Source organism: Danio rerio, chromosome 1 (assembly GCF_052040795.2).
Source record: "Danio rerio strain M-AB ecotype USA chromosome 1, GRCz13ab, whole genome shotgun sequence".
Taxonomy (NCBI): Eukaryota; Metazoa; Chordata; class Actinopteri; order Cypriniformes; family Danionidae; genus Danio; species Danio rerio.
Window position 1 is genome coordinate 2265001 of NC_141021.1, and position 125000 is coordinate 2390000.

Consider the following 125000-nt stretch of genomic DNA (forward strand, 5'->3'; position numbering starts at 1 on the left):
CGAACCAGCAACCTTCTTGCTGTGAGGCAACAGTGCCAACCACTGAGCCACTGTATCTAATAAAGCACAAAAAGTGTAGTGTTACTAGTATTTATCATTTAAAAATAAATGAATAATTAACTAAAAGCAAACTCTGGGCATTCAAATGCTTAAATAAATGAAATTAAAATATCTAAAAATAACACTATAATAAATTTAATAAAAATATCAAGACCAAATAAATACATGAATCAATAACTAGATCTATTTAAAGACATTTTAACAAAGAGACTGCATGAAAACCCAAAGGCTGATCGTCATGACAAAGGCTGAGCACGTGCACTGTCAGATCCGTCTCATCGGGTTTCACAGCTTCCACTAGAGGGCATCGCTCGGGTCTAAAATTAGGGGGTGACATGATAGTTTCCATGACAACACATTTATAGGCTAGAGCCCACAGCTTGTAAATAAAATGCAAGATATTTTTAGCTCTCCTCCTTTGAAGATGCGGTCTCCAGCAGGCGCTGGTTCAACAGCACCGGTCAATTTCCATCAGCAACACACGCCATCCATGAGATTAATCCCTCTAATGAGGATAATCCCGAACAACAGAAAGAGAAGACAATATTCGTCATGAAATAAGATCTCACAAAAACAGGAACCCTCAAATGAGTGTATGCTGGGAATCCTTATTCACTGATGAATTAATGTAAACCATATAATCTGATTCAGTGAGTTATTATTTAATGCTGCGCTAATCATGAATAATGAGAAACATTACAAAGCAGGTCAGGATTTTTTTGTACTGATTAACAAGCTTGCGATCACAAGTACAATCACAAGACCTTGATAATACATTAATTTCATCTAGACACATTTTATCCAGGTTACTCTGACCTCATGCAGCAGTATTATTGCATCATTTTGATCTCTGTATGATCTTCTCAGTATTTCCAGTAGGGCTTAGTGATGGGAAGTTCGGGTCATTTTACTGACTCGGATCTTTGAGTCTCGTTCATCAAGATGAACGAATCTTTTTTCGAGTCATTTCGTTCATTTGGTTCAATTAGCCAAAATATTATTAAAATGTTACGAATTGCTTCCAAACACATCTACAACTAGCCCAAAAGGTTGATTGCACGACAAATAAGTCATAAATAGAATATAAGAAGGAGAAAATAATAATTCAATGTTTACCTGCTCTTTTGTCTATGAAGGTATTGTTGTCTCTTTGCGCAGCTCATCTCTGTCTTCATATGTCAGGGGTTCATTCACGTTACACTGACAGTCACATATAATCTTAATCAATGCACAGTCTAAGCCGATAGAAGCCATGATCGTTCGTTGTTTACGTGACAGAATGACTCAAACCCGAGGAGTCGAGAAATGAACGAATCAAAACTTTTTCCGGCTCTAAACGCGTATGATTGGCTTGTGATGAACGAGTGACTCAGACCCGATAGAGGACTCGAGAGGTGAGCGGATCAATTCTTTTCCGGCTCTAAACGCATATGATTGGCTTCTGCCAATGTGATGATGACTTGAAATTAACCATAGATATATACACTAGATGTCGCCTGGCCTATTGTTGTCTATTGGACGGAATGCGTCAATAGCGCCGCCATCTTGCTACAGGGTAGCACTCCTTTGAAATGAATGCGGGACCAAGTTACAGTGGAGGACTGTGGCCATCCAAAGCCAGAGATATACACATATACACATATATCTGTGATCGGGAGTTTTCCTGGATGTTAGTATGTAATTTTTTTTTCTAATTACGAAAATTATAATTTTACATCACTTTTCTACATTGATGGATAAGTGACCGCACGGGCATTCCTGACAAAAAGCTTGTGTTTGTGTGTACAGAAATGTACTATTCACCCTCCCTGTTAAATTTGATCCAATCATGTCCTGAAACACAGCTCCTCTCCTGCTTTCACTGCTCATACTGACGGAGGGAGCGATTCGTTTGTGAATGAATCCCCCGAACGACTCTTTCACTAACGTTAGCCGACAATAATACAAGTTTCTGGCAGTGCAGCATCTCGTTGTCATATTTCTTTTGCATTGTTTGCTGATTTTATTCAACAAAACTAGCATAAGCCGAGTGTTTAGTGCGAGTTTAGCTGCTTTGTCTTATGGTGAATGCAGTAAGTGACTGTTATCATCAATAACGTGACCTCATTAGAACAAAAGTTCAGAACATGCAAAAACAGAAAAAAAATTAATATTACCTATGAAATGTTCTGCCTTTGTGCTTTGATTTCGTTGTTTGCTCGTTTCTACACCCGTAGGCAGCGCTAAAGTCCCGCATCTTCACGTAATAACACTGTCTTGACTAGTGCGGTTGAATGACATTTGTCCTGGGAGCACTGTACCAATGTGGCGGCGCTATTGACGCATGCTCAGGGTCCCTGTGTATCTAGTGTATATATCTATGGAAATTAACGATACCACCTGCACAAGTGTGAGCATGCGTGGATGAACGAATCACTCCCTGAGAGGACTCGTAGTTCCCGAGTCATATTGAAGACTCGTTCAAAAAGAACGAATCGTTCATGAACGACCCATCACTAGTAGGGCTGCATGACATTGGAAAATATTTTTATTCGTCCATTCATTCATTTTCTTTTCAGCTTAGTCCCTTTATTAATCAGGGGTCGCCACAGCGGAATGAACCGCCAACTTATCCAGCACATGTTTCACGCAGCAGATGCCCCTCCAGCTGCAACCCATCACTGGGAAACACCCATACACTCTCATTCACACCCATACACTACGGTTAATTTAGTTTATTCAATTCCCCTATAGCACATGTGTTTGGACTGAGGGGGGAACCGGAGCACCCGGAGGAAACCCACGCCAGCACAGGGAGAACTTGCAAAATGCACACAGAAACACCAACTGTCCCAGACGGGACTCGAACCAGCAACCTTCTTGACCTTCTTCTTCTTGCTAAGTATAAATTGTAACTATAAACAGGGACACCGCTAGGGGTGGGAAAGTTTTGGGGCCCCCACAGTTTTGGGACGCCCAGAGATATTATTAGGAGCTCACAGCACTCACTTTTGTCCGCGACCCATCCACCAGCAGAGTGAATGTTTTGGAGTGGCCATCACAAAGCCCTGAACTCAATCCTATAGGAAATTTGTGGGCAGAGTTGAAAAAGCTTGTGCGAGCAAGACAGCCAACAAATCTGACTCAGTTACACTAACCCTGTCAGGAGGAATGGGCCAAAATTCCTGCAAACTATTGTGAGAAGCTTGTGGAAGGAGACCCAAAACATTTGACCAAAGTTGTACAGTTTAAAAGCAAAGCTACAAAAATACCAAGGAAATGTGTGTCAACTTTTGACCATCTAGAAATTAATATTTAAAAAAAAACTCTCAAAAAATGTCTCTCATTATTCTGGCATTTAGCAAATGCAAATAATTTAGGTAATTCTAACGGATCTAAAATAGTAAACGTTTAGTATGATTTACCATTAGACATTTTTTAAAAGGTTATGTGTTTTTTTTTAGAGTGTATGTAAACTTCTGGTTTCTACGGTATAAATAACATTGTTTTCTATCGGATTTTGTATGGTGAGAGTCAAACAAATAGTTTTAATGTAATTAATTACATATTTAATTACATAAAATTACATAAAATGTAATACTATTATAATAATGTAATGTCACATAATAATGAATTAAAATAACATATTATTCAAAATAAAATGACATTATTATATTATATATTACAAAATAAAATTTTACTACATCTGCACAAATTTGTCCACCACACCTATCATCAAGCAGTCCAGCAGTCAAATTTTAATAAATAAATTAGTTGTTAATTAATTGGAATAAAAACTAAAGATTTAAAATGTAGAGATTGCATTAAGATAAAATGTAGAAAAGACTCTGAGTGATATATAAAAAACAGCTAAATAAACACAAATGAAATAAAAGTAGAAATAAAATAGATGCCCCTAACATAAGACAGTGATCTCTAAAAGCTTGATCAAACCTGTAGACCATCTTAGATCTGTAGTAAACCAGTGACCGGCTGGACATGAGCTGACTAATGACCGGCTAGAAAACAGCTGCCACAGCTCCAGGCTTAACCTGGATATTCCAACAGGGTCTTAATGTTGAATGTACAGTCTAAAGGTCTCATTTCATAGATTAAAATCAAAGACGCCGGCTTCTGCTCTCTGATAGAGGAAAGCCACTGGTGGGCACTTTTTTTTCTCCAGCGTGATCAAAGTTCAGAGGTGAAAGTCTGTACTGTTCTGTTCTCCCGCGGCTCTTCTTCCCCGTAGACCCCGCCTCTTTTCCTCCGCGTTACCATGACGATCCGTGCAGACGTCATACTGAAAAACCGCACTATATATAAGCTTTGAATGAACTGACTGTAACGCGGCTCGGATGCGTGTCTGGGTGGTACGACGCGTCCAGCGGTGACCAAGGAGAGAATATATTTTTAAAAAGCCCCAAAAAAGAGGAAACGGGATCGGGGACTTTTAATTTGTTGTTTTGAAAGAAAGCTTGGATTTGTTTTTTTTGGGGGGAATTCCCAGGTGGTCGATTTTAATCAAAAGCAGCAAAATGGGACGAGGAGTAAGTGTAAACCCAATTGTTGATTCACTTTTTATATCGGTTTGTCCAGTTCTGTGTTTGAACGCAGTGTTTTTAAAGTGACTACAAGATGATCAACTGGTAAACGGCTTCTCGCCGTTCTAGACTTCCGCAGTTTTCATATTCAAATGAGTTTTAAATGAATGAAATGTGCGCAGATGTTCATCTAAACTACTTGTGAAGTCTGTTTTCGATAGTGGAGCAACAGGTTTTTCAGTCTGTGGCTTTAAAAGGGAGTCAAACTCCATTTTAAGACGTTCCTCGATCACTAGAAAGATTTGAGGAATGTAGCAGACACTAAACTTCCTCTATGGCCGCGGTGTTACACGGCCTGTTTGTCTAAGCAGATATAGTTGAAATCTCGTGACTTTTACACTGTAAAACTGAAGTAATCATGTGTGTCGCAATTGAGCTGCTAAGCAGTTCTTATGAGGGGGGAAACAAACTTAAAGCTCTTTATCTATTGCTACAGAACATAACTAGGCTGCCCGACAACGTGTTTCAGTGCTAATACATTGCTACACTTCAACCGCGTAAACCTGAATAAACACGCGTAAGTTAGCTGAAAAATACGCGATACAAACGCGTTTACTTGATGTTTTTAAAATATTGAAACGCTTATAACTAGTTTTAAGTATATATAAACACACAACTTGTTGTTTTAAACCTGTTGTTTTAGAATATTTTAACTATTTAATGGCGTGCTCGTGCAGCGTTGCGTATGTGGTTCATGTTTAGTCTCTGACCGAGTAATACGTAGAAAACCGTGTCAAACGTAGGGTGTAGTCTGATACTATAAAGTTGACTCGAGGTAGAGGAGTAGTTATCATCTTGTCTATTTGACATGGTTATCTTGTAGTGGAGGTTCAAAATAAACATGGGAGTCGTCTTGCTTTCTCCCTCAAAAAAAAAAAAAAAACGCACGTCTTGTGTTTTGCGTCCATATATTGATTATCGTGATTATGATTATATTCTGGAACTGATCTCGTTTAGATCCAAATATCGGGTTTTTTTGTTTCCCAATGTCTCCTTTTGACGTTCAGTCAGTCATAATCTTATGATTTGCTTCCTGTAGGGTTCATTAACTCCTAATAGGACTCCAGTATGCGGTGGCATTGCGTAAGAGCCGAACACCACTCCCTAATGTGTGGCTCTGAGCGCCAGTGTAAATGTAAATTATGCATTCAGTTCCAGGATATTTCATGTGATGGAGAGCAAACAGCCATCCGCATGTTTCATCTGGGTTTGGTGCATTGAGCTACGCCCCCAGCCCCATCAAATCCCACCGCAGTGGGGCATATGTCTCGCCTCTGCAGATGCACTCATGTTTGTGTGCATGGGGCTGATAAGAAAAAAACAAGATTATTTAACCTATTTTGCAATGCTGTCAATTTCTTGGTGTAAATTAGTGTTTTTGCTATTTTAGAACTGGATTAAATTTTGTTTTAAGTAGTATGGCATCGCTATTCCATATTTAAATACAATTCATGCATTGAATTGAGGATATTCATAAAACAGTAGCTCCACTGTGCGCCTTTTGGGCTTTAATGCACAAAAGTTGGTGTTTTTGGACCGGCATCAGGTGTTGACCACAGCCGTGTACTCGCTCTCTTGAGTGTGTACATAAGCTAAGACTGTCACTCCGTCTCTGAAGGGGTTTAACATTCTTTCCATTCATCAGTCAGTATGTGTTAGTGAAACCTTTTGTCATTGACAATGCCATCTGACAGAGGCTGACCACCCCTCCTCACCGAGCCAGACGGGCTGTCTCAGAGCCCCCTTACCTTTTTTGGTGCAGTGAACTATGAGATAGTTGCATGCCGCTACTTCCTTACAGTTGCTTTTCTACAACCAGTGGAGAAATCAATAGAGAATGCATGTATGCCTGATATATTAGAAATGCACTTGTGTTTGAAAGCATCACAACGCTTTTAAAATAGGTCAATTTTGGGAATCGTAATATCTTGAGATGACTTCTTAAATGTAAATGTTGGTTAGTTGTTGCTTTGAAACATCTGACAAATGGGTAATACCAATATATTTGGAAGTTTTCCCCAAAAACGAAAATTTCCACACTATTTACTCTTCCCCCATGTTGTTTTAAACTTGGTTTATTACTTCTTTTTCTGTTGAACGCAGATATTTGTTTAAATGCTAGTTGATTTATAGTTGCATTGACTAAAAAAAGTATACATAAAATCACTATGGAAGTCAATGTCAACCAGCATTCTTCAAAATAACTTATTCAAAATCATATCAAATTAAATTTGTTGGGTGAACTATCCCTTTAAGCTCTGATTCAGATGTAAACTAGATGTGCTTTACTTTTTGGACCCCACTGTATGCTTTCTGTCCAAGCTCTATAAACTGCACTAAGCTTATAAAAAAGCTAATTGCCCTGTGACTGGTGTGGAGGAGTTTGTACAGCATGTTTTCTTTTCACCTTCCCCTGTTCACTCACCCCTTCTGAAACAAAGAGAGTTGGGTCTGACACGTGACTCAACCCATTCACGGGTCTAGAGGTGTGGCTCTGTTTCCAATGGCAACAGGGCAAAGTCCCAGTATGAGAGGGCTGATATGCCTGAGTGAACCGGTTTTGGCTCACGTGCAACCGATGTAATTTGGTAGCATGCAGATGGAATATTCTCTCAAAATTGTGAATATTTATGAGGGTGCTCTGCCATGGTTGATTTATTTCCCGCTTTCTTTCAGCCTTGTGACATTTTCCACATGCATGTGCAAGATGTTGAAGGTGCTCATGTGCGTATTAGACCCGATGAGTAAGCGTTTGCGTGTTTGCAGGAGAGAAAGTGTGCTTAAAGTAGCTGTCAAGTTCAGTCAGGCACTACAGGTGTCAAGTTCTCTGTTTATGTCCACTTTTAGCATCTGTTGCTTTCAGATTTATATCAGGACATGGGAAACAAAAATTACGATTTTAGATCGAGATAAATGCCTTGTATCTTTTTAAAATGACTTGAAGTCATCAACTCCTTTTCTAAAACTTTTGTTTTTACTATCAACAACTGATAGTTCAAAATGAAACAATCGGTCAAATTTGTTAATGCACTTTGTTGTAGGTTAGATATTTGCCCAAACTATACAGACCTTTCATGGTCAAACATGCCATTCTATGGCACTGTTTTACTTTTCAGTTAGTTAAAAACATTATTGGGACGTTTAAAGCATCAGTTTTCTAAAAAAGAGCCTATTGATTGCTTTTGTCCTAACAAAGTGACGCACTTGATTCAAATGCAAACCATCAATCAAACGTTTCACACTACAGTGATTGAGGGCATACTCACATTAGGGACAGTTGCCTTGAAGCACGCCAAAGCGCAATGGTCAACCAACCCCCCCTTTCCGCCTGCACTCCCATTGCATTTTTACCTACCGGACCTGAGTGCGCTTACATCATCGATGCGACTTATTTTCAGGAAGAGAAGCGCTCTCGCTGAGCACAGTAGATATTGCTTTAGTTTTATAGTTTTGTATTATTTTTAGCCGTTTGGGATGCAGTGATGCGCTGTCAGATATTTTGCCGAACAGATCCAACACTTTTGACGCTCATAAATGATCATAAAAGTATTCGTGCTGCAGGTATTTGGAGGTTTACTGAAGGTGTAGCTGACGTGCAGCGAGAGGTTTACGTCTTTAATAAAATTAAGGTATATGCAGGAATCCTAAAGGGAATTTCAATACCTTTGTAGGACTTTTTAAAGACCTCAGAATATTTTAAGACCTCATCGCCACTTCGTTCTAATCAGCATCTAACCTTTAACTTAATAAACAGTTGCTAATAAACAGTTGTAGTTAAATGAATCAATGGAGTACAACCGTGCAACAGAACTCAGATAGGCTTGGAAGAAACAAAGCTTGCTTTTTTTCAGCTACAGGTTTCAGCTACTATTTAAACTAGTCTTTCGCCAACCAGGAATACGCAAACTTACATGTTCCCATTTTGCCGTCTGTCTAGCTCTTTGGTTTCGATACGTGTGGAGAACAGCACATCATCTTCCTACGTTTTTCGCAAATTATGTGACATCACCCAAATGGATGAGCTTGGCTGGACTTGCCCCGACCCGAACCAATCAAGGGGATCGAGTATGCGGTTGTTAATATTAGGAGGAAGATAAATGTATTTATGATGTTAGGGAGTCAAACTTTGGCCAACGCTTCAACAAAATTTAAGACCTCGCAAAACGTTATTAAGACTTCCTAATACATTTTAAAGGCCTTTATTTTCTCATAATTGATCTATCAACTTTTAATACTTTTTAAGACACCGCAGACTCCCTGAAACTACGACAGTTTGCGTTTATTAAAAATTAAGAATGATTAATAAATCCATATCAAACAGTCCCTTGAAACTGATGTTGCAACTTCAATTTCGGGCTCAGGCATGCTTTGCACTCACACTTGAAGTGTACCGTGCCAAAACCCAAGTGCACCAAGTTTGGGCACACCTCCTTTAACCGGGCCAGGGCCGGCCAACTAAACTGAGCCCAATTCAGAGCACTCCCACTTCTCAAACGAATCGGGAAACGTGCCTTGGCACAGTTCGTATAGCATAGTGTATAGCATCTCATCTTACAGCTCACGTGCATTCAAGACGAGTCATCTAAGGTATTCAAAGAAAGCCGTCATGATGATAAGAAGTGTTATGTAAGAGTAGTAGAGGTCACTTGGTTAATTGCCCTTCTAGTTAAATGTTAATTACTACACATTGTCCATTGGGTCATGCAATATGCACTCAGTTAACTGTTGTAAATATTTGATATATTTATATGCAAGTTCTCAGAACAAGTTGAGCAATGCCAGATTTTGTTACCTATTATTGTGCAAATTAATGTTGTAAACATGCTTTTTGGGACATATTATAGTGTTATACCTTGCACAACAGATTTAATGGTAGTTTTTGCTTGCTTCTCCATAGGAAGGCCGAGAACAATATGAGCTGGCAGCCACCTCAGAGCAGGGGGGCAAGAAGTCAAAGTCCAAGGGCAAGAAAGAGAAGGATAAAGACATGGATGAACTCAAAAAAGAAGTGGACTTGGTGAGTTACTTTATGAGCATAAATCCTTTAATGGCTATCGTAACTTTTGATAGGATGGTAAAATGCTGTTTTTATTACATCTTTGTAGGATGATCACAAACTGTCCCTGGATGAGCTCACCAGGAAATATAACACCGATTTGACAAGGGTAAGTCTGTATTGGATGAACAAATTCTGCTTTGGAAATGTAAGTCTCAGTTTGGATCTTCATTATCTAACCCATCACTTTATCTAGGGATTGTCAGGCACTCGTGCTAAGGAGATCTTGGCACGTGATGGACCCAACGCTTTGACTCCACCTCCCACAACCCCAGAATGGGTCAAGTTCTGCAAGCAGCTCTTTGGAGGATTCTCAACTCTCCTGTGGATTGGAGCCATCCTTTGTTTTCTTGCCTACGGCATCCTGGCGGCCTCTGAGGAGGAACCTGCCAATGACAATGTAAGGAGAAAACCCTGTTTGTGTGTCTTAAGGATTTGCCTTCTTAAGATCATGTTGTTTTAGCACCAATCCTAACATCTCCTCCATTGTCTTGCACAGTTGTATCTGGGTATTGTGCTTTCTGCTGTCGTGATGATCACTGGATGCTTCTCGTACTATCAAGAAGCCAAGAGCTCCAAGATCATGGACTCTTTCAAGAATTTGGTTCCCCAGGTACTTATTGATATTATATTGCATAGATTGTTTTATAAATGTTATATTTTCCTTACTCAGACATATGTGAATTCCCACTTTCTTATAGCAAGCCTTGGTTATCCGTGATGGTGAGAAGAAGAACATCAACGCTGAAGAAGTTGCTGTCGGAGATCTTGTGGAAGTCAAAGGTGGTGACAGAATTCCTGCTGATTTGCGTATCATTTCTGCTCATGGATGCAAGGTAAAGTGTTATTAACAAGTCATGCTGGAATGGCTTGTTCATTGTGCACAAGCATTTACAAATAATTGTTTTCTTCCTAGGTGGACAACTCCTCCCTCACTGGAGAATCTGAACCCCAGACTCGTACTCCTGACTTTTCCAATGATAACCCACTGGAGACCAGGAACATTGCGTTCTTCTCTACCAACTGTGTTGAAGGTACAAAAAGAGGTCTTTTGGGGATTAAGCATGGTGTTAATCAACAGTAGATGTTTTCATTGCCTTATGCTTTACATCTAGGTACTGCCAGAGGAATTGTCATCAACACTGGTGACCGCACAGTCATGGGTCGCATCGCCACTCTCGCTTCTGGCCTTGAAGTTGGTCGCACCCCCATCTCTATTGAGATCGAGCACTTCATCCACATCATCACTGGTGTAGCTGTCTTCCTGGGTGTGTCCTTCTTCATCCTCTCCCTCATCCTTGGGTACAGTTGGTTGGAGGCCGTCATCTTCCTGATTGGTATCATTGTTGCGAATGTACCAGAGGGTCTCTTGGCTACCGTAACTGTAAGTGTCAGAGGAATTGCTACAGATTTAGTTCAATTTAGTTCTACACGTAGACAAACCTCATTCTTGTTGTGTTCAGGTGTGTCTGACTCTCACCGCCAAACGAATGGCAAAGAAGAACTGCCTGGTGAAGAATCTTGAAGCTGTGGAGACTCTTGGCTCGACCTCCACCATCTGCTCTGACAAGACTGGAACTTTGACCCAGAACCGGATGACCGTCGCTCACATGTGGTTCGACAACCAGATTCATGAAGCAGACACCACAGAGAACCAGAGTGGAACGTCTTTTGACAGGAGCTCTGCTACTTGGGCCGCCCTCGCTCGTGTTGCTGGCCTCTGCAACCGCGCTGTCTTCCTTGCTGAGCAAGAAAACATCCCAATTCTTAAGGTCTGTGTTTATGCCTTGTATGTCAAAAGATTTACCGGTCCTTGCAGTGTATGGAGAAGTAGTTTTCCATCTTACTCCCTGTTCACACATATGCGTGTATTTTCAAAACCAAATTTTTTTCTATATTGTTTGTCCACGAAAATGAAGTGTCAGATGACTAAAACCAAAACCATCTGACAACTCTGGCCAGGGTGAAGATTTTCCAAAACTCAGGTTGTAGTGTCCACACGACCACTCAACACCCAAAGTCCTCAATGATGTCAGAATGTGCACTGTGTTTTCCTTTCTGATTGGCCAATATGGTTTGGTTCACATCAAACACTGAAGATGCAATTGAGGCAAATTCCATACATTTACAGCAACTGATCGAAATTTATGCTTAATTTCGATTATCGAATCAAAAAATAGAATCGTCGATGCTGCCACGCCCCCAAGTCACGTCAGCTTGGCTTGCCAAGTGGGAAAAAACATGCTTGTTGAAGTGCTTGTTAAACGGCAGACGCAGGAGACCCGTCGACAGAGCTTAAACCCTCTCCTCTTTCAATGAAGTCGGCGGTGTGGAAGCATTTTGGATTTCCAGTGAGTTATGTTGACAACGTTCATGTTGTGGACCAAAAAAAAAAAAAACACAGTTTTGCAAGCTCTGCTATGTACGTATTAGTTTTCGTCCGATAGACAACACCGGCATCGCGATCCTCCGCCCGCCCCCGTTGCAAATCCGCTTGCGAAAAGTACACACTCAGGCCCTGTTTACACTGTCTTTGTTTTTAAATGGCATTTTAGAACGACAACGATTTGACATCCACAGTGGCGTGTAGCATTTCTGAGCAGCCCTCCTTCCTCTCTACCTCTGAAAATGCACATCACGTGACCACACAGACACAGACGCACACACAGCCATGCGCTCGAGACAGCAGGTCCAGGCAGTCAGAGGACTGCTTCAATCTTTCACTCACTTGTACTTAGTCATTTTAGCGAACACTTCAGATACTGTTGGCTGGTTCCTGTTGGTTGTGCGTCTTTTTTACCGACGCCATTATAACGACACAGATCACTGCCTATTCACGAGTCCCGCAGAAAAAGTGATTGACAGGTGGCAATTATGTGTGTATCTTGCCTTTATTCATTTACTGTATGATTTGTTTATGGGTAAAACAAAGACCATGCAGGTCAGGTAGTTTAAACGGTAGGCTACAAATAATTAATTCGTTATTAATTAATTACTCATAATCGAAAATCGAATCAAACCATGACTTTAGAATGGAAAATGTAATCGAATCGAGGATTTGGAGGATCGTGACACCCTTACTCACAACTTTAGCACCACAAGAGCATAATCCGCCTCTGTTCTCTTGTCTGCATTAAATTATATGCAATGTACTCGCACAAATGCTTAGTTTTGCATTTTGTGTTAACCCTAAATAGAAGGCTTTTATTGCCACCCGTTGGTTTGATGTGCCCTTCACATGCATTACTGTGCATTTTTGCAGACGGAGAATCTTTTTAAAACTAAAATGAAGATGGGGAAAACTCTGTTTACAAAAATACCTGTGTATGTGTGGCTTTATTGACACGATCAGAGTTGTTTACTACATGCTAGCCATGTCTGTTTGTGCTTAGTTCAGCTGTTTGCCTCCAAGGACTCTCTGAGCCCCTTAAGCTCCCTGGAGCCTCTGACTGAAACAGTGTTTTTTTTGTAAACACCTTCCAATTTTGGCCCATTCTGACTTGTTTTGTAACTGGACTAATTTGTTGGACCATTTCCTCAAGTTAAATGGCACACATTACCACGCCTTGCGTTTCCTGGAACATCTTAGCAGTATTAAAAAAGGCCACAGATCAAGTGTTTGTTGGACATTCGTTTTAAGGCCATTCTTTGTTTTTACACTTTCCTGTTTCCTCTCACAGAGAGACGTGGCTGGTGACGCTTCTGAATCCGCCCTGCTGAAGTGTATCGAGCTCTGCTGTGGATCGGTGAAAGAAATGAGAGAAAAATATAACAAGATTTCAGAGATCCCATTCAACTCCACCAACAAATACCAGGTATAACTGTCTTTGGCTTGGGATGTCACTTTAAAATGTACCAGTGTACACAGAATAAAACGTCATTGCATTGGCTAGGCAGTTTAAAAAATAACAATAGCGACCTTGACTTTGGATGAATATCAGATTTCTAATAGCTTCTTTTTGTGAATCTCCTTTTTTAGCTCTCCATCCACCAGAACCCCAACAGCAATAACACTGAAAGCAAACACCTGCTAGTAATGAAAGGCGCTCCTGAGAGGATCCTGGACCGCTGCTCCTCTATTTTAATCCAAGGAAAAGAGCAGCCTTTGGATGATGAGATGAAGGATGCTTTCCAGAATGCCTACTTGGAACTTGGTGGTCTTGGAGAGAGAGTACTGGGTGAGTACTGGCATTGCTATACTATGCATTTCCAGTCGACTCGTTCCTTCAACATGTTGTTTCTCCACAGGATTCTGCCACTTCAATCTTCCCGATGAACAGTTTCCTGAGGACTTCCAGTTCGATACTGAAGAAGTGAACTTCCCCACTGAGAACCTGTGCTTTATTGGCCTCATGTCCATGATTGATCCTCCTCGTGCCGCTGTACCAGATGCTGTCGGCAAATGCAGGAGTGCTGGAATCAAGGTGTGATTTAGAAACTGCTCATCTTAAAGAAACAGAAATGCATTGGCTAATTACCAATTAAAATTAAAAATCTCTTTTCTAGGTTATCATGGTTACCGGTGACCATCCAATCACAGCCAAGGCCATTGCCAAGGGGGTGGGTATCATCTCAGAGGGCAATGAAACTGTTGAAGACATCGCTGCTCGCTTGAACATCCCTATTAATGAGGTCAACCCAAGGTAATTGGTTCCTCTTCTTCAATTCGGATGTTTTCTTGCTGGATATTTATAGTGTCTAGCTTTTAATTCCATTTAATGTGCAACATGTAATCACTGTCAAGCCTCTCTCATCTTAAAAATGTGACATTTTAAAGATTACTAGACAACATTTTTATACTCTTTGTTGGGTGTTTTTCTTCAGGAAGAATTTTAAGTTATCAAATTGAGCTGAAAAAACATGTCTAATAGTATTAAATGTATATGTTTGTCATTTTTATTTATTTATTCAGTATAATTTCTAATTGAAATATGAAGTTTTTTTTTTAACGTTATTGATCTTGCCATGCCATATGTTGCTGATGTGGCAATAAATAAACAAGCTTAAACCCAATTAATTGGCTTTTTAAAGGGATGCCAAAGCTTGTGTGATCCACGGTGGAGACCTGAAGGATCTGAGCCCTGAGCAATTAGACGATGTCTTGAAACACCACACTGAAATAGTGTTTGCCAGAACATCTCCTCAACAGAAGCTGATTATCGTTGAAGGCTGCCAGAGACAGGTTAGTTGCCTTTACACTTTCAGATCAATCAGGTCTTCACCAGGCTGTCTTGATAAGATAAATGGTAAGTACTTTACCTGGCTGGTGCAATACCCGATGATTCCAGCATCAAGTTACTTCTGCCCAATCTGAAATGGAAAGTTTTACATAATTAGGATTAACTGTAGATTAGTAACTCAGCATGACACAACAGCTGCAAGACTAAAAGAGCATGTTAATTTATTTATAACGCACGTTTACAAACACAAAGTGGTGTACAATACCTATGATAAGATTAGAGAGAAGAAACTTCACAACATAACTAATAGACGAGACTGTAAACATACCAATTAATGCTCTGAAATACAACTAAGTCTTTAACCATTACAAGTTTGGTTTGGACTAGACTTTAGACGTTCCTAACACTGGCTAACATTCATTTGTGTTTGTCTACAGGGTGCCATTGTAGCCGTAACCGGTGATGGTGTCAATGATTCTCCAGCTCTGAAGAAGGCTGACATTGGTGTGGCTATGGGTATTGCTGGATCTGACGTATCCAAACAGGCTGCTGACATGATCCTTCTGGACGACAACTTTGCCTCAATTGTCACCGGAGTAGAAGAAGGTATGTCATATTTTGGGAACTTGCTTTGACTGAATAATTCTGAAGAGTCAAATCTCAAACATATCTTCCATATGTTTAGGTCGTCTGATCTTCGACAACTTAAAGAAGTCCATTGCCTACACACTGACCAGTAACATCCCCGAGATCACCCCTTTCCTTCTGTTCATCATTGCTAATATTCCTCTACCTTTGGGCACCGTCACCATTCTCTGTATTGATCTGGGTACCGACATGGTAAGCACTGCATTTGATTGGTTCTATTTAATAGTTGGTTGGTGAGGTTAATAAACGGTATTGTCCTGTTATCGTCAAGGTACCTGCCATCTCATTGGCCTATGAAGCTGCCGAGAGTGACATCATGAAGCGTCAACCCAGAAACCCCAAAACAGACAAACTTGTGAATGAGAGGCTCATTAGCATAGCCTACGGTCAGATCGGTAAGCATCTCAGATGCTCTATTAAAGGCATGGTTCACCCAAAAACTCGTCATTTACTCAACCTTCTCTGGTCACTATTTGACTTTCTTTCTGCTGTTGAACACCGAAGAAGATATTGTAAAGAAACCTGGAACCATTTAACCATTGACTTCCATAGTAGGAATAACAAATACTATTGAAGTCAATGGTTGGTTTCTCTTCTTTCTTCAAAATACCATATTTAAAAGGTTCCCAATTGAAGTTGGGTAAATCTTTCATTTTTGGGTGGACTTGATCTGTTGGTGTTCACCAGGTGTGTACTGTAGACTTTGAGGATTGAATCCCAATGCTTCTGCTTTCCTCACAGGGATGATTCAAGCTCTGGCTGGGTTCTTCACATATTTTGTCATCTTGGCTGAAAATGGCTTCCTACCATCATCACTGCTGGGCATTCGAGTGTTTTGGGATGACAAATACGTCAACGATCTGGAGGACAGTTATGGCCAGCAATGGGTGAGTGTTGTCAATCATCCAATAAGCAGATGACATCTCTGCTTGTCCAGCATCTAATCTAAATATTGTGTTCTTGGCCATCCCAGACGTACGAGCAGAGGAAGATTGTGGAGTTCACATGCCACACTGCCTTCTTCACCAGTATAGTGATTGTACAGTGGGCAGATTTGATCATCTGCAAGACCAGAAGAAACTCTGTTTTCCAGCAGGGAATGAAGTAAGTGGATGGGTAATAATTCAGTATGTTTCTGAGCGTCTTGTATCAGAGGTCTTACGTGTTTGCTGTTGTCTTGCAGAAATAAGATTCTAATCTTTGGATTGTTCGAAGAAACCGCTCTTGCAGCTTTCCTGTCCTACTGCCCGGGCATGGACGTAGCCCTCAGAATGTACCCACTTAAGTAAGTCAAGCCCCTTTACCAGTATTTGTTAATCATCTAGACATGTTTTGTGATGACGTTTGGGAATGTTTTTTAACATAAACTGCAAAAAATCCTTTTCTATCTTTGAGTTTAGTCTGGTTTCTTGTCCAAATATCAAAAAAAAAATCCTAATTCTCTTTCGGATAAGATGTTAAACTGAGGTCGTCACTTTCTGGGGTGATTAAAAATCCCATGGCTCTTCTTGTAAAGAGTAGGGGTGTAACCCTGGTGTCCTGGCCAAATTCCCTTCATTGAGCCTTACTGATCATGGCCTCCCAATCATCCCCATCCACCAAATTGGCTATATCACTCCACTTATAGCTTGTGCGTGGTGAGCAGACTGGCGCCGTCGTATCATCCAAGTGGATGCTGCACACTGGTGGTGGTTTGTAGAGACCCCCCTCATGATTGTGAAGTGCTTTGGGTGTATGGCCATACACGATAAATGCGCAATATAAATACACATTACATATTTCAAGAAGCATGTTCTAGACCAGGGATTCCCAAACTTTTTTTATTCCAGGACCCACCTAGGCAAGTAATTCAATCTTAAGACCCACTATAATATTTTAATATGGAAAAATGGGTAACAAAAAAAATTTCCATTCAAAGCAGTCAAAAATATATGGCTTTTTGGATTTTGTGATTTGATATGCTCAAAATGAGGCTCAAAGTGCTTTTTGTGGGATGCTGGCTGTAACTGTGATCATTTTTTTGTTGAAAAAGATGCTCTTCTTTTTTTAAGAAGAGAATATGATCAACCTTTGATCAAGCCCCGTCACATCGCAGTAAATTCCACTGCTGGTGTAGTCATAAGAAACTAAATAGCTTTTTGATCGACAACTAAAAGCTGGGAAAACGTCAGATAAATATGCCAACGCAATTAACGTTATTGCTAAACAGATCTAATATTTACACATTTGCTTGAGGAAGGAATGATGGGGGGAGTTACATTACTATTACTATTTTCCATGACATCTATGCCCTTCCATAACATTAGCTGACGTTAAAACCAACACATAGCACTATAGCTATTTATTGATTAGCAATCTGTCAACGTTGGGATGTAAAAAATATGGGACAACAAATAGCTTCAAATGATAGAATACATAGCAAACATTAGAAAACATTGACAATAAAATAAAAGGTTTAGCCTATTAAAATCAATGGCCTATCCAGAAATTAAATAAAGCTATAAAATCTACTTCACTTTTAATTCTATTTGCATATTGATTAAAGTTACTATAGGTATAGTGAAGAGCAGCAAATTAATCTCTCATTGTGTTTTGTTTTATTGTGTTTTGTTAATGTAAGAATGCACAGATCTATAATGAAGCATTCGACTACTTTAGTAACTGTTTGTGCTCATTTAAGAGAAAATTAGTTGTGTTTAAAATTAAGCACCCAGGAAGAAGCAAAATAACAAAAAAAATTAGCTCTTTTCCGACGGTCCCTTACTGAGAGCTCCTCTCTGCACGAGCTCTACCGGCTAAACGCATATTGCGAGGGCTCAAACAGAGCAGTGCTCGTAATGTCGAGCGAAAAAAAAAAAAAAAAAAAAAAAAAAAAAGAAAAAGACAGCTGTGAAACATAACCAGCTTAGTCTTTTTGTAGGAAACACACTTTAGATCTTTTTAGGGTAAGAGGTTTTTGAGTTATTGCCGTCAATCGTACTGGTTTTGATTCACCGCAATGTCAATATAGCTGCAGCTATTTGACGTTGCGCGACTCACCTTTGTTCACTGTGCGACCCGCAGTTTGAAAACCCCTGTTCTAGACGAGCAAAACTTATTGTTTTATGTCAATAAGCGAGTTTTCCCTTGAAACCATAGTAATCTGCCAATGTGATTTGCAAAATAATGTTCTTTTAAAGTGGAAACAAGATTATCCTCATCATAAGCCATCATGTCTTTTCAGAAGACTTTTGCTGTGTCCCAATTCGCATACTTGTACTACGTCCTAAAAGTATGTACACTTTTATGAAGGAAAAATATACACTTTTGAGTGTGTAAGCGAAGAGTATGCAAACTTTGGGACATACCACTTCCTTGTTAACAGATCGTTGTGTTACTTGGTTATGAGCCCTGTCAATCATCCACATTTCTGTCATATTTAATTTCCTATCTTATTGGCGAAGCAGCAGCAGGATAATCTCCCATTCACGAGTCTTTCAAGCTAAGAAATCTCCTCAAGTCTTTGGATAATTTTGCATTCAGACGTTAATGTCCAAACACGTCTTTATATAAGTTCAGTATTGTTGTTGCAGATGAAATATAACACAGAAAACGTGATTTTAAATGTTCCAGTTGGCTAGACGGGGTTCAACGTTAAGGATTTTTCCACTGGCCCGACTGGACCAGTGGTTCAGATTTTTACTTGCCCTGCCAAAGTTTTCACTGGCCCCACCAAAAGAAAAAAGTGAATTGCTATTTCTTAGCCACATATTTTAAATAATGTGTCAAAAATAATGTCTGTGAATCTAGAATTTAAATATTTTAGAAATGTTAAAATATTTAGCAGTAAAATATAGCAGTATGGAAAATGTACATTTATTTTATCGCAAAACAAAAAGTGACTGACTTAAAAATAACGGCAAACCAAGCAAAACATCACTCAATTTTTGTAACCCACATCGTCTTGTACCCATGTGAACAGTCGTTTTCTGTTAGCCTCATATTTTGATGTGACGTCAGGTTGCCGTCTCTTTGCTGTACTGGTTTTTACCAGGTTATGGAAAAAAAATAACGTGCTCACAACATCCAATCAGATATAAGAAAACAAAAAGCAATATGGTGTTTACGACATCACTGAGAAGGCAGCATTCAAAGACTTAAAAGAGCAAATAGTTTCTCGATTCTATGTATTATGGGCAATATCAGTGGTTCGAGTATGGACTGTTCTACTTTTCAAATTTGGACCGGAAAGTGTAAGCCATCCGGAAACCTTTGGCATACTCTTTTCAACATAATACGATTTGGGACATTCTAATTCTATTTTTAAATAGTATTTAGGACGGATGGTATGCGTATTGAGACGCAGCCTTAGGCTTGGATTGTTTGGATCTTTTAAGCTTTATTGGACTTTAAATAGACGGACTGTATAGTCTCAGGTTTCATTAAATGCCTCATGTAATCTAATAAAGTATAATCAACAAATCTTACAGGTTGCAAACGACTTCTAAATCCACCGAATTAATAAATACATGAAGATCTTATAAATACAAGCCAGGGGTGTCCAAAGTCAGTCCTGGGGGCCGGTGTCCTGCAGATTTTGTCTCCAACTTGCCTCAACACACCTGCAGGGAAGTTTCTAGAAAGCCTAGTACAGCTGCGGGAGTTTGAGCGTGCAAATTCTGCCGTACGGCGCTGCGAAAAGGGGCGATTAGATGTTTAAAAAGCAAGCGATTACTCCATATTTTAAATTTCTGTCCATGACCTCTGTCTATGACCTCATGTTTGATCTTCAATTGGTCTCGCGCAGTCCCATGATGCGATTTCGCAGGTCAGGGTTTACCAAGCTTAAACTATGCAATGCGGCAAACTGCGAAACTTGTCGCATGAGCTTGCGTTTCCGGTCTGATGCATTGACATGCATATCAATGGAAGTCTAAAGTGCAGTGTGACCATGGCTTAACACGGCATTCACTTCAGCATCAACGCTTGACAGAGGATGTGTCTGAAGTTAGGGCTTCAGACAGCAATCGGAGCTGATGCAGCTGCTAAAGATGCTTTGAAGCAAGTAGTGAACAAATGCCAAATTCCTCCGTCAGAGATGAAACCTTTTATCAACGCTTACATTTTAAACAAGTGGCAAAAGGAATGGGATGCATTAGAAACCAATAAATTACATGAAATCCAACCTGAAGTTTCACACAGAATTTTAAGACATTTTAAGAATCGATTTGATCAAGGTTTTTTGTTCCAAGGTGAAAACCCTACTCAGTGTTTGTGCTGCAAAACTCCTCTCACTATAAAACATATTTTACTGGACTGTCCTGCTTTTACTGATTCCAGAAGGACTTTTTATGAAATGAACTCTTTTAAGGACATTTTTGACAAAGTGAAACCAGAAAAGATTTTAGAATTTTTATCATGTATTAACACAAAAAATCTTATTTAATTTGTTTTATTTTGTTTGTTGATTTTTAAATTGTATATTGATTGTTGAAAGATTCCTGCCATGAAGATAGCCTTGGTTGCTGACATGGCATTAAATAAAAGATACATTACATTTCAGACAGCAATCGGCTTCTGTCTGAGCTGGTGTATTTGCATACAGCGATCTGATTGGCTGATGCTTCTGTCGGCGCTTAAAGTTGGACAAGTCCTAACTTGTTAAGCGCTGCCGACGGATGCACAATGCAGTTTGGCAATGCCTGACGTCACCCATTCAAAGTGAATGGGAAGCATTGATGCTGATGCCCTGTGTGAATGGGGCGTAGGAGCTTGATTAGCCCGCCCAGTTGCGTCTGATTGGGTTGGAACTAAACGTTACAGGACACAAGCCCTCCAGGACTGAGTTTGGGCACCCCTGCACTAAGCTGACTCTTGAAATAGTTTAATTCAGCTAAACATATCACAATAATCAAATCTTGAGAATCTCTCTATATAGCGATGATTACGCCCCTAGAGTTTATGCAACATGCGTTATGTAAAAGCATTGAAAGTGGCTTTTGGCTTGTGGTTTTCTAATGTAATCAAATTAAGCATCTGTCCAGAACTGGTGAAACCAATTTTGGTTAAATATATGTATTTTTTCCAGACCAAATTGGTGGTTCTGCGCCTTCCCCTACTCACTGCTCATCTTTATCTATGATGAAATCAGAAAACTTATCATCCGACGCAGCCCAGGAGGTAAGAGAACATTCACTTGCACCAATGCTTATAATAATAATGATGAGTATTCGTGGAGACAACATGATATAAAGCCATAAATATACACTTAAAAAGTAAAAATATTTCTAAGTTTAAGATTTTGGCTGAATCTTTGTATTGTTTCACATTGGGATGCATTCTGGGATTGCTCGCTCAGTCATATAACTGTGATAGAACCAACGTTTGACTTAAAATGCTGGCTTTTCTTTCCTCCACTTGAATTAATTGAGTTTTTGTGAACAGAATATGCGCATGCAACCGTCCTGCTCAGCTAATTTGAATCTTGTATTTCTGTCGTAGGTTGGGTGGAGAGAGAGACCTACTATTAAAGCATCCAGTCTGCATCACACAAGTTTATTTGCATGGTTGTCTCGCTGCTCGGAATTTTAACCTCAGTAATTTGGATGTTTTTATATAGGGAATGCTTGATACAAACACTGAGATCGTGAACCAAGACATTGCGTGCCTTGTTTCTGAAGCCGGACCAATTTTATACATGTTTTTAAAAGTGTAATATAAAAATAAACTTGCAGTCAGGTCCCACATTTGTGTCATTTCCTTGTTTAGTTTTTTGATTTACTCATAAGTTGGTTTGTTTTCATCTGGAAAGTGCTCGGAGCTTGAGTGCATGCCCACAATGCCCCTGTTTGTCTGGTGTTTTACCTTTGTAACCCTTATAAAAGTAGACCATTGTAACAATAGTTTGCACCACAATATCAGGGTTGCTATATTTATTGTTACTGCTGAACTAAAAAAATAAATGGAACGACTATAACTCAATGCTAAAAAACATAATAAACGTTAATCTAAATTGAATTTGGTGAAAAAACGCTGGTTACAATGGTAAATTAGTATTTATTATTCTGAATGGAGCCTGTGCATAAGTGTCAGAGCTGAGAATGAAAAAGAAACTCTTGCATCCTCTCTGCCAACCTCCTGTCCATTTCAACAGCCTTACTGACAAATAATATAAAATTGAATCATTTTGCAGTGCGATGTCCTTTCTCAATGAGAGTGGGCGCATTTTTAAGTGGGTTTGGAAAGTGTAGTCCAGGTCTCATGCCTGGAGGAGACCGGAGATCCACTTCTCTCCACCCACACCACCCAAATCTGGCACGAAAACACAGCCAACTCGCTTTCAGTCAAAGTTTCATGAGTCAAACACAGCAGAGAGAGGGCAGGGAAGGGGATCGGGTCTCTAAAGATCCACCAAATGAGCTTTTTCATCAAAGTTTTTGGCTTTGGCTCAAAACAGATCCAGTTATGCACCGCAATGAAACAGTGTATGCATCGTGAATAGTTATTGTGAAGGGGACGGTTCACCCAAAAATAAATTCTGTCATCTACTCAGCCTTGCTTCAAACATTTCTGAGTTTCTTGCTTCTATTGGACAAGACATTTTAAAGCAAGATGGAAATCTGTAACCATTGACTTTCATAGCATTTGGAAGTTTTCATCTTAATTCAAAATCTCCTTATGGTGTTCAGCAGAATAAAGAAACATTTAAGCAGAGGAACGACGTGAGGGAGAGTAAATGTATTTTTCTTTAGCTCAGGGGTGTCAAACTCAATCCCTGGAGGGCCGAAGCCCTGCACAGTTTAGTTCCAACCCTGCTCCAACACACTTACCTGTAGGTTTCAAACCAGCCTGAAGGACTCAATTAGTTTGATCAGGTGTGTTTAATTAGGGTTGGAACTAAACTGTGCAGAGCTGCGGCCCTTTTGGAACTGAGTTTGACACCTGTGCTTTTGGTGATCTATCCCTTTAACAGTCTAAATAGTCATGCATTTAATGTCCTGCAGGTTTATGAATGGCTAATGCATACATTTAGTATATTAAAGTAATGCATTTAATTGTATACATGCACTATTGTCATTCAATAATGTTCTTAAATTGTTCAGACGTCTGTATTGACTTAATGTTAAAGAACCGATTGAGTAGATGAATAGCCATTTTGACTATTGCTCTAGGTCTCTTTACATAAGCAATCTTAAATGCTTGAACAATTTAGCACACACTGCAAAAAAAAAAATGCTTTTAAGTTTTTTTCAATATCTAACACGTGTTTTCTAGACTATTCTCTTGTTTTCAGAATTAATATGCCAAAATTAAGTTTGTTTTTGATTTAAACATGCTAAATAAGCTGGTAAGCAAACAATCGTAAGACAAAACGAGGAACAACATCACGTCACTTACCCCGTTGGCAGATTATTTTGCTTGATTTAAAGCAGAAATTCACTTAAACTTGACCCATTATTTCTTAAAACAGCATTTATTTCTTTGCTCGTCTATAAAATGCTTCTTGATTTCAGAATTTGTAGGTGTTTGGATTAGAAACAAGCCAAAAACTCAATTCAAGTCTTCCACATGTAGCATTGCCTCCCATATTCTCTCTCTCTCTCTGCTTTTGACTCTGAGCGTTATCTCTGGATGATGACCCCGGGTTAACAGCTCCGTCTCCCTGAGGTGCATATCTGTTTCCCAGGGAGGTTTGGCTGGGGGCCATGCTTGGAGAATGCGCCGGAGAGAGATTGTGCAGTTCAAGCCTGGATGAGCTTGAATCCACTTGTCTTTTTTTTTACTGAGAGTGATCACGCACTGCTATTTTCAAATGAGGCTGTTGAAAGTGCATTTCCCTTTCATCTGTTTTATTTGGGTTGGTAGGATTGCCAGTTGATAGTTTAATTGCGTGCAATTTACTCACTGTTCGTTCCACTGCCGTTTCGGGGAATTATGCAAGCGGTGTGGTTGAACTGCTCTGTGTTTTGAAGTATGCGTTGAGAATAGATCAGGTTGTACTTTGTTTTCCCCTCCTGAGACGCAAGCTTAGAAGCAAGCTGGTTGACATGTTTCATTCAACTTTTCCACTGATTGCGTAACGTACAAAGTCGAGGACCGCTTTTAAACTCTAAACACTGCCGTTCACATGAGACATGCTCATCAACCAGCAAAGGCTGAATCACATTAAAGATGGAAATATTTCAGCCTTACTATAGTAAATTGAAGTAAATAGTGTAGTGTTTTTCAACTGTATTATGGTTGAAGTACTGGAATTAATCGGTTGTGTTAGTTTGGTCACTTTATTTTGATGGTCCGTTTGTTTAATTTAGGTTACATTGCATCCACATGCCAACTAATTCTCAGTGTGAAGTTTATTTATAAAGTAATTTCGAGAGGATCACGTGCTTGTGATTGCTTGCAGCTGTTTCCACATTATTCAATGTATGATTCACCAATAAGACGACTCCTTAGCCACTATTAGTTCAATATGACAGCCATCTTCGTTTTGAAGAATGCCCCCTTCCACCCCTACTCCTCCTCCTTTCCTAGATGGGTGGCACGGTGGCCCAGTGGTTAGCACTGTTGCCTCACAGCAAGAACATCACTGATTGTAGTCCTTACCAAGCCAGCCGACATTTCTGTGTGGATTTTACACGTTCTCCCCGTGCTCAAATGGGGTTCCCCGGTTTCCTCCCACCATCCAAAAACATGCAACTTAAGTTAAATGTCTAATCCAAATCGCCACCATAGACATGCTCCTAGTAGGCAGTTATCTCTTAAAAGTGATCACTATCTGTTCATGAGCTACTACAGCAGGGGAGTTCTTAAGATCTACCTGAGCTCAAACTCCCATCTCGGCTTGCAAACAGGAGGGAGCCCCAGGCTCGAGGATCCCATGAGCTCAGGGCTCTGTCTCGGGACAACATGCCAAACAAGCTTTATAATCAATCATCAGCTAAGTGTCAACTCTTGAAAGATTATAAGTAGACTGTTAGGTTGGGTTTAGTGTCAGTTGGATGTCAGATATTAAGCAGGCAGTCTACTAATACTCAAATGGACCATCAAAATAAAGTGTTACCATTAATTCTATAGTTGCTATTCTAATACAAGCACTATAGTAATATTAAAAAATACTGTCGTTTTCTACAGCTATAGTACTCTGGAGATTGCTATAGTAAAAACTAAGGTTTATTACAGTTCATCAATGCATCATTTATGCTACTGCATAACTTAAGATTCATGAATATGCAGTAAAATATGCAGTAATATGCTACATTTCACTATAGTATGGTTCAAAAATACTACAATACTCACTTTAAATTACTATAGTATTTTTTATGCGTAGTTAAACTATACAGATTTGCTATTTTAACTTTAGGACCAATGAGATTTGTATGGTGCAGTATTTTCATGACGATTAAAGCGTTTTAAACCAGGTTCCTTTCTGGAAACGTTTAATGCTGATTTAACTAAATTAATTTTAATTGAATAAAAATGATATCTGCTTTACATTACGATTCTGAGGAAGGGAAATGTGCTTAATTGTCAATCTGAGTAGTTTAAATATTTGCAGGGTTCATATGCATTTTTACTACTTAGATTGCACGACTTTTCCAAGACTTTCAAGTAAATTTTCATGACTTAATGTGGCATGCAATGTCTACATATGTGGGGTAAAAGAAAAACAAGGCATGTGCAAATTTATCACAGCATATCGTAAAACACGCAGCAATCTATTTAGTTTAAATGTATATTTATATCTATGTAAAATTGATTTAGAAAATGCTTACACAGCACTAATCATGTCAGAGTGTGTGATTGGCCAAGGACAGAATAGAAGTAAATACCCTATATTCAAGAATACAGATATCTGAGTTTTCCGAAACTTTTCCAGGCCTGGAAAATGCCATGTCAAAATAACATTTCCTTTTCCAGGTTTTTCATGACCGTATGAACCCTGTATTTGCCAAACTAATACATATTAATGGGCCAGCTCTTATTACGAAATGTAATCTGGTTAATTTGCTTTCCTATATCACTGATTTCCCTTTCTATTCCAATCTGTGCTTTGTGTCTGAATCATTCCTATTTTCCCAGTCAACCGATGGCGGTATTAGTGAAGTATTTATTTCGTTTTTTTATTTAACTTGAGGGTCAGGACGAGTTCAGCGGTAAATGACGAGGCACAAAAGAAACAAGTGTGAATGCAGTTCTCTGTAGTGTGAGAATTGCACAATATAGGAGCGTAGGGAAGTTTCCGTTGAGTTTGTTCATGTTGTGTTGCTGCATGATTTTTTGCATGACTTCCACATGACTATGCATTTGAAACCTAGATTGTTCTCCGATTTGTGTTAGGGAGTGTGGAATAAGTATTTGGGAGAGACTGCAAATAAACTCTTCGAAGCAACAGAGACACCAGCTTTAGTGTTCAGTGCACCCTTAACAGTAGACAGACATGCATGTGAAAATGAGTTCAAGTCTGAACCACACAAACCAAACCCGTTAAAGTTAGGCTTGTTGATTATTATGTTGTATATGCAGAACCTAAATGTGATTGTATGGGAATGAAGACTGTTATGATGAAACCAATAAAGCAGACTTTTTACCATGTGTCTCGGAAGCATTGCATTTTTTATTGTGAGGGTATGTGTGTGTGTGTGTGTGTCAGCAAAGGCCCTGAAGTGCATAGTCAATTTGCTAATGCACATTCTCCACTAAGTTCTGCTCAGAGTTTTAATGGAGCGTGTCTGGGATTGGGTTTAGTTTACTGCACATTCAAAAACAACAAACCCCTGGCCATCTTTAAAAATGCAGTCATTAGCAGCTGATCATTTTAACCTCGGTGTGCAAAATGCATCATCTGCAGTGATAATCACGTTAATGATATGTGAGCGGACACTCGCTTTGCAGAGGAAGAGAAATATCTAGATGCATTGACTATATGAAATATATTACAGTGTGCTTATATAGAACAACCTAGTTCAAGATGTGATTATATTTAAGATAAGATTAAAATATATAATCCACTTGTGACGCATTATTCAGCATGTGAAAATGACACTGATGGAGAGCTCAATCCAAGTTAATGCTGAATAAATTGCACTCACCGGCCACTTTATTAGGTACAGCCATCCAACTGCTCATTAATGCAAATTTCAGTCAGCCATGGCACAACTCAATGCATTCAGGCATGTAGACATGGTCAAGACGATCTGCTGCAGTTCAAAGCGAGCATCACAATGGGGAAGAAAGGGGATTTTGAATGTGGCATGGCTGCTGGTGTCAGACAGGCTGCTCTGAGTATTTCAGAAACTGCTGGTCTACTGGGATTTTCACGCACAACCATCTCTAGGGTTTACAGAGAATGGTCTGATGAAGAGAAAATATCCAGTGAGCGGCAGTTCTACAATGCCTTGTTGATGCCAGAGGTCAGAGGAGAATGGCCAGACTGGTTCCAGCTGATAGAAAGACAACAGTAACTCAAATAAGCACTCGCTACAACCGAGCTCTGCAGAAGAGCATCTCTGAACACACAACACGTCCAACCTTGAGACGGATGGGCTACAGCAGCAGAAGAGCACACCGGGTGCCGCTCCTGTCAGCTAAGAACAGGAAACTGAGGCTACAATTCACACAGGCTCACCAAAACTGGACAATAGAAGATTGGAGAAACGTTGCCTGCTCTGATGAGTCTCCATTTCTGCTGACACATTCAGATGCTCGGCTCACAATTTGGTGTCAACAACATGAAAGCATGGATCCATCCTGCCTTGTATCAGCGGTTCAGGCTGGTGGTGGTGGTGTAATGGTGTGGGGGAGATTTTCTTTAGGTCCATTAGTACCAATTGAGCATCATGTCAACACCACAGCCTACCTGAGTATTGCTGCTGACCATGTCCATCCCTTTATGAGCACAGTGTCTCCATCTTCTGATGGCTACTTCCAGCAGGATAACGCAGCATGTCATAAAGCTCAATCATCTCAGACTAGTATCTTGAACATGACGATGAGTTCACTGTACTCAAATGGCCTCCACAGTCTCCAGATCTTAATTCAATAGAGCACCTTTGGGATGTGGTGGAACGGGAAATTCGCATCATAGATGTGCAGCCGTCAAATCTCTTGAATCTACGCCACGAAGGATTAAAGCAGTTCTGAAGGCAAAAGGGGTCCAACCCGGAACTAGTAAAGTGTACATAATAAAGTGGCCGGTGAGTGTGTGTTTTTTTTCTGTTTTACCACACTTTAACAATGCTAAATAGCAACAAACAACCGCCCACTAGTGACCATCTCTCCCTCATTAGCATAAACAGCCCTGAGTGAGAAGCAGCCGTCCAAAATTAGAGTTTTGAATCTGCCACTATGCTGACACAGGCATTTTCAGCTCCACCCTCTTCTGAAAAGAGCACCTCATCTCATTTGAATTTAAAGCGACAGTCACCAAAACACCATATTTAGGATCAAAGCCTAAAAGCATCAGTTTCAAAGAGCTATAAATACAACATTTGTGTTTATTTTGATAAAACTCACACACACACACACTAGGGATATCACAGACTTATTTTACATCTCGTAAAATTGTACATAATAGGTCTCCTTTACAAGTCTGTATTTTTTTCAGCCTGATCTCACGAGGAAACGTATTTTACGTTTTGTCAGTTTAGTGGCTAATTCGTACGAATTCATGTGAGTTCAGTCGTACGAAAATGTCTATTTTAAAAAGGAGGCGTGGCACACAACCCCAACCGTCATTGGGTGATCAGCAAATCGTACTAAATTAGATCGTACGAATTCATACGAATTAGCCACTAAATCAAAACGTTACGAATTGCCTTGAGATCAACAAGTGCATGTTGGTGAACCATAAATAATAAACAACAGCAATTAGATTCTGACTCCATGGATCCCAATGATGATTACAGGACCGTGTTGTTTTCAAGCATATTCGCTATTGATCAGACTCGTGAACACGCATCCTCCAGGAAATGAGTTTCTGACGCAACGAGGTTTAAACAAGATCTATGAAGCGCTTTGATAAACTGATGCAAAGGCAAAACCCTCCTCTGGAGAATCGCAGCGTTCAGCTGCAGCACTTCATCATACTTCTGAGCATCCTGTTTTGAGCCTGCACTATAAGCCTAGCGTCTATTGAAGCGATCAGTCATCTGTCCAGAAAGAGAGGGGTGTGTGTGTGTGTGTGTGTGTGTGTGTGTGTGTGTGTGTGTGTGTGTGTGTGTGTGTGTGTGTGTGTGTGTGTGTGTGTGTGTGTGTGTGTGTGTGTGTGTGTGTGTGTGTGTGTGTGTGTGTGTGTGTGTGTGTGTGTGTGTAATCAATAATCTTCCACAGAGCATCTCTTGTGCTCAGGAACATCAGTGATGTGACTCAGACAGCGAAAAACACCTTTAATATCATATAGGCGTGTTTATGAGTCCGAATATTGAAGGAAAGACTAACATCAGCATTCAGAAGCAAAGCAGAGATGAGCTGCAGTCCATATAGAAATCGCATTTTTCATTCATTCATTTTCTTGTCGGCTTAGTCCCGTTATTAATCTGGGGTCGCCACAGCGGAATGAACCACCAACTTATCCAGCATGTTTATACGCAGTGAATGCCCTTCCAGCCGCAACCCATCTCTGGGAAACATCCACACACACATTCACACACACACACTCATACACTATGGACAAATTACCCTACTCAATTCACCTGTACCGCATGTCTTTGAACTGTGGGGGAAACCGGAGCACCCAGAGGAAACCCACGCGAGCGCAGGGAGAACATGCAAACTCCACACAGAAACACGGTAAAGTCTAGATCGGATATGCGGTGATATGCACATTAACATAGCAGCATTTTTTTTTTGACGCTGTATAACAATAATTCATATTTTTACAGTACTGTGACATGTTGGGTTTAGGGTAGGCATTAAAAAAATACAATTTATTGAGTAATTTAATAGATAACATAAATATTACTCTGTTCATCTACTGTTTTTATGTTACCGGGACGGTTGGATTTAGGGTTGAGGTGGGGGTAGACGTTAATAAAATACAATAAATGGGAAATTTAATAAATGATATAAATAACTTGTTAACTTCCGGCCGCAAACTTATACGATCTAGCAACAACCCAGAAACACCAACTGAGCCGAGGTTCGAACCAGCAACCTAACGACCTTCTTGCTGTGAGGCGACAGCACTACCTACTGCGCCACTACGTCGCCAAATCTCATTTATAGAAATACAATTAAACTACATATCTGACATACAAGTTTATATTTAGATTTCGCATAAAATGTTGCAAAATTGTCCGCGCATATAAATATATTTTTCAACATATGGAATCACCTTCGAAAAATTAATAATTAATATTCATTTCTCAGTCAACATAACCAATGGAATTCATTCACTTTCTTTTCGGCTTAGTCCCTTTATTAATCTGTGGACGCCACAGGGGAATGAACTGATAACTAATCCAACATATGTTTTACGCAGCGGATGCCCTTCGCTGAAAAAAAATATACATATTTAAAGATGATTCCTTGAATTTACTAAAATATTTTAAGTGGTTGTAAACAATTAGTTTGGGCTGGATTTAAACAAACAAATTAAGTTGAACATTACTAAATTTAATTTAAGACCTTTTCACTGTTGCTTTTAACTTAGATTGATTATTTTTGTCATTTTATCATGCAATTGTATTGAATCATTTAAATTTTAATGCGCTCTTTTTATTCTATTTTATTTTCTGACTGTTTTTATTGTTCTGCTTTGTTTGCCTTGTATGTCTTTTAGCACTTTGGGACTGAGAAAAGCGCATTATAAACAAAATGTTTTATTATAATTTTTTTATGATTATGATAATGATTATTATTATTATTATTATTATTATTATTATTATTATTATTATTATCATTATTATTATCATTATTATTATTATTATTATTATTATTATTATTATTATCATTATTATTATTATTATTATTATTATTTGCTTAAATTCAACACAAATAAATTGTTTGCAACAATTTTGCAGAAAACATTTTTTTCAGTGTTCCAGCTGCAACCCATCACCGGGAAACATCCATACACACTCATTCACACTCATACACTACAGACAATTTAGCTTACCCAATTCACCTATATCACATGTGTTTGTGTTACCCGCCTCAGGCTGAAGAGACCCAAACGGGTAAGTGAAATGTTTAAACTGTTTGGACTTGTGGGAGAAACCGGAGCATCCGGAGGAAACCCACGCCAACACAGGGAGAACATGCAAACTCCACACAGAAATGCCAACTGACCCAGCCGAGACTTGAACCAGTCACTTTCCTGCTGTGAGGTGACATTGCTAACCACTGAGCCACTGTGCTGCCCTGAACTATCATGCAACTATTTTTTATTTATTCATGTTCATTTTGCAGTAAATTATGACCAATTTAGCAATTCCAATGCACTCTACTCCCAGTCATTTTCAAAGCTTTGTAGCAGAGCATTCACTGTCTCACTTTGTGCCGTATCAAGCCGATAGGCAACAGAAATATCTCTCTTAAGTGCCCCTGTGTGTTTGTTTGGAATCACAACATGAAAGCGCTCATTGGAAATTCAAATGGGAAGTGTGGGTTTGGTAATTAGCACTGGAGCAAGACCGCAGTAATTAAATCAAGCCTCTTTCCTCCTCAATGGCAGGAAGAACTCAACACGAAGATATTGAGAAAAGAAAACTCTGGTTATTTATAGTGAGACAGGAATCATCTGATTGGATGATCGGTCATGAGCTGATGCTGGAACAGCTGAGAACAATCATAAGCACGTGACCCTCTCGAAATGTGTTTATAAATAAACTTCACACAGTGTATGAGTGCGTGTGGGTGTTTCCCGATACTGACTTGCAGCTGGAAGGGTATCAGCTGTGTAAAACATATGCTGGAATAGTTGGCGGTTCATTCCGCTGTGGTGACTTCTAAAAAAAGAGGGACTAAGCCAAAAAAATGAATGAATGATAGTGCAGCCACTTTCCTAGCTGAATATCTTTGGAAATGTAGTTTTCAGGGTGAAATACAGACTAACTGCAGGCCCTGGGATAGACCTGCAAAGACATTTTTTATGGAGATTTTTGAATAATTAATTCACAAGCTGATATACTTTGCTAATTTCTCCTGCTGAAGGACCCGCTGAAGCAAATCAAAAGCATGATGGCTCAGTCTTTGTGATTTGGCCAAGTGCAATTTCTGAGAACCCTCTTAAGGCTCTCGGAATCAGTTTTCATTCAGCAATTGAAAATGAAATGTGATTTCAGGACTGTTTCCAGAGGCTGCTGGGGGCAGTGAAGCAGAGAGGTGGAATCTGAAGGGCCTGGAAGTTCATGATGAGCATCGCACGTTTATTTCTTGTCTCATGCGATTCGTTTCAAACACTTGACAGCACAAAGTCAATTTGATATTTTCAAACATTAAATTAGGCATAAAATATCAAAGAAGATATTTTCATAAGTATAGTAATTAATTCTATGGTGCGCAACAATGCGTAGCGCAAGCTCTGTGATTGGTCGGATTGGTAGCTGTGATGAGTGTAGGCGGTGCTGAAATCTGCGCAAACCCCTTGGCGTGAGTTTAACCGCGAGAGTTTACAAGTGTCGAGTCCCGTGAAGTAGCTCTAGATGGAAACTGTGGCTTTTTGTTTAGATTACCCTACTGAAAAAAACAGCTTAAACCAGCCTAGGCTGGTTGGCTGGTTGGCTGGTTTTAGCTGGTCGACCAGGCTGGTTTTAGAGGGGTTTTGGCCATTTCCAGGCGGGTTTCTAGCCATTTCCAGTCTGGTCTAAGCTGGTCAGGCTAGGACAGGGGTCACCAATCTCGGTCCTGGAGGGCCGGTGTCCCTGCAGGGTTTAGCTCCAACTTGCCTCAACACACCTGCCTGGATACCTAGCAAGACCTTGATTAGCTTGTTCAGGTGTGTTTGATTAGGGTTGGAACTAAAATGTGCAGGACACCGGCCCTCCAGGAACAAGTTTGGTGACCACTGGGCTGGGAGATGACCAGCTAAAACCTGCTTGACCAGCCTAGCCAGGCTGGGAGCCCAGCCAAAACCAGCTATGTCCAGCTTAAGCCAGGCTGGTCAAGGTGGTTTTAGCTGGATTTAGCTGGTCATTTTCCAGCCTTTTCAGATTTGTCATGTCAGGAACATGCTTATGACTTTTAGCCAGCATCAATACAGGAACATCATCTTAACCCTTTCAGGCTCAAATTAAATTTTAGAAACAGGCAAAGTCTATGGTTTTAACTGTTGCAAATCAGCAACGCCTGCCTGGAAAGGGTTAAACATGTTTAACTCAATTATTTCTAATGGTTAATAGAATAAAATTGGAGGCTCTAGAGTTGCTTTTCTTGGTCTGATGGTCTGCACTCTTGGCTGTAAGCTAGTTTAAACCCATGGCAGTTTGAGATGAATATTCTCCTGGTAGGCAATAAACACCGGAAACCAGTGGATGAATCAGTGCTGCACTGTATCTGGACTATTGGTGAAAATTAATAAATGAAAGAAAATAAAAACAGATTATTTGTGTCTAAAAACATCTGCGGCATAATTTAATTAAGAGAGTTATGAAAGATCAGAATCAAGTCAAGAACGTTTTTCCTCTAGGCACTTTTGGTGTTAAAACAACCCAAAAAAGTGAACTCAACAGTTTCATCTCTGGGGTAAAATGTAAAACACAAGCTCTGATGATTGTCTGTCTGTTTAATTAATCTCCTTTCTCAAACACCTGGGGCCTCATGTACGAAGACTTGCGTGGAAATCTTACTAAAACATTGCGTACGCACAAAGCTGTAAATGTGCGTACGCAGAAAAAAATTCAGATGTATGAAACACTGCGTACGCCGAATCTCACGCAGATTCTTTTGTACATCCGAATGAACGTGAAACTGAGCGCATGATGCACGAGCACAAAACCCCTCCCTGCCTCCTCCCCCGTATGAATATGCTAATGACTATGCTAATGGCAAAACCCAACGAAAAAGCAACGGCAAAAGCAAGCAAGAAGAGAAACTTTGGTCTGATGAACTCATTCTTCTTTTTTCCCCGCTACATATCAGATTTTGCCAACTATTTATCACGAGAAAGACAAGTAGGAATCATCAATAAGTTTGTGCATCACATTTTATTTGCACATTTATTGAATGGAAATGTTTCTGATTCACGCATGCAAATTCATCTTCAGATAGTGTCTTTATAGCAATGTGTGTGCGGTAGATCGCTCAGATTACATTGGGAAAACAGGCGCCCGCTGCAAATTGCGCTTTAATGTTTAGCTGGTCAACTGTATGGAATGGAAACCTTACATACCTACTAGATCAGGGGTCTCAAACTCAATTTACCTGGGGGCCGCAGGAGGCAAAGTCTGGGTGAGGCTGGGCCGCATAAGGGATTTCACAAAAAAAGTCCTCAAATGTCATTAATAACAGTTTTAATTATTTCTTCTGAACATGAAGTGTCCTGAACATTAATAGAACATTGAGTGAAGATTATGAACAGTTCTTCTAAACATGGCATCTTTTGCCTACTTCTTGCTGCCAGAGACTTGACAGCGCTTCTTCTCACAAATCTGAACCACATTTGGCTTTAGAGCGGAAGCAGTTGAGACCCTCAGTATGGCTTGAAGATGATCATCATTAAGTCTAGACCTGTACTTTGACTTATTGAAGTCCTAGGGAAAAAAAGTGGGGGAACTCACTCAAAACTTCCATTCCCTCACCTAAAAAAAAGGCGTATATATGTATAAATAAAACACCCCCACCCCACTCCAGTCACATCAGTCTGTACCAGTCTGTATCTAGCTATAATATCAACACAATCTCAGGCACGTGCACACATAGGGCTCAACCTGTGCAGAGCACATGCCCTTTTTAGTCTTGCATAGAAAGTGCCCTTCCAAAATGATCAAAAGTGCCCCCGCGACACGACACACCCTCGGTCCCGCCCTTTAGTAGGCGCGCGATAACACCGCTCTTGAGTACGCGCGCGACAACACAGCTGATCAGAACGCACGCGACAACGCGCATTGAGTGACAAGCGCGCTGTGTACGGATAGTATCAGCGCTGATTCTGTCAGTGTACAGCAGTCGGCGCGGGCCACAAAATATTGCACTGAGGGCCGCAAATGGCCCGCGGGCCCGAGTTTGAGACCCCTGTACTAGGTGAACCCGTCTCATACAGCTGCCACTGCAAGGCTCAGACACTTTGTAGAGAGGAATTTAACACAACTGCCTCTAGGAGTCGCCAATGGAAATAAAACAGACACGCACAAAAAATGTGCGTACGCCAGCCAAGAAGCTGGCGTGAAGCTGCGCACGTTCCCACGTTCAGTTCATCGTTAGTAAATCCAAATGTGAGCGATTCTGAGCGTGAAACCTGGCGTACGCAAAGTTTTTGTGCGTACGCAGCGTTGATACATGAGGCCCCTGGTAACCAGTTTTAACACCGTCCCCGATTCATGAATCTAAGCCAGCTACACGTGGTATTAATTGATCAGGAGCTGACATGAGAAAGATCTACCATGCAAATGCACTCTGCGCAGTTCCCGTTTTGCCTTCAGCATTGTTGTCAAAGCATAAGGGACAATTCTGCAGTGTAGAGTATCATTGCGTATGAATAATACATGAAGCAATGTGTGGCGCTAATATTTTATTAAAATATCCCCAGCTTTACTGATCCATGAGACACAAACAGCCCACACGCTACACACACAAGCGCTTGAAAGACACACAATTAAAGGGAGACAGTGAAGGATGGTCGCTGGTGAATATTGGCTGATAATGGCAGACGAGTGATGCAGTAGGCAGGTATATGTGTCCCCTGCGGCTTTATGCTGTGATGCTCATTCCTCACACACTAACACAAGGCAGATGCTAAGAGCCTGAGATACACAACAGATGCCAAGATTCAGCTTTGACAAACGGGTTTGTTTAGATATTTAACAATATTAGACTAAAATACAATCATGCTAGCCCAGTAAAGGGTGCCTGATTTTACAAGATGTAAAAATAAGTCTCTAATATCCCTTGAGTGTAGTATACTGTAGGTCTGCGTGGGATTTTTTTTTTAGTCCTGCTCCTGTGAGGGTTTATTCCCCACCAAACCGCTTCCGCTGTATATTCAGCCTTTGTTAACCCGCTGCCCGCTTAAAGCCTGATTTATACTTCTGCGTCAGGTGACCGACGTAACCCACGGCGCAGGCAACGCGCGTGGCTGTGCATTTATACTTCTGCTGCTGTCTCTGTTGGTCTGCATTAACACTTCCGAAACGCTAGTTGGCAGTGAGGTGTAAATGTTCCTCTGTGTCGAGTTTCTTCACTGCTTTTTTGCTTTTCCTGAACACTTCCGGGATGTACAAGTGGCTCAAACTCGCTCATTTTTAGACAGGAACTGGCGGACGTGCAACAACTTTAGCTATGAGGTAAACACAAAACAAAACTTCCCATCCGGAGCTCCTTCACGGGACTCCACACTTGTAAACAATCGCTACATTGGGTTCTCGCCATTCGCGCAGCTCTCGGTCCTGCCCAGACTCGTCAGCGCTACCAAGCCGACCAATCACAGAGCTTGCGCTAAGCGTTGTTGCGACGTGTAGTTACATTTTTTGTGAGGTGCACGTCAGTGACGGCGACGGCCACGGTGAAGGGCTATGCGTCAGCGCCGTAGCATACCCCGGCGTTTGACGCAGAAGTATAAATCAGCCTTAAGCTTCCTTTCCACTGCACACAACAAACGACAAGCGACAGACAGGAAGTCATTCATTTCCAATGGAGATCAGTCCTGGAGCTGCGTTGAGTTACGATCATCTCCGTATGCGGAAAATTCGGATCCGAATTGAACTGCGGATCCGTTGAAATATTTGAACTCCTGCGACTAGACCGTAAGCGACCTGCCGACCGGATATGATGTATTCCAGTGTTGTCCAAGCAGATCCGTGCACGCGAGATGAGAAATAGGAGTTTATTTTGTTATTTTTTGAATTATAAAAAGTCTATATTTGAAAAAAAAACTTTTCTGTTCACAAATGTAAGTAAGAAAGTAATAAAAATATATGTTTTTAATGTCGTCTCCACATTCCTCCAATATTTTAGCGGTCTTTGAGTTTCTAGTATTCATTCATCCATTAAACTATGTAAACGCACAGAGAATGAAGGCTCTTGCTTTTGCCCTCCTTTATTTCGGACACCGTGAGAATCAGCTTCTCCCCCGTGGCACACGACAACACTGAAAATACTGTGCGGCTGCCACAAGGGGGCGTATTGCGACAGTCATGTCCAAATGTCGTGTGCATTGGAAAGTCGGCTTAAGAATAATTTTCTGACCGTTCCTGCTAAATGTAAATCTGGTTGTCAAAATCTCACATTTAAATTGGGTACTACTAAAAGAGAGAGATAACAGATAAAACTGTAGGTTGTGCAAGGATTGTAGGCTGTGTCAATTTTGTTTGTCCCTTTGTGATAAGACCTGAGCGCTGCCTTAAGCCTGGTTTATACTTCTGCATCAAGTGACCGGCGTAACCCACGGTGCATGCCATGTGCGTTGCCGTGCATTCATACTTCTGCGTGTTGTTTCTGTTGCTCTGCATTAACACTTCCGAAACCTATTGGCAGTTGTGTTCATAGTTGGCAGTGATGTGTTCATGTTCCTCTGTGTCGAGTTTCTTCGCTAGTGTTTTGTTTTTTCTGAACGCTTCCTTAATGTACAAGTGGCTCAAACTCGCTCATTTTGAGGCAGGAACCGACGGACTAGCAACAAGGTGAACACAAAACAAAACTTTCCATCCCGGAGCTCCTTCACGGGACTCCACACTTGTAAACAGTTGCTTTATCGGGCTCGCAGGGCTCATGGTCCCGCCCACACTCGTCAGCGCTACCAAGCCGACCAATCACAGAGCTTGTGCTAAAGACTTATTTATACTTCTGCGTCAAGTGCACGCGTATGCTATGCAGCAGCCTACGCATGGACGCATAGCCCTCACCGTGGCCGTCAGCGTTGCTGATGCGCACCTCTCAAAAAATTTAACTACACGTCGTAACGACGCATAGCGCAAGCTCTGTGATTGGTCGATTTGGTATAGCTGACGAGTTTGGATGGGGCCGAGAGCCGCACGAGTCCATTCGACTCCCTCTGTGTCGAGTTTCTTCGCTGGTGTTTTGTTTTTTCTGAACGCTTCCTTAATGTACAAGTAGCTCAAACTCGCCCATTTTGAGGCAGGAGCCGACGGACGTGCAACAACTTTAACCATGAGGTGAACACAAAACAAAACTTTCCATCCCGGAGCTCCTTCACGGGACTCCACACTTGTAAACAATTGCTTTATTGGGCTTGCAGGGCTCTTTGTCCCGCCCACACTTGTCAGCGCTACCAAGCCGACCAATCACAGAGCTTGCACTAAAGACTGATTTAAACTCCTGCGTCAGCGCAAGCGTGTGCTATGCCGCAGCCTACGCGTGGATGCATAGCTCTCGCCGTGGCCATCGGCGTCGCTGACGCGCAACTCTCAAAAAATAGATGTTGCAACGACGCATAGCGCAAACTCCTCGACTGGTCGATTTGGTATAGCTGACGAGTTTGGATGGGACCGAGAGCCACAAGAGTCCATTCGACTCCCTCTGTGTCGAGTTTCTTCACTGGTGTTTTGTTTTTTCTGAATGCTTCCTTAATGTACAAGTGGCTCAAACTCGCCCATTTTGAGGCAGGAGCCGGCGGACTAGCAACAAGGTGAACACAAAACAAAACTTTCCATCCGGCGCTCCTTCACAGGACTCCACACTTGTAAACAGTCGCTCCAATGGACTTGCGTGGCTCGCTGTCCCACCTAAACTCATCAGTGCTACCAAGCCGACCAATCACAGAGCTTCAAAGATGCTTTAAATAGCCTTTGATTGAACACGGATTTTTAAATTTTGTTTTACTATATGAAATTTCAAACCGTTTCAAACAGTACCTGTCATGAGTACAACTTACATAGGACAATTTTACTGGCCAAGTCCAAAGCAAATAATCAGGCTTCCGTAATCCACCCTCAGCTGCCAATATCTCCTCACAATCCCATTGAACTGCCAGTCAATTTTAACAACAGGAGGAAACTGGGATGCTTTAAGAGGTTGCTATGGAGATGTCATAGATTTCTTACATAAATATTGATGAGTGGTTTCTCTGCGTAATATTGGTAGCTGCTCAGTGGTTTGGCATTGTTGGGTTTCTAGGACTTTGATGGTTTCTATGATGGTTTAATGAGTTTGTGAGATGTTGCTAGGCAGTTTAGCAGTTGCTCATTGTCAGAGATGTTAGTATGTTACTGCTTACCATTTCTAGGTAGTTGCTAGCATGGTTTGGTTAGCTGTATGGTTGTTGTGATGCCTTTGATGGTTTATAGACTGTTCGTAAGGCCATTGGGCAGCTGGTATTGATAGGTCAGTGCTTTTTTTTTAGGAGGTTGCGAAGTGGCAAAATGTCGTTGTTAAGTGGTTTCTTGTGTATTATAGCTGGTTACTAGGGTGTTTAATGATATTTAGGATAATTTCTTGAAGGTTGATCAAGTAGTTGATCATTGCTAGGTGATTACAGTGGTGTTTTTAGTGGTAGTAGATGCTTGTTTTGATGTCTTGGATAGTTTTTAGGTGTTTGCTAAAGGGAACAGGCATTGCAAAGGTGTTTTGGGAGGTTGCTAGGTCATTGTCATAATAATGTAGGAGGTTTCCATGGTGTTTCTAGACAATGTTGGGTTTCTATGATGTTTTGGCTGGTTGCTAAGGTGCTACTAGGTTATGGGTGTCCAAACTCAGTCCTGGAGGGCCGGTGTCCTGCATATTTAGCTCCAACTTCCTTCAACACACCTCCCTGGAAGATTCTAGTATACCTAGAAAGAGCTTGATTAGCTGGTTCAGGTGTGTTTAATTGGGGTTGGAACTAAAATATACAGGACACCGGTTCTCCAGGACCGAGTTTGGACACCCCTGTTCTAGGTGGTTATGTTATTTTGGGCTGTTTTGACTGATTGGTGTTAATTGGGGGTTGTTTTGTTTTGGATTAAAAAAATCGGGCATTGCTAAGATGTTGCTATGTTTTTTGAATAGTTATAATGTGTTGGAGGATTTCTGTTGGGGGATCACTCTGGCTGTTTCTCAATATGCGTTCTTCAGCGGTCTTGCGTCCTCGTGTTCTCGTGAAACGTCATCATCAGCTACCTAAGTTCAGTTCCAATACTCAAGACCGCAAGTACGGAGAACGCGTGAAACTTCCCGGATGTGTTCTTGAAATCGAGGACTCACCGATGCAGACTTCAACAGCGAACTCGCTCTGGAAGTCCCAGAAGTCATTGCGACTGGAGGTGGGAAGCGCAGCATTTTATTTAGATTTATTATTAAAGTTCAGAGATATTACTTATTTACCTCAGGAGTTTCCCTAAATGAAACGGTGAAGGTAAACATTAACATGAACATCTTAATAAAGGAATAAACACATTAATTGTGTTTGTTTGATGAAATTCGTATTAAAATTAGTTTTATTTATATTGTGCAGAGTATATTTATAATGTTTTTATGCAAAGTATATATTTTGAAGAGGGGGGAAACAATAAATCGTTGTATGAAGGCTGTAATGTTTAAATAATTTCCATTTAAAACGCGTGAAGGTCACATGACCATCAGGAAGAACGCAGCATCCCATTTCTCAAAGGACGCGTTCTCTGCCCTCGCGGTCTCCTGAGTTCGTTCTTCCGAGGACACCTGGCAAGACCGCACTCTACAAGAACGCAAGTCCATTCTCTGCGTTCTTGGAATTGAGAAACAGCCTCTGTGTTTTGTTTGGAGGATTGCTAGCATATTTTGGGATGTTCCCATGATGGTTTAATGAGTTTGTGAGATGTTGCTAGGCAGTTTAGCAGTTGCTCATTGTCAGAGATGTTAGTATGTTACTGTTTAACATTTCTAGGTGGTTGCTAGCATGGTTTGGTTTGCTGTAGATGGTTGTTATGATGCCTTTGCTGGTTTATAGACTGTACGTAAGGCCATTGGGCAGCTGGTATAGGTCAGTGCTTTTTTTAGCAGGTTGTGAAGTGGCAAAATGTCATTGTTAAGTGGTTTCTTGTGTATTATGGCTGGTTATTAGGGTGTTTAATGATATTTAGAATAATTTCTTGTAGATTGTCAAGCAGTTGATCATTGCTAGGTGTTTACAATTGAGTTTTTAGTGGTAGTAGATGCTTGTTATGATGTCTTGGATAGTTTTTAGGTGTTTGCTAAAGGGATCAGGCATTGCAAAGGTGTTTTGGGAGGTTGCTAGGTCATTGTCATAATAATGTAGGAGGTTTCTATGGTCTTTCTATGTTATGGCCAATGTTAGGTGGTTTCTATGATGGTTTGTCTGGTTGCTTGGGTGTTACTAGGTAGTTTGGCATCCTGCAAACAATGTGGTGAGGCTTTAATAACATGTTATTAAACATGTAACATTTAACATGTATAACAATAACAATTAACATGTAACACATCTCTATTAATTTCCTTTAGAAATTATTTTCAATTTTTTTTTAATACAAGTTCTCTAATAATAGCTCTGGCTTCTATGGTTTCCATTCCATTAAATCTTTCTCTTGTAGCTCACGTACGGCACACGGTCGTCGCCTTTGATCGTGCCTTTGAGAATCACCTCTTCAGTTTGTATTCAGTAATTATCCCACACACCATCTGCCGCTGAACATATGACAAGGTGTTGGGAATATCTTGGCCAAACCAGGAGACTGGAGTGGAGAAACATTTTCACATTCCAGAGAGCGGCTATTTTTAGACCCATCATCCCCCTGGGGAGGCTTGTAGGGCTTCAGCTCTGTAGGTCGGGTATGATTAGAATTGAATGAGCAGCACACATGAGGCCACACACAAATACAAACACACACATTTCCTTTTTAATTGTACCAGATTGCAATGTTTGATTTTTTAGAAGAAGCCCCCTCTACTCGCCAAGGCTGAATTTCTTTGATTAAAAAAAGCATCAATACCGTCAATTATTTAATGCTATCTTATTTATTACTATTAAAATACTATAAAATGTAATTTTAAATACTATATATTTGAATATTCTTTAAAATGCTTTTTATTTATGTCATACAAAGCTGTAATTTATTTTTCAGTGTTGCATTTGCTGCCTTAATGGTGGCGTGGGTAAGCCAACATACTGCTATTCTATATAAACGTAACATTCTTCGTCTTCTTCTTCTTCTTTTGAGACTAAACTCTACATGCATCTCCTGATAAACAGTTTAAGCTACAAAAACCAAACTAGCTCCAAACCTCCAAACTGCTCTGATTCAGGTTGCTATCTCTTTTCCAACTGATCTGACTTACGGTTTTCCAGAATCTGACTCAGAATATTCGGAAACGACCCATTGACTTAACATTGGACCAAACTTTATGAACTCATAACTTCCCGTCAGATTGTCATACAGACTTATTGTTGGGCTCATTTAACTCAGACTACCAATCTGCCAACCACTGATGACCTTTCAGCTTACTTGCCACACCCTAGCAACCACTTACAGCACCCTAGTAACTGTCCCATTGTAAGAAACTGCCATTGACTTTACATTGGACATATTAACGACATACCAATGTATACTAGCAACATACTAACATACTAGACCCATTCTAACAACATGCTAATTTATTCTAGAAACATGCTAGCATAATGTTAATTCATACTAGAACTATGCCAATTAATGTTAGCAACTGTCTAGCAACCACTCAGAACACCTTAGCAACCACCTAGCAACTACTCTGAACACCTTTGCAACTGCCTAGCAACACCTTCATAACCACTTAGAACACATTAGCAACCATCTAGCAACGCCTTAGCAACCACCTCGAACATCCTAGCAACCACCTAGCAATGCCTTAGTAAGCACTCAGAACATCCTAGCAATGCATTACCACTCAAAACACCTTGTCAACCGCCTAGCAACACCTTAGCAGCCACATAGAACACCATAGCAACTACCTAGCAACGCCTTATCATCCACTCAGAACACCTTAACAACTGCCTAGCACAACTTTAGGAACCACTAGGAACACCTTAGTAACCACCTAGAACACCCTAGCAATTGCTTAGCAACCACCTAGAACAACCTAGCAACCTCTCATTACACCTAAGCAACCACGTAGCAATGGCTTAGCAAACACCTAGAACAACCTAGCAACCACCCAGCAACACCCTAGTAACCACTCAGCACAACCAAGCAACCACTCAAGATATCTTAACAACCACCTAGCAACATCTTAGAGACCACTCAGAACACTCTTGCAACCGCCCAGTAACACTATAGCAACCACATTGAACACCCCAGCAACAATCTAGTAATGCCTTGGCAACCACCTAGCAATGCCTTAGCAACCACCTAGCAACCAATAAGAATACCCTAGCAACACCTTAAAAACTACTTGGAACACCCTAGCAACTACCTAGAAATGCCTAAGCAACCAGTCAAAACACCCTAGCAACCACTCAGAACACCCTAGCAACCACTCAGAACATCTTAGCAACCATTCAGAACACCATGGCAACCACCTAGCACCACTTAGAACCCCCTATCAGCTGCCTAGCAAGAAACATGCCAATCAAAACTAGAAACATGCTAACATATATGTAGTTTCATATATATATGCCAACTGTTTCAAACTTCTTAAAACTACCTAAATTATTAAACCTTTAAAACTACTTTAAACTTTCAGACGAGGCTTTCTCAAGCCACCATTAAGTCTAGGAACTTTACTTTTCTAGTTTTATATCATTATATCTTATATTTTGTATAAACATATCAATTAGACTGACCAAAAGTAATCATTTAAACTTTGCAGAGCTTAAAACCTATTAAAATAAGTCACACACACACACTTGTACAACTATCTTTATGGGGACTTCTTTACCCCAACTCTATCCTTAAGCCCAACGCTCACAGGAAACAATCTGCATTTTTACATTTGCAAAATACTTCATTAACTGTGATTTATGAGCCGTTTTCCTGATGCGGAGCAAACAATGTCCTCAAAAGGTCAAATTACCCACAATGGCTTGCAGAAATTGGGTCGAAGTGCCTGCATTTGCTGCCTTAATTGTATATCATTATATCTTATATATTGTATAAACATATCAATTAAACTGACTAAAAATAACCATTTAAACTTTGCAGAGCTTAAAACATATTAAAATAAGTAATAAAAAAATATTAAAACATTTATAGTCATGGTTCCCCTTCGGGGGGAACTTCAGCACTATAAGTGGATTTGATTGTAAAATCCACGCATTGGGAGGTTCGGTTCAGAAGCTACTCGTCTGAAAGAGTATTGAACGGGCCAATTAAGAATGAATTGGCAGCGCAAGCCTGCGCAGGTGAGCGGCATAAGCAATCAACTGAGTATATAAGCTCACCTGGCGCCAGCAGACGCTATCCTTTTCGCTTCAGAGACTTTCTGATCGAGTCGATGAGGGTTCCTCCTGCTGTGACCAGCGATTCTGAGCGAACGAGAGCATTCTCCCGGTCCAGAGTGTGTACACGCAGTGGCAGACGGTCGAGCTGGGTTTCTCCCTTGCCTGGCGTTCTTTGGGTCCGGTCCTCCAGAGCGGTGCGTATAAAGTTGCAAACTTCACAGAAAGAGCAACACAGTCGTGCAGCACGTCCTTATCAGGACGGCGCTCCGACTGTGCGTTTCTGGATGCGGTGGTTTCCTGTCCTCGGATGATGGGCGCGGGCACTGCGTTGCATGTCTGGGGGTCCAGCATGTTAATGCGCTGCTCGCGGGCAGTTCATGTCGTCATTGCGATGCCATGACTGTTGCGCAAGATCGCGGTTAGCCTTTGCAAAAGGGCGAACCACCCCAGTTGTCCCCTGCTCTGCAGCGGGCACTCGGGCAGATCTGAGGGTTTCAGCGAGAGATAATCCGTCGCCCACGGGCCCGCGGACCTCCCGCTCCTCTAAGCGCTCCATCCAAGCTTCGGGCGGGGGAAGCGATCCGTCTAACAGATGGTAGCCCTTACGCCCGATGACACCGGAGACCAGATGTCCACCGCGGCATCGGAGGGTGGGCTTTCATTGTCCGATGATGATCCAGACCCGCTCGCCCCCTTCGGGCTGGTGAGCGCTGTCACTACGGATCCTGAAACGGACATGTTAGCCGTGCTTTCCCGGGCTGCTTCTTTGGGTTGGGTTGTTGGGGGTTCTTTGGCCGTGGGTTGGAGATGGTTTATCCCCCAGCTCCGCGGCCGGACTGACTGGAGGGGCGTTCCCTTCTTCCCGGAGGTGCACAGTAGGCTCACGCGGTCTTGTAAAGCACTTTTTTCTGCTCGTGCTGCGTGTTCCTCCACCCTAACCACTCTTGACGGTGAAACAGCCAGGGGGTATGTGGCGATTCCTCAGGTTGAGTGCGCGATGGCGGTAAATCCGCGCGGCGCCTCTTCTTGGCGGGGTCCGCCTCGTCTCCCATCCAAAGCCTGTAAGTTATCTACCTCCCTCGGAGCTAGAGCTTACATAGCTGCGGGCCAGGCTGCTTCCGCCTTGCATGCGATAGCCACCTACCAGCGCTACCAAGCGCAGGCGCTGGCCGAGCTGCACGAGGGTGGGTCCAACCCAGGCTTACGAGCTTCGCACCGCCGCCGACTTAGCTCTTCGGACTACTGAGTCCGCTGCGTGTGCGTTGGGGAGGACGATGTCCACATTAGTGGTCCAGGAGCGCCACCCCTGGCTGATATGCGCAAAGTCGACAAAGTCCGCTTTCTTGACTTCCCCATATCCCCAGCCAGGTTCGGCGACACTGTCTGTGAATTCACCCAGGAATTCAAGACGGTGAGAGAGCAGTTGGTGGGTGATGTCTTATCGGCGGTCCGTAGCCCGCTCCGCCCGCCGTGCCATTCATACCTGCTCCTCGCCGAAGGCGCCCGCCTACGAGAGCTGCTCCGCCCCCGCACACGCCTCCGGCGAAGCGAGCGCGTCGGGCACCTCGGAAGCAGGCAGCCCCCCTGCCCAGAACGCCGCTAAGTCCGGCAACGGACCGCGAAGCGCCCCTGGGACAGGCCATCTGGAGAAGAGGGAACTTGCTCTTTCCCCGCTGGAGGGCGGGGCCCCATTTCCAACGGCACTTTTTACTGCCATGAAAACATTATGAAAGGGCACTTTTCACTTCCCCAGATGTGACAGCCCGAAATCTGCCAGTCTGGGACGCTATGCTTTCTAGCTTGCAGATTCGGTGCGTTTCGCCAGTGGCTCACGAGCACTGGGAGGACGGTCTCCTTTCTCCCACCCCTCGAGCCTCCCCTCCGGAGCTCGGGTTTGGAGTGAGAGCAAATATCTCACCTCCAGCTTTTCCGTGGGACCCGCGAGCTTCCCGGATCAGCACACCCACTCCGCGCTGCCCCACTGCTGGTACGTCAGCGATTGTAGCGATGAGTCCATTAGCGAGAGCTCTGCCTGCCTGGTTAGCGCGGGCCAGCTCTTCGCGGTGGCTCATACGCACAATCAGACTCGGCTATGCGATTCAGTTCGCGAAACGGCCCCCCAAGTCACGGGTGTGTATTCACCAGGGTCAGCCCTCTGTCCGCCCCTGTCTTGCGAGAGGAGATTGCTGTCCTCCTGGCGAAGGATGCAATCGAGCCGCTCCCTCCAGCCGAGATGGAGAGCGGGTTTTACAGCCCACGCTTCATCGTGCCCAAAAAGAGCGGTGGGTCACGGCCAATCCTAGATCTGCGCGTTTTGAACCGCTGCCTGCACAAGCTGCCGTTCAGAATGCTCACGCAGAAGCGCATCCTCCGGTGCGTTCGTCCTCTGGGTTGGTCTGCAGCATTAGACCTGATGGACGCGTATTTCCATGTCTCCACTCTTCCTCGCCACCGACAGTTTCTGCGGTTTGCGTTTGAAGGTCGAGCTTGGCAATACAAAGCCCTCCCCTTCGGGCTCTCTCTGTCTCCGCGGGTCCTCACCAAGCCCGCGGAGGGTGCCTCAGCGCCCCTTCGGCTCGCGGGCATCTGCATACTCAATTTCTTTACGACTGGCTGAATTTTGCCCTCTCTTTGATTATGCACAGAGTTGATTATGCACAGAGACAAAGTGCTCTGGCACTTCCACCTGTGGGGGTTTCAGGTCAACCGAGAAAAGAGCAAACTCGCCCCCGTGCTGAGGATCTCTTCTCTCGGGCTGGAGCTGGACTCGGTCACCATGGCAGCGCGCCTCTCCGGAGAGCGCGCTCAGCTGATGCTGTACTGTCTGAGAGAGCTCGACAGTAAAATAGTGGTCCCACTGAAACTATTTCAGAGGCTCCTGGGGCATATGGCATCCGCAGCCGCTTCATGCCGCTCGGATTATTCTATATGAGACCACTTCAGCACTGGCTTCACGATCGAGTCCCCAGACGCGCATGGCACGCGCGCGCACACCGAGTCTCTGTTACTGCGCTGTGTCGCCGCGCCCTCAGCCCTTGGAGCGACCCCTCGTTCCTACAGGCCTGGGTGTCTCTAGAACAGGCGTCCAGTCTTGTTGTCGTTTCAGCAGACGCTTCCAACACGGGCTGGGGGGCTGTGCGTTGCGGGCATGCGGCTGCGGACCTGTGGAAAGGTACCCAGTTGCATTGGCATATCGCCTGGAGCTGTTGGCAGTGTTCCTCGCTCTCCACCGTTTTTTTCCGGTGTTGGAGCGGCAACACGTGCTGGTCAGGACGGACAGTACGGCGGCGGTGGCGTATATCAGCCGTATAGGGGGTATGCGCTCTCGCCGCATGTCTCAGCTCGCCCGCCGTCTGCTCCTCTGGAGTCATCCGCGGCTGAAATCGCTGCACGCCATTCATATTCAGGCAAGCTCAACCGTGCAGCCGATGCGCTCTCACGGCAGCCTTGCGTCCTGGAGAATGGAGACTCCACCCCGAGTCTGTTCAGCTGATATGGGCGCGATTCGGGGAAGCCCAGATCGATCTGTTGCTTCCCCCGAGATAGCTCATTGCCAGTTGTTCTTTCCCTGACCGAGTGCTCTCGGCACGGATGCACTGGCTTACAGCTGGCCTCGGGGCATGCGCAATACGCGTTTCCCCCAGTGAGCCTGCTCGCGCAGTTACTGTGCAAGGTCAGGGAGGACCAGGAACAGTTTGCTGGTTGCGCCCCTCTGGCTCAACCGGACCTGGATGTCAGAGCTCTCCCTCGCGATAGCCCTCCCCTGGCAGTCCCTTCGAGAGAGCACCTACTCTCTCAGGGACAGGGCACCACCTGGCACCCTCGCCGATCTTTGAAGAGATTTTTAGACGCGAGGAAGACTTAGGTAACCTCCGATTGCGGTGGCTAATACCGTCACTCGGGCTAGAGCCCCCTCCCCGAGCGCGCCTATGCCCTGACGTGAAGTCTATTCACTGAATGGTGTGTCTCTCGCTGAGAAGACCCCCGTAATTTGCCAGATCAGCGTTGTGCTTTCTTTACGCCGAGAGAAGTTGGAGAGCAGGCTGTTGCCCTCCACACTCAAGGTTACGTGGCTGCCATCTCCGCTCTCATAACGCGGTGGCTGGCAGCACCGTGGGAACGCATAACCTCATCATCCGGTTCCTCAGGGGCGTTAAGCGAATTAATCCACCCCGCCCCCTCTCATGCCCTCTTAGCAGATCCCTTCGATCCTCGACTCAGTATATTTCTGTCCCTGAAGACAGCTCTGCTGGTCGCGTTGATATCGATTAGAGGGTCGGGGACCCGGAGGCATTTTTCGGTCAGTGACTCGTGCCTGTAATTGGGCTTGCTTCTCTCACGTCCTGAGACCCCGCCCGCGATATGTGCCCAAGGTTCCTACCACTCCGTTTTAATACGAGGTAGTGAGCCTGCAAGCGCTGCCCTCGGAGGAGGCAGACCCAGCCCTTCTTATTGTCCAGTTCGCGTTTTGCGTATTATCCGGACCGCACTCAGAGTTTAGATCATCTGAGCAGCTCTTCGTCTGTTATAGCGGTCGGCAGCAGGGAAGTGCCGTACCGAAATAAGTTCCCACTAGATTGTGGATGCCTTCTTTCACTATCAGAGCCGAGATGAGCCGCGTCCCCCGAGAGCGCGTGCGCACTCCACTCGGAGCTTCGCATCCTCTCGAGCGCGCGCACGCGGCGCCCCTCTAACAGACATCTGTAGAGCTGCGGGCTGGGTGACACCCAACACATTTGCAAGGTTTACAATCTGCAAGTGGAGCCGGTTTCCTCAAGGGTATTAGGTAACCCTTGGTGATTGAGGAAACAATTCGGTAGGGTGTTGAAACACGCTTGCTGCGCCATTTTCCCTAACACGGAGATACGTGCGCCTTTTTATCTGTCAGTAAAGTTCCCCGTCAGGTGAGCCCTGCAGATTCCTCCGTGGCCCCCAGCACTGACTCAGCGGAGGAGTCACTTGCTGGCCCACTACGTTGTAGGTCTGCCCGCTGGTCAGCCCGCGTTTTGGGTAAAGGTGCCTGCTATGCGTGGTCCCCACTAGGCGATCCCATATGCTTATTCAGCCACGGTTAAGTCCCCCCCCCCCGGGCGGACCCGTGTCTTCCCTCCCCGCTAACCACTCTTTTGCTATGCGTACTCCCCCTTTTTAGGGCTAGTCCATATGTAAATTCTGCCATCTATCCCCCCTTGGGTAACGGATGGCCTCCGCAGCGTCCTCCCTATCGGGATTGCACGCTTCCCAACGTACTGTCGTATTTTCCTAGAATTATCTAGATGCTCACGACACCCCAAAAAATATATATAAATCCGTAAAACTTCTGTTGAAGTAGGATAAATTAGGGCCAGGGACACGTTGGAGGACCGCGCCCCTCATGATGTGGGTGCGTCACGCTTGCTTGACTATCTCCTCATCGGGGGTGTTGGTAAGGTGCAGTCATTATGGCGCTTTCAATGGGCTCCCAATGCGTGGATTTTACAATCAAATCCACTTATAGTGCTGAAGTTCCCCCCGAAGGGGAACGTTCGAGGTTACTAAAGTAACCCTTCGTTCCCCGAGGAGGGGAACGGAAGCACTATACTCCGTCGCCATAATGACTGTCCCTTAGCTGTTGAAAGTCTCTTCAGCTTAAAAAGGATAGCGTCTGCTGGCGCCAGGTGAGCTTATATACTCAGTTGATTGCTTATGCCGCTCACCTGCGCAGGCTTGCGCTGCCAATTCATTCTTAATTGGCCCGTTCAATACTCTTTCAGACGAGTAGCTTCTGAACCGAACCTCCCAATGCGTGGATTTTACAATCAAATCCACTTATAGTGCTTCCGTTCCCCTCCTCGGGGAACGAAGGGTTACTTTAGTAACCTCGAACGTTTTTAGTCATATTATTTTGTTTACAGTGTGCAGAAAGCATTCAAATGCAGATTTCCTACTGCTTCCTAATGCTATCAATGTTGAACTCACTATTTTGGTGAATTCTTTAACACATGAATATTTATTAACATCATAAATGACTACTAGCACATTAATATAAATTTAACGCATAATATAATCAGTCGTTTTCAAGCAGAAACATCCTGAGCCCTGACGCTGAATGAGATGTCAACGGGTTCATGCTAACAAGACTAAAAAGCAAAGCAGTGCTAAAAGCTTTGCTGCATCCTAATAGTCCACTAAACCCCAGATTTGCCAGGCCGGAGCATATGCGCTCTGATTCTGTGTTCCCTGCCCTATGGCTGCGTGTGAGTCACTGGCATTAAGCCTGGCATCTCGGCAGGAGCCGGACGGCGGGTACCAGTACACACCGGACCATTCCTGTCAACACACGCACACAAATCCATCAGGCTACACCAGCGGCTGGCAGATATTAGGTCGAGGTGCCTGCACCGTGTGTGTGCCAACCCCTTTGTGAAATGGATTTGCAATAATCTTTGGTAAAATCCCCAAATTAATTATTACTAGCTGCACTCAAATTTAATTTATTATTGTTTTATTATTATCATTATTATTATTGTTTTATTTTATTCATATATTTTTCCTCATATCATTGGTTTACTTCTATACGAATCCCTATTATTAGTTATTATTATTATTACAACTATTATTAATTGTTGTTATTGTTATTATTAATTAATTTTAAATGTATTTAAATTATTAATTAATTTATTCATCAGGGGTCGCCACAGCGGAATGAACCTTTTAACACCTTAGCAACCACCTAGCAACACCTTAACAACCACCTAGCAATGCCTTAGTGACTGTATAGCAACCAATCAGAACACCCTAGCAACCACCTAGTAACACCATAGCAACAATCCTAGAACACCTTAGCAACCACCTAACATCGCCTAAGCAACCACTCAAAACGCCCTAGCAACCACCTAGTAACACCATAGCAACGACCTAAAACACCTTAGCAACCACCTAGCAACGCCTTAGCAACAACTCAGAACACCTTAGCAACCACCTAACAACACCTTAGCAACCACATAGCAATGGCTTAGCGACCATCTAGCAACCACTCAGAACACCCTAGCAACACCTTAGCAACCACTCAGAACACATTAGCAACTGCCTGGCAACATCTAAACCACTCAGAACTCCCAGACAAGGCCTTAGCAACTGCCTAGCAACCACTAGGAACGCCCTAGCAACCACCTAGCAACCACTCAGAACCACCAAATAACTGAGTAGCAACGCCTTGGCAACCGCCTAGCACCCACTCAGAACACCCTATCAACTGCCTAGCAAGAAACATGACAATCCATACTAGAAACATACTAACCTATTATAACTGTCCAAACACATGAACTAAACGAGCTGTAGTGTGTGTGTGTGTGTGTGTGGGGGTGTTTTCCAGTACTGGGTTGCAGCTGGAAGGGCATAAAGCATGTGTTAAACATATGCTGGATGAGTTGGTGGTTCATTCCGCTGTGGCAACCCCTGATAAATAAACAAACTAAGCTGAAGGAAAATGAATGATTTCTCATGTCCCCTATCAGCTCAATAATAATTAAATTCCCAGAATTAATAGGGATATTATTTGTTCCCTAATTAAGCGGTCCACACAAAAATATAATTTGCATACTGTGAAATTCAAATGTGTATGCCTGTTTCTTTCAAACAGAGGAGCGATTACACTCATCGCCTTGGGAATGGAAATAAAGACAAAGAAGTGTGAATGAATAGCACGGGTTAATGTGATCATCCCGCAGGTGGGATTCTGTTGACTTCTATTAAATCCTGTTTATGGTGTGTGATTAGATGGGCATAAATCCGCAAATTCACCAGCTGTGAGTTCAAATGCTTTTCTTTAAATGTTTGTTGTTCATCACGAGTCGCTTTATTAAGTTTTTCTCGGCAGGGAGGATCATTACTCGTAATATTGCGGTCCGTGTTGGCCGCCTGTTGTGCATGTGCCGGGAGCCGTCACGTGTTGTTCCCGCTGGAAATGGAACAATCTGGGATAATATGCTTTAGTTTCATCAACGTCCCTCCCTGCGTAAACACTACATCCCTGGGATTTCTGACAATGCTGCGGCTGCAAATGTTGTGTCAGCGTTATGAGAGTGTTGTCAGTCATTTCACGACCCGTGTATTATAGATGCAGCGTTCTGCTTTTGAACAGCTGATGTCTCCTGCAATCATGCAAATACATGCCCGATCCATACACAGATGATGTGGTAACTGAGACATGCTTTTGGGTGTTAGGGTGTGTGTTTACACTTGTTGAGCTCAATTAGAATAAACTATGATTTGTATTGTTCATGTGGTTTATTTAAATGAGTGAAGGATGACACTGTGGCTCATTGGTTAGCACTGTGGCTCCCGGTTCAGTTGGCGTTTCTGTGTGGAGTTTGCATGTTCTCCAGAAAACTACTGATCTCCATAGTCCACTGTTAGGCTTTGACACAATTTTACTTTTATTTACTGCAAAAATGCCCCATAAAATACAATATAAAGTGAGCATCAGAATGGGGAAGAAAGGGGATTTAAGTGACTTTGAATGTGGCATGGTTGTCGCTGCCAAACGGGCTGCTCTGAGTATTTCAGAAACTGCTGATCAACTGGGATTTTCACGCACAACCATCTCTAGGGTTTACAGAGAATGGTCTGATGAAGAGGAAATATCCAGTGAGCGGCAGTTCTGTGGGCGCAAATGCCTTGTTGATGCCAGAGGTCAGAGGAGAATGGCCAGACTGGTTCCAGCTGATAGAAAGGCAACAGTAACTCAAATAAGCACTCGTTACAACCGAGCTCTGCAGAAGAGCATCTCTGAACACACAACACGTCCAACCTTTAGGCGGATGGGCTACAGCAGCAGAAGAGCACACCGGGTGCCGCTCCTGTCAGCTAAGAACAGGAAACTGAGGCTACAATTCACACAGACTCACCAAAACTGGACAATAGAAGATTGGAGAAACGTCGCCTGCTCTGATGAGTCTCGATATCTCAGCAACATGACATCCTGCCTTGTATCAATAGTTCAGGCAGGTGGTGGTGTAATGGTATGGGGATATTTTCTTGGCACACTTTACTAGTAAGGTGTACCTAATAAAGTGGCCGGTGAGTGTACATTCTTTACAAATCACAGCTGTAATATGAACTGCATTGTAGGTCATTTTAAAAAATGTACAGCAACTTACTGCATATTAGGAATTTGCAGTATTCTACTGTAATCAAAGTAATACTGCTACTGACAAACAGCCGGCAGCTAGCTCTCTGCAACTTTCACATGCTCGCCCACTGAAGCTAAGCAGGGCTGCGCCCGGTCAGTACCTGGATGGGAGACCACATGGGAAAGCTAGGTTGCTGCCGGAAGGGGTGTTAGGGAGGCTAACAGGGGGCGCTCAATCTGCGGTCTGTGTGAAGTATAGTGAAGGGGGACTCTATACTGCTCAGTGAGCACCGTCTTTTGGATGAGACCTTAAACCAAGGTCCTGACTGTTGTTGTTAAAAATCCCAGGATGTCCTTCGAAAAGAGTAGGGTTTTAACCCTTTTTGCCCACTGGCCCCGGTCCATCATGGCCTCCTAACTATCCCCATATAATAACTGGCTTCACTCTGTCTCCTCTCCACCAATCAGCTGGTGTGGAGTCAGTGGATGAGGAGACCCCCCCAATGTGTAAATCGTGTCCAGAAATGCGCTTCATAAATGTAAGGAATTATTATTATTATTATTATTATTATTATTATTATTATTATTATTATTATTATTACGATTATTATTATAAAAATAAGACAGTTAATGATTTATTTTTATTTTTTGGAATTTATTAATTGTAATAGAAGATAATAGAAATAAAGTTTTTGTACTGCTAGTGTAAAATGTAAATAAATTACAGTAAAAAATACTGTAGAAATTAAATGTAAAAATGTAAAAAAAAAAAAAAAAAAGAAATGTAAAATTAAATGTAATAAAAAACATTTTACCATGAAAAGAAGTTGCGGTTAGGCTATTTTACTGTCTAATGAAATTGTGGTAGGGTCCTACTACTGTAAAACCCATTTACAGGTAAGTTACTGTAAATAATACAAAAAAATAACAGTCTAACAGTGTAGGAAAATTAAATACTATCTAAGTCAACGGTTTCAGGTTTCACAGTATCTTCTTTTGTGTTCAACAGGAGACAGTACACAGGTTTTAAACAAGCGAAGAGTCAGTAAATATTGACAGAACTTTCATTTTTGAGTGAACTATTCCTTTAAAGACATATTATGCACATCTATTTGACTTCAGACTGTCGTCTTCTTGGAAATGTGTCTGTCAGTGTAGTGAATGTTAAACTTAAGTTGCTTATTAAACTGAAATCAAGCATATTAAAGTGTCTTGATGTTTTAACAGTACACGTGCTCTGGTTGCACACTTAATATTTAGAAAAATACAGTAGTGTTTTATAAACAGCACAAGTATTCCTACTGTGTGTTTGGATGAAAAACAGTGCGCTAGCCTGAAGCGGGTATTGCACTTCCCTCCAATTCTGTTTAACTTCATTTGTTGCTGTTCATTTTCCTCTTGGTATTGTCTTTGATGGATGTCATTATCAATAACATGTGGTGTACAGTTTCTCATGATAGCGAACAGCAGCTGCGGCTCATTTTCTCCTCCCACAATCTCACATTACATTTATACTAATGACAGCGACGGTGAGCATGTGTTAATATGTTTATACTCACAGAACAGATGCTGGCATTGTTAAGCACAAGCTATCATGCGTGTTGTCAAATTACACACAAATGAATTTCTTTCATGACCTAAAACACCTTTCTGGTCATATAATGTGCATCCTCAAAAATTACCAGTCATGTTGGCAAATATAAAAACGGAAGCGTCTCAAATGATCATGATGCAATCCAGAAGCAAGAGCAGCTGCTGCTGCGCCACTCTAATCAGTTTTTCTATCAAATGCATTGAGCGTATCTCACGACCGCCTATAATAGAGCATCTTATACATGCAACTAAGCAAATAAACATCTTTCCCTATGCGGCTGAACGTCTCTTTCATCTCTGCCTGCAGGCGAAAATAAACGAATCCCAGAAAAACCATCCGGAAGCCTCATATACTGACAGGTACAATTGAGAAAGGAGTGACTCGCTGATGGATTAATGAGTCCTCGGAGAAGACTTTATAGCTCAGTTTGCTCTTTTAGACCTCAGGAGACTGGAAATACAAGTTTATTTCCGACAGAGATTGTTCTTTTAAAACATTTGGCCTTCATGTAGTCAAAGTGGGAACTACAAAAACTAGATTCAGTGCAAATGTAGATGTGCATGTGTGTTACATGTTCAGTCTATTAGCATGAGCAAGTAGCTTGAATATGATTAGTGTTTTTAAGGTTTGATTTTGGATAAAGTGCTTGATTGAGTTGATGTAATTGTTGCTTTCATAATTTGTTACTAATTAGGTAATAGTAATTAACGTTAAATACAAAACACATGAAGACATGTTCCCAGGGATAATTTTTTTGAGAACCTAGAAATATGTACCCTGGATTATGTCTTCTTGCAGTCTTTGTTTTCACAAATATCCTAAAGGGCGGAGTGTAAATTTTAGACCATCTCATTTGGAGCCGCTTTCTGATACATGCCATTTCTTGTAAATTCAGCAGATGGTCATTAAGTACATTTGTGCTAATTTCATTCTTTTAAGGTTTGATTTTGGATACAGTGCTTGAAATGAGTTGAAACTGTAATTGTTGCTTTCATAATTTGTTACTAATTAGGTAATAGTAATTAACGTTAAATACAAAACACATGGAGACATGTTCCCAGGGATACATTTTTGAGAACTGAGAAATATGTACCCTGTATTATGTCTTCTTTCAGTCTTTGTCTACACAAATCCCCTAAAGGGCAGCATGTATATTTTAGACCATCTCAAATGTTATTTTGGGCCGTTTTCTGATACGTGCCATTTCTTGTAAATTCAGCAGATGGTCGTTATGTATGTAGGAGCCATATAATGTATTTTGGCGATTGGCCACAAGGTGTCAATAGGAGACTATATAACTGTGGCTTCACTGCACTGAGTATGAGAGCGTCGGTAGGAAGCACACAGTTTTTTGACCGTACCGTAGCGCAACTCAACTCAACTCAACTCGACTATACGCGTACAAAACTTGCTTGCTCTACCAACAATAGCGGCAGTGGAATACCACTACAGTGTAAATTTGTGCTAATTTCATTTTTAAGGTTTAATTTCACATACAGTGCTTAAAATGAATTGAAACTGTAATTGTTGCTTTCAAAATTTGTTACTAATTAGGTAATAGTAATTAACTTTAAATAAAAAAAACACATGGAGACATGTTCCCAGGGATACATTTTTGAGAACCTAGAAATATGCATCCTGGACTATGTTTTCTTGCAGTTTTTGTTTTCACAAATATCCTAAAGGCCGGCGTGTAAATTTTTGACCATCTCATATGTTATTTTGGGGCTGTTTTCTGATACGTGCCATTTCTCGTAAATTTAGCAGATGGCCATTGTGTACATTTGTGCTAATTTCATTTTTATTAGAGTTTAATTTTGGATACAGTGCTTGAAATGAGTTGAAAATGTAATTGCTGCGTTAATAATTTGCTACTAATTAGGCAATAATAATTAACTTTAAATAAAACACATTTCGGTTTCGCATAAAATGAATCTATGTGTTAGTCGTGTGATCAAAATGCTAAATTTACCACTTCACGAGTTTAAATTAAATTAATTTACATTTGAGATGAAACATGACATGTTCAGGATGCGCGTGAACTTTAAACATTTTATATTTGGTCTTATTTTCTATAGCTTTAACTTCTATTTCTATATCTAATATTGTTTGTGTTTTTACTTACTACACTCTTTATTATAATTTCAATTCTTATTTATAATATTTTCTATATTTAGTCGTATTAGCAGTTTTATAAGCATTTCACCACACATATAAAACTATTAGTTTTGCTGTTGTTCAGGAATTCCAGTCTTAATATTCTCATAATGTTTAGTGAACTAAGCTTATCACTGTCCTTATCAGTGCCTTAATTCATGCACTCATGTGCATGAACTAGGGAGCTGATTGAGACGCACCCCAAGACATGGCTGTTCAGAAATAGATGGTTTCATAATTTATTGAAAGCATTATCAAAATCTTCCGGGGATATTTTATTTGTTTACCGTCAGATGAGCTTCCTCTGCAACAGCACCTCCAATCATTCAATCCCTCGGAAATGAAAAGTGATTGTGTGGTCAATGCAATCAATGCCCTCATCCAGCAGGGCCACCAGAACAGCAGGCCATGAATTATAAGAGAACTGTGAGGGGTCAGCAAACCGCTCTATGTGAAAATGAGAGAATAATAAAAACACCGCATTACTTTAAGGGTTGTGGATGTGGAGTATTAAGGTCAGTTCAAAATGTAGTGATTTGAGTGCCCTAAGCAATTCTATCATTGGGGTCCACAGCTTTAATACCAGTGTTGGGCAAGCTACTTGAAAAATGTAGTGAGCTAAGCTATTAGCTACTCTACTTAAAATGTAGCTTAACTACACTAAAAGCTACCCCCTGGGAAATGTAGCAAGCTAAGCTAAAAGCTACATACAAAAGTAGCTTAGCCACATCAAAGCAATTTTTGCAATTTTTATTTTGAAATCGAAACAACTTAAATCCAAGTCAATCATATCTTAGTGATCAATAAAACTGTCAATGAAACATATGAAGCAGAATAGTTCAGTTCAGTTATTTACTGTAAATGGTATGCTGTACTAAACAGAAACAAATTATAGTATAACAGCTAAAACAAAAAATCCAATAAAACCAGGTGTTACACATTTAAAATACTATAGTAAAGGGATTTTTTGGAATAATATATATATATATATATATATATATATATATATATATATTAAGGGTGTCACGATCCTCCAAATCCTCAATTCGATTACATTTTTGATTCTAAAGGGACGATTCGATTCGATTTTCGATTATGAATAATTAATTAATAACCAATTAATTATTTGTAGCCTACCGTTTAAACTACCTGACCTGCATGGTCTTTGTTTTACCCATAAACAAATCATACAGTAAATGAATAAAGGCAAGATACACACATAATTACCACCTGTCAATCACTTTTTCTGCGGGACTCGTGAATAGGCAGTGATCTGTGTCGTTATAATGGCGTCGGTAAAAAAGACGCACAACCAACAGGAACCAGCCAACAGTATCTGAGGTGTTCGCTAAAATGACTAAGTACAAGTGAGTGAAAGATTGAAGAAGTCCTCTGACTGCCTGGACCTGCTGTCTCGAGCGCATGGCTGTGTGTGCGTCTGTGTCTGTGTGGTCACGTGATGTGCATTTTCAGAGGTAGAGAGGAAGGAGGGCTGCTCAGAAATGCTACACGCCGCTGTGGATGTCAAATCGTTGTTGTTCTAAAATGCCATTTAAAAACAAAGACAGTGTAAACAGGGCCTGAGTGTGTACTTTTCATGAGCGGATTTGCATCGGGGGCGGGTGGAGGATCGCGATGCCGGTGTTGTCTATCGGACGAACCGTACGTAATACGTACATAGCAGAGCTTGCAAAACTGTGTTTTTTTTTGTCGACAACACGAACGTTGTCAACATAACTCACTGGAAATCCAAAATGCTTCCACACCGGCGACTTCATTGAAAGAGGAGAGGGTTTAAGCTCTGTCGACGGGTCTCCTGCGTCTGCAGTTTAACGAGCACTTCAACAAGCCTGTTATTTTCCCGCTTGGCAAGCAAAGCTGACGTGACTTGGGGGCGTGGCAGCATCAACGATTCTATTTTTTGATTCGATAATCGAAATTGAGCATAAATTTAGATCAATTTCGATTTTTAACACCCCTAATATATATATATATATATATATATATATATATATATATATATATATATATATATATATATATATATATATATATATATATATATATAATAAGTTATTGCATCTTAACATGTACTTCTCGAGGTATGCAGAGGTGGCAGTAACGCATAAAAAAATTTGCTGTTGAGCATAATAATTCCACCCACTTCTGCACCAATGAGCACACAAGCTTTCATCTGTTTCTCTGTAGCTTTGAAAGCTCTAGAGTAGATCCCTGACTATCTCTTAAATCTTCTCTGCATCTGTATTTACTCCCGGTGGTGTGCTAATACTAATGTTCATTTTTTTGATGCTTGATATTAATTATCTACTTGGGCTCTTTAGTGGACGATGTTTCTCCACAACACACACTTCATTCATTTCTCCATTTGCTGATTTTTCTCCCTGCACATCGTTCCTTTAATCCCATTTCTTGCGAGAACTCCTCAGGTGAAGTCATTAGCGTGTGTTGTGGGTCTGGTGTTCTGGTTCGCCACCTTTTAGGCTCCCTAATTAGCTTAAACAGCAAATCTGCTTTGGTGGACCAGCTTCACAAAGATCGTGCTGACGACCCACTTTACCAGCTAAGACCTGCTCGAATACCATCAGATGAGCATGAACTGGTGCTCACCCTCATGCTGGTATATGAGCTGGTTTTTCACAAACCGTTGAGCAACACTGTTTATGTACACTCAGATGTTTAGATTGGATCTTTGCTGAAACCTCTAATGGTAGTAATTAACCCGGATGGCTGTTGTGTGCAGGCCTGGATAATTGCTGATAGTAAGGAAAAAGCAAAGGATACAGCACATCTTGTGTTTTCTGAGAATTTTTTTTGTGATGAGAAAGGCACGTACAGTTGAAGTCAGAATTATTAGCCCCCCTGAATTATTATCTTCCCGGTTTATTTTTCCCCAATCTCTGTTTAACAGAGAGAAGATTGTTTTAACACATTTCTAATCATAATAGTTTTAATACGTCATTTCTAATAACTGACTTATTTGATCTTTGTCATGATGACAGTAAATAATATTAGACTAGATATTCTTCAAGACACTTCTATACAGCTTAAAGTGACATTTAAAGGCTTAACTAGGTTAATTAGGTTAACTAGGCAGGTTAGGGTAATTAGGCAAGTTATTATATAATGATGGTTTGTTCTGGAGACTATCGGAAAAATATATAGCTTAATGGGGCTAATAATTTTGGCCTTAAAATGGTGTTTAAAAAATTGAAAACGGCTCTTATTCTAGCTGAAATAAAACAAATAAGACTTTCTCCAGAAGAAAAAATATTATCAGACATACTGTGATAATTTCCTTGCTCTGTTAAACATCCTTTGGAAAATATTTAAAAAAGAAATTCAAAGGAGGGTGAATAATTCTGACTTCAAATGTATGAACATGTATCAATTCTACATACTCAAAGTGTTATATGGCATTTTCCAAATGAATTAACATAGTTAATAGTGATTTAAAGACAATAAGAATAAATATAACATATGGAATGCATAAATTTGTTAAGCTTAGTTGGTTTGTTGGTGTTACTATTATAACCATAATTGTAAAACACAAAAAATATTCATGACTAAAAATAAATTAAATTATAATGTTATAATTTAACTTTAACAAACGTTATTAAAATATCTAAGCTTAGATAGCTTAGCTTACGATTAATTAGAGTTTTTTATATTCTATTGTCGAGTTATATCGTGCATTATAATACATAAAAATGAGTTGAAATGACTTGTACATAAATGTAAATTTGGGGCGGCACGGTGGCTCAGTGGTTAGCACTGTAATAGCAAGAAGGTTGCTGATTGAGTCCTAGCTGGGTCAGTTGGCATTTCTGTGTGGAGTTTGCATGTTCTCCCCGTGTTGGCGTGGGTTTCCTCCGGGTGCTCTTGTTTCCTCCAGTCACATGCGCTATAGGGGAATTGATGAACTAAATTGGGCATAGTGTATGAGTGTGTGTGAATGAGTGTGTATGGGTTTTTCTCAACACTGGGTTGTGGCTGAAAGGGCATCTGCTGCATAAAACATCTGCTGGAATAGTTGGCGGTTCATTCCACTGTGGCTAACCTTAATAAATAAGGGACTAAGCCAAAGATGAATGAATGAATAATATCAAATAGAATCTAAATTATAACAACAATTATCTAGTTTTTGGTTTACAAATAGGGGAAATTACTAAGTCTGTTACTCAGAGGTCAGCTGGAGGAGTAATGTTTTGCCTGCCATTATGGGGCTGTTCCCATAATGGTGTGACGACACATGAAAGATATCAAGGGATGGGTACCAACAATTCTGTCCATGTCTGTATGTTGTCTATGATGATTATAGTTTTGTTTTTGTTTATCTAGAGAGCACTATTAAAAAGGTTTAACATACTTAAACACAAATGTTTAAACAAGAAACAGAAATGATCTGGATAAGGTGTCTGTTAGGTAGTAATAACTCTCCCCAAACCCTTATCCCCATCATTCTGAATGAAACGCCTACTTTACTACATCCAATCAGCTCGCAGTAGAAAAAACAAACCACGCCCACAGTTTTCTCATTAATATTCCGTTTTTCTAGGAGCTGCATCACAATATAGAAAAAAAGTCATAGCTTCCGCTTCATGCAGACTTTAAATAAATAAATAAATATCAATATGAAATAATGTCGCCTTGAACGCTGTAATGCATCATCTCAGTTATTTAACTAAAAGCTTTTCAGTGCTCAGAAAGACTCAATCCTGCAGTGCAAAGAAATCCTGCTGATTGCAGATTAAGCTATATATCTGACAGACTGTGCTGCAGTGTGCGAGGGGGCGTTAGTGCTCGTCGATGGACCGATGCAGTGCGAGATCTGCCGTCCCCGGGGAGCCGTTTACTGTGAGAAGTGCAGCGTGCACTAGCTGTGATGTACGAGCCAATAAAAGCAGCAACAGCCTCGACGGATCATCTGTAAGAAGCTAATGGAGCCGCGGTCGCTCCATCTGCAGGCTCACAGTTAAAAGAAAACCTTCAGGGTCTTCCAGAGAAAATAGCCGGTGGTCTATGATAGGCTTGGTTTCTTCTACATGAAGAAAAATCATTTGTAAAAGTGGTACAAGTGAAAACTGAAAGTTGTTGAATTGAATGCATGCCAAATGGAAACTGATGTAAATAGAAGGATGCATAATGCAGATAAATGCAACTTAAATTCTGCATAATGTAAATACATGCAAATAAAAAAGAGCACAATGTAAACAAATGAAAATAAGATGCGTAATGTAAATAAATGCAAATTAAAGGATGCATAATGTAAACAAATGCAAATAAAATAATGCATAATGTAAATGAATGTAAATTTAATGATGCGTAATGTAAATAAATGCAAATCAAAAGGATGCATAATGTAAACAAATGAAAATAAAGATGCATAATGTAAATAAATATACATAATGTAAACAAATGCAAATAAAATGATGCATAACGTAAACAAATGTAAATAAAATTATGCATATAGTTAACAAATAAAAATAAAAAGATGCTTAAATATAAACAAAGTAAAATAAAAGATGCATAATGTAAATAAATGCAAATAGACTGATGCATAATCCAAATAAACGCAAATAAAAGGATGTATAATGTAAACAAATGAAAATAAAAGATGCATAATATAACAACTTAAAATAAAAGATGCATTATGTAATCAAATGCAAATAAAATAATGCATAATGTAAATAAATGCAAATAAAATGATGCATAATGTAAACAAATGCAAATAAAATTATGCATAATGTAAATAAATGCAAATAAAATGATGCGTAATGAAAATAAATGCAATCAGAATGATAAATAATGTAAACAATTGCAAAAAGAATGATGCATAATGTAAACAAATGCAAATAAAAGAATGCATACTGTAAACATATGCAAATAAAATGATGCACAATGGAAAACATGTAAATAAAAGGATGCATAATGTAAATAAATACAAATAGAATGATGCATAATGTACACGAATGCAAATAATGAATGCATAATGTAAATAAATGAAAACAAAAGAAAGGGTGTGTACACAAGTTTTAAGGAATGAACTAAGAAATTTTATTTATATATAGTTAGATATATAGGGTAATATTTCTATAAATGTTGTTACTATGATGTTGTTTTCCTCCAATTTAATGCTTTCTGTGCATATAAAATGTACATTTATTTTGCTGCAGATATTAAAATGGGAATTGTCTTTTAAAGGTTTCTCGGTTTAGGTTTAGACTGTTATTATTGTAAAGGGATGGCATCAGATTTAAGTATTTATATGAGTATATTATACAGATATCCTGACATCCACTTAAATCTGTCCTGAAATAGGAAAAAATGTAGGACGAAATTTGGAGACCATTTAAATTGTTGGAAAATGAAGGAAGATTGATAAATAGATTAATTCATAAGACTTGTCCTGATAGCCCCGCCCTAAAGGATTGATAGCCCCGCCCCAAAGAAAATTAAGTAAAGTTGTTTAAAGGGAGAGGGAAGTTTATGGTATTTGATTAAAGTTTATGAGGGTAACATAATTTTTACAAAATAATGAAGTGCACAGATACATTCGTTACAGCAGGAACTAGTATATATATATATATATATATATATATATATATATATATATATATATATATATATATATATATATATATATATATATATATATATATATATATATACATATATATATATATATATATATATATATATATATACATATATATATATATATATATATATATATATATATATATATGTATATATATATATATATATATATATATATATATATATATATATATATATGTATATATATGTGTGTGTGTGTGTGTGTGTGTGTATATATATATATATATATAAATATATATATATATATATATATATATATATATATATATATATATATATATATATATATATATATATATATATATATATATATATATATATATATATATATACATATACATGGTGACTTTAAAGGCTTAATCTTAATGAGATTTGAAAATCCTGCAAACTAACAGACTTCAAAGTAATAAATAAATTGTATTAAATTGTATTAAATATTAATTTAATATAAATAAATTATATTAAAATGTAATAATTGCTAAACATAACATTATAAAACAAAACCAAACAAAAAAATAAATAAATCAACATAACCTATAATAAAAAATCAAAATAAACTGAAAATATCCAAATAAAACAATTAAATTTTTACTATAATATTATAAAAGTGCATAAATAGTATAGAGACAGCAGTGGGAGTCTGTGTCGTTTACATGTGAACACGTGTTAAAAGACCTGCTTACCGCACTGCAGATTTGGCTAAGCATTAAGCAGACTTAAATGTACACTATGCTTTCTAACACACAGCGATCAGTCAAACAAATGCCTTAATCACTTTCTAGGAAAGACCTGCATTGTGTATTTCTGTTCATATGCATTTTAGATGAATCTTTAGAAGAGTATTTATTGATATGATTATGACTGAACTGTATTGACCACACTATATTTGCTCTTTAAACTGTAAACCTCAGCTTTAAAGATTAACAGCTTAGTATAAAGCCTGACATGTTAAGGTCTGTGTTTTGAGGCATCATGTTACCAATGGATTCAGTTACTTCATGAGTGTATATGGAAAAGTTAATGGAAAAGTGCTCATACATCTCTTTTATAGCTCATGAGATCCACTCGAAGCGTCAACAGTGTCTCGAGATTCTCTTAAAATTCCTTCGTTGGAGATGTGTTTATGTTCATAAACAGCTGACATATTAAAGAGATGTCTCAAGTGGTTTTCTTTTCCTACGGGATATTTGTCCTCTTTGTTTTGAGCTCATTTTTAGTTTCGTGTAACAGCTGTGGGTTCATGATCCTCAGTGTGGAGTGTGAGCTGTGTGTTATAATTCTCACCATCCTGGAAACTCAGTCTCGCTCGACACGCATCGGCTGACAGAAATAAACACAACTCTGAATCACTTTTCACACAGTTAACTCATCGTCACATGATTATAAACGTACAACTGAATACTCAGAATGCATTAAGGTCTGTTTTGATTTAGAAGAAATGCATAAACAGCTTCTCAAATGCTGTAAGAAACTTGAAATGAGCATGCATTTTTTATTAATCAGGCTTTTTTAATAAATATAACTGTTTATGTAACTTGTTCCATGTTTGTGTTTCGTCGATAATGTCAAAAAATCTAAATATTAGTGTTAAAACATCTTTCACACTTTATCTCACACTTTTTGGACAGTTTTATTGCTAAACCTGTATATTTACACTTAATTACAACTGGTTAATGTGTGATTTTAAAATCTCACTTATATCATTCATATTAAATGGGTATATGTGGTAATACTATCATAAAAAACATGGTAAATTTCTAAACATTTACCATAATAAGTTGCTCACATAAAATATAATAGGGTTTTAACAAATATATTAAGTTATTTACTGCTTTATACAATAAAGAAATGCAAAATAGTACAGAGTTTAAATGCATCATGAGGTTTTATGCAAAATTTCATCTTTAATCTTAAATTAAACTACATCAATAATTATTATGCAGGAATAAATAAAGCACAAATTATCAAACAAAATTTTAGCTTCTGGCAATGCAACCAAAGTTCCCAATTTATCTAAAAGAGATGCATAACCAACAGCTTTCCAAATGCTGTAAGAAACTAGAAATAAGCATGCGCTTTTTATTTATCAGGCATTTTAAAGAACTTTTCATGCAACAGGTTTCATGTTTGTGTTTTGTTAATATTGTCAAAAAATCTAAATATTAGTGTTAAAATATTTTACTACTTTATCTCACACACTTTTTGATGTAATCTTATTGCTAATTATTATTATTATTCATATAAAATGGGTATAAAGCTGAAGTCAGAATTATGAGCCCCCCTGTTTATTATTTCCCCAATTTCTGTTTAATGTAGAGATTTTTTTCCCAACACATTTCTAATCATAATAGTGTTATTAACTCATCTCTAATAACTGATTAATTTTATCTTTGTCATGATGACAGTAAATAATATATGACTAGATTTTCTTCAAGACACTTCTATACAGCTTAAAGTGACATTTGAAGGCTTAACTAGGCAGGTTAATTAGGTTAATTAGGTTAACTAGGCAGGTTAGAGTAATTAAGCAAGATATTGTATAACAGTGGCTTGTTCTGTCGACTATTAAAAAAAAAATTTGCTTAAAGGGGCTAATAATTTTAACCTTAAAATGGGCGTTAAAAAAAATTGAAAACTGCTTTTATCTGAGCCTAAATAAAACAAATAAGACTTTCTCCAGAAGAAAAAATATTATCAGACATACTGTGAACATCTCCTTGCTCTGTTAAACATCATTTGGGAAATATTTAAAAAAGAAACAAAAATTCAAAGGGGGCGAATAATTCTGACTTGAACTGGATGTGGTAATTCTATCATAAAAACATAGTAACTTTCTAGACATTAGCATATTTACCATAATAAGTTGCTCAAATCAAATATAATATGGTTTTAAACAAAAATATTCATTTGTTTACTGCTTTATACAATAATGAAATGCTAAATAGTACAGATTTTAAATGCGTTATGAGGGTATATTCGTGTATAATTCTATCTTTAATCTTTAATTAAATACACTGAAAAAAATTATTCAGAGATGATTCCTTGGATTTACTCAATTTGTTTACATTAAGTGGTTGTAAATAATATATTTGTGTTGAATTTAAACAAACAAATTAAGTTGAACATTATTAAACTTAATTTGTTTGTTTAAATTCAACAATAATAAATTATTTGCAACAGTTCTGCATGCAACACTTTTTTCAGTGTACAACTAGAACTCTATAAATATTATGCAGGACTAAATAGAATATTTTGTGTTTCCAGCAATGCAACCTTAATTAAATATATAACCTTATAATAATTCCAAAGTTCTCAGTTTCTATAGAAGAGATACATAAACAATAAAAAAACAGCTTTTCAAATGCTGTAAGAAACTAGAAATAAGTGCATTTTTTTCATTTCTCAGGCATTTTAAAGAAATATTTAGTTTTATGTAACGCATTTCATGTTTGTGTTTTGTCAATAATGTCAAAAAGTCAAAAGAGTTATAATTTCATAGCTAAACTATGTTCTAAAACATAATTCACACTTTATATTACACATCTGACTTTTGTATTGACTTTTTAATTGCCAAACTTGTATATTTACGCTTATTTACAACTGGTTAATGTGCCATTTAAAATCTCCCTTTCATACTTCATATAAAATGGGTATATGTGATAATACTATCATAAAAACATGGTAACTTTCTAAACATTAGCAGTTTTAAGCATTATAAGTTGCTCAAATGAAATATAATATGGTTTTAAACAGAAATATTAAGGTATTTACTGTTTTATAAAATAATGAAATGCAAAATTGGACAGATTTTATGCAAAATGTAATCTTTAATCTTAAATTTAAAAACTTCAACTCAATAAATATTATGCAGAAATAAATTAAGCACAAATTATCATGCAAAATTTTCGTTTCTGGCAATGCAATCTTAATAAAAATATAAAGTTAATAAAATAAAAGAGATACTTAAACAACAAAAACAGCTTTTCAAAAGCAGTAAGAAACTAGAAATAAGCATGCATTTTTTTATTTATCAGGGATTTTAAAGAAATATTTAGTTTTATGTAACGCATTTCACGTTTGTGTTTTGTCAATAATGTCAGAAAAACAAAAAAAAGTTATAATATTATTATTAAAATATGTTCTAAAACATATTTCACACTTTATCTCACACTTTTTTGACTTTTATTGCTAAACTTGTATATTTACAATTGTTTACAACTGGTAAATGTGCAATTTAAAATCTCCCTTTTATAATTCATATAACATTACAATTCACACATTAGCATTTTTTGATAAAATAAGTTGCTCAAAACAAATACAATATGGGTTTAAACAAAAATATTACGTTTTTCAATGCTTTGTAAAATAATTTAGCGCAAAATAGTACAGATTTTCAAATGCATTATGATGATTTATGTATACTTTTATCTTTAATCTTAAATTGAATCCAACTACATGTCTATAAATATTATGCAGGAATAAATAAAGCACAAATAATGTAGCTAACTTTTAGTTTCTGGCAATGCAACCTTAATAGGCGCTATTAATATGCTAATATATCCAAAATTCCCAATTCATCGTATTTTTTTCTAAAATATTTTCAATCTAATATTAGGTTTAAATGCACTATACAGTATATTGGCTTCTGTGATCTTCAATGACCTTGTGAAAGGGCTTCAGATATGTCCTTGTTGCTTCACTCGCCTCTTTGTTTTGCGTGCCACTGTGTTTGACCTCTGACTCCTTCCCACATGGCTGTGAACAATGCAATAGCTCTCTGAGATTCCCAAACATTCCTCTTGTTACACAATCCAGCAGCTCTGATCCGGCTTCACACGTGAGCCGCATTTATCTGATGGAAAAAAGAGAGCTGGTGATGTTACAGAGAAAACAGATTCAGTGAGGAAAAATATGTGCTCTTTTACACTCATCATTTGAATAAAAATCTGAATTTTTCCATTATTTTCTCACCCTCATGCTGATTTTCATCCTGAGATGTTTTGAAAAACTCTGCGTTTTCCATCAGCAACTCTCTGTCAGGTTTCCAAATGGACAACATCATCATTTTCCAGTTGGTTTTCCTTGACACATAATGGAAAAACTTGTCATTTTGAGAATTAAATAAGAGATAAAGCAAAATATGCACACACAATTGTTAAAAAGTGCGCAGTTTTAATGAGAAATTATTACTTTAGTTTGATGAGGATGTGTTAAAAATGATTTTAAGGTTGACATTAATGATATTTAGAGTGATAAAAATTTTATTTTGGGTTTCAAATAAATGCTTTTGTTATTAGGGTTTTAGCAAAACACATATCAGCTGTTTTCAACAATAATAATAATTATTAATATTTCTCCATTATCAAATCATCATATCTGCATGATTTCTAAAGCATCATGTGACAATGAAGCCTGGTGCAAACTACAGATTTAAACAGCAGAAGTATTCGACCAAACATCCACTAATTCCTTTTAATCATATCTCACACACTTTTGGGATTTAATTGTATTGCTAAATATGTACATGCACCGGCCACTTTATTAGGTACACCTTACTAGTATCGGGTTGGACCCCCTTTTGCCTTCTGAACTGCCTTAATCCTTCAATGGATAGATTCAACAAGCTACTGGAAATATTCCTCAGAGATTTTGCTCCATATTAACATGAGAGCACTCAATCCAATAGAGCACATCCATGATGCCAATCTCCCGTTCCACCACATCCCAAAGGTGCTCTATTGGATTGAGATCTGGTGACTTTGGAGGCCGTTTGAGTACAGTGAACTCATTGTCATGTTCAAGAAACCAGTCTGAGATGATTCACGCTTTATGACATGCTGCGTTATCCTGCTGGAAGTAGCCATCAGAAAATGGGAACACTGTGGTCATAAAGGGATGGACATGGTCAGCAACGAGCAGGCAACGTTTCTCCAATCTTCTATTGTCCAGTTTTGGTGAGTCTGTGTGAATTGTAGCCTCAGTTTCCTGTTCTTAGCTGACAGGAGCGGCACCCGGTGTGCTCTTCTGCTGCTGTAGCCCATCCGCCTCAAGGTTGGACGTGTTGTGTGTTCAGAGATGCTCTTCTGCAGAGCTCGGTTGTAACGAGTGCTTATTTGAGTTACTTTTGCCTTTCTATCAGCTGGAACCAGTCTGGCCATTCTCCTCTGGCATCAACAAGGCATTTGTGCCCACAGATCTGCCACTCATTGGATATTTCCTCTTTTTCAGGCCATTCTCTGTAAAACCTAGAGATGGTTGTGCGTGAAAATCCTAGTAGATTAGCAGTTTCTGAAATACTCAGACCAGCCCGTCTGGCACCAACAACCATGCCACCCATTCTGATGCTCAGTTTAAACTGCAGCAGATTGTCTTGACCATGTCTACATGGCTAAATGCATTGAGTTGCTGCCATGTGATTGTCTGATTAGAAATTTGCGTTAATGAGCACTTGGACAGGTGTACCTAATAAAGTGGCCAGTGAGTGAAAATGTACAGATATTTAAACCTAGTTAATACTTTTGTTTAACGAATTAAGGATATTTAGTGTCTCAAATAATTTGTATTTAAAATAAATGCTATTTTTTGATCATGAATTAGTTCTTGGTAAAATACAAAGCAGCTTTTTTAACACTAATACTAATAATCATTAATGTTTCTCTATTATCAAAAAATCATATTTGCATGATTGCTAAAGCTTCATGTGACACTAAAGACTGGAGTAAAATGCAGATTTAAATAGCAGAAATATTTAAATTAACTTTATAAATAAAAACTGGTTGAATTTTGTAAATATTTCAGAACATTAATATTTTTACAGGACATTGTTCACATAATTGCAGCCTTAATGGTTGAGCTTTCATTAATCCATGTTAATTTCTTATTGTTTTTCATAATTCTCACACATTTGTACGCTCTTCATCAACAGCACAAGGGAGGATTTTCTAGCTATTAAAATCGCACAGAACGAACAATGACTGTAATATGACATTCTCTGAGCGATTGAGCAAATCTGCCAGAGTCACGTGACGCTCGCTGTAATACCGCCACAATCATTCAGTTCATTTGAGCCGAACAGACACAACAGAAATAATAAAACACTGACAGATATGAATTATCCAGATTCCATCACCAATATTCATCTGTTTATTAATACAATAACACAGTGTTATAATCCCGGCTATGTTGTCCCAATTGAAACAACAGTACTGTAGTAAATACTACAGTGTTTCTGAAGCATACTATAGTGAAGTACTTTCATTAATTTGTTGTGGTAATTCTATAGTTGCTGTGGTGATATAACTATACAAACAAACACCCAAATACAATAGTTTTCATTCATTCATTTTCCTTCAGCTTAGTCCCTTATTTATCGGGATGAGCTGACAATTATTCCAGCATATGCTTCACGCAGCGAATGCCCTTCTAGACACAACCCAGTACTGGGAAACACCCATACACACTCATTCACACACACACTCATGCACTACGGCCAATTTAGTTCATCAATTCCCCTATAGCGCATGTGTTTGGACTGTGGGGGAAACCAGAGCACCCAGAGGAAACCCTCACGAACGTGAGGAGAACATGCAAACTCCACACAGAAATGTCAACTGACCCAGCCGAGACTCGAACCAGCGACCTTCTTGCTATGAGGAGAAAGTTCCAACCACTGAGCCACCCAATATAGTAAATATAAAATATATCAGTTCACTAAATAATACTACAGTATTTATTTACAAGAGCATTATGAATTAATGTATGCCACTTAATACATTGTGTATAGTTAAAAACACTCTTACTTTAAATTACTATAATATTTATTTATTTTTTTCAGGTGGGATTGACGTTGTGTTTAGAAATGTACTGACATCCCATTGCCTTCCGTCTACATTGCACCCTTCAGTCTTCATTGACTATAACTACTGCCATTAAAAGTAAAGACAAGAAAGCAAAGTTAACTGTGGGTTACTTCATAAAAGTCAGACTAACACAATGCTGTTATTCTATTCTGATGACTGAAAGATTTCAGGGGAAAGACCAGGGTTTTAGATGGTGTTTGAGTAAATATAAAAAGAGCTTCAGCTCCATCTAGTGCTATACAGTGAAAACACGCCATAGATATTTACACTAGATATCGCATAGGGACCCTGAGCATGTGTAAGCGCCGCCACATTGGTACAGTGCTCCCAGGACAAATGTCATTAAGCCAAACTAGTCAAGACAGTGTTACTACGTGAAGATGCTGGACTGTAGCGCTGTCTACGGGTGTAGTAAAGAGCAAACAAAGAAAACAAAGCACAAAGGCAGAACATTTAATAGGTAAGATTCAGTTTTTTACGTTTTTGTATGTTCTGAACTTTTGTGCTAAACAGGTTATTGATGATAATACTACTGCATATTGACCTCTGGGAAAACTCACGATCATAGATATCTGTGTATATGTGTATTACTCTGGCTTTGGATGGCCACAGTCCTCCTCTGCTGCTTGGTCCCGCATTCATTTCAATATAGCGCTACCCTGTACTAAAATGGCGGCTCTATTGACGCATTTCTTCCAATAGACAACAACAGGGTAGGCGACATCTAATTTATATATCTATGAAAACACGCAAATAAGCGTAAAATCATCCAGAATGTAAACAACGCCATCTGTCTGTTATATGCAGAAAGTGTAAATATGAGCACATCAGGTGGATCAAGGAGAAAATGTGCAAAAAATGTAGTGTAATTTTAAAATATTATTTCCTCTTTATGTATAACATATCAGAGCGGATGCAGCTTACATTTATTTATCGCAGTACTTGTATTTCAAACATTATTTCAATGTACAGTTCAAAATTATTCACCCTTCTGTAAAATTTGTATCTTTCAAAAAAGTTACTAAGCGCTTTTTAACACAGAGATTTTAGTTGTTTTAATAACTAATTTCTAACAATTAATTTATTTCGTTTTTGTCATGAAGACAATTTTAGTAGGTTATTTTATTTAGTAGTTCCTTTATTAAGAGGTTGCCACAGCGGAATGAACCACCAACTTACTCAGTATATGTTTTTATGCAGCGGATGCCCTTCCAGTTTTCCAGTTGCAATCCATCACTGGGAAATACCCACACACTCTTACATTCACACACTACGGCCAATTCAGCTTACCCAATTCACCTGTACCGCATGTGTTTGGACTGTGGGGGAAACCGGAGCACTCAGAGGAAACCCACGCCAACAGGGGGAGAACATGCAAACTCCACACAGAAATGTCAACTGACCCAGCCAGTGACCTTCTTGCTGTGAGGCGATCCATTCACTGCGCCACCATGGCACCTAATATTAGTAGTGTATTATATTAAAAGTGCGTAATATTTTCTAGTTATTTTGCAAGATACAAGTATGCAGCCTAAAGTACAATTCTAAGGCTTAACTAATTACGTTAACTAATTTGGCAAGTTATTGGACAGCAGTGGCTTGTTATGTAGCCAATGAAAAACTAATTCTTAATATGGCTAATGATATTGACCTTAAAACGTTTTTAAATATTTAAGAACTGCTTTTATTGCAGCCAAACTGGAAGAAGAAAAAGTATTATAAGAAAAACTATGAAAATGACATTGCTCTATTAAACATCACTTGGAAAATATAAAAAAAGAACAAAACTGTAACAGGAGGGCTAATAAATTTGCCTTGAATGGTATGTAAATTACTATTTTTATTGTTTTATGCCAGTTATTCTTCTTTGTATTTTACTTATTATGGATAATAAATGTAACTATTTACAAGATCACTGTACTTCTGTAGGATACACACAAATTTCTACTTAATTACAATCAAAAATGCTGGCTTGTTGTAACTTAACGTTTGGTTAAATTTTTTATATTATATTTATTTATATGTTTCAACTCAATGTTGTGATTGTCATTTTTTTTTTTTTGACCCAGTGCAAGATTAAAATAACTCAGGATTTTGACATTTTATTATTATAAATGTTCAGAGAAGCTCAATATCTGACAATCTGCCAGCTTTTCCTCAGTGCTTTTCCACCGGACGAGGTACAACTAATGCAATAGGCTGCTGGCTTATTTGTGTTTGTGAGTTTGGCAAAGCAGCTTTTGGTGCAGTAATTTAATCATCTGAACTAGCCCTTCTTCAGTCTCCATCTCTCTTTTCCATTACCCCTGACAGATATTTAATATACATTTCTGAATAAGTATCTTTGGCTTCAGATCAGATTGAGTATTTGTATTTAGTTTGCTTCCTCATAATATATATATATATATATATAGGTCGCTGGTTCGAAAATTTCTGTGTGAAGTTTGCATGTTCTCTATGGGCTTCCTCCGGGTGCTCCAGTTCCCCCCACAGTCCAAAGACATGCAGTATAGGTGAATTGAATAAGCTAAAATGGCCTGTGTATGTGTGCAAATGCAAGTGTGTGTGTGTTGTATGCGTGTGTGTGTACAGTATATATATATATATATATATATATATATATATATATATATATATATATATATATATATATATATTTGCATAGTAAATAAAATAAAAATTTATATACTAATATTGATGCCTTTAAAACATTCTGTTTTACACATTTAACAAGATGTTTATGTTTATTTATTTAATATATTAGAATTTTTTGATTTTTTTTATTTGCAGCTCAGAACAAGTACGTTCAATATTTACATGAACAAATCTAAAATATTATTTTTAAAATATTATTGAATGACAATAAATTTCACCTATGTTAAGTTTATTTTAATGTGCGCTAAATTAATTATTCACATATCATATAGGTTTTAAATTTTGTACTTAATTAAAGTATATTTTATCTTCTCAGTATCACTAAAGTCATGGTGAAAAAATACAGAAACGTGGACTTCATTATATTTAAAGTCTAGTTACCCACCTGAGAGAGAGAGAGAAATTGCATAAAATGATGATTTAAATAAAAGACATTAGTTGCTTTCTCTTCAGAGAGGTCAAATTAATAAAGATATTTTATGATGCTAATAACTTTACCTTTATTTATTTTAAACGTTCAAAGAGAACTAAGATGAGCTGTCATATCTTTATTTTTTTTATTGTTTGTTTGCATTATTACCACATTTTCATATTTTCATGTGACCCTGACAAGCAATTTCTGCTATGTCAAGGTAACTACATAACTAGGTTCCATTTACAAAGCCTCATCCCTATGCCCTAATCCATTCGTAGACTCTCTGAATAGTTTATTAAGGCATGGGGATGAGCCCTTCCGAATTGAACACAGTGAAAAACTTCCCTGCTTAAAGGATCATAACTAAAAGTGTCCATCAGTTGTATTATTCAATATCCTAAATTCCAATGGGCCCTCCAAAGTGGCCAATTTTGTGCACTTCAATTTGGACACTTTAATGTGACACTTCCATGATTGTTTTCATTCTGAAGTGCCCTTTGGTAGGGCGATACTGTATATCTCGTTTTGGAATGCACTAAAGACAATGAAAGGAGTTCAGAAAAATGCATCGCTTCCATACTGCAATGCACCCATAGATATATACATTAGATGTCGCCTACCCTGTTGTTGTCTATTAAAACGAATGCGTCAATAGGGCCGCCATTTTGGAACAGGGTAGCGCTCCTTTAAAAGGAATGCGGTACCAAGGTACAGTGGAGGACTGTGGCCATCCAAAGCCAGAGATATACACATATATATGTTCGGGAGTTTTCCTGGATGTCAGTATGAATTTATTTTTTCAAATTACGAAAATTATCGTTTTACATCACTTTTCCACTTTAATAGATCAGTGATCACACTGGCATTCCTGACAAAAAGCTTGTGTTTGTGTGTACAGAAATGTACTATCCACCCTCCCTGTTAAATTTGGTGTAATCCGTGTCCTGAAACACACCTCCTCTCCTGCTTTCACTTCTCATACTGACGGAGGGAGCGATTCGTTTGTGAATGAATCTCCGTAATGAACGACTCCTTCACTAGCCGACAATAATACAAGTTTCTGGCACTGCAGCATCTCGTTATCATATTTCATTTGCATTGTTTGCTGATTTTATTCAACAAAACTAGCATAAGCCGAGTGTTTAGTGCGAGTTGGAGCTGCTTTGACGTATGGTGAATGCAGAAAGTGACTGTATTATCATCAATAACCTGTTTAGCACAAAAGTTCAGAACATACAAAAGCGTAAAAAACTGAATCTTACCTCAGAAATGTTCTGCCTTTGTGCTTTGATTTCTCGTTACAACACCCATACACAGCGCTACAGTCCAGCATCTTCACATAGTAACACTGTCTTGACTAGTTTGGCTGGATGACATTTGTCCTGGGAGCACTGTACCAATGTGGCGGCGCTATTGACGCATGCTCAGGATTCCTATGCGATATCTAGTGTATATATCTATGCAATGCACCAACCAGTGGATGATCAAAATATTGCATCATGTGCACACAAGGCTGCAATTTGCATCAAACCAAAATGCTTTGTGGATATTGAAAGCATTAAAGTCATAGCTGACCAAAAAAATGAGTCTCTGTCATCATTATTCATTCAAAACCTTCTGGAGTTTCTTTCTTCTGTTGAACACAAAATAAGTTATGTTGAACAATGCTGGTGGATGATGCCTATTGACTTCTATGGAAGTCAATGGAAACTCATAAACCACATTTAAACCACATGTAAATGGTGTAGTAATTTTAATTTTTGGATGACCTGTCTCTTTGAACCATGTTCATTCTATCAACTGCAGTTTGATACGGTGAGGGAACAGTATTATGTTGCATTTATTTTGTTTTTCGGCATCTGCTTCTCCAGTAACACACAATCAAAGTCTTCAAGTGTTTACTTTCTCAGAAAGCCAATTACCGTCATCAAACTGCAGCTTCTAATAATAATATATATTCTAATAATAATAATATTCTAATATTAATATTTTCCTCTTGAAAGAACTTCTCAGTATCATCAATTCCTTTCAGCATATTTCAGTAGTCTATTTTTCTCTATTGAATCAACGGTTGATTTGACCCTTTGCATACTTTCTGAATCACGTGAACAGGCTTTGACTGATCACACTTTTCATGCGTGTTCAGAGTTTTTCATGTTCAAGTATTGTTTGAAGTGGAAATCTCTGACCTTTGATGATGCTGTATCCTGAAGAGAAACCGGTCAGACATTTGGCTAATCTGCTTGTTTTGCCCTTGCTCTGTTAATCTGCTTTCACCTCTACATCGGTCACCCTCAACCTAAAGATGAAGTTTAGGATGAAAACAATAAAAATGTGAGCATGTGATCCTACAGACTGAACAGCATTTCTAAGTGATCAATCAAATCTTTGGTCAGCTTTGTTCAAATGTGCTCAAATTGTGCTGACTATTATAGTTTGCAAGGAATATAAATGATAATCATTATTAGACATTCAAATCTTATTTGTTTTGGTATGAGGCTTATTTTAATGCGCATTTTGGAATGTTTTAAATTTAATTTAGTGAAGTATATATTTGTCTAGGCGACGCAGTGGCGCAGTAGGTAGTGCTGTCGCCTCACAGCAAGAAGGTCGCTGGGTCACTGGTTTGAACCTCGACTCGGCTCAGTTGGCGTTTCTCTGTGGAGTTTGCATGTTCTCCCTGCGTTCGCGTGGGTTTCCTCCGGGTGCTCCGGTTTTCCCCACAGTCCAAAGACATGCGGTACAGGTGAATTGAGTAGGCTAAATTGTCCGTAGTGTATGAGTGTGTGTGAATGAGTGTTTGTGGATGCTTCCCCAAGAATGGGTCATGGCTGGAAGGGCATCTGCTGCGTAAAAACTTGCTGGATAAGTTGGCAGTTCATTCCGCTGTGGCGACCCCAGATTGATAAAATGAATGAATGAATGAATGAATGAATTTTTATCCATCCCAAGTCCATCTATTATTAGGCTGATTTGTTCATAATAACATTTACTGTAGTTATATTTTGATAAAAAACAGAGAGGCCTGGTTTACATTGTAAGTAAACTTTTTTATTTTTGTTTCTATTATTCACACGAATTCTGCGAAATACAGAAGCAGTTGCTCTGTAAATCAGTGTTATGCAACTCCACTGCTTTCTTTGAACAGGTTAAGCAATGACTCTATTTCTTATGAAGTTAATACAGTAGAAGTATCAGAATTATTCGCCCTCCTGTTTATTTTTCCCCCAATTTCTGTGTAACAAAGAGAAGATTTTTTTCTACACATTTCTAAACATAATAGTTTTAATAACTCATCTCTAATAACTGATTTATTTTCTCTTTGTCATGATGACAGTAAATAATATTAGACTAGATATTCTTCAAGACACTTCTATACAGCTTAAAGTGACTATTAAGGCTTAACTAGGTTAATTAGTTTAACTAGGCAGGTTAGGGTAATTAGGCAAGTTATTGTATAACAATGGTTTGTTTTGTAGACTATCGGAACAAAATTTAGCTTAAAGAGGCTAATAATTGTGTCCCTAAAATGGTGTTTAAAAAATTAAAAACTGCTTTTATTCTTGCCGAAATAAAACAAATAAGACTTTCTGCAGAAGAAAAAATATTATCAAACAAACTGAGAACATTTCCTTGCTCTATTAAACATCATTTGGAAAATATTTAAAAAAGAAGAACGAAAATTGAAGGGGGCTAATAATTCTGACTTCAACTGTAAGTTGTTTATTAGAACCAAACACAAACGCATAAATCTATTAAAATAAGGCAGCAGTAATATAGTAAAGGCAGAACCTGCACTGACCTTTGAAAGCAGAAACAAACCGGTGTTTTATGCAAAGCAGGTCAAAGGTAAAATGCAAACTGAAGTAGTCATCTTATCATTTCCTTTAATATTGTATGTATCTTTGATGCTCAGTGTAAACACTGTAGCTTTCAGAACGCCCTTTTCAGGCCAGATGGAGCATTTATAGAGCTGGAAACCCAGCTAACATAACTAAGATAAGTGGATTTCTGCTCAACACATACAATTATGAAAACATTTCTGATAAGAACGGCTTTTAACCAGTGTTCAGTTGTAACTTTGCACTATAAAGTTTGTTGTAAAATTGCAATGCCACCATCTTTTAACTATATATTTAAATTATTTTCCATCAGCTCCATTCGGAACATGTCATTTTGAATGATTTTCTTGGATGCCATTTTCTCTTACAAGGTGACAGATGACAGTTGAAGTCAGTATTATTAGCCCCCCTGCTTATTTTGCCCAGAATTTCTGTATAACGGAGAGCAGATTGTTTCAGCACATTTCTAATCATAATAGTTTTAATAACTCATCTCTGATAACTGATTTATTTTATTTTTGCCATGATGGCAGTAAATTATATTTGGCTAGATAATTTTCAAGACTTCTGTACAGCTTAAAGTGACATTTAAAGGCTTAACTAATTAGGTGAACTAGGCAGGTTAGGGTAATTACCTATTAGGGTAATAAGGTAAGGCAAGTTATTGTGTAAAGATGGTTTGTTGTGTAGACTATCGGAAAAAAATCTAGCTTAAAGGGGCTAATAATATTGACCAAACACAGCAAGAAGGAAAACAGTTTTTATTCTAGCTGAAATAAAGCAAGTAAGACTTTCTTCAGAAGAAAAAATATTATCAGACATACTGTGAAAAATTTCTTGCCCTGTTAAACATCATTTGGGAAATAAAAAAAAATCCAAGGGGGCTAATAATTCTGACTTTAGCTGTATGTAAATACAAGATTTCAATCAAAAACATCCCCCCCCCCCCAACACCCTTGATGGAATGACACAGACAAGTTTTGTTTAGGGGATGTTTACACAACATCATGTTTGAGGGCCGAGAAAAATGTTTGTTGCAAAGCAATACTGTAAATTTTAAATACATGATTTGGTGAAAACTCCTATGATATACTGTGAGCATGATAGAATTTACCTGCATTCATTTCTGTGTTAATGAGTGACATAAAGCAGTACTTCACCTATGTGCATCTGTAGAGCTGAGTGTGGGCTGAACCTCTTAGGCATCGTGAAGGACAGGAGCTCTGTTGACTGACAACAGACAGCAAACAGTTGACAAAACACAGACAAAGTCAATCTCAAATTCGCATTCTGCCGTCAGATTCATTACAAATGCAAAAGCACTTCAGAAGTCAACCTTCAAAAGCCAGGAATTTCATGCATGTTGATTTGTTCTTGGACCAGGAAGCCATGCTGAACTTGGCTGTTAATGCCGGTTAACCAATTAAAGTTCACCAGCATTCTGAGATAATGCTGATAGTGAGCAACACTGGGGTGTTTAAAAGGGAGCAGAGAAATATTTCATTAAATAAAATGCCACAGTAATAAAATACCATTTAGACAACCCAACTGATCTGTGTGTATATTCTCACTTGATCATCTGTAAGACTAGCGATATCTGTAATAACCTACAGCAGAGAGTGAAGTGTGTAAACAGTTGTTTCGGCTTCAAAGAAGTCATAAAGTGCCGGACTGATATTAATCAGAGTGGATTGTTTGTTCAGTTCCAGCTCACGGCTGCTCATTCCACCTAGAACAGACCCAACGGGCACAGTGGACGAAATAAAAGCTCTCATCGCTTTATCTTCTTTATTTCAGAGAAATCAAGCTGTGCTCTTTGGTCTGTTTGTGGAAATGATCTGAGTACTGCTGAAGCATGAAAGCGGAAGGTGCATGTTTAGACTGGCGTTTAGTTTTTGTTATTATTATTAATGATGAACTTATTTTTTATTTAATAGTAAAAAATACTACTGCAGTTATCAGTTATATTTTTGTATTATCAATTTTTCAGTTTTTAAAATTATATATTTTTGTTTCACATTCATTTAATGTTTTTAAATGAGACTAAATGAGGAATATTTTCTTTTTAACTGTTTGCATATATATATATATATATATATATATATATATATATATATATATATATATATATATATATATATATATATAAAGACACTTTTATACAGCTTAAAGTGACATTTAAAGGCTTAACTAGGTTACTTAAGTTAACTAGGCAGGTTAGAGGAATTAGGCAAGTTATTGTATAGCAGTGGTTTGTTCTGTAGATTATCGAGAGAAAATAAAGCTTGAAGGGGCTTATAATTTTGTCCCTAAAATGGTACATAAAAAATTCATAACTGCTTTTATTTTAGCCGAAATAAAGCAAATAAGACTTTCTCCAGAAGAAAAAATATTATCAGACATACTGTGAAAATTTCCATGCTCTGTTAAATATCTTTTGGAAAATATTTAAAAAAGAACAAAAAAAATTGAAGGGGGCGAATAATTCAACTGTGTGTATATATATATATATATATATATATATATATATATATATATATATATATATATATATATATATATATATATATATATATATATATATATATTTGTGTTAATTTTAAGTAACAAAAACTAAAATGTTTTATTTTTGGCAATTATAATAGCCTTGGTTTACACTTTTACACACATTTTATTTAAATTTGTTTGATAAACTTTTGCCTTAATCCAGGATTCAACAAGTTACTTGCTCAGAATAGTTTTTTTTTTTTTCTTTATTTTTAAATTATATTTAACAATGCAACACTATTTTCTTGTGTATTTCTTTACAATATCTTTCTGGAAAATAATAAAAGTAAATTTTATAGTAGAATAAGTAAAAAAAAATTAGACCAGCCCTGGTCATGGGTGTCACTAAAACGACTTACCTATGTGAATGAAGGTTAAATAAATGAAAGGTTAAGGATGAGAGGCGTCAAACCCCTCCCAAAATCTCTCCGATCTCCTCCCAAAACACAGGTGAGCTGGCAGATTATAAATTTAGTGAACTTTGCATGGCCAAACAGACACTTGTGTCTCCAAACAAGTCAACAAGGCAACATTTGGGTTGAAATAAACTTGGAAAATGGGGCTTGGAGTGAGTGGAGTATCTTCATTATATTTCTTGAACCAACCACTATATGTGATTTGGATGCTGGTGAACTGTCTGGTCCTAAACGGAAGCTAAACCTGCATACTAGCACTGAACCAGCATAAGCCAGCATGCATTTCCATGCAGGTGTATGCTGGTGGCTTCCTAAATCAGTTAGCTTGAATGTTTGATTTTGCTGATGCTTCAGTCTGATCGGGTGTGTTTTTGTTTTATAGACAGGGATTGATGACTACAGGTTGACACCAACATCTGAGGATGAACTCAAAAAGACTAAAAAGGGAAAGAGGAAGAAGGATGTGGATGAACTGAAGAAAGAAGTGGAACTGGTGAGGAATTCCTGCATGCATCACATCACATTATCATGTCAGCTAGGACATGGAGGCTGTATCACCATAATGCTGATAATATGACTTGAAATGATAACCAAGATGTTATTTTCCACATCAAAAGTGTGGTTTTCTGTGGTGAATAAGATTTAAGCTTTCTTTGCTCCTCTTCAGGATGACCACAAGCTGACACTGGATGAACTTTCTCGCAAATATGGCACCGACATGATCAAGGTGAGTGGAAGTTAGTGAGACTTTTATATAAAACAGCATTTCATTTGACTTTTATAGAAAATATATATTAACTTGCACATTTTATGAGCTGTAGAAAATGAAAACTCCTGCCTAATGTTTATATAATATATGCAAAGACAAAAATATTTTATGAATGCATTCCTGAAGCTATTTCGTGTTTTGAATCAACACACCTGCATTATAAATACCAGTTACTGTTGAATTAAAAAACAATAGGCTTGCATTTCATAGAAATCCGTGTAGGTGTCTGCAAATGTAGGTTATTTGACTTTAGGTTGTGTTTTTGTTTCTTTTATATGTGTTTGAACTCCTCATTGCTCATACCCAATGCAGGGTTTGTCTTCTTTTCGTGCAAAAGAGGTCCTGGACCGCGATGGGCCGAACGCATTGACCCCACCTCCTACAACTCCACAATGGGTGAAGTTCTGCAAACAGCTCTTCGGTGGTTTCCAAACTCTGCTGTGGTTCGGTGCATTCCTTTGCTTCTTAGCTTATGGAATCCAGGTTGCATCTGTGGAAGACGCGGCACATGACAATGTAAGAGAGAGAGAATATATCTACATGAATATCTACATTTTTCCTACATGATGCATTTTGAGAATTATGGAAGTGCTTCCATTAAACTGCAAATAATCAATTCAAATATTACAAGACAACATATGAAAAGAATGAATTTCAGCACAGGATGAATGATCCCAAAGACTCTATTGAGTCTTTCTGTGGCAAAATTACAGACAAATGTTTAACATTACAGTACTGTAGGAAATATAGCCAGAAAATAACAAGCAAAACAGTGAACTCTAAAGAGCTTTGACTAAAGATATGCTTGTGATACCAATGTAAAGTTAAAAGCTAGCACATATTTTAAGATTAATCAAAAGCACAAAGCCAATTATGTCCCTATATTATGTATTATAGAGCAATTGGGCAAGTTATTGTATAATGATGGTTTGTTCTGCAGACTATCGAAAGAAAAATATAGCCTAAAGTGGCTAATAATTTTGACCTTAAAATGGTGTTTTAAAAAATTAAAACTGCTTTTATTCTAGCCAAATTAAAACAAATAAAACTTTCTCTTGAGGAAAAAATATTATCAGACACACTGTGAAAATTTCCTTGCTCTGTTAAACATCATTTGAGAAATATTTAAAAAGAAAAGAAAATTCAAAGGGGGCGAATAATTCTGACTTCAAATATATAATATTACGACCCTAAAAAAGTTTGAATGTAAAGTAGCAATTTATATTCTTATTGACTATATTAAAATATTTACATATACGCTTTTGTTCAAGCATTCTTCAGAATTATTAGCCCCCCCCCCCCCCCAATTATTATCCTTCATTTTTTTCCCCCCAATTTGTGTTTAACAGAGAGAAATAATTCTGACTTCAACTGTATAGATATAATTATATAATTTTTTAATGTCCCTTATTCATAAATAAAATTATGGAATGCAGATGAAGAATTAACTTCAGGCTAATGGCTAAAATGTTAATTTATTAATGTGATAATAAACCTTTTTTAACAGTAATATTAGCTAAAATTCTGCTACTCTGCAATCGACATTACAAAATACTAATTCCCAGAGTGTCTCTGATAAACATCCCGTTCTGAGTGATGCATTAAGTGGTTAAAGTATAAAGTGATAAAGCACTTTGGTTAGTTTGAAATAAAAGTCTTAAGTTTACATGTTAACATTTTATTATTATTATGAACCACCAACTTATCCAGCATGTGTTTTACACAGCGGATGCCCTTCCAGCTGCAACCCAGTACCAGGAAACACCCATACACACTCACATTCACACTCATACATATATAATATCACAAAGCCAATTATGTCCCTCAATATGCACAGTAAGTTGATTATTCGCAGCACAACACAATTATTTGAAGTGATTTGTTTTAGTTCTTTCGAATTGATGATCCCTAAATCAGCAGTGTGACCCATAATTTGAAATGCAGTCATCACTTGTGGAAAAATGTGGATAGAAACTCTATACAAATAGTTAATATGTTAATTATCTGACCGTATCATATCTGTTCTGCAGCTGTACCTGGGACTTGTGCTTGCGTTTGTTGTCATAGTCAATGGATGGTTCTCATTCTATCAGGAATCCAAGAGTTCCAAAATCATGGAGTCTTTCAGGAATCTTGTTCCACAGGTAAAGACAAATGTTTTACTTTAATGTTCAAATGTAGCTTGGTACAGCAGTAGTCACTGTTCTGTTTATTCAGCAAGCTCTAGTTGTGCGGGATGGAGAGAAAAAGGTCATCAATGCTGAGGAGGTCGTTGTCGGTGATCTTATAGAGGTCTGTGGTGGAGACAGAATCCCTGCTGATCTGCGTATTGTCTATGCACAAGGATGCAAGGTAAGATGTAAAGTGTTTCTGAAAATGGTGTCTAAAATATCACTGCAGACAAATCACCTGCATAAGAGATATTTTGCATGCTGGGACCAGCATGGAGATGCTGATTGCTGGTCTCCAGTATACTATGACCATTTATGTGAAGCTGCTTTGACACAATTTGCATTGTAAAAGCGCTATACAAACAAAGCTAAATTGAATCGAATTGAAGAGTGAATGTATACCTGTATACATCCATGTTTTGCTTTTGAACACCATGGGCTCTATTTTGACGGTCCATGCGCAGAGTGCAAAACGCAGGGCACAAACGCTTTCAGGGCGTGTCAGAACGCGTTTTTGCTAATTTAAGGACGGGAAAACCTGCTTTGCGCCGTGGCGCATGGTCTAAAAGGGTTGAGTTTATTTTCTTAATGAGTTATAGGTGTGTTTTAAGAATAAACCAATCAGAGTCTCATCTCTCATTCCCTTTAAGAGTCAGCTGCGTCGCGCCATAAGCGCATTCGCTATTTACATGACGTAAAGTAAGTCTAAGTGGAAAACTGAGCATTTCACAAGCAAACAGTTCACAGTGTTTTAACAGAAAACTGTTAAACAGAACATCTACAGGAGAGAATGAGAGATAATGGATCTACTTTCACATTTGCTTTTGGATAGGGAAACCTTTACGCACAGACATCAATTAGTCTATAAATAATTAATTTCGTTTGTTAAGCGCAAATATTTGTTTCAAAACTATTTCTAAATTCAGTTATAATTTCCAGCAAACGAATAAATGAACAATAATAATGAAGTGTGCTCAAAAACCTGAGTTATATCCTAAAACACATGCTGTGCCCCATATGGTCTAAAACCTGCAGGTGGGCAAATCTAAGCTTGTTTTTAATAAAACAAATATAAATATGAATATAATAAATAATACTGCTAATAATAATAACATTATACAAAAGCAAATTGTTATGAATGAACTGAAAAAGCCTCCCGAGATGAAGAAGGCATGAAGGCAGTGGTTTTTATATTTATGCAGGCTAGAAAATAATGTTTTGTAATATTTTAATCCTTTATATTTATATCCTATATCTATCCTTATTATATCCTATATATGGCTTTAATATTTCAATTATTTTTCATATGTAAAGATATTTGCGTATTGCTCTACATATTGTGTCTGTATTAATCAGTGTGCAAGGCAAGGCAAGTTTATTTATATAGCACATTTCATACACAGTGGCAATTCAAAGTGCTTTACATAAACAGGAATAAAAAAGACAAGTTTAGGAACATAAAATGCAGACAATAAAAATTATTAAAAACAGATAAAAACAAATTAAAATGAGTTAAAATAGGTTATAAAAGAATGTAAGTGTAAGTGAGGCGCATAACTAACGCGCTCTGCACTGGACAATAGACCGGCTTTGTTCTGGTCAATCGAAAAATCTACTATAGTTTCTCAAAATAGAAACGCGCCAGCAATACACCTCCACACGCCTTCCTTTTTATGGGCGCACATATGAGCACAAATGCATTTGCTATTTAAACAGCGTGGCGCAAAAGGTCAAAACGACTCTTGCACAACTTTCGCAAGTTAAAACTAGCAAACAACAATTGCGATGCGCCTTGCGCCACATTGCGCCGAATGTATGATAGGGCCCAAAGTATTTCTGAATGTGATGTCTAAAATATCACTGCAGATAAATCACCTGCATAAGAGATATTTTAGGCATAGGAAGTACACATCCATGTTTTGCTTTTGAACACCATGACTACATGGACAAGCACTAACAAGAAGAAGTTAGCTTGAACCAACATGGATACCTACTGATTTATGGTCAGTTAGGTAATGAAGCTTCCTGTTTACTTTTCCAGGTGGACAACTCTTCCCTCACTGGTGAATCTGAGCCGCAGTCTCGTTCTCCTGAATTCTCCCATGAAAACCCTCTAGAGACAAAGAACATTGCATTTTTCTCTACCAACTGTGTTGAAGGTACAAGAAAGTGATTATATTGGATGTTTTTTACAGTGTGTATAAGTAAATTACTGAACATAATGAAACCCTAGGTACAGCCAGAGGGATTGCCATCAGCACCGGTGACCGCACTATTATGGGTCGCATTGCATCACTTGCCTCCAGCCTGGAAGGTGGACAGACACCAATCGCTCGAGAGATCGAGCACTTCATCCACATCATCTCTGCTGTGTCTATTTTCTTGGGTGTAACCTTCTTCGTCCTGTCCCTGATCCTTGGATATGCGTGGATTGAAGCAGTTGTTTTCCTTATTGGAATCATTGTCGCTAATGTGCCTGAAGGTCTCCCTGCTACTGTAACTGTGAGTTAGAGTGATCATTTATGATTCCTGGTTGTATTTTAGGATGCTTGATGCTAAATGATTGGCTCTTGTCTGTTCATGTAGGTGTGTCTGACTCTCACTGCCAAACGAATGGCAAAGAAGAACTGCCTGGTGAAGAATCTTGAAGCTGTGGAGACTCTTGGATCAACCACCACCATCTGCTCTGACAAAACAGGAACTTTGACCCAGAACCGGATGACTGTTGCTCACATGTGGTTCGACAGCCAGATTCATGAAGCAGACACCACAGAGAACCAGAGTGGAACCTCCTTTGACAGGAGCTCTCCTACTTGGGCGGCCCTTGCTCGTGTTGCTGGCCTGTGCAATCGTGCCGTCTTCCGTGCTGAACAAAGCCATCTCCCAGTCCTTAATGTGAGCTTGTCTCCAGATTTCCTATTATCTAAATGAACTTCATTCAGTCTTGCAACTTGTGCTACTTCAATATAGCTCTATTATTTTGAGTACAATTAAATCTGTTCTGCAGAGAGAGACAGCTGGTGATGCCTCAGAGTCTGCCCTCCTGAAGTGTATTGAGCTGTGCTGCGGATCAGTCATTGAAATGAGAGAGAAGTACAGAAAGATTTGTGAGATTCCTTTCAACTCCACCAACAAGTATCAGGTATTTTTGCTGAGATGTTCTTTGAAGGTGAGATGATGTAAATTTGACATTAGATCCTAATCAAACTTTGTTATACTTATTTCTAGCTCTCGGTCCACAAGAATCCCAGTTCCTCAGGTACTAAACACCTGCTGGTGATGAAGGGAGCACCTGAGAGAATCTTGGACCGATGCTCCACCATTTTAATTAATGGAAAAGAGCAGCCTATGGACGACGAAAATAAAGATTCTTTTCAAAGTGCTTATGTGGAACTCGGAGGTCTTGGAGAAAGAGTCCTGGGTAAATGCACCTATGGAATTTCATTTTATGAAAAGCATTAGATTTTTGGCTACAGAAGAAATTACAGATCATTAAAATAACAAAACATTTTCTGTAACAGGTTTCTGCCAATTTAACCTGCCTGATGACCAGTTTCCTGAGGGTTTTGCATTTGATCCTGAGGATGTTAACTTCCCCACTGAGAACCTGTGCTTTCTTGGCCTCATGTCCATGATTGATCCTCCTCGTGCCGCTGTACCAGATGCTGTAGCCAAGTGCCGGAGTGCTGGAATCAAGGTTTAACCTTTATTTAACCTTTTAACCTTTATTCAAGTTCAACTACTTGAACATGCTGAATATGTTGTTAAATTGTTTAAATAATAAGCAACTGTTTAAATAAAGCTAATTTAAATGAATGCCTCTTTCAATACAGGTCATCATGGTCACTGGTGACCATCCAATTACAGCTAAAGCTATTGCAAAAGGTGTGGGCATCATCTCAGAAGGCAATGAGACTGTTGAAGACATTGCCGCTCGCATGAACATCCCTGTTGGAGAGGTTAATCCGAGGTAAACCCAACCACCTAAAACACAGCAACAATTTAAATAAATATATTGCAAAAAATACAGGACTTGCTGGTCTTCTAACACAAATTTGTCTCTATAGAGAAGCTAAGGCCTGTGTGGTCCATGGTGGAGAGCTGAAGAATATGAATGACAGTGACCTGGATGAGATCCTCCGTTATCATACAGAAATAGTGTTCGCCAGAACGTCTCCGCAACAAAAGCTGATCATTGTGGAAGGTTGTCAAAGACAGGTGCTGCCAGAGAAATCTATCCAATCGTACAGATGTAGTTTTACACCTGTACGTAAACTTTAATGTCTCTTTACTCTTATCAGGGTGCCATTGTAGCCGTAACCGGTGATGGAGTCAATGATTCTCCAGCTCTGAAGAAGGCTGACATTGGTGTGGCTATGGGTATTTCTGGATCTGACGTATCCAAACAGGCTGCTGACATGATCCTTCTGGACGACAACTTTGCCTCAATTGTCACTGGAGTAGAGGAAGGTGTGTCAAATTTTGGGAACTTGCTTGACTGATAAATTCTGAAGAGTCAAATCTCAAACATATCCTCTACATCTTTAGGTCGTCTGATCTTCGACAACTTGAAAAAGTCCATTGCCTACACACTGACTAGTAAGATCCCGGAGATGTCACCCTTCCTCATGTTTGTCGTTGTTGGTATTCCTCTACCTTTGGGCACCGTCACCATTCTCTTCATTGACCTGGGCACTGACTTGGTAGGAAAATGACTAATACTTTACAGAACTATAAACTATGCAGTCGGTTTTTATTCAGTTTACATTTCTTGACACAGATTCCAGCTATCTCCTACGCCTATGAAAATGCAGAAAATGACATCATGAAACGGCAACCCAGAAATGCTCAGAAGGACAGGCTTGTGAATGAGAGGCTAATCAGTATGGCATATGGTCAAATCGGTAAGAGGACTGGATTTCTTCTTTAACTAGTCCTGTGACTATGAACAAATTGTTCATTTTTCCTGTTGTGGCTTTTCATTTTTAGGGATGATCCAAGCAGTAGCAGGGTTCTTCACCTACATCACGGTTATGGCCGAGAATGGATTTAGACCCTCTTATTTGCCAGGACTTCGCGTTGGCTGGGAAGATAGATCTATTGGTGATCTGGAAGACAGCTATGGCCAACAATGGGTAAATGTCAAAGCTTTACCTAAAATGTAAAAAAAAAGCCTATATAATACCAAATATCAGCCTTATAATAGAACTAAGTTTATAAATATTCTTTTTATTCATTTTTGGGGAGACCTACGAAGGAAGAAAGATTATAGAGTCTACATGCCACACAGCATTCTTCATTAGTATTGTGGTTGTGCAATGGGCTGACTTGCTCATTGTAAAGACCAGGAGGAACTCCATCCTGCAGCAGGGAATGAAGTATGTAAACAAATAGATGCTAACAAGCTTCAGAGAAGCAATAAAATACTGAACTGTTTGTTCAGTTCAAGCCCTAGGCTGCTCGACTCTAAAGCCTTATCATTTCTTCTCATATCTTTCCCAGAAATAAGGTCCTGATCTTTGCTTTCTTTGAGGAAGGTGCTCTGGCAGCTTTCTTGTCCTACTGCCCAGGCATGGACATTGCAGTCAGAATGTATCCTCTAAGGTGAGTGGACACACAAGATATGAGAATATTCATGCTGGAACCTTGAGGAATGAGGAATTAAAAACTACAACAATGCTCTTTTTTTTCCCCCATTTAGACCACTGTGGTGGTTCACTGCCTTACCATACGCTCTTATCATCTTTTTCTATGATGAAATTAGAAAATACATCCTGCGACGGAATCCAGGAGGTAATAACAGATTTTACCCAGAGCAGTCGGCAGACTTCAGAATCCTGAACAAAGCTGGTTGCATTTCACTTTTAGAGAGATGTTCGTGTGTACTGACTCTAATATACTGTATGTGCAAATGTGCTTTCAGGCTTTGTGGAAAAAGAAACGTACTACTGAAACAAGAAGACCTTCTACTGCAAACTTATGTTCAGAGACTCTCAAAGAAAAGCGATAAAGAATCTGGTGTATTTCAGCAAATAAATTCAACACTGAGTTTGTCTGTTTGTGTGTGTGTGTGTGTGTGTGTGTGTGTGTGTGTATTTTGACTAAACTGAAAAGATATAATGATAAAAATTATGACCATGCACAAACTGTAGTACACTTTTAGTTTACACTAATGATCAAAAGATTAAAATCATTGAGGCTGCTTTCGGTATTATAAAATATAAATAAATAAGACTTCGATTGCTAGTCAATGAGTACACTTTAAAATAAAATAATGCAGCCTTTGAGTAGAGAGTACTTAGTTTGTAAACTTTTTTCAAAAACAGAAGCCATAATGGTGTAGTTACATAATCTACCAGCAGGGGTCTACTTCTACAATGTCTATGTAAATCAGCCGGGCTGTTGCCTTATCAGCAGTTTATGTATTAGTATGACAAAAAATTAAATAATCTACATATAATAAGTCACATGTTAAATTGTTATTGTCATGCACAGCTAATACCAGCAATTTTTTTTCAAGTAAATAAAGTTTATGCTGCATTCTCTGGAAACTGAGCTGTAATACCAGGAGTTCAGACCATTCTTGCTATTATAAGGGCAATACAATTATCATGTGGTGTGTAGGCTGTGAAAAGTCTGTTTATACATATCAGTGAAACCAGCAGAACATGCTGTGCCCCAGTCAAACATTGCATTATAAAAACAATGGGCTACAAATGTGGACTGGCCTCAGTTGTTTTACTACTCAACTTATTAAGGAAATAACATGAACAGTGAGGTGGTGAGGCTCTGTTGACTGACAAAACAGAAAGTTGTTTACAAAACAAGGACGGGATCCAACTAAAATGAGTATTTAATTGTGTTTAAACTATGCCTATAGGGTAGCAGGGTTAAATTTGGTCATCCTTCAATTTCAAATAGACAACCAGCCGAAAGTCATACAAACCAAAAATTTCATTTTCACAAAGTAAGTCTTTCATAAATACACAGCAATTCTCAAAATATAAGGATATTACTTGGAATATTAGGAAAGTCTTATTAAAAAGACACTAATTAGTTAATAAATGAGACGTGATGGAGGTTATTTATTCTCCTTAGATAGTCCCTTTTGCTCATCAAGGGGTCGGCACAGCGGAATGAACCGCCAACTTATCCAGCATATGTTTTACACAGCCTTCCAGCTTCAACCCAGTAGTGGGAAACATCCATACACACTCATTCACACATATACACTACGGCCAATTTAGTTTATTCAATTCACCTGTACCCGGAAAAAACCCACGCCAACACTGGGAGAATATGCAAACTCCACACAGAAATGCCAACTGACCCAGCTGGGACTCGAACCAGCGACCTTCTTGCTGTGAGACAACAGTGCTAACCACTGAGCCACTATGTCAGAGGTTTATAAAGGAGGTTAAAGGAATGTGAAAGCTAGAAGTCACCTGCTTAACTCCACCCAAATCAGTACAAATTGACAGTACAAATTTGTAACGCTTGTGTGCTTTACCGAGTAATTCGTGTCTCCAAGCTGCTGACAGAAGTTATAAATGATTTACCTGGAATCCAAGGTATTACATTTGAATTGAATAAGACAAACAGGTCTTGTTTTAGGAGGAGTTTGGCAATGTGTTTCTTCATTGTGTATATATGGCTGTATTTTCAATGGGGTCAGAAGAGGTTACAGGTACACGGGTAAAGAAGAGAACAGGTAAAGCTTCATATTTGTCCGTGGGAGTTTATATAAATACATGATGATGTTGTAGGAACATGACCGCAGTGAACTTTCAATTATTTCTGTAGTGATTTTGCCTGGTGTAAGTGTATTGACGGTTACTTTGGATGAAAGTGTATTGTGTATCTTAAAAGTTATATTGTTAATTTTCATTTAAAGCTCCATTATTTAATTCATCTATGACTAAATGAGTTATCAGGTTCTTGTCTATTCATAAAATAGTATTTTGAGAGTCAAAAACATCAAATAAAGGCAAAAACAAACTAGTTCATCAATGATACATTGAGGTCTTGTGAGGTTAAATGTTTGGTTTGTGCAAGAAACTTACATTACAACTATATTTCCCTTATTCTATAACCTTTTTATTGCAGTCTGGAGCACAAGGTTTGTATTATTTAGGAAAGTGAAACTGAAGATTCGTTCATTCATTTTCCTTCGGCTTAGTCTCTGTTTCAGAGGTTGCCACAGCAGAATGAACCGCTAACTATTCCGACAAATGTTTTATGCAGAAGATGCCCTTTCAGCTGCAACCCAGTACTGGAAAACACTAATACACACTCATTCATACACTCATACACTACGGCCAATTTCATTCATTCATTTTCTTTTCAGCTTAGCTCCTTTATTAATCTGGGGTTGCCACAGCAGAATGAACTGACAACTTATCCAGCATATGTTTTTACGCAGCGGATGCCCTTACAGCTGCAACCCATCACTGGGAAACATCCATACACATTCATTCGCACTCATACACAACAGTCAATTTTAGCATACCTAATTCACCTATACCCCGTCTTTAAATCTGTGGGGGAAACCGGAGCACCCGGAGGAAACCCACGAGAACATGGGGAGAACATGCAAACTCCACACAGAAACGCCAACTGACCCAGCCGAGGCTCAAACCAGTGACCTTCCTGCTGTGGGTTGATCGTGCTACTCACTGTGCCACCGTGTCACCTAAATTACATTACTCATTTGTATTAAAAGCTGCAATGTTTGATTTCTCTGAGATAAAATGAGTTATCAGATTCGTGGTTATTCATAAAATAGTAATTTGGTACTGGTATTAATAAAGGTAAAAACAAAATAGTAAATCAATGATAAACTGTGTGGTGAAATGTTTTGTTTGTGCAAGAAACGGACATACGACTAAGTGTTCAAGATCACATACAGCTAAATTTCCATTACTCTATTGATCTTATTCTTCAATGCGGAGCTGTGCTCATGTTTGAAATTGTTCAATCCATTTGCCTATAGGAGAAATGACTAGAAATAACAAACGGCAGAAAATGATTTATCTAAATACAGACAAAGCAGAATAATATAATAAGAAAATATCTGTTTGCAACATCAAGCAGCGTAACAAGCTGTTTTTAACGTCTAAAAATGAATGGAAGTGAATGAAACCAGAATTCTCGAGCCAAAAGTCTCAACCGGAAGTCTCAAGTTTTAAATAACTGCGCTCGCCCATATGCAGAGAATAAGGTGAATAACATTTTCATAACAGTTTGGAGCACAAGGTTAATTTTTGAGCGAACTATCCCTTTATCATTAAAGAAGGTGAAACTGAAGAAGGTCAAATAAAGACGTATGCCTCCACACGGCTCTGGCTGAAGGCTCTTGCCTTAACTGGAGGCCAATGGAAGGTGTAAGAACTGAGAACTGTGGAGGAGATGATGATGATGATGATGATGATGATGAACCTGTTGGCATAAATGCAACAAATCCACTTTAGAAAAATGATTCATTTTAATAATATCAGTTGTTACAATTCTTACAACAAGGTAAATTAAGACAGACATGTTCCAAAACCTTTTTCCTTTCCCTTTGTTAACAGGCCAGTGAATGTACCTAAAATAGACAGGTTGATGAAGTAGCATTCTGTTCCTCCACAAGTGGAAAGAGAAATATGGAGACACCACACTCTCGCAACCTCATCCTGCACACTTTTTCCAGCTGTTAAATAAGATAAAGATAAATTATTCTGTCTTCACAGGCAAAACAAATGCATGTGCTTATTGTACACAAGACTCTGTCTGGTAACCTTAAAATTGAACCTCAACTTCCATCTTAATGGAGCTTCAATTTTGGAAAAAAAAATCTATTTTTGCTGCTCTTTAAATTGTTATTACAAATATTACAGCTGCACAACACAAGCATAATGACACAATGATCATTGAGAATTGGTTAATGCCACTGAAAGGCTTGGTAATTGTTACCTGCACTCTCAAAATCACTGACTTATTTCTACTGTAAAAAGCTCATCAGTGCACAAATATACTCGTATGTAGGCTAAATAACTGAGCAAACATTGATAATAATAATAATTGCTTACATTCATATAACGCTTTTCTGGGCACTCAAAGCGCTTTACACAATGGGGGGAATCTCCTCATTGATCAAATCAGAAAGCTAAAGACTGACAGCACAAGCTTTTTAGTAATTTTTGTTACAATAACTCAAGATTTCCCAACTACAGTTTATGAAATTGGAAGTTCCCCAACTACAGTATATGGGAGGAATGGTAGATGCCTTTTTTGAAAGTCTTTAATTCCAAACAAATCCCCAAAACTAATACCACTTATTTAATAAACTCAGCTGTCAGTCAGTTTGGCTATGCTTATCGATTTCGTTTTGGCATGGTTATTTTGACTGGTTTCCTGAACACATGTTTCACAACTTCCCTTTTTCTGCTTTAAATAATGCTGCGGGTCTATTTAAAGGTTTCAAAATGTGCATCACTGCAGAGAAGAGGAAAAGGTTTGGTGATGTACTCAAGCACACTGCCGCTGCTACAGGGCCTCCAGCACCAGTTCAGTCTTTACTCATTTTCTGTTTTACGTTCAAGGTCCTTTCAACTGGAGTCAGTCAAGTTTATCCTTTGGATTCAGTTGACTGGCTTTATTATCTCTCTTTCTTATCAGATAGTTAGAAATTACGCATTTAGAAAAAGGTCATATATTTGGGGCTCTGTCTCAAATGACCAGTCCAGGTCATTTTTTCACTAACAAAATATGAAGTTTATATAACCTTTTCACAAGTCTTGACTAAATTTAACTATACAACTAATAGAAGTATTATAAAATAACACGCTTAGGTTACATGTTCTCTTATCTGGAGACAAGATTTGACATTTTTCATGCACTCTAAAAAATAACTCAAGAGGTCTGTTACCACTACATAGTTTAATACATTATTGTAACTTTAAAAATTCTAAAAAGCTGATTAGATTAAAACTTTTAAATTGCCAGAATAATTTTATTAAGTTTTCAAAACAGGAAAATATTGAAAATTACATCAATTTAAAAATTTGGCTAATTTAAAAGTAAACAAAAATGTCAATTACTTTTAAACAATATTTAACTTGTAGCAACCCAAAGAAATTGGGTTGATAACTCAATTTTTCCACGTTAATGGAGTTGTTTTGTATTTTTCCACACACTAATGTTTTTTGCTGTTTTTTATACTGATAATATGGAACACTACATGTTTTGTTTTGTAAAACAATAAAAACCTGTTTTATAAAAAAAAAAAAATTACTGAAAAACAAAAATGCTGTTGTGAAATGTATTTCATACAAGCATGAACAGTAAATTTGCCAAAAAAATAAAGTTAAATTAAACAATTACAGCTACTTAATTTATTTGAGGTTCTAAACTTAAAAAAAAATCCAATTACGCACATAACACTGGATTTGTTTTCAATTTTAATTTAAAAAAACTATTTGAAACAACTTATTTTTTTGAGTTCTCAACTTAAAAAAATTGAGTTTATGCTAAGTAAAATGCCTCTGATTGAAGAGGAAAAGATTTGGCTAACAAAATAAAGTTTGTTGTCTGAACCTCGTTTTGTCAGATGTTGTCGTAACTTGAATATATTAATGCAATCTGTTGCGTTAATTTGTTTTGTTTTGTCTAAACAATACTTTTTAGAGTGTGAGTTTAATGTAATAATTATTTGCCTATAGTAACCTGATATGCAGAGAATTATTGTGCTTTCAGTCTTTAGAAGGCAGCAAATATTTATTTCTGACTAAATAAAACTCTGTCAGCAGGTTAAAGACACCTGCATTTTACATCTGTAGCACACGATGAACTAAGAGTAAGTTTGAGGAGTGTTGTCGAATACTGCTGAAATTTGTCATCACTGATTTAAGCAGCATGACCCTGCTAAAATCTCTATCATCTATTTACTCTAAGCATTTGAAAGAGGTTTCCACCAATCTCTGTAAATTTACCCCTATGTAGCCTTTGCCTTGAGAAAAAGTCTAATTTTGAGTTCAATTTCCTGTCGGTCCAGACCACCAGATGGAATGTTGAAAGCCCTAAAATCTATTATGCTCATGTTTGACTGACCAAATCAGAATAAAAATGTTGTCACCTCATGACCAATGACGTTTCTTGAGCTGTAAAGTCAAATAAACCTCTTTGTAATTTTGTGCAGTTTGTTGGTGCCCTGAAGAAGTCATCAGCAGCTGTGCTGTGTTTTGTCCTTGTATTGTTTTACAATTAGTTTACAGCAATCAGATAAATACTTCAGGAATATAACATTTTGTGGGGGCTTCAATCTGCTGGGTTCCTGCAGCTTTGAATGGCTCAAGGCAGATTTGCACTCTTAAGTTCTGGTTACCTTCTGGTACACATTATTTTGCTGAGTGGATGTCACAAGCACTTGATACTCAGACACTTGGGTTTAGAGTATTAATTTAACATGGATACATTTTGATGTTTAACGTTGCAACCTGTCTACCCAGCAGACCAGATCTACTGAGTCAGTTAAAAAGGAAAGTATGGCACCCACATCCAGTGAGACTGAAACTGACAGTGTGGCCCTTGGGTCCACCGGGCATCTTGGTGTGTTAAAAGTGGGCCTGAAACACTGTTTTGAATGCTTGTGGTGCTTCCACATGAAAGTTCTAGTGAATAAGTGGTGAACAATTAGTAAAATCTCAATTTTATACTTTGCACATGCTATTTGCATTTTCATTCTAAGAGAAGGATTGTGGATTATAATGAATTGAAAATGAAACATGATCGCATGGCAAAAAACATATAGCAAATTCATACAAAATGGCCACTTTAAAAAATTGTTACATCTTTCTGTGAGACTGGATTAGACAATTGCCAAACAAAGCATTGTGTGTTATCTTTGTACACAAGCTCATTGTCATTACTGTCTTTGTGTTATCGCTGCCGAGATCTCTGTTGTGTCTGTTCATGGTTGGTTAACTTCTGAAAAATCAAGGTGTTTTTCTTAGATTTACATTTCGGACATTTTGTCCTGATCAACTCCTGAAGCTGATTTGCTCTTATTGGTTCAATTTAGTAAAAAGTAACCTTGAGATTTCCTGTGGGAAATGTTTATTTATGTTATAACCTGTCAGATACAGGTCATAATATTGTAATAGAAAAAGTGAAGGTACTGGTGCCCTCAGATGAGTAAATATGCTGGAGACTTATGCGGACACTTGAAGGACATAGGGGCCGTGTGCCTCTTTAAAGCACAAGTCAATGGAGATCTTATTATAGGTGCCTTTTGTTATTGTCCATAGTTAGATTCATACACCTCTAACCATGCCTAATCCGCCCAATAAAATACACATGAAGGGAAATGTAATAGAACATGTAACTTTTGGGTGTGATCACACTTTATTATTAGCAACAAAGAGTTTGTTCATAAGCTAATATGTCTGTTCCCTAATAAGAAAGGTTTGTTGTGAGGGATGAGTTGTGCAATAGTATTATTTATGTGCTCTCTAAAAGATATAGAATCTCAGCATTTTAATGACGAATCAGGAAAATAAGGATTTTTCTTTTATACAACAGTAGTTGGTGGATTACTGATCCAAGCCATTTTAGACATGTGCAAAACTACAGATGTAAATTAAGGCAGCTTATTATTTTTTACCTATTTTTTTTGAGTTGTTTGCACTGATTTTGCTTTTTATTTATTAGTACATATATATATATATATATATATATATATATATATATATATATATATATATATATATATATATATATATATATATATATATATATTTTTTTTTTTTTTCTTAACTAAGCTTTCTACATTGTGCAAGTATATAAACACAAGTTTGGGTCTTTGGAAATTAAAGTAATTGTTCTTATTGCATTGAAATGCAGAGTGATGTTTGCAGCCCTCATCTGTGTGATGTGGACTAAACTTGACGTTGCTTTGAAGAACATGTCGGCTGTGAAAGTCTATTGACTTACAACAGAAAGCAAAACTTTTTCACTTTTAAATTCAGCTACAACTTTAACAATCTCAATTATAACCCACATTTAAGATGAAACATATATATGAACATATTCTACAGTCAAGGAACAGAAGCAGTTTCATTCATTAGACACTGAAGAATTAACTATTTACCATCACCATGTGAAATTTAAAATAAAAGTCAAAGATTTAAAACAAAACACAGCGTACAATTATTAATATTGGAATATCCGAGAAAACTGAAACCTAAATAAATAAGGGCTGAATTAATGTTAAGGATAAAGGTCATTTACAGTCAGTTATTATTAACAAGCCATAGATCAATTGATAAGGCGATAGTTAATAGACCAGTCTTGCGTCTGGGTGTCACAGAAACGACCTACCTGTAAAAATGAAGGTTAAATAAATGTTAAATCTAAATGGCACCTGACAAACTCCACCCTCATGTTCCCAGAAATGATGGGAGGGTATAAATCTGGAAGGCTGCTTTGGACACACAGGGACTTCTGTCTCCAATCGGCTCCACCACAGGACTATCCTGACTCCCCAAATCACTGCATTTTGGGTGAAAAATGGGGCTTGTGGTAAGACAATTGAAGCTATACTGCAGGATTCATCATCTAATTTGTTGCTGTTTTGTTTTTACAGATTCTGCATATATTGCATTTATTTAAGCAGATTTGTTAGGATCTGTTTAATATATTGTTTTACATCCGGCAGACAGGGAATGATGAGTATAAGTTGGCGGCGACTTCAGAAGATGGAGTCAAAAAGCCTAAAAAAGGGAAAAAGAACAAAAAGGACATGGACGAACTGAAGAAAGAAGTGGAAATGGTATGAAATGATTTGGAAATAATCTACACACTATATACAACTTAAGCCTAAAGTCATTTGGAGTCTGATTTCTTGGTATCAATCTGAAAAGTGATTTCTTGTGAATGCTCAGAAAAGTGACTGTTGATATATTGTGTGTTTAGCCAACAGACAGCACTTAAAATAGCATGGCTGCCTTTTTTGAGAAATTACTCGACTTCAAGTTAATGTTGATATATTTCACATATTTATAACATTTTAGGATGTCTTTTTTTAAAAGTTGTTAAGGGTTGTTAATGCAGGAAAAATAAGCTTGTTTATGCAGATTTTAATTAACTCTGTGTTGTTGTTTTTGTTGTTGTATTTTGTGTGTTACTGAGATTTTGTTATTGAAAATCAGCTCAATTCTTCAAATATTCGTAAATGTTAGTTTATATTTAATAATTTGGCCATTTAGTTCTTCAATTAGGTACACTAGGGAACATCATTTATGGTGTAAGGTGGAAAATAGCAATAAATTAATTTTCTACAATACCTTTATGGTCTTGCATTTTTATTTTTTTAGTTAAAAATGAAAATTTACTGTTAATTGGAACAACATTAATATATATATATATATATAAATATATATATATATATATATATATATATATATATATATATATATATATATATATATATATATAATTATTTAGATATTTGTTTAGATATTGTTTAGAAATCTGTAGTTTTCACTGTTTAATTGATTTAATTGTTTTATTAATAATAATGTGGTAAGATTTAAAATAAGACGGGAAGTCACAAGTACAGTTCTTAATTGCTGGGAGACACAACATTCAAAAAATATGCAAAATTACATGATTTAACTGGGTCTAGATCACATAAAAAAAATAACATGATATTTATTTATTTATTTATTTTTTGCTTTTTTTGCATGTGATTGTTCTGTCACTTACTAACAAGAAAATTATCACATACAGCTCTGGAAAAAATGAACCAATCACTTTGACTACCGTTGCCATTAATAGGTATAGGCTTTAGGTTTTAATTTATTTTATAACTGATAATAAGTCAACAGTATCATTCAATTAGAAAAACAATACAAAACTTCATCTTTTTGCCCTGTAGTATAGACTGAAAAAGTGCTTTCACAATCTGAAAAACAAAAACTTCTCTACTCTTCTTCAGGATGATCACAAACTGACATTGGAGGAGCTCAGCAGGAAATATGGAACTGATCTGAACAAGGTAGGTTTAATGACAATTTTGGTGTGAAATAATAATGATGATGATGACCTCTAGAACATTTACATTAATATATTTGGATGATTTATATTTATGATTTATTTAATGATTTATACAACTTTATGTTGCAGAAGCCAGCAGCTATTAATGAATAAAATAACATTTCAATATTGTTTATAAGTGTTTTAATATTTATTAGCATGGCTGATTATGCTCTACTTTATAACTTTGCGCAGGGTTTGTCCATTACTCGAGCAAAGGAAATCTTAGCACGGGATGGACCAAATGCCCTGACTCCCCCTGTTACGACTCCAGAATGGGTGAAGTTCTGCAGGCAGCTCTTTGGTGGATTTCAGACTCTGCTGTGGATTGGTGCATTGCTCTGCTTCTTTGCATATTCGATCCAGGCTGCCTCAGAAGAAGAACCGGCGAATGACAACGTATGTACAAGGGGAAAAAATTTGTCTTTATTTCTAAACTGGCATAAATAATGACGATAAATATAGTAATTGTCATTATAATAATTTTTTTTTTTTTAAGACCTGTGGTAAACAGCTAATCTTGACCATCTTCTCCCTTTGATAACTGTTGCTGTAATCTTTGGATAAAGAAATGTGATTAATGACAATCTGCATTACTTATTTGCAGCTTTACCTGGGACTTGTTCTTGCTTTTGTGGTCACAGTCAATGGATGCTTCTCATACTATCAGGACGCAAAGAGCTCCAGAATCATGGATTCATTCAGGAACCTTGTTCCTCAGGTATAAAAATGTAAATTCACTCTTTAAGCCAACAATATAGCTTTCACAACGAATAAATTCACATAATTTATCATTATGCAGAAAGCCCTGGTTGTGCGTGATGGAGAAAAAAGTGTAATAGATGCAGAAGACGTAGTTGTGGGTGATCTTGTAGAGGTCAAAGGTGGAGACAGAATACCAGCTGATGTTCGAATCGTATCTTCACAAGGATGCAAGGTAAACAACAAACAAACAAAGACTTAAAAGTTGGCTTATTGTTGATCTCATGAAAACATCCCTGGCTTGCTCATCTCTCCAGGTGGACAACTCTTCCCTCACTGGAGAATCTGAGCCTCAAACTCGTGCTCCTGAAATGTCAAGTGACAACCCACTGGAGACCAGAAACATCGCATTTTTTTCTACCAACTGTGTTGACGGTACAAAATTCAGCCAGCTTTGCTTTATGTCTGGATAAATTAATCAGTAAATTATATGAATAAATTAATGCTTGAGCATGACAATATTCAATAGGTGCTGCCAGAGGGGTTGTCGTCAACACCGGTGACCGCACTGTCATGGGTCGCATTGCATCTCTTGCCTCCAGCCTGGAAGGTGGACAAACACCAATTGCTAGGGAGATCGAGCACTTCATCCACATCATCACTGGTGTAGCTGTTTTCTTGGGTCTGACCTTCTTAGTCCTGTCGCTGATCCTTGGCTACAACTGGTTGGAGGGCGTCATTTTTCTAATAGGAATCATTGTCGCTAATGTACCTGAAGGTCTCCCTGCTACTGTAACTGTGAGTATGATTGATATTAAACTTACATATCCTTTCAGGCACGTTTCAAAATCAATTACTTGATGTGTGCTTGCTCATGTAGGTGTGTCTGACTCTCACTGCCAAACGAATGGCGAAGAAGAACTGCCTGGTGAAGAATCTTGAAGCTGTGGAGACTCTTGGATCGACCACCACCATTTGCTCGGACAAAACTGGAACTTTGACCCAGAACCGGATGACTGTTGCTCACATGTGGTTCGACAACCATATACATATAGCCGATACCACAGAGAACCAGACTGGAGCCTCATTTGACAGGAGCTCAGCTACTTGGTCTGCTCTCGCACGTGTTGCTGGCCTTTGCAATCGTGCCGTCTTCCAGTCAAATCAGAGCCACATTCCAGTGCTTAAGGTGGGCTATCTTACTAGAAGCATTGACATTTTATTTAAAGGCTTGCAGTTCGGCTGTGCAATTAATCGCAATCCCAAAAAAAAATCGCAACTTAAGCACATGCAATTTCTAAATCGCAAAAGGCTGCAATTGTTATCTATTCATTTATTTTGATTTTTATTCAGAATATGTTCTTGTGCGCATGATTTTAATATGTTAACCAATCAGAGCTGACGCAGCGCACCGGGCAAATATAGCTATTATGTTAACCAGCTCACTCTGCGCATGACGAAGTTGAGTGGGAGAACCGAATATGCGAGCAGGAGGAAAGAACATAAAATATGGATGCAGGTCAAAATAAAAATGATTTGGTGCCAAGGAGAAATTCAACGACAGTCGCTTGGGAGTATTTTGGATTCAGGAGAGAGGATGTGACAGAGCAAGGCAATTTTTAAGACTTGTGAAATGATTATTCCAACAAAACGGAGCAATACTACAAATCTGATCCAACACTTAAAACAGCGTCATAAAAACTGCATGATCAATGCATGTCGACAAAGTCCATCAAAACAAACAAAAGCACACATCAAAGCCAGCCCAAACAGACTAACCTAGTATCAATTGTTCATGCATTTGCAAGCGCCGTGCCTTATAGGAAAGGGTCAAAACGGCACAAAGAAACTATTGACGCAATGGTTTTGTTATGCATCTCTTGTGCACTGAATGCATTTAGAATGTGTGTATGTAGCTTGTTTAAAAAAGCAAAAACAGTTGCCAAAATCGCAAATAAAATCACAATCCCATTATTCATTCATAAAATCGCAATATGATTATTTTTAGGGGTGTCAAAATCAAAATCGATCGAAATTTATGCTCAATTTTGATTATCGAATCAAAAAATAGAATCGTCGATGCTGCCACGCCCCCATGTCACGTCAGCTTGGCTTGCCAAGTGGGAAAAAAACAGGCTTGTTGAAGTGCTTGTTAAACTGCAGACGCAGGAGACCCGTCGACAGAGCTTAAACCCTCTCCTCTTTCAATGAAGTCGCCGGTGTGGAAGCATTTTGGATTTCCAGTGAGTTATGTTGACAACGTTCATGTTGTCGACAAAAAAAACACAGTTTTGCAAGCTCTGCTATGTACGTATTACGTACGGTTCGTCCGATAGACAACACCGGCATCGCGATCCTCCACCCTCCCCCTGTTGCAAATCCGCTTGCGAAAAGTACACACTCAGGCCCTGTTTACACTGTCTTTGTTTTTAAATGGCATTTTAGAACGACAACGATTTGACATCCACAGTGGTGTGTAGCATTTCTGAGCAGCCCTCCTTCCTCTCTACCTCTGAAAATGCACATCACGTGACCACACAGACACACACACACACACACACACAGCCATGCGCTCGAGACAGCAGGTCCAGGCAGTCAGAGGACTGCTTCAATCTTTCACTCACTTGTACTTAGTCATTTTAGCGAACACCTCAGATACTGTTGGCTGGTTCCTGTTGGTTGTGCGTCTTTTTTTTTTACCGACGCCATTATAACGACACAGATCACTGCCTATTCACGAGTCCCGCAGAAAAACTGATTGACAGGTGGTAATTATGTGTGTATCTTGCCTTTATTCATTTACTGTATGATTTGTTTATGGGTAAAACAAAGACCATCCAGGTCAGGTAGTTTAAACGGTAGGCTACAAATAATTAATTGGTCATTAATTAATTAATTATTCATAATCAAAAATCGAATCGTGCCTTTAGAATCGAAAATGTAATCGAATGGAGGATTTGGAGGATCGTGACACCCTTAATTATTTTGTCCATATTGCACAGCCCTAGCTTGCAGCAGTAAAATGTCTTTAGGGGGCATTTGAGATTTAATATGGAGTTGAAGTTGTACTGGAAGGGATTGAAGTTGGGGATTAAATGACCATTGCACGACCTCTTCCACTTTTTCTGAACTGAGGGGTCTTTGACCAAGCCACCAGATTTCAAATTGCTGATTAATTGCAGAAGAAAAGTTTTGTATATGTATACCTACACTAAACAATGCCACTTCTCTTTCTGTTTTGCAGAGAGACACAGCTGGTGATGCCTCAGAGTCTGCGCTGCTCAAGTGTATTGAGCTGTCTTGTGGTTCAGTTGCTGAAATGAGAGAAAATTACACAAAGCTTGCAGAAATCCCTTTCAACTCTATTAACAAATATCAGGTATGTTTTCTTTGAAGTTGTTCTTTGGAGATTCGTTTTTAGATTAGGCCTTAATTAACGAATATCCCTCTTTCAGGTTTCAATCCACAAGAATCCCAATTCCTCAGAACCAAAACACCTGCTGGTGATGAAGGGAGCACCTGAGAGAATATTGGAGCGCTGCTCCACCATTTTAATTCAAGGAAAAGAGCAGCTTATGGATGATGAAATGAAAGATGCTTTTCAGAATGCTTATTTAGAACTTGGAGGTCTTGGAGAAAGAGTCCTGGGTAAAGATACCACTGAAAAAAGTTATGACGGGAAAAAATGAGCACATGATAAACCCCAGTATTATATATAACTCTGCATTCTCCCTCACAGGCTTCTGCCACTTTGGCCTTCCTGATGATCAGTTTCCTGAGGGTTTTGCATTTGATACTGAAGAAATGAACTTCCCCACTGAGAACCTGTGCTTTGTTGGCCTCATGTCCATGATTGATCCTCCTCGTGCCGCTGTACCAGATGCTGTGGCTAAATGCCGGAGTGCTGGAATCAAGGTGTTTTCTTTATTACAACATCCACTGCTTGAATTAATTACATTAAATGAACTGATTATACATCTGAAACTTCTGTTATAGGTTATTATGGTTACTGGTGACCATCCGATCACAGCAAAGGCTATTGCAAAAGGTGTCGGCATCATCTCAGAAGGCAATGAGACAGTGGATGACATCGCTGCTCGGCTGAAAATCCATATCGATGAGGTGAATCCAAGGTAAACCTATCAACTCAGCCAGCACAAATATAAAATTCAGCTTTCTGTATGTCTACCAACACTAAATGTGACTCTAGAGATGCTAAGGCCTGCGTGATCCATGGAGGAGAACTGAAAAATATGACAGATGAACAGCTGGATGACGTCCTTCAACATCATACAGAAATAGTGTTCGCCAGAACGTCTCCACAACAAAAGCTGATCATTGTGGAAGGATGTCAGCGACAGGTATCATCAGATATATTCAGTAGCTGTTAATAGTGGAGAATTTCATGCGGCAGGTACCATCGTACAATAATTCATTGTTTACTCTTATCAGGGTGCCATTGTAGCCGTAACCGGTGATGGAGTCAATGATTCTCCAGCTCTGAAGAAGGCTGACATTGGTGTGGCTATGGGTATTGCTGGATCTGACGTATCCAAACAGGCTGCTGACATGATCCTTCTGGACGACAACTTTGCCTCAATTGTCACTGGAGTAGAGGAAGGTGTGTCATATTTTGGGAACTTGCTTTGACTGAATAATTCTGAAGAGTCAAATCTCAAACATATCTTCAATATGTTTAGGTCGTCTGATCTTCGACAACTTGAAAAAATCCATTGCCTACACATTGACTAGTAAGATCCCGGAGATGTCACCCTTCCTCATGTTTGTCCTTGTTGGTATTCCTCTACCTTTGGGCACCGTCACCATTCTCTGCATTGACCTGGGCACTGACATGGTAGGCAATATCAGTTTAGTTTTATAAATGTAGAGAACTCTGCAATATGCACACATTAATGCGTTTGTCTGTTTGGCGTCACAGGTTCCTGCAATCTCATTGGCTTATGAAACTGCTGAAAGTGACATCATGAAGAGACAACCCAGAAATGCTGCAACCGATAGGCTGGTGAATGAGAGGCTGATTAGTGTGAGCTATGGTCAAATTGGTAAGAGCATTCTAATACTGTACAGTGTGAACTGCATTTTGCTCCTGTTTTTGTTCTTACATGTCTTCATGTTCATTTTCAGGCATGATACAAGCAGTTGGCGGGTTCTTTACATACTTTGTGATTCTTGCTGAGAATGGCTTCTTGCCCTACGATCTGGTGGGAATTCGAGTTGGTTGGGAAGACAGATTTCTTAATGACCTGGAAGACAGCTATGGCCAGCAATGGGTAGGTGCCACAGTTCTACCAAACCTAACAGAAATCAAACCAATATTTCTATATGCTTTTTTAAAATGATCTATATGTTATTTCTCATCTGATGTAGACCTATGAGAGCAGAAAGATTGTGGAGTACACATGCCACACAGCCTTCTTTGCCAGTATTGTGATTGTGCAGTGGACTGACCTGTTAATCTGCAAGACCAGAAGACTTTCCATCTTCCAGCAGGGAATGAAGTATGTTCACTATGGGGGGTACAGTCAAAGAAACAAAATTAGGCTGATGTCATGCACACTGAGTTGTTTCTTCAGCTCCAACTCATACTTGCCTGTTGCATCTCTGAACGACTTTTTTGGCCAGTTATTAGAGTAATAATAAATCCCTGCATTGTTATTTAAGAAATTATTCTGCACTGATTCTAAGACTTTCAAAATGCATTGTGAATCTCGACTGAGAGCTTAGTTTAACCAACAGATGGCACTGTATGCTTTACAAACAGCCTTATTCTGCTTGCCTCCAATTCATTTCACGTAACACCTGAACCTAACATAATCATTAATAAAGATAAGAAAGATTTAAGCAAATGAAAGATTAAAGAAGATCTCTTGAATTAAACGCCGAGGTGCGACTAGCATGTCTCCAAACACATTTTTCGAATCCATTTTTCAAAATCCTTCGAGTGCATGGTTAAAAACTAGAGTTGTGAACCTACACTGGTCTCACGGTTCGGTTACGATTATCATGCCATCGATTCGGTTCAATTCGATATCTCGGTGCATCGATGGTGCGTTTAATACACACTTTTATATTTTCTTCACAGCAGCAGTTCTTGTATTAAAATGTATGAATATATTTATATTTATATAATGCAGTTTTGTCATTTAATACAAACAGTCGGATATATAAAGGGTAACTTTAAACAACACGAGCATTTAGCAAATAATGAACAAATTTAAATATCCCGCTCGCTTTCTGATCCTTGTTTAGTTCTCTTACACCCCTTTGATTGGTCACACCCTCAACAAAAACGGTTGCGATTGGCTCTTGCGCGCTGCGCTCTTCACAGACGAGTGACACTGATAAGCGGCAGGGGCGATTACAGCTGATCCATGATAGACACGGTGGAGAAAACTCTGCAGGCACGCGCTCATGTCTGTATTCAGAAGTGTTGGTGTAAAGCAGCCGAGAGGAGAGGAAAAGTCAAGCCAGCAGGTCAAATGGGCCTCAGTGTGTGTGTGTGTGTGTGAGAGAGAGAGAGAGAGAGAGAGAGAGAGAAATGGAGTACTTTCATTCTCTCAATCGCAGTAAATGCGGCATCTGCTGTAAATGTCAGTGAAAGACTGATCCAGCAAACACACACGCAGTGAAATTATGCGGTTTATGTTTTAAGTAGTTGGAGCGTTGTAAATACTCAAGCTCGCTCCCCTCCAGAGAGAGCGTATATGAGATAAATGATGTCAGTACATAATAACCGATTATGGTTATTACTGAACCGACCTAATTGTCCTCGTGTGCAACATGGTGCATGGAAGAAACAATTAATTTTGACACCCCTATTAAAAACTAGCTAAGAGCTATAAACCAAACTCGGAATTGATTCTAGAGAGAACCGTGCAGAGCCGGAGTGGGACTCCTTTTCAGCCCTGGAGTTTTAAGCCTCAGACCGGCCCACCTCAGTTCACGACTGACTATATTAAAATAAGGACATTTCCAATTCAGTTTCTAATTACACTATCACGTCTTTTTTTTTTTTTTTTTGAGAAGACAGCTGCTTTAGAACTTAACATGTTCAACAACCCTAACAGTATTATATGTCTTAACTTATAAAAATGAAAAAAAAAAAAACCTACTCAGACGAGGATCAAACCCGAGTCCGCAGTGTCATAAGCTAACATGCTAACCACTGAACCACAACAGCTGTGCATAATAGGGTGGCTTGTCTAAGTTATATCATCATTAACCAGGCTGCGAGAAAAAGATAAAAAGAGCAGAGCTGCGGTAAAATAATCAATAAGAAGACTGTGGTCAAGCAAAAAAAAAAAAATTAATTTAAAAAGTGTGACTGCTCAGAGCAACAGATTCTGGAGCTAGGGACACCGGCCCTCGTGGCCAAAAAACGGACCGGCCCACCGGGAATTCTCCCGGTCCTCCTGATTAGCCAATCCGGGCCTGGAACCGTGATACAGTCAACTACTAGCTACACTAATCATAATCTCTCTCTTTTTTTCATCTTTTCTAGAAACCGGGTCCTCACCTTTGGTTTGTTGGAGGAAACTGCTCTGGCAGCATTCCTGTCCTACTGCCCAGGCATGGAAGTTGCTGTCAGAATGTATCCACTGAAGTGGGTGGAATCATACTACATTTAATATGTTAATAATGTTAAGTGTTTTTGAATTAATTAATGGTGTTTTCTTTTTTCATTTAGACCTTTGTGGTGGTTCTGTGCCTTCCCATATTCGCTACTCATTTTCATATATGACGAAGTTAGAAAATATATCCTCAGGCGAAACCCAGGAGGTAATATCCATTTAAATCTCACATCTAACCTATTCCACATATAAGATCAGTTGAGTTTATTTTGCAATTGTTGTTTCAATTTGAGTCGATGCATTTCCTTTACTTTTGGATGATATAGAAAAAGTAATATCTGTGTTGTTTTGTTTCAGGCTGGGTGGAAAGAGAAACATACTACTAAAGCCAGAAGACGCTCTCTTGGGAACATGTGCAGGGAGAGATTGTATAATTTGTTAAATATCTAAATTAATGTCATTTTAAGATTTTAAATGTGACAGTTTAATAAATGAGCTGAGTTTATTTTTGTGTCTTGAACATTTTTGATTTAAGATAAACAAGGATGCATGTTTTAGCTGCATTTAGCAGCATATGTTAATACATTGTAATAGATATATCTTAAAGGCTGCATTACACTTTCACATTGGGTTGTAAACATTTTTTACAAATTCTTTATTTAAAAGGAAAACACAATAGCAACATTTAATACTTTTTGTTTTCATTTAATCCCTCACACACTACAGCTATTAAGCTTTTCTGCCTGCATCTGTCTATTTACTTTGGAAAGGTACATTTTTAGGAGACCTAATGACAATGTTTACCTCTAAACTATGCACCTATTTATTCATATATTTACAGATATTATAAAAAAATACATTTAATGTTTTATTATTTAAATAATGAATAATGTGTTTGTAAAACACTTAAAATAGTGGTACATTGTTAACAATTTTTTGGTAAAGCACTAGATATATATGCACAGTTAAAACACCTTGTAAAGTAAATTAGAACATTTTGTTGTAATAATTAAATACCAGAGCAGCACGGTGGCGCAGTGGGTAGCATAATCACTTCACAGCAAGAAATACTCTGGTAAAAGCCTCGGCTGTGTCAGTTGCCGTTTCTGTGTGGAGTCTGCATGTTCTCCCCGTGTTGCTTCGGGTGCTCTGGTTTCCCCCACAGTCCAAAGACATGCAGTACAGGTGAGTTGGGTATGCTAAAATTGACCGTAGTGTATGTGTGTGAATGTATGTATGGATGTTTTCCAGTGATGGGTTGTGGCTGGAAGGGCATCAGCTGAGTAAAACATATGCTGGATAAGTTGGCGGGTTATTCCGCTGTGGCGACACCAGATTAATAAAGGGACTAAGCTGAAAATCAAGTGAATGAATGAACTAATTAAATACCATGGTTCATATTATAATAAAAAATTATCATATTGTATTTTATAAAGATGATGTGATACTGAAGAAGGGAAAATAAAAGCTGAAAACTGACAATCTTAAAAATATTCACATATTTATTATTATATATTTCAATGTTTTTCATTGTTTTAAAATGTTAATCACTGTAGGTGAGAAAGCATGTAGTGTTTTCTTTATCTATTAAAAATACTGTTTTAATTATGCTTTATGTTAACTTTAAATCCTTAAAGTTAAATTCTGTAACACATAACGCTGTCAAAGGAACACAAAGCAATGCATATCAATTGAGATAAAGATGTTGATCAGTTTAACAGACCTGACAGACACATTCTTTAGCAAATTAATGGAAATATTTTATGAATTTGTACAATTTCTTCTATACATTATTTAACTAAATGGTTCACACCAGGGGAGTATTTATTTAGAAAAAGGTCATCATGCTTTTTTCAAAAAATAAAAATAATGATATAGTGTTGCTGTTCTTGTCATTGTGACTAATGTTGTTTGTGTGTGATCTCTGTTGTTTCTGTTTTGTGATTGGTCTTACCACACATATTGTATATAGTTTGTAGCACATGTAAATAAGTGGGTCTGAACAGTTCTGCTGGTTTCTTCCAGGGGGTATTTTGGGTATGTTATAGGTTTTAGTTTTAGACATTTTGGTCCGTGTCGGAATAAAAATTATTCCAGGACCAAGGAACATTATTTTCTTATATGTCTCCAGTTTCTTGTTTTTAGAAATCCTTTTTTTGTTTGTTTCTTCAGAGTAAACTGCTCTAGAGCATATGTGACCAAACTGTTTCCAGGTTACATTTTGGTAAGAAAAATTGTGTGATTTGAAGCTTTGATAATCTAACTCCACAGCACATTTCCCTTTAATATCCCAATACAAATTTGTATATTACATAGTGATACTATTAGAAAGATTAAACAATTATTGCTCATAAAGTTGCACCCTGTTTCCATACCATTAAACATTGTCAAATACATTTTACAAGCATCTTGTCGCTCTTTGGTTTTACCTCTGCTTTTTCTCAATTGGATATCACCTAATCTGCTTCTTTGCGTGAATAACATGCATTTTAGTAGTTTGTAGATCACAAATTTCCCATCCAACCTGATGTTTCTTTACAAAGATAGAAATATCCTGTGGAAAAAAAATAAGTCTTTACTGTTGACCATATGGCTTCTCTACATAAGGGGTGAATGCAAGTACACAACGATTCATTCATTCATTTTCTTTTCAGCTTAGTCGGCTTTATTAATCTGGGGTTGCCACAGCGGAATGAACCACCAACTTATCCAGCACGTTTTTATACAGCAGATGCCCTTCCAGCCACAACCCATCTCTAGGAAACATCCACACACACTCATACACTACGGACAATTTAGCCTACCCAGTTCATCTGTACCGCATGTGTTTGGACTGTAGGGGAAACCAGAGCACCTGGAGGAAACCCATGGCAATACGGGGAGAACATGCAAACTCCACACAGAAATGCAAACTGACCCAGCCGAGGCTCGAACCATCGACCTTCTTGAGGCGACAGCACAACTTACTACCTAATATCAATGCACTGCCTCATTATGTATTTGCATTTTCTGATTATATTACAATCTAATCTACATACTGTGTTTTTTACTCTAGATATAGGGGGTTTATCTGGGTGTTTAATCTGTGGAGTATAAGGAATAACTTCTCCACCATCAAATTAATTTCAGTTTCATTTAAGTAACAGCAATCTTGATTAAAGTGATACTGAATTATTAATTTATCTATATACCTAATAGATTTTGCCAATAGTTTTCAATTCAGTTTGAAATCTTATAAAGTTAACATTAGGACTAGTAATGTAATGCTTTATTTTAGGTGCTCGTTACATGCTTTATGTACTTGCATTAAAAGGGTAGTTCACCCAAAAACTGAAAATATACTCATTCTTTACAGGGCTCAACAATAAGGACTGCCTGATGACCCGGGGCCAGCGTGTGAGATCATTACTGGCCTGATCGGGCCACTGCTGCCTTGTCTCTATAGGTTAATTTGCCTGTGACTGCTTGTCAATTGCGTGCAAATACAGTCTTAGAATTGAGAAACAGTTTGTGTTTTCAAGCCTTCAAATGCAACCTTCTCGGTTCTTCTTATCTGATTGGATGTTGTGAGTTTTATTTTTTCGTATCAACCAGTACAGCGAAGAGACAGCAACATGGCGGTAACATCAAATGATTATGCTAAAGGAAAACATTTGTTTCTAACATCTTGGAAGCAGACGTTTACGAGGGTACACCACGACTAAATTAAGTGATGTTTTGTACAGATTGCCGTCAGTTTTGCAGGTCTTTAGTTATCTTTTGTTTCAAAACACTTTGAATTTTGCTTATCGTATATTAAATAACATTTTTTTAAATATTTAAATTCTAGATTTACAAACATTTTGACACATTTCTTTTTTATTTGTTGCTAAGAAATAGCTAATAACATTTTTTTTTTCATTTTTTTATATCACATTTGACCTGTTTTTATGTTTTTTAATCAGTTTTATTATTTTTTTATTTTATTTTATTTTTTTTACTTGTTTCTTTTATTCTTGTTTATGTAAAGCACTTTGAATTGCCACTGTGTATGAAATGTGCTATATAAATAAATTTGCCTTGCCTTGCCTTGCCTTGCCTTGCTTTTTTTTTGTGGGGCTAGTGAAAATATTGGCTGGCAAGTAAAAATCTGAACAACTGGTCCGATTGGACCAGTAGAAAAAATCCTTAGTGTTAAACCCTGATTTATTCTCCATCAAGTTTTTCCAAACCTTTAGGAGATTTTTATTCTTGATTTCATGTAAACACCTTAATCATATTATTGTCTTATTCAGATTAAGAGAAATAATTAGATGACTGATGTCCATGTAAACACAGTCAGTTTCACTAATATCCTTTGTGTCATCACTGTTCCAATAGAAGAGATTTAAAGAAAGTCCAAAAACCTGTAACCATTGACGTCCATAGCAAAAACACAAATGCTATGGAAATCAATGGTTAAGTTTTCGGCTTTCTTCAAAATATATTCATTTATGGGTAACACTTTACAATAAGGTTCATTAGTTAATGCATTTACTAACATGAACTAATCAAGAACAACACTTGTACAGCATTTATTAATCATAATTGAACATTTACTAATGCATTATTAACATTCAAGTCCATGCTTGTTAACATTAGTTAATGCACCATGAGTTAACATGAACTAACAATGAACTACTGTATTTTCATTAACTGACGTTTACTAACATGAACAAATACTGTAGTACATGTATTGTTCATTGTTTGCTCATGTTAGTAAATGCATTAGTTAACATTAACTAATGAACCTTATTGTAAAGTGTGACCCATTTATGTTTAACAGAATAAAGAAACTTGTAAAGATTTGAAACAAGTAAATGGGTAAATAATGACAGAATTCAATTTTTTAGGTGAACTATCCCTTATAATAATTACTTAATTATGCATAAATACATGCAACTAACTCTAAACCTAACCCACATTCTAACCCTAACCATTCAAATATAAACCCTAAATGTAGTTGATTAATATAACTCGGTAGTTAAATTATTAGTTAAACTGTATGAGGTGTAACCATCCACAGTTTCTCTTACATCTTTATCTGTCCATGATCTGTGTACATATGTCTTATATTCTGTTTTTGCATTTTTATAAGTGGATATCATTCTGCATTATCTGTTTTAAAGCAGTTTGGCGATGTAAATATAGCAGAAAAGGGATTAAATGTCCTACCTGGTGTTTCTTTCCACTGTGCGCTGCAGCTGATGAGACACTTCCACTCCTACCGCAGTCTGCTGGATCTCATGACCTCCAGTCTGTTCTTCAGCCAAAGAGCCGGCTTATCACTCCTCCTGTGGGTGAGATTAGATGGATATCAGTTAGAGGTGGAGCGGAGACACCGGGAGACTGGTTGTTGTATGATGGGGGGTTATTGTGAGCAAATAGATCATTCTCTACCTCCTTCCCCTTTCTATAACATACAGATTTATTATCACCCTCCTGACTATCTACTTCCAAGCTTCAGTGTCCTGTGCTGCTCCTTGAGCATGTTTAAAAATAATCTGGATGGATTTTTAACAATGTTCCCCCTTTAGTTTCAGTGTTTTCCCACCAATGCTTACTTTGCAATGGTTCTGTATTGACAGAAATGCTTCTCTATTACAGCTCTACCAAATAATGTAGTAGCAGTATGTGTTTTACACCACAAAGCTGTGCAATATATGTTATGCCCAACAGGTATTCTGTTCTACCTACTTCAATTCTAACTGTACCATTTGGTAATGAAACAACCCTTACTTATCAACGCTCATATTAAGCACTCAAAAGACCATTTGATCATGCACTAAATTCTGTATCAGGTCAATATTCTTGCTAATAACATGTTCAAATAATAACACTGATTAAAAAAAAGCATTTGAAAGTGTGACTGAACTGAACTAAACCTGAGTTACGCATATGTTTATAACATTTAAATTATATTCCTTTAACTACATGAAGAAAAACAAGCACACAAGAGAAAACAGAAGCGAGTAAAAGCTCTCACTTTTGCTTACATTTTGTAAAAAATTAACCTTGAGATTTACCTGTAAGTTTATTTATATGACATGCTGTGCTTAGACACAGGTCATAGTATTAACTTAAACACTAAAACCTGAACCACACTGTTCCAGTTACTATGACCATTTATGTGAAGCTGCTTTGACACAATCTACATTGTAAAAGCGCTATACAAATAAAGCTGAATTGAATTGAATTGAATTATTGCAATAAAAAAGTGACGGTTCTGCTCAAGGCCGGATTTACCTTTTTTGTGACATACGCAAAGGACATTTTTGATGAAACCGGCCCTCTTTCCGGTGCCCTCGGATGAGTGAAGCTGATGGAGAAACACATATGAATGTATGAATGTTTAAGGTAGTTTGAAGGACATGTGGGCTGAGGCTCCTTTAACCTCTCAGTGTTTCAGTGTACTGTACATGGTGTTACCGTACTGTAAATGGTACACACTGAGTACTCACTGATACAGAATGCAAAGAGGTTAAACTAATTGTATGGAGAACTTACTTGATGGTGTATTTATATATATATATATATATATATATATATATATATATATATATATATATATATATATATATATATATATATATATATATATATATATATATATATATATATATATATATACACACACAGTTGAAGTCAGAATTATTAGCCCCCCTGAATTATTAGAGCCCCTGTTTATTTTTTTCCCCCAATTTCTGTTTAATGGAGGGAAGATTGTTTCAGCACATTTCTAAGCATAATAGTTTTAGAAACTTATTTCTAATAACTGATTTGTTTTATCTTTGACATGATGACAGTAAATAATATTTTACTTGATATTTTTTAAGACACTTCTATACAGCTTAAAGTGAAATTTAAAGGCTTAACTAGGTTAATAAGGTGAACTAGGCAGGTTAGGGTAATTAGGCAAGATATTGTATAATGATGGTTTGTTCTGAAGACTATCGGGAAAAAAAATAGCTTAAACGGGCTAATAATTTTGTCCCAAAAATGTTTTTTTTTTTTAATTAATAACTGCTTTTATTCTAGCCGTAATAAAACAAATAAGATTTTCTCCAGAAGAAAAAAATATTATCAGACACACTGTGAAAATCTCCTTGCTCTGTTAAACATCATTTGGGAAATATAAAAAAAAAAAATCAAAAAGGGGCGAATAATTTTGACTTCAACTGTATGTATGTATATATATATATATATATATATATATATATATATATATATATATATATATATATATATATATATATATATATATATATATATAATTCATAATTTTCATCTTCATAATTCAAATCTTTTGCCTCAAACCCTGCCTTAACAAAACCATGAGATTTTTTTTTTTTAAATAAAATGCTCAGATTGCAGTAGAAGATGTAACTGGTGTGAACACACTGTGTTATTAGCCTCAACAAAGAGTGTTTCCATTAAAAGCTAATATGCCTCTTTTCCAAGAAGAAACTTGCTCTGTAAATAACAGTGATGAGTTTCATTTGACAACGCTGTTAATTAAATATATTATATTATTATATTATATTAATACTTTTTAAAAACTTGAATGACAAATATAATGAAGTTGGATTTGTTTTTATAAAATGGAAGCTGGTGAAACACTAACCCAAGCTACTTTAGCCATGCCCAAAAGTATAGATTATTATACTGTATGTGCTATATGCAAAAAGCAAGACACAACCCACATATTAAAAAATATTTCAAAGAATTTGATCATTGGGTTGATAAACAAAATCAAACATTTTACTTATGTCATTCAAATATTTCATTGAACCGATCTTTGAATGAATACCGAAGCAGATTATGTATAAGCAAACAAGTAAATCAGTGACACAAGCACAGTTATGCATGATAAACTATTGTCATAGCCTGCTCATCAACTCAACCTTTACAAAAGATCTTTTGTTTGGGGATTTCAGCATAAAATTCTCTGCATTTCTCAACGTGGCGCTTTAACATTCTTGTGTTTTAGACAAGCATAAAAAGAGGCTGCAGGGTCTAAAAGAATGAAATTGTTCAGTATTGAAATGCAAACTTTTCTGCACTGTGAAACACGAGGAGACTGTGAGAGTTCATCAACTTAAAGCAAAAAGTTTTTCTACTTTAACATTCTGAAGGTCTATTCAGTCTAAATTCTAATGTAATGATTAATTCTTACAATCTTCTGGATTGATTAAAATATAGACAAACCCAACCACTATTTAATTTACTTTATTTACAATATTTAATTTTTACTCTACATTAAAGATGGTAATAAAAGATCTGATCTTCCTTTACAAATTTATCTTCTTTTTTTGTATCGGAATTTAGTACAATTACAGATTAAATATTTTCACAATTATTATTGGATTTTCCTGATTTTTCCTGCAGAGTTAGTTTGGTCTCACTCATGTATAAAGGTAGTATATTCTTGTCAAAGCTTTCAATAACACATCCAAAATATAAAGTTCTTATATAAATCAAGACTGTGCCTGTTTTGAACAGCTTTAAAGGCCCAATACTGCCTGCAGAGTATATTTTCTTCAATCTTATTTGTTTCTCTGATTTACTTGGTTTTTGTAAATCATCTAAGAATTTTGTTTGTACTTTAAAGTCTGATGGATTAAACTGAACTATATCATTTCACTTAATAATATTGGAACAATTCGCTAATTTGTTGTGGGTCAACTATAGTATTGCAATTAGAAGTTTAAATGTAGGCAACAGCTCATTTGTCTTGTCTAGTTTTCACAAACTTCTGCAGGTCCATGACAGAAAATTAATTCTAGCCATTTGTGACAACCTGGGAAAGCACCTATTGCATATCGCATTGAATACCTGGTCAATGCAATATGCACTGCAAAGAAATGCTTTTCTTAATTATTTTTGAGTCGTCTTTGTCTTGTCTAGTCCTAATACTGTTTGTTAAAAATACTAAATCAAAAAGCATTTTCTAGACAAGCAAAATATACTGTCTTGTTTTCAGAAATGATATGCCAAAATGAGTTTTTCATTAAAATCTCCAAAATCAGCAAAATATTTTTGTTTAAAACTAAAAATATTTGAAAAAAATTCTTACCCCACTGGCAAATTATTTTGATAGTTAAAAGGAAAAATCACTTAATTTTGATTTATTATTTCAGAGAACGAGACAACATTTTTTACTCGTCTAGAAAACACTTCTTGGTTGAACGATTTTTAGAAATTTAAAAAGCACTTTTTTTGCAGAGCGGAATATGCATATGCAGGAATTTGTGTATATTTTTATTTATTTATTTTGCCTATTTTTAAATACTGTTTATTTATTTATTTGCGCATTTATTTATATATTCCTTTTTTATGCAGGAATTTGTGTATATATTTATTTATATGCGTATTTATTTATATATTGTTTTTATGCAGGAATTTGTGTATATTTTTATTTATTTATTTGCCTATTTTTAAATACTGTTTTATTTACATTTACATTTACATTTAGTCATTTAGCAGACGCTTTTATCCAAAGCGACTTACAAATGAGGACAAGGAAGCAATTTACACAACTAAGAGCAACAATGAATAAGTACTAAAGGCAAGTTTCAGGTCTGTAAAGTCTAAGAAGGGAAGTGTTAGTAGTTTTTTTTTTTTTTTTTTTTTTTTTTTTTTTTTTTTTTTTTGTACAATTAGTGTGATATTCAAAGAGGCAATTGCAGATTAGGAAGTGAAGTGGAGACTAAATAGTTGAGTTTTTAGTCGTTTCTTGAAAATAGCGAGTGACTCTGCTGTTCTGATGCAGTTAGGGAGTTCATTCCACCAACTGGGCAGATTGAGCGTGAGCGTTCGCGAAAGTGATTTTTTCCCTCTTTGGGATGGAACCACAAGGCGACGTTCATTCACAGAACGCAAGTTTCTGGAGGGCACATAGATCTGCAGAAGTGAGTGCAGATAAGAAGGTGCTAGGCCAGAAGTCACTTTGTAGGCAAACATCAGAGTTTTGAATTTGATGCGAGCAGCAACTGGCAGCCAGTGCAAACGGACTAGCAGCGGAGTGACATGTGCTCGTTTAGGTTCATTGAAGACAACCCGTGCTGCTGCATTCTGGAGCAGTTGAAGAGGCTTGATAGAGTTAGCTGGAAGCCCAGCTAGTAGAGAGTTGCAGTAATCCAGTTTGGAGAGAACAAGAGCTTGAACAAGGAGTTGAGCTGCATGTTCAGATAAGAAGGGTCGGATCTTTCTGATGTTATAGAGTGCAAATCTGCACGATCGAGCAGTTCTAGAAATGTGGTCAGAGAAGTTTAGTTGGTCATCAATCGTTACTCCAAGGCTTTTCACCATTTTGGATGCAGTAATGGTTGCCCCATCCATCTGGATTGAAAAGTTATGGTGTAGAGTCGGGTTGGCAGAAACTATAAGCATTTCCGTTTTTGCGAGGTTCAGCTGAAGATGATGATCTTTCATCCAGTGTGAAATATCCAACAGGCAGGCTGAGATACGAGCTGGAACGGAGGGATCATCAGGATGAAAAGAGAGGTATAGCTGGGTGTCATCAGCATAGCAGTGGTAGGAGAATCCATGTCTCTGGATGACTGGTCCTAGAGAGGATGTGTAGATGGAGAAGAGAAGTGGCCCAAGAACAGAGCCTTGAGGTACCCCAGTGTTTAGATGCTGTAGGTTGGACACCTCTCCCCTCCAAGACACCCTGAATGACCTGTCAGAGAGGTAAGATCTGAACCATTGTATAACAGTGCCCGCAACGCCCAGTGACTCAAGCGTAGATAGCAGGATCTGGTGGTTGACAGTGTCAAAAGCAGCTGACAAGTCCAGCAAAATGAGGACTGATGATTTAGAGTCTGCTTTAGCCAGTCTGAGATCCTCCACGACCGAGAGCAGGGCAGTCTCAGTTGAGTGGCCTTTCTTAAAGCCGGATTGCTTGTTGTCCATGAGATTGTTTTGAGTAAGAAAGTCCAGGACTTGATTGAACACTACTTTCTCCAGAATCTTGGCCATGAATGGAAGCAGGGATACTGGTCTGTAGTTTTCAAGTAGCGTATGGTCCAGGTTGGGTTTCTTTAGCAGTGGGGTTACCCTAGCCTGCTTAAATGTGTTTAAATTTAAATTTAAATTTAAATGTGTTTTATTTATGCAGGAATTTGTGTATATATTTATTCATTTATTTGCGCATTTAATTATATATTGCTTTATATATGCTGGTATTTGTGTATATATTTATTCATTAATTTGAGCATTTACTTATATATTGCTTTATTTATGCAGAAATTTGTGTGTATATTTATTCATTTATTTGAGCATTTATTTATATATTGCTTTTTTTATGCAGGAATTTGTGTATATTTCTATTTATTTTAATTGCCTATTTTTAAATACTGTTTTATTTATGCAGGAATTTGTGTATATATTTATTTATTTATTTGCGCATTTATTTAAATATTGCTTTAGTTATGCAGGAATTTGTGTATATATTTATTCATTTATTAGTGTATTTATTTTTATATTGTTTTTTATGCAGGAATTTGTGTATATTTTTATTTATTTGATATTTATTCATTTTATATTTATTGAACGATTTTTAGAAATTTGGACTCGAAATGACAAAAACTCTAAGTAGGAAAAGCACTTTTTTGCAGAGCGTTGTCTGCATATGCACATGATAGCAGTGCTTTCTCAGGCTGTCACAGATAATTAATTTTCTATTTAATAATCCAAGTAAGAAAAGCATTTTTGCAGTGCCCCTAACTTACGCCAGAACATGACAGCTCAGATGTGGCTTGCTCTGAATCAAAAATCGAGTGTATCATCTGATAAATGTGGATTATATTCCCTTAATCGGGGCAATTGCAGATTCCATTCACCAATTTCATACAACTCCAATTGTCTTCTAAGCGAATCCCCAATTTGTTGGTCAACATATCTCGAAGTGACAGACTGACAACTATTAATATGCAAATAGTTAAAAGACCTAAATGGCCCACTTGTAAAAATGATAATGTTAGAGAAATGTTGACACCCGACAAACTCCTCCTCCATTTTCCCAGAACTCAGCTTTAAAACAGGGAAGATGGCAGGGTATAAATCTGGGAGGCTGCTTTGGACACACAGGGACTTCTGAAACTACTGCATTTTGGGTGGATAACACTGAGGATAATGTGGCTTGGAGTAAAAGGACTGAAGCTATACTGCTGGATTTACCATCTAATTTGTTTCCAAATTGTGAATGACTGCTAGGAAAATGATCACATGAAGCTCTGGTAATAAACATGAAACATGACACTTTGCTATGCCAATTAATAGGTATGTGTTTTGAGAAACTTGTATTAATTTGTGTTTTACTTTATAACCTTATAACATGTCTTATTTTGTCTTATTTGCAGAAAAAAATCTAACTCAATGCTTAAAATAGACCTTAAATGTTGAGGAATAAATTAAGTTAATTAAAATTATTTAAAAGCTGCTATTTTATAGCACAATAAACTCGTTTTTGTTGCTTTTGCTTTCATTTCTTAAGCCTTTTATTAACTTGGCAGTAAATGTATATATCACTTCATGTCTCATAACCTTAAGTTATTTTAACTGACCACAAACTAAGACTGGAAGAGCTTACCAGAGACTTTGGAATTGAACTGACCAAGGTAAATTGAATGAAAATGAAGGTCAAATAAAAACTCACTGCTCTTTACTGATTTACTGCAGGCCTCGTCTCAGCTGAGTCCCAAAAGAAGAAGAGCTGCAAATGATGATGATGATGATGAAGAACCTGTTGGCAAAGATGCAAGAATCTACTTTAGACAAGTTATTACAATAACAATTCAGTCACATGTTTTCAGTCACAAAGCCTTATTCTTTGCTTTGGTAAACTGACCAGTACCTGAAATAAAGGAGTGAACCCCAAGAAACCCAAAACACTCTGTACACTGGAAGGACTAAAGTTGTCCTGTTAAACAAAATAAAGATAAAACTATTTAATTTAGACAGAAAAATGGAGGTGCATACTCTTAACATGGTATTAAATATGACTCCAACTGTATGGAGGATGAAACCTGCAATAACAATGAATAAATATGCAAATTAATTCATAAATCCACAAACTCCTGCATAAATAAAACAATAAATAAATATGCAATAAATATACATATATTATTTTTTATTTTTAATAAAAATATATTTTATAAAATTGTATATATTTTAATTAAAAAAATTATTACAGATTAATTAAAAAAAAAAAAATTACACTGATGTTGGGAGAATAAGAAAATGCTAAACCGAAAGTAGATTTTCCCCCCTTTCATACCACAATATAAATTATTTATATTTATGCTGGAATTTGTAGATTTGTATATATTATATAAATATATTTATTTGCATATTTTTTTATTTATTGTTTTATTTATGCAGGAATTTGTGTATATATTTATTCATTTATTTGCGTATTTGCTATATATTGCTTTATTTGCAGGAATGTGTATAAATCTATTTTTTTATTTGCGAATTTATTTATATATCATTTTACTTAATAAGGAAATTTGTGTATATATTTATTCATTTATTTGTGTATTTATTTATATATTGTTTTATTTATAAGGGAATTTGTGTATATATTTATTCATTTATTTGTGCATTTATTTATATATTGTTTTATTTAATAAGGGAATTTGTGTATATATTTATTCATTTATTTGTGCATTTATTTATATATCGTTTTATTTAATAAGGGAATGTGTGTATATATTTATTCATTTATTTGTGCATTTATTTATATATCATTTTATTTAATAAGGGAATTTGTGTATATATTTATTCATTTATTTGCGTATTTATTTATATATTGTTTTATTTATAAGGGAATAAGGGTTAACTTTCAAACTGAGCGCGTGTGTGCGCAGCCGTGGCCGTGATTAAATTATTAACGTGCAATAGTATAGTTAATTTATAATCATTGTTATAAAGTTTTGGTTGTAGCTTTAGAAAAATAATAACGTTTATTTCAAGAGGTTAGTGTTTAAATCCATACTGCTTCCCCTTCCCTTTTCTCACATTTCCTGGGTCATCCAGTCATCACTGTCAGCTAATAAAGGTATCTAACGGCCTACTATAAAATCATTATTGCATTTATGTTCAATAATGATGGTTTGGATTTATTAGCTTTTTTACTTGTGTTATTTGCTACTCACTATGAGAATGAAACAGGTGTTGTTATGCTTAAAATATCTTAAATGTGCCATTTGTGTCGTTCAGGAAAATTATATATAAAATGTATTTAGCTCCTATTGTCATTTTGTACACACTTTAATTATAAAACATTCAAAGAGCTTTTGAAAGACACAGGAATTTTGACTAATTTATCGATGCACGAGATGTGTTTACCTAACTGTGTTTTACAGGCTATTTCTTGAACAAACCAAATCAGTAAAGCAGTTACAAAATGGCAGCAATAACTCATCGTTTCCAGTGAATTCTGTGGAGATAACATATGAAATTATGGTATTTCCCAACCATGATGTATGAAACAGCTGTTTTATGACTAATGAGCTTCCATTGAAAACTAAAACTGAAAGGTCGCTGATTCATACAGCTTATTTAATAAACTCAACTCTCAGTGTGGTTTGGTTTTGCTTTCAGCTGCATCATTTTTTTTTTTTCTGTCGCTGGTTTCCTGAACACATGATTCACAGATTAACTTCTCTATTTCTTCTGCTTCTGTTCAGCCTACTTATAAGTTTCCAAAGGCGTGTCACAGCTGAAAAAGTTTTGTGAGGTAGTGCTTTAATAATTATACAGCATCTGCTGTTGTCAGAACCGCGGTCTTTCCTCTTTTTCTGGGGTGCAGTTTTATGTTCAAAGTCTTTTAAAGTGAATTCAGTCGAGTCTTTCTTATTTATTCAGTTGACTGACTCTCAATCTTATCAGATATACTTAGAAATGATTTAGCAAGTATTAAAAGTAAAAGGTAATATATTTAGGACGATGTCTCAGATAACCTGTTCAAGAAGCTTATCGCCGGCTTAAATTGCATTATGAAACATACCTTTAACAAATCCTTGAGTTAATTGACCTGTACGGTACTTTGGGTTACATGTTCAGCTCACTTATTTCTCTTCAAAAGAATCTGGGAGGCAAAATTATTAACTATCTCTTGAGTTCTTTTGTTCCTTTAGGACTTTGACAATAAATCCTGTGTCGAATGTGTGAAAAGGATTTTCCCAGTAACCTAATATGCAGAGAAAAACATGCTTTCAGTCTTTAGAGGAAGTTAAAGATCTCTTTCTGAATAAAATTTACTGTCTTTAGCATCTATATGAATCTGATATATAACAATATATATATATATATATATATATATATATATATATATATATATATATATATATATATATATATATATATATATATATATATGACAAATTCATATTTGGATTTCACATACAGTATATAAAAATGTATGCAAGATTAATTTCAAAATATTGCAAAATTGCCACTTTTTGAAACCATTGGAAATGCATATGTTTA

At 38.0% G+C, this 125000-nt stretch overlaps 3 protein-coding genes and 2 long non-coding RNA genes across 8 annotated transcripts; 3 read left to right on the forward strand and 2 right to left on the reverse strand.

The window, feature by feature from the left end:
- Positions 1-4398: 4398 nt before the first annotated feature.
- On the forward strand, positions 4399-22247 carry atp1a1a.1 (ATPase Na+/K+ transporting subunit alpha 1a, tandem duplicate 1). The gene is given in 22 exon segments (NM_131686.1): positions 4399-4586; positions 9538-9657; positions 9746-9805; positions 9893-10096; positions 10196-10309; positions 10398-10532; positions 10613-10730; positions 10812-11080; positions 11160-11468; positions 13377-13511; positions 13676-13874; positions 13945-14120; positions 14203-14339; positions 14728-14878; positions 15314-15482; positions 15562-15716; positions 15796-15919; positions 16266-16411; positions 16498-16628; positions 16708-16809; positions 21592-21683; positions 22005-22247. Coding segments are annotated over 22 exon segments (3087 nt in total). The 5' UTR covers positions 4399-4574; the 3' UTR covers positions 22034-22247.
- A 45998-nt stretch (positions 22248-68245) lies between these two features.
- On the reverse strand, positions 68246-80443 carry LOC108187381 (uncharacterized). 2 transcript variants are annotated; one of them, XR_015476091.1, is made up of 5 exons: positions 80374-80443; positions 77561-77670; positions 72311-72364; positions 69414-69523; positions 68246-69294 (listed from the first exon to the last, which is right to left on the reverse strand). It is a non-coding gene; the product is annotated as an uncharacterized LOC108187381 (long non-coding RNA). The 2 variants fall into 2 exon arrangements; XR_015476090.1 differs by lacking the exon at positions 72311-72364.
- A 1812-nt stretch (positions 80444-82255) lies between these two features.
- On the forward strand, positions 82256-91169 carry atp1a1a.2 (ATPase Na+/K+ transporting subunit alpha 1a, tandem duplicate 2). Its single transcript, NM_131687.1, is given in 22 exon segments — positions 82256-82328; positions 82559-82669; positions 82844-82903; positions 83258-83461; positions 84976-85089; positions 85163-85297; positions 87158-87275; positions 87350-87618; positions 87703-88011; positions 88124-88258; positions 88345-88537; positions 88638-88813; positions 88950-89086; positions 89184-89334; positions 89418-89586; positions 89665-89819; positions 89897-90020; positions 90106-90251; positions 90364-90494; positions 90619-90720; positions 90818-90909; positions 91040-91169. Coding segments are annotated over 22 exon segments (3072 nt in total). The 5' UTR covers positions 82256-82316; the 3' UTR covers positions 91069-91169.
- A 93-nt stretch (positions 91170-91262) lies between these two features.
- Positions 91263-114831, reverse strand: LOC147846639 (uncharacterized). 3 transcript variants are annotated; one of them, XR_015476086.1, is made up of 3 exons: positions 114678-114831; positions 94703-94807; positions 91263-94554 (listed from the first exon to the last, which is right to left on the reverse strand). It is a non-coding gene; the product is annotated as an uncharacterized LOC147846639 (long non-coding RNA). The 3 variants fall into 3 exon arrangements; XR_015476088.1 differs by lacking the exon at positions 114678-114831 and adding an exon at positions 105103-105206; XR_015476087.1 differs by lacking the exon at positions 114678-114831 and adding an exon at positions 99518-99866.
- On the forward strand, positions 99594-109989 carry atp1a1a.3 (ATPase Na+/K+ transporting subunit alpha 1a, tandem duplicate 3). The gene is given in 22 exon segments (NM_131688.1): positions 99594-99675; positions 99812-99925; positions 101093-101152; positions 101386-101589; positions 101798-101911; positions 101993-102127; positions 102210-102327; positions 102422-102690; positions 102773-103081; positions 105137-105271; positions 105348-105540; positions 105632-105807; positions 105889-106025; positions 106103-106253; positions 106345-106513; positions 106593-106747; positions 106832-106955; positions 107038-107183; positions 107281-107411; positions 109415-109516; positions 109601-109692; positions 109842-109989. Coding segments are annotated over 22 exon segments (3075 nt in total). The 5' UTR covers positions 99594-99663; the 3' UTR covers positions 109871-109989.
- Positions 114832-125000: the final 10169 nt, after the last annotated feature.